This window comes from Rhinolophus sinicus, chromosome 13 (assembly GCF_057876585.1).
Source record: "Rhinolophus sinicus isolate RSI-liver-muscle chromosome 13, RSI-T2T, whole genome shotgun sequence".
Classification (NCBI taxonomy): domain Eukaryota; kingdom Metazoa; phylum Chordata; class Mammalia; order Chiroptera; family Rhinolophidae; genus Rhinolophus; species Rhinolophus sinicus.
In genome coordinates, this window is record NC_142513.1 from 4095324 (window position 1) to 4217219 (window position 121896).

General features: G+C 52.3%; 2 protein-coding genes across 9 annotated transcripts; both read left to right on the top strand.

Annotated features, from left to right (window-relative positions):
• Positions 1-40596: 40596 nt before the first annotated feature.
• PMEPA1 (prostate transmembrane protein, androgen induced 1) lies at positions 40597-97477 on the top strand. Of its 4 annotated transcripts, XM_074318203.2 has the most exons (5): positions 41111-41701; positions 86058-86134; positions 87097-87251; positions 92803-92856; positions 93344-97477. In XM_074318203.2, exons 2-5 carry the CDS (start codon positions 86125-86127, stop codon positions 93890-93892), a joined length of 768 nt encoding a protein of 255 aa, XP_074174304.2. In that variant the 5' UTR covers positions 41111-41701; positions 86058-86124; the 3' UTR covers positions 93893-97477. The 4 variants fall into 4 exon arrangements, with proteins under 4 accessions (XP_019604141.3, XP_074174304.2, XP_074174303.2 ...); XM_019748582.3 differs by lacking the exons at positions 41111-41701; positions 86058-86134 and adding an exon at positions 40597-40760; XM_074318202.2 differs by lacking the exon at positions 86058-86134 and having other exon boundaries at positions 41113-41701.
• A 2474-nt stretch (positions 97478-99951) lies between these two features.
• ZBP1 (Z-DNA binding protein 1) lies at positions 99952-119677 on the top strand. Of its 5 annotated transcripts, none has more exons than XM_088789064.1 (10): positions 99953-100055; positions 109354-109614; positions 109918-110313; positions 112788-113096; positions 113643-113708; positions 114123-114296; positions 115671-115841; positions 116987-117190; positions 118064-118300; positions 119376-119677. In XM_088789064.1, exons 4-10 carry the CDS (start codon positions 112904-112906, stop codon positions 119519-119521), a joined length of 1191 nt encoding a protein of 396 aa, XP_088645190.1. In that variant the 5' UTR covers positions 99953-100055; positions 109354-109614; positions 109918-110313; positions 112788-112903; the 3' UTR covers positions 119522-119677. The 5 variants fall into 5 exon arrangements, with proteins under 5 accessions (XP_019604144.3, XP_088645190.1, XP_088645191.1 ...); XM_088789065.1 differs by having other exon boundaries at positions 109918-110139; XM_088789066.1 differs by having other exon boundaries at positions 110013-110313.
• The last annotated feature ends 2219 nt before the right edge of the window (positions 119678-121896 follow it).

The following is a 121896-nucleotide window of genomic DNA, read 5'->3' on the forward strand; positions in this document are numbered from 1 at the left end:
GACTGCATTTACATATCGGCCCCTCGACCTCATTTCTAAATTCAAACAAGGTAGTGTCTCCAGAAATGGGCTGCTGGGCCTTGCTGCCCTGAGGATGCATATTTTATCGCTTGGATCAGGATTCTGAAAGGACTCATCAGCCGCCTGACAAAGCACCAAGGCAGTCCCTGGAAAGGCTGTGGCCAGCTGTGAGCCCATCACAGTGAGTCTGGGGAGACCAGGCCAGACGCCAGTCCATCTGCCCACAGCTCCAGCCTCGGCCCCATCCTGGGATCAACCAGTGTTTACAAGGCCCACCCCGGAAAGGGGCTCATCGCAGCTCGCCCTCAGGGACAAAGCCATTCCCATGCTGGTACCTGCCCCTCCCACTCCCTGCCAGGGACCAAATGTCCAAAGGCACCTCTGGTCCTATCTGCACTTCACTATGGGGGACATTGAAGTCAATGGAGGGAGGGACGTAGTCAGGTCAGAAAGCAGGTCAGAGCACAGCTGAGGCAGAAGAGGAACCCTCGCCTGCACTCTGCCCCACGTACCAGCCGAGGCCTACTGGGGCAACCCCAACTTCCCCAGGCTGCTCACCTTTCAGGACCTGGCTAAGGTCCTACTTCTCCCAGGAGCCCTCCCTGACTGTCCAGTGAGGTGGCAGAGCGCCTTTCCTGGCCCCCAGCACCCGAGCTTCTCCTCTCAATCACATCATTGACCCCGTCTGGATAGGCCCTGTCTGGAGACTTGTTCGTCTCTCATGGCACACATCCCATGAGGGCAAGGCTGCAGTGTGCCCTCGTGTGCCTCACCTGGAGAACAGGAACACACACTCGCACACACACACACACACACTCACTCGCACACGCTGTGAATGAGGGACGCGTGAATGAAACACGCACACACACACACTCACTCGCACACGCTGTGAATGAGGGACACGTGCATGAAACACGCACACACACACACACACACTTGCACACACTGTGAGTGAGGGACGCGTGCATGAAACACACACACACACACTCACTCGCACACATGTGCATGAAACACATCCTTACCAACTGAACATCCCTAATTTCACAAGTGGCTGGACCTCTGTCCCAGCAGGATGGGGCTGGGGGCTGAGAAGCAGGTTCTCTCATCCTGGCTGTGCTCTGACTCGCTTTGTGAGCTTGGCTACACCTGTTCACCCCACCCCACCTATTCCTAGGCCAGTTGTGGGGTTGGCCCAGAACACTCCTCCTGTGGCCGGAGAAACCCTGAGGCAGGGCAGCGCCAGAAGCCATCAGCAAGCCAGCCCCAGGGTGGAGCAGTGACAGCATGTGCTGCAGCCACGACCACGGTCATCATCACCCCTGTCACCTTCATCATCACTGTCATATCATTGTCAGCAGCAGCAGCCATTGTCACCATCATTGTCATGTCATTGTCACCATCATTGTCATGTCATTGTCATCATCATTGTTGTCGTCATCCTGTCATGTTATCATAATCGTCATCATCTTCATCCTCACATGACCATCGCTGTCATCGTCTTCGTCATGAGCCAAAACCCCACCTACACACAGACCTTGCTCACTTCACAAAGATTGCCTCAAAATGGATCACAGACCAAAACATAAAATGCAAACATTGCAGAGTTTTGAAGAGAGGCGTGACACGCTCTGACCTGTAATTTGGAGCAGAGTGGGGTGAGGACAGGGGCAGTGAGACCAGGGAGGGGCCACTTCCGTGGTCCGCATGGGAGACCCTGGAGGCCTGACCGGGTGGACAGGGTGTTTCCCAGGGAGGCCCCGTGAGCAGCTGCAGCCCCCTCACCACCAGGCCCATGCGCCAGCACCTGAGGAGTCTGTCGGAGGTTCCCTGGAGGGAAGGGGGCTCTCCCGCTTGGGCCCCGGATCCAGGAAAGAACTCCAGGGAAGGAGGGACATGCTGTGCTTGGTCCCCAGGAGAACCGCCTGTGGGTGTGAACCTTCACTCTGCTGTCCCCAAAGTGACAAACATCTCCCTCCTCCACGCTGCTGCCACCCTGGCAATTTCTCTGTTTACAGGACGTCTAGACAGGTTTGGGGAACAGAGCGGCATCCCAGGGCGGTTCTCAGAGGGAGCGCAGGGCAGCCTCTGCAGAGAAGAGCTAAGCAGAAGATGGAAATCTGCCGCTGTGGGGAGCGTTCATTAAATAGGAATATGCTTAATTCTTTTCTTTTTATCAGTTGACAGCTTCCAACAGATAAAGCTTATTTTATTGAAGCTTTCACACACCCAGCGAGATAAATATCCCTGAATTCCAGTCTTCACGGGGAAAAAAAAAATTAAAAATGGATGAAGTCAGAATCTTGAGTAGGTTTCTCAAAACTCAAGCAAGAAGAGACCCACATGATCAGGTCTGAATTAAATCACCCCATACTGTGCTGAAGGTGGGGGGTAGCCTGGTCCCTGCCGAGCCCATAAGTGAACCTGTTGGTGGAGATTATTTTAGAGGGGACGACACCCAGCTTCTGTCCCAGAGGGACCCCAGAGTCGGAATGGGAGGAAGCGATGAGGCTGTGGGAGTGGCCTCGCCTCAGTGAGTTCAAGCCACCCGGCAAAATGCACAAAGGATCTCTCTGTGTTATTTCTTACAGCTTCAGTTGAGTCTACAATGATCTCAGTAAATAATAATAATAAAAAAATTTTTAATAGTATGAACTTGATAACCTCTGAATGCTTTTTTTTTTAATGCTTTTTTTTGGTAGTCATTAATTTATTCCAAAGATTCAGTGACACTTCTTTTCTTCAAAAAAGATACATCAAACATTGTGTGGGTCAGCGGGCCACCATAACAAAATACGTTCGCCTGGGGGCTTAAACAACACACATTTATTTTTCACAGGTCAGGAGGCTGCAAGTTCGAGATGAAGGTACCGGCAGATTTGCTATCTGGTGAGAGCCCACTTCCTGGCTCGCTGCCTTCTCACTGTGTCCTCACATGGCAGAGAGAGAGAGAGCTCTTGTGTCTCTTCCTCTTCTTATAAGGACACGAATCCCATTACAGGGGACTCTGTCCTAGGACCTCATCTAACCCTGGTCACCTCCCAAAGGCCCACCTCCTAAAACCACCATATTGAGGTTAAAGCGTCGACAGATGAACTTGAGACACAGACATTCAGTCCACACCACGCACTGTCTGTGCCAGGCACTGTTGTAGAACCGGGTGACTGGCCAGTGGTGGACCTCTCTCTCATGTCACCTAAACCCAGGGCAGGGACAGACCAGAGTCAGGCGAATAAGTGATTACACAAGATTCTGTCACATAATATAAAGACTTTAAAACATAAAGCACAAGGACACTTTGGAGGCTGACAGCACAAAGGACTTCCTTGAGGAGGTGACAAACGATATAAGATCTATAGCACAGGAAGAGCCCAGCCAGTAAAGACCTGGAGTCGGAGAGTTCCAGAAAGAGGGACCTACAGGGCACAGGCTGTGAGGTGGGCAGAAGCCCAGACCATCTGTGGGTCAGCAAACACTCGGGTGTGGAGGACACCAGCAAACAAGGAGGGTGGGGGAGAGGCAGGTCGTGGGGTTTTAAAAGGAGTGACATGCGGAGTCCCCAGAGGGTTTGGGGCAGAGCCATGACATAATGGGTTTTTAAGTGTTTAAAAACTCCCACTGGCTCCAGGTCCCTTCCAGCTCAGAGTATCTGATGCTAACCGGCATTTGGAAAGCACCTACTCTGCGTCCAGCCCAGGGCTAGGTGTGGTCAGACCTGGGAGAGGCCTGCCCTCTGCTCCACTTGGCATCTGGTTGGTGAGGCTGGGCATCAACCATGATCAGTGCAAAGGGAGAGAGAGAGGTAAGGGCCCACTCCACAGGTTCCCCGCAGGCGGCCGGTGCCCTGGGCTACTAGAGCGGAACCAAGGGCTGCAGATGGAGGCACAGGTCTGCACCCCACACACACACCACACACCCTGGCTTCTCTGCAAACAGTCCCACCTCCCCAGGGGCAGGCACAATCGTGGCACCTCACTCAACAGGCCCCCACGGGAGAGAGTCACCCACAGCCTGAGAGGTGACAATGGGGTGGGGCAGAGGACGGTGGCTCCCAGTCTTCCTCACCTATCAGGGGTCGGTGTGCCAGAGGGGCTGCCCGAGAGCCCCAGGTGCTGGATGCTCGGCAGAGAGTCCCTGAAGTCATGGGTTGGCAGCCAGATCAAAAGGAGAACAGAATTCAGACAGCTTCTCGTATGTGGTTTATTTCTAATTAATTCCTCGCTGGCACATGCGGGATCTGCACTTTCTCTCCCGCCCGGCTCTTCCAACCCCACGCATATTTAAGAGCTTGACAGCTTTCCTCGTGCTAAATATAAATCACATTGTAAGCTGAGAGTTCAGTGCGAGTTGGTGGTCTTCGCACTCAGCACCACGGATTCTGCTCCTCTGCTTCTTGCTGGCCGGACATGTGGGTGCTCCCCCACCTGAACCTCATTGCCCAGTCCATCCACAGACCCAAGGATAGTGGTCAGTGTTGTTTCATCTGTCTAGCATCCATCCCCTCTCCTCTGGGAACAGCGCCCCATTTTCTTTTGGGGAATACAGCTGACCCCACAACTGAATCTAAGGGTCAGTCAGAACACTGGGTCCGTCCAGCACCAGTGATTGGTTCAGGGATGTGCCCATCACCCACAAGAGGCCAATGAGAGATTTCTCTGGGACTTCTGTTGGATCCAGAAGGATAGATGCACTCTCTTTTTGCTTAAACCACCGTGTGAGTAAGAGGAAACCCTGGAGTTCTGGCAGCCATCAGTGTGGTTGAGAACCTGGTTCCACTTACCCAGTCCTTTCAGGAGGGACTGACTTATCCCAATGGATGAGGGACTTCTCTTCTCTGTAGCTGAATGCCAGCTCAGCAATGCATGAAGAAAGAAAACATTAGCAATTTCACCATTTGCGACTCTGTGAAATAATTGATTCAGGAAAGGATCATCATTGGATACTAAAACCAGGAGATGAGAGGTTTTTGGAGAACAGATTCTTTGCAAAGGGCCAAAATATCCCCTTACAGAATAATTTGAAAGGAAAAATAAAACTTTGCACAGAGGAAAAGTTAGTGGCCACCTTTTCCAAGCGACCACACTTCACATCTCTCAGAGTGGGACAACCTGACATTGTTTTTATGGGAAATAGAGGAAAGTGAAGAACAAGAAAATCCAGAATGTGGGATAGTTTACAGGATAGCTGGATGTGTTCCTTCAAAAAGTCAATGTCGTGGAGAGGAAAGGTAGAGGGAGAATGGTCTAGATTTCAAAAGACTCAAGAGATGTAAAGACAAAATGCAATGGGAGAAAGTTGTTAGGTCCTGGTTCAAAAGTAAAATAACTAAAAGGCTATTTGGGAGCTAATTGGGAAAATCTGATTGTGGATGGGGCAATAGATAGTATTAAAGATTTATGGTTAATTTCCTTAGGTGAGAAAACAGTGGTGTGGACATAAAGGAAAATGACCTTTTTTAAAGCAAATGCAGCTGAGGTGCTGAGGCACAAACAGGCATGATGCCTGAACTCACATTCAAACAGTACACACACGCACACGCGCACACACACACACACACACACACACACACACACACACACACACACAATTACATAGATACAGCAAAGTGGCCAAAAGTTAATCTTTGTTAAATCTAGGAGGTAAATACTATTCTTCCAACTCTTCTGTGTATTTAACAATTTTTATAACGCACAAAAAATGGAGTCACAGCCCAGCCCGTCACTTGCTATGGAGGAACCTTGAGAAAGTTTAAGGCTGTGACCCTCTCCACTTCCTCATCCATCGAATGGGACAATGGAACCAAGTCTTTGTAAAGCTCCTGGACGTGTTCCGTGAGACCATCCATGCAGAAATCTTGGGTTTAGTGCTTGGCACATACAGGCACTAAGTAAATGTTAAATAGTAGCATCATTAGAAGACAGGGAACAGAAATACCCCCTGTTCTAATCCAAATGCACTCAGACAGCCCAGAATAATCCTCCAGGACTGGAGGGTAAGCTCTTCAGGCCGCAGGGCTGGGCTGGGGCTAAAGCTCAGGTCACTTGGAGGGGGTGGGTGTCTGCACAAAATCCGGGCTCTGTAGCAGAGAAGGAAGGCAGCCATGGCTGCTGGGGACAGGCAACCATGACTGCTACACCCTTCAACTTACAGATGGGAAACTGAGCCCAGGGAGGGAAAGTGAATGCAAGGAGCCTGAGCCCCTGCCTGGCACATTCGTATACCAGGCCAGGCCCAGCCACTGAGATTTGGTGGTGGGCATTTCAGGGCAAGGGGGCTTGCTTCTGGGTTCCAAACGATGACAATGCAGCAGACCCCCTTTCCCCATGGCCCCTTGACAGGCCGGTCAGGGTTCGGTTGGCTTTGCATGTCTGCACATGTGTATTCATGGCCCTGAGTCACTGGGGGCCCTCAGTGCCCTCTTATTGCGCCCTGATTAATCCCTTCTCAATCAGATCCTACAAGGATCTGCTCTCAATCAGATTCAGCAGGGTCCAGCCGGGGCTCCCCCCTTTGTATTACTTATTGTGCCCCTGACTTAGAGGCAGCCAGTCCAGAGAACGAAACAGTGCCTGTTTCCTAAGGGTTAACAAGCACAGCTACTTCTGAGAGGGGACAGGAGTTGTCACACATGGGAAGTCATGTCCTGGCACCCAGCAGCTCTGCTCTCAAGGGTACTGGGCAGAGACAGCCCAAGAGCTCCCTTTGCTATTTTGGCAACGTGGGCTTCACGCGGCGCCAGCTACCTGAGAAAGAAGGGCACAATGGCCTGAGGTTGGCCCAGCTGGACCCTCCAGCAGAGACGTTGACCGCTAGAAGGATTCCGCGACTGGCTGTGCCACTCGACAGATAAAGGACAGGACTCAGCTGAGTGGCCATCCCGACTGCACCACAGCCTCAACCAAACTTAGCACCCTCTCCTGTTTCTCACAGTCCCGTCGTCTCCTTAGTCTCCTCGCCAGCGGCAGCTGCAGCCTCACACACAGGGGGCGTTGTTTTCTCTTTGCCCTCCGCACACACGAGTCCTGTGCCTCTCAGCACCACCAGGGCCCAGCCTGCGCCTGGCCCATAGGAGGCCCTGGAACAACATTGGCTCAGGGAAGTGACTCGATAAATGAAATAAAGGGTTTTGAATCTCCGCTACGCAAGGATTGCGTGTAATCAGACAAATTAGGCCCATACCCTGGGCTCCGGTTACGAGGGACCCTCCAAAGCTAACCCAGCCCATTGCCGCAGCTGTGAACACACTCCTGGTCCACAGGCGGCTCCCAGGTGCTCAGCTCCGTGCACGTGTCCCTGTCAGGCCCTTCCCAGCAGACAGGGGTGGATGGCTGACTTTGAAATCACTTTGGCCTTTGCGTTTTGGAAGTTTAGTCAGTTGATTCTGATGAACTGACCGGAATGTTAATGGCCCAGGAGTTTCATTTGTATTCAGACGGGAAGAAAATCGCCACTCCGAGGAGATGGTGCTGTTGAATTCGGTCTAGTAGTTAACTCGGAATAAAGGCATCGCGCTGCCAGGAACCAGGAAAGGAAGCGGAATCTCCGGGGAACTCACCGACTTCAGAGGAGAGGCAGACGAGGAAGCCAGTGGTTTCGAAATGATGAATTTGCTTCCTGACAGAGACAGACCGGAGCCTCCCAGGCAGGCACGGAGGGTGTTTGCTCTCCTGGCTCCCAATTCGGTCACAACTGAGGAGGAGGAGAACGAGTGAGAGTGTGTTGGTTGTGTTGCAAAGGACTCACGTGTGGACGTGAGTGTGGTGACGTAGAAGTCCACGGGGGAAGAGCCCGTCTTTCAAACAAGCAAGACAACGCCTTTGTAACACTCACGGCAGCACATTTGGTTCATAACAGTCAAACCACTGGAAGCAACTCAAATGCCTCCCACAACAGAATGGACAAGTCACCTGCGGTGCAGTCAGGCCGTGGAATACTATGCAGCAGTGAAAAGGAACGAACTCCTAGTATGCACGAGAGCACGAAATGCAGAGAAATAATGAGCAAAACAGGTGGCACCGGAGGTCACACTGTGTAGTCCCATGAATACAAAGTTCAAGAACAAGAAAAACTGATCCACAGTGACGTGAGGCAGAATAGCCCTTACTCTGGCAGAAGGTACACAGGGGGTCTGACATGCTGTGTATCTTGATCACAGTGGGGGTTAGACAGGCTTGTACTTGTGCAAAATGCAAATTGTGTGTGTACAGGGTGCAAAAGTGCATCGAGGGGCATGTGTCAGAGACCTGTGCACGCTACTGGGTGTTTGTTATATCTCAATTTAAATATACGCATATTGAAAGGAAACCTTTCAATAGGAGCATGGCCACTAAGGCATACTCTCCTCCACGGCACTGCCTGGTGTCACACTTGTGACACGTGCAAGCTCAGTGCCCCGCATCCCTCCCCATGCAGCAGACAACCACCGCTTAGGTAATGGAGGCATTACTCTCACAATTATAGGTTGAATTCTTTGCCGTTGTCTCTCTAGTTCACAAAATAAATTATACATCTTCCCTGCACTCTCTTTGCCCACATGGTTTAATAAAGTGGGGACACTTGGCATTTGTTGCTTTTATTTCAGGGCTCCGAGGAGTGGGGAGACATGAAGACGCTCTAAATTACTAAATGATTGGCTCCTCATGAAATTTCACGGCAAGCGTGAAACCGTCCCTGTCGCCACGAAGTGCAAGGGGGAGAAATGAATTATGCTTCGAAGTTATAAGATGTGAAAATTGATTCAGGAATGCTAGCTGTTTTCAATTTTATACTGCCATTTATTCTAAGAGCGCCCAGGCTCTCCCAAACGGGAGTTTATAAGCAGATAGAAAAGTATAATTAACACTTCAGAGACGCTCCACGTCCTGGGGAGGTAGCTGTTTATGCTGTGATCTGAACAGCCAAAGCAAACCGGATTCAAACCAGGCTCAAACAAGGAAACATCTAACGATAAATAAAACATGAAGCGTTTGCTGCCTTTTTTCAGTTTCTCCTCCCCATCCTTTCTCTCTCTGAACTTTTTTATGTGGATACTTCTCTGAGAGGGGAAGGAAACAATGAGAGGATTCTGGGAACTTTTAGAATTCAAAGACTAAGAGGAAGCAAATTTTGCAAAGCAAAGAGCCCAAGTGAGATGATTTTGTTTGCACATCTGCAAAATGGGGTGACTGGGCAGCCGGGAAAGCATGGGGTTTAGAGACAGGAAGATCACATCCCATCATAAACTTGGTCACAGTCCAAGCTGGCACAAGTCATTCCACCTCTTGAGCCTCAGTTTCTCCATTCTATAAATTGGGGACAATAGCAGTAACCACTTTTTAGGGCTGTTGGAAGGGTTAAATGAAGTGATTCATGCAAAGCAGGAAGCGTGGCCTCGGACGTACAGCCAGAGCTGGCTGATTTTGTCCTCACATCCACCCTCTTGCCTTGTTTCCAACAGCTCAGGGGCCCAGCAAGAGCCAGGTCCCTCCTTATCATCTGGAAGCAGGGCAGCTACTTAATTTTGGAGTGCCAGTGCAAAATAAAAATGTGTGGGCCCTTGTTCAAAAGCAGGGGGAAAGTGGCACCAAACTACAAGATTTTTTCCTTTCTTCTGCAGTCTCTCGACTCGTCATGTATTTTTATTTGCCATTCAAAGTTGTCCTAAGTAAAGAAAAAATGCTTAATTATTAGCATGAATTTTATCATTCATCTTTTCATTACACAGTGTCAGTTTTAAATATAAATATGAGAGCATTTAACTCGTATGCGAAATCACAGAAGTTACACTATTTGTATTTTATAGCTCATACATGTGTATGTATGTATCTTGTTCTTTCCACAGCAGTGGGAACTCTGCCCAAAACTAACTCAACTGTTTTTAATTCACTCTTGATATACACACATTCTACTGCTCTCTCATTGCTTTACTGGTCGGTCAGTCAGGAAGGACTGAAAGATTGCTTTGTCTTTCCCTTTCCTTCTATGGCATTATTTTCAACAGAAGGAGTTGGCTGGAACAGGGAAGTGATATAAGAAAAAATATGATAGGGTTCCTTGGCCATTGGTATTTTATAGAACAATATTACCTTCTTTCTGTGTTAGAAACAAGTTCTGGTCCAAAGGGAGTGTGGCTTCTTGGGGTGTCTGTGCCTCTCCTACTCAGCTGTAGAAGGAACACGCTTACCTTGTATTTGTTTGAGTCTCGCTGAGCTCCCAGGAGTCGTAGGTCCCCCGGAATTCTGTGCTCATGGGGCATTGTGAAAGTGGCATCACGGAATGGGGACACCCATATTGTGCATGTCCCCTCTGCTCACACACATGTTCCAATGGCCCATGGACTTCACTTACAAGCACAAGCTCAAAGAAAAAAACGTATACATGCCAAGATGGTGCCAACACGACATTAATTCAGTGGGCAGCCCACAGGTCTCATGCCCGTGAAGCCCACCCTTCCTCAGAAACTTTAGTTTTGCTCCTAGAGCATGAGCCTCTGGCTCCAGCCCACTAAAGGGCAAAAAGGCTCTGGGGGCACGGTGGGCATCATCATTACCCCAATTCAAAATGAGCAAACTGAGTCCCCGAAGGCTATCTTGCTTAAGGTCCCACTTCCAATAGGAGTAGATCCTAGGTTGGAACCACATGTGTGGGTCCAGAGACCCTGTCCTGCTCTCCCAGACCCTTTCTTCAAATACCTGGGCTCCATCTTGAAATGCCCAGGTATAACACAAACATCAGCTCCAAGGTCTGAAGATGTGCCTCTTTTCTCCCCAGGAAGCTTGATCAAGCCATTCCTGAACTCCCACTCACACAAGTGTGTCCTGGGAGTCTCCCTCAGAAGAGTTGTTCCCAAGGACTCATAGAAAATGTTGGCAGGGCAGGTAAGTGACCCATGATGGGGCTAGCACACACTCAACCCAGAGCCCAGGGCTCACGCCTTCATTTTGGGAACACAGGGGAAAACCACAGAGAGCCAGGGCTCTGACGCTGGCAAAATCGGAGTTTGCGGCTTGGCTTTAGCATTTAACTCTGTGACTTGGAGAAATCCCTTTACCTCTCTGAGCTTCAGTTTCCTCATGTGTAACATGGACTAAGACGTCCCTGTGGAGCCTTTGGGGGCAGTGAGGGGCCAGGGGTGCGGGAACAAGACCAAATAAGCAAAGCACTCAGCTGCCATACGCTGATCACTCAATTCTAGGCCAGGTGTGCTGATTACCAAGACCCTTCCAGGCCGTGGGAGCCAGGCAGCTCTCAGGGAGGCCAGCAGTGGTCAGGGACAAGGCTTCTCAGAGTGGACCGTGCCTCAGTACCACGCTGCCTCCCTGGTCACTGACAGCACTTTCCTGCTGATAGAAAGTCAGGGTAAGGCGGCATGGAGACGGGCTCCTTACTCCTCGCGATTCTTTTGCTTTTCTCCAATAAGGAATATTTTGCTTTCCCTTCTCTCTTCTGGGGCCAAACCCACTTCTCTCTCCACGTGGTCATAGGCAACAAACCAGGAGGGAAGAGGAAAAGCGTGCCTAGTCCTGAGGGGCTGTTGTAAACTCATGAATTAATCACCTTCATTTGGTAACTGGCAAGCTATCTGCCATCTTCCTGCAAAAGCAGTCTTGATGGTTTCCCTTTGCTGAACGTTACGATGTTTCAGGAAAACTTTGAACCAGGCTCCCATGTAGAAAATGACTCCTTGTGGTGGGGAGACGGGAGAGGGGGTTATCTGGGAAATGAAGGCTGGAGGCACCATTATGGGAATGCAAGATGACCCATTCTATACCCTGACTTGAGCTTTCACTGCCTGCCAGACGTTCTCTCAGCATCCTGGGTGCCAAGCACCTTCCCATCTCAGGGACTTTGCACATGCTGTTCTCACTGATAGAACTCTCGGTCCCCAGACATCCTCAGAGCTGCTCATTCTAATCTCCCCAGGGAAGCCTTCCCTGCCTCGCTCTCTAAAGATGGATTCCCCCACATGTTTGCTTGTTTCTTTCCTGCAGAACACTGGACCTCAATCTACAGTTATTGTTCACGTTTAGTCTGTTTGTCTCACCTGCTATAAGTAACTTCGTGAGGTCAGGGCAGGGTGTCAGCTTTACTCCATGCCCAGCCCGGTGCTTGGGGAGGAGGGTAGTGGCAGGTGCCCAGTGGATGAATGAAGGTGGAGTGAATGGTTTCAGTATTTTGGCAAAGGGAGCAAGGAGCAAGGACACAATGTGCCCCCCTCCCCAGACTTCAGTTTCCCCCTGGGCTCACCTGCTTTGAGTCAGTGCCTAGACCAAGTGCTGGCTTCCTTTGCTTCTGCAGCAAATATCCTTTCTCACTGCTCCCCAGAGTGTGTCTGGATGGCTGGACGGGGGGTACATGGATGGATGGATGGATGGATGGATGGATGGGTGGATGGATGGATGGATGGATGGGTGGATGGATGGATGGATGGATGGATGGATGGATGGATGGACGGATACCCCCTAGCCCAGGGACAGTCACAGAAGCAGTCGTCTCCTTGGTTTTTTCTCAATTGCCTGTGACCCTGGGCCCTCAGCTGTAGCACACTTCCCTTCCAGCTGCTCTGTGACCCTTCCCTTGCCAGGACACACTTATCCCCTCATTGTTTACTCGCTGTGATTTAATGTCAGTGTTTACTCCAGGAACCTTTTCTGCTGAGTGGATGGGTACTTCCCCAGGAACTTTCTCTTGCTGGGCCAGGCACTTCCAGGCAAATTGGGGCAGTCACTGGGTTATTTGTTCTCACTTCGGTCAGGCCAGAAACCTGCCATCCTACAGGCAACCACTATTTCGGAGAGGGTAGTCTCGAGGTGGCCAGGAAGCAGTGAGTTGTCCTTGGTATATGGCGGTCTCTTCATAGAAGCATATGATTGAAGCATCCTTGTCAACTGAATTATGCTAGCAAAGTGCTAACTGTTTTTTCTAGGTTTTCTGCCCCATCTCCACAAAAATATTGAGATTTTTTTTTCTTTCCTGTTAGAAATCAAATAAAACCTTGACCTCTGTTCCGTATTTTTTGTGACTGATCTCATGTACTGTGTCATCTTCCTTCGAACTTGCATCAGCTGCAAAAGCAGTGGGGAGATGTCCCTTCTTTGTGGTGTTACATTTACGAGAACAGATCTGCAGGTGAGCCTGGCAGGTACCACCAGGTGAAAGACAACACCTGCCTCCAAGAAATGGCCAGAGCCCAAGAACACCAACAGCAGGGTGCACAGAAATTTGCACATTCCGAATATCTATGCCCATTATTTCCACGGCTTCTCACTGCAGCCCAGGGAAGAAGGTGATGGACTGCTTCTCACAAAATGACACGTGAGGGACACTGGGGCTCAAATGGGCAAGCAATTAGCAGTCACGTTTTGCCATGTGCTGGCTCTGTGACTCACTGCTTGCCCTTCATTCCTTCACTTATTCAGTCACTCATCTATTCGCCAAGCTTTTATTAAGCACCGATTAAGTGCCAGGGCTGCCTGCTGGGTGCCGAGAACACAGTGGTGAGGAGAACAAACGAGAGCCATGCCCTGTGAGCGTTCAGTCTCCAACGGTGAAGAAATGAGGAACAAACGGTATGAGAAACTCTGGCAAATTAACAACAAAAAAAAGAGAAGAACCCCAATGGGAAAACGGACAAAAGATATGAAAAGGCAATTTACAGACAAGGAAACTCACAAAGCTGATAAGCATAAGAAGAGGTGTTAAAATTCATTCGAAATTAGAGATATGCAAATGAAAACAATGACTGACAATAATTTAAAGGGCAGTTAGTGCCAAGGGCTTGAGGGATGCCCTGCGTATAGGTGCCCTCATGCCCTGCCCGCGGGAATGTGGCGTCCAGCAGACTCTCTGGAATTTCAGCAATTCTGAGTTCTGGGTACATGTGCCAAAGAAACGCTCCCCACAGTCCATAGATGGGCATGTTAGGGGACGTCTATCCCAGACCCACTACGGTGTGGGCTCCCTGGCTGTCCTCTGGGAGATGAACCCCCTGTGAAGATCTCAGAACATTTAGAAGCAACGGAGATACACACAGCAACACGGACGTGCTTTAAAACATGATGTGGTGTGAGAACAAAAACAGAGAGAGAAGAAACAGTGAGATCTATAGGCATGTATTGTTTTGATAAAGTAAAATGCCTACATACAGCAACAATGTGTACTTTGCAGGACCACGTAACAGCAAAAGGACACACATCAGACATTGACTGACTGCTGGGATTACGAGCATGGACCAGTCAGAATAAATAAACAGTAGAGAGAGTAGAAAACGGTCTTTGCTATTGCTATGCGTGCTGCTCAGGGCAGGCCCTCGCTCCCAGAGGTCCAGGGGCACCGACTCGCCTGGCTTGTGGGGTGGGCTTTGCTGGGAAAAGGTCTCACCTTTGGTGAGGTGCGTTCGGGGGTGTCGTGCTCCCAACCTCAGCCAGGCGACACGGGGGCTACACTGGGAAAGAAGAGAAGCCCAGGTACCCTTCCCACCCCAGCTCGGCCCGCGCACCTGCTGGCAGTAAATATCCAAGCAGTATTCCTCTGTCCCATCCCAGGCCCGGGGCCCCCCAGTCGTGCATAAAATTGTATGAACCAGGAGGGCTTGGAGGCAAGAAGCCCCTGAGCCTCCCTCTCCGACCAGCGCCATCACCTCCTGGCTTTGCTCCCCAGACACGCAGGTCTCCCCAACACACCCCCAGCTCCAGGGTCCCAAGCCCTCTCCATTTGTCCTCTGACATGCCTTCTCTTTCACTCCCCACTGACCAAGAGCGGAGTTATTGGGCACCCCCGGTTGCTATCGCCATCTCTGTTTCATCCTCATTGTGGCTCCTACTTACTGAGTGCCCACTCTGTCCCCCAAAAGTTTTATACTCAGAATGCTGTGCACCAGCTCGGAGGTTCTTGCATTCCAATACCCACTTTACAGATGAGAAAACGGGCTCAGAGGGTACAGGAATGCTCTCAGCCACACTCGCCCATTCCTTCTTAGCTCCTGTCCATCTGGAATGTCTTATTCTCCCCTGCTGGGGTGCTCTTCGTCTCCCCTGCTGCGACGTAAGCTGCTCCCATGCAGGAAGCCTCTGCCTGAGCTCCACCTGACCACCGGGCCTCCAGCAGGGCTGGCTGCATCACTGACTTTCAACCAATATGTTTCTAATGAACAACATGGAGAAAGCGTCTGGGCACTAACGCTGCCCTTTGGGTTTCCCTATAGGAAGTGGCTATGAGTCCGAGGAACACTTTGGGGCATTACAAAGACTTCCTTGGGTACATCCCCAAAGTGGTGGAGTGCAGGAGACTAGGAGACATGGCAACCAGGGTTTGCATCCCAGTTCTAGCACACACGAGCTGTGTGACCTCAGACAAGTCACTTCACCAGTTGGGCCTCGGTTTCCCCAGCTTCATGATGTGGTACCCAGAGCACCCCCCCACCCCCCCACAGCACTGTAGCAAGGAAAGGTGTACTTCTCACAGGGCCTCCTTTCTGCAGCAGATGGGGTGCTGAGGAGCTGGGCGCCCCAAGGATGACAGACCCCAGGGGATGGGACAGAGGACAGTGAGAGCCTCTGTGGGTACCTCAGAGTGGCCCTCCCCTTTGCTCCCTGCCTGGCTTCCTCTCCTCCGTCCTGCTGTCCCTAGTTTCCCCCTGGGCTCTGCTGGGACGCTTCCCTGGTAAATCTCCTCTCCTTCCCAGACCAGCTTGCCTCTGGGGAGCCCAGCCCAGGGCAACAAGTTGAAAACAAAGGTCAAGAAGGTCGTTTTCCAACAGCCAGCCACCAGCCCCAGGCAGCCGTTTACATTTAAATTACTTAATATATAAGAGTAAAAATTCCGTTCCTCAGTTGCATGACTACAAGTGCTCAATAGCCTCACATGGCTGATGGCTACAGGGTTAGAGAAGACAGAACATGTCATTATCAGAAAGTTCTTTTTATTGGACAGTGTTGGTCTGGAGCTCAGGAACGATGGCAGGGCTGGAGGCGCGGTGGGGGGGAAGGGGGTCAGTGTCTGCAGAGGGAGAATGAAGACAACCGGCCCTCCCAGATACCCACGCGGCAGCACCGGCCGTCTCTGGCCATGTTTCCTGTGGCCACTCACAAAGAACCGAAGAGGGGTGGGCGCCTGGTCCAGCCCCAGCGCTGCCTCTCTGTGTGAGCTGGGGAACCGCTGCTTTTGCCAAGAAGGCATAGATCCCTGGGCATTAGATGGAAAACCAGGAGGAAAGATGTATAATTTCCCCCTTTGGCCTGTCAAAGGTTGCCTTCCTAAATCACTAATACAGACGTGCTTTAGGAAGGCAACCTTTTCCTCTCTGCCTGTGAGCTGATGGAGGACGCATCCACACGCTGCCAAGTGAGTGCCTCCCCATCCTCTCCCCGCCTGCACCCCGCTGGTGCTGTCAGTGGGCTCCCGCAGTCTCCAGAACCACCGGAGTGAGCCGCGGCTCCAGCTGACTGTCAGTGAGGCAGCCTCCATCAATCAAGCAGCCTCGGGATAACGTAAGGACTGCGTGCTGGAGTCTCCACGTTTGGTGATCTGTTTATCAGGCAACAGTCAGGAGAACAAGCCTGGCCTCAAGGCGACCTGGATATACATCCCGGCTTGGCTACTCAGCAGCGATGATGCCCTGTGCCGTTGGCATTTTCCTCAATGCCTTTGAGACATCGTTTCTTCATCTCTGGCAGGGGGTTCTAGGAATCTACCTCACTGGACCACTGATGTGGGGACGAGATGAGGTGGCGCAGGAAAGACCATCACACAGCGCCTAGTGCAGCATAAGTCCTTACAAACAATAGTTGTCCATGTTCTTTACATGTGGAGGGTGGTTCATGTTCAGCCTATCCCCTCCCCGCTGCCCCCAGCCCGTGGGGGCTCCTGAAGCTCCAAATATGACAGTGTTACTTTGAATCGAGTTCAAATCTTCTACAAGATCTCCCATTAAACAGAAACCATGTAGGACTGACTTAGAAGCGATGCCAAAGGAGGTATTGCACAGACCAGGTGACCCCGGGTGGGCCATCTCACCTGTGTGTCTCATTTTCTTCAGTGACAATGACAGTGTCCCTTAGAGAGGGTATGAGAACCAATGGGCAAATCACTGGGCAGAAGAAGATGCTTCATTAAAGAATTTTTCCAGAGCTTTCTCGCAAGCAGGTGCTACCTCCTGGCGAGCAACTCGCATAAGAAAATCTCTGGGACGACCCTGTGACGGTGCTTTGTGGTGTCCCTCTCTAATTCAGCAGGGATGAGCTGTGGCAGGAAGCCCCTAGACCCAGAGAAAGTACCGGGCTTGTGTGTAGACAGCTTGCGACCACAGGTCTGCTCTGCAGACCCCAGCAGGGAGAGACTGAGGGGTGGTGAGCCTTGTGGTGGCTTTAAAATGTGCCCACCAATCGTACTCCCTTCAAAGGATGGGCTGCATCCCTGTCCCTGTGTGAGAGCTGGTCTCTGTGACTTGCTGCTAATAGATGGAATATCATGGAAGCTACCAGGGCACAAAAAGCATCCTCCTTGCTCATTCCCTTGGACCACTCAGTTTTGGAGAAGATGCTGCCGTGCTGTAAGGACACGCGGACAGTCCCATGCAAAGGTCCATGGGGCAAGGAACTGAGGCCTGGTGCCCACCTCCGCCACATGTGCCGTCTTGGAAGCAGAAACTGTGAGATAATAAATGTTTGTTGTGTCAGCCACTCAGTTTGGGGGGAATTTGTTGCCTAGCACTAGATAACAAGAATACTTTGATTGATTAATTGAGTGGATGAATGGCTGTTGGTTGTAGTCGTACAAGCTAATGAGAGACTCAGTGTGAAGAATAACACAGCGGCCACTCTTGCCTGCCTACAAGTAACCATCGTCCTTTTCTGCTTTCCCAGCAGTGTCTTAATTCAGGAAAAGGAGAGACACTTCGTTTGCACTTTCTATCCTTTTGCACAGTGCTGTGTTTTTGTTTTTGTGTTTGCTTTTACCATGTGTCTGTATCACAGGTTCAAGGAAAGATTTATAAACATTAAAAATAAAAGAATAAGTTAGAGAAGCACTGTCGTGGGAAGAAGCCAAGACCTTGTTTTGAAGTTTATTTGTTTTGCCTGCTGTGCATAGTACAATCACATTTACAGACAAAACAAAATCACACACACACACTCACACTCACACACACTCACTCTCCCGAGGTCAGGAAGGGCACACACCTTGCTGCAGGGAGGGGTGTAGGATGGCGGGGTGGGGGGGGGGTGTAAGACCTTTTTGTTTTACTCTCCATGCTTCTGGGATTTTTTCTTTTTATAATGAGAATGTTTGCAAAATATGTATGAAGATGTTTCAGGCAAGAACACATATAATTTTAAACAAGAGGCATCTCTTACGGCGTGATGTGTGCTAAGGGGGATCCCCGGGCGATAGGAGAATAGACGGCAGCTAAAGGACCTGACCATCAAGGAAGGCTTCCTGGAGAAGGAGGGATCTCAGCGCTCAGAGAATGGTGCCTCTCCTCGAGCCAGTGAAGGAGCAGCCCCAGAGACAGTTCCTGTCCTCAGTCTCACCTGCTTCTGCAGCAAGACAAATAAGTCCTCGTAGGACATACCTCTCCTTACTCCTTCAGTGCCCCTGGGATTTGCTGGGCCAAGACGGAAAGGAAGAGCCATTACCCACAGACATCAGAGCCCCTGCTTGTCTTTTCCCCGCACGGGCATCGTCTCCTTTATAATAATAATAAATTCAGATTAGTTAATAATCACCACTTAGTGCCAGGTGTTGCTGAAGCCCTTTGTCTTCACTTTGAGAGGAGCACTATTACGATCAACATTCTAATGTTACAAATAAGAACATGGAGGCACAGAGAGGTTAAGTGACATGCCCAGGGTCACACAGCTGGAAAGTGGTACAGCCTGGATTGTGAACCCACTCAGGTGAGACCCTTACCATCTCCCGGAGCTGCCTGTCCTTCCAGGTGCTCACTCCCTCCAGCAATCCCCCACTCAAATCCTTCTTCCTCCCCTGAAGTTTCTCCCTCTCTCCTCTCTCCCGACCTTCCGCCTTTGCACTGCAGGGCTGGCACTGAGGAAGCTCAGTTCCCTTCCGCAGACAAAGCGCATTTCAGCGGCCCAGGCTCCTAAAGGAGATCCTCCTCCCAAACGCTTTAGAATTTATTTATCTAATTAAAAATCTCCCAGCAGCCCAACACGCTGGAAGAGTTCATATTTAACCAACACACAGGGCAGACCCAGCACATCCGGGCAGGGCGGCCCCACCCAGGAGCATCACCCTGCCGGGCTGGTGGGGCCAGGGTGACCAGAGCAGCCCTGGGTCCCTGTCCCCGCAGAGCCAGCCCCAGCCACCTGCTTCTGGCCGATGAACCTGCTGCTCAGGGCCTCCTTTTTAATTAACTCCGTATCTCAGGCGGTGGGAGCACGTGGGCAAACTTCTGTCTGATTTCCCTGCGAAGACCAAGCACATCCCAGTTTGCTTTCTAAGAATAGAAGCGGGAGATGGGGAGGGAGGAGGCCAGGATCTAAAAATGAATTTGCAGCCCAGAGCAAAACAAGCCCGCCAAGGAGAGGGGAGAGAAAGTGACACGCACGCACACCGCCCAGCCCGGTGGGGGCTGTCTGCTGCGTTCCGGGTGTGAATCGCAGACCTGCTGGCAGTCTGCCCAACTGTCTGGCAGGGACGGGGGTGGGGGTGGCGCTGCTCGTGCCAGGAGCCAGCAGCTGGGGACGCCCATGGGAGTCTGGACGTTTCTGGGCTGGTTGGTTTTCCCCAGTAGGCAGAGGTGACTCATGGGCTTGCAGACTGGGCTCAGGGGTTCATGAGAGCCCCAGATGTGGCACAAGGTTTCAGGAATTCAGGAGCCAAAGACCTTGGGGGGGATGGGATGGCGAGGTTCTGCCATCCAGGGATACCTCCTAGTTCCACCGGGGAGGTAAAAGAGAAAAGGAAACTCGAACCCCACTGCTCATGGGGACACTTAGGAATGGATGGGGTGGGTAATGCTAACAAAATCGGTAACAACAAGAATAACAGCTCTCGTTTGTGGAGCTTTCACTCTGTCCATCACTGCTCTAAATACTTGAAATATCTCACCTGAGCCTCACGAAGACCACATGTGGTACAAGCTATTCTTGTGCCCATCCTATTGATAAGGAAACTGAGACCTGGGGAGTTTGTCCTATGCCCCAGGTAACACGCTTGGGAATAGGTACACCAGGACCGGAACCCAGGTGGGCCACCAGCACCGCCTGGGGGTGCATCTCTCAGCAGCAGCATCCCCAACGGACGGGAGCCCACCTCTGGCTGCCTGTGGTCGTCAGCACTACTGCCTAGTCACTGCCCGCCTCCCTCAGGGCAGGGGTGCAGGGAGGGGTGAGGCTATTAGGGGTCCTGGGAGCCAGCATCAAAAAAACAACAAACTTCCTGGAGAAGGTTCTTCCCTCTCTATCCTCTGCTAGCGTTTCCAATGAGCCCTGTCAGGGAGAAAGTCTCACCGGGCACTGTGACTCCTTCACACCCCCCGGCACCTCCTTTTTGAGCCAAAAAAGGGACGCAGGCTAGCATCACCCACCGTAGAAGTGAGTAACACTGCTTCATTTTCTCTGTGTTGATTTTTTCATCTTTACGGAAAGTGACCCAGATTTTCCTTGTAAGGTAGTGACATAGAAGTCACTGTTAACTGACAAACTCGGTCCATATGACCCAGCAATCCCTCTCCTGGGAATCTACCAAAAAAATGGAAAACCTTTATCCATAAAGATACATGTGCCCCTGTGTTCATTGCAACACTATTTACGGTGGCCACACCATGGAAACAGCGGAAGTGTCCTTTGATAGATGACTGGATAAAGAAGATGTGGGATATATACACAGGGGAATATTACTGGGCCCTAAGAAAAGATGAACTAGGACCAGTTGTGACAACATGGATGGAGCTCGAGAGTATCATGCCAGGTGGAGTGAAGTCAGATGGAAAAAGTCAAGACACATATGACTTCACTCCATGTGGGATATAAAACTAAAAGCAACCAATGAACAAGACAAACACTCATAGACACAGACAACAGTTTAGTGGTTACCAGAGGGTTGGGGGGGGGGAAGGTAGAAAAGTATAAACGGGGTCAAACATATGGTGACAGAAGGGGATTTGACTCTGGGTGGGGAACACACAATGCAGTATACAGATGATGTATTACAGAGTTGTAAACTGAAACCTATATAATTTGATTAATTAATGTCACCCCAATAAATTTAATTAAAAATAAAAATAAAAGTAAGTTGAATCATTTAGAGACAGACACTGAAATATTTATGGATGAAATGATATAATATAGCATTTGCTTCAAAATAATCTGGAGTGGGGGCGTGAGGAGAGAGAGACACAGGATTATCCATGAGCTGAACTTTTTTAAAGCTAGCTGATGGGTATTATATATAATTATATATATATATATATATATATATATATATATATATATATAATCCTATATATGTTTATATAGAATTTTATACACAACCTTAAGATATTTTATATATTATAAATTATATATAATTATATAAATTACATATAATATATTGCAATATATTTTATATTCTATAGTATATATTATGGGCACAGCATATTATGTTATTCAGGCTACTTTTGTATGTGTCTAAAATTTTCCACAAGAAAGCGTTTTCTTATTGCTATACGATAATTTTTTTTAAGAAAGTAGTTTAACAGCGAGAGGCTAAGTAATAGTATAAGTGGTAAGTACCCAGATGTGGCAGAAACTATGGCCACGAAGTACAAATGAGCAAGGTGTGCAGACATTGATGTGTTTCCCTCATTTACAGGTTTATTTCTTTCCAGGAAGCAGGGGAGAGGTGCTTACCCGGCAACCCCACCGCCCCCCTACCCTCCAGGACTTTCTCCCCCAGGTTGCATGGAGGCCCTGGAGAGGTCAGTGGTCAGCTGTCGACCTTGTGAGGGAGGGCAGGAAAGGGAGCATTGTCTTTGTATCTTTCCCCTTCAATGATATAAAAGTGCAATATTGCTAAAATGATTCCCATCTGGAAATCCAAATGCATTAGGAGTCAGCAGGCCTGGCTCAGGGGACGCCGAGTCACAGGGCCCAGTGCTGAGGTCATTTGCAGGCCGTACTGCAGGCCCTACCCAGAGGACCGCTGGCTCAGAGCTTGGAGTAGCTGGCTTCTGTGTCCTCCCAGAGCCAGTCCTAGGGACGGCACACCAGCAATGCCTGGGGCAGACCCCCAGAGGCTCAGGGCTTTGGGAATCAACAGAAGGGAACCTGCAGAGCAGACCATGAACTCCTCAGACAAAGGGGTGGGGGCCTCAGAGTCCCCACTCAGAGTCCCAAATATGCATCTTTGCCCCCTCAGGCTCCTCCCAAGTGGGGCTCCAACTGTAGCTTTAAATCCAAACAATAAAATGCCTCCTTCTCAGGGGCATTCATTTATTCATGCTCTCATTCATTCAGTTATTTAACTAACACTTAAAGTGCCTCCTGCATTCTGGGGACCGTTCTAAGAGCTAAAAATACAAGAGGGATAATTACACTTCCCAGGAGTCTCAGCACTGTCAAGTAAGAGGACACTTTCATCAGCCCCATTTTCAGACGGGGGATCTGAGGTGGTCACAGGAGGGGGAAGGGCACTGTAGAGAAGGAAAATACATGCAAACAGCAACAGTAGCTGATCTTCACTGAGCACCAACTATACGAGGTCTGACAATTAAGTTCGCGAACTCATCCTAGAAAAAGTACTACATCCTCACTGCTGAATATCACTACAGTCACCTTTGAAGTGCTCCCCTTGGGAAGCTATGCACTGATGCCAGTGCCTAGTCCACCCTTCAAAGCCATTTTGGAACTCTTTTCTGGAATGGCCACCAGAGCTGTCGTCGTATGACCTTTGATGTCCTGAATGTCATCAAAATGTCTTCCTTTCAATATTTCCTTTATCTTTGGGTAAAGAAAGAAGTCATTGGGGGCCAGATCAGGTGATCAGGGAGGGTGTTCCAATACAGTTATTTGTTTCCTGGCTAAAAACTCCCTCACAGACAGTGCCGTGTGAGCTGGTGCATTGTCGTGATGCAAGAGCCACGAATCGTTGTCGAAAAGTTTAGGTCATCTAACTTTTTCATGCAGCTTTTTCAGCCCTTCCAAATAGTAACCTTGGTTCACTGTTTGTCCAGTAGGTACAAATTCATAATGAATAATCCCTCTGATATCAAAAAAGGTTAACAATATCGTAGAAACAAGTTCACGCACTTAATTGTGAGACCTCACTTACTGCGCTATATCCTTTATCCTCGCAGCAGCCCAGTGAGGTGGTGCAGTTAGTAGATGCTTTCTGCATACTGAGCTGAGGAGAGGAGTGGGTATGTGACATGAGTGCTTGCCAAATTCCAAACACCCCAGGGGACCCTTCATTTGATCTGTGTTATCCAACACGCAGCTACGAGCCAAATGTGGCTACTGAGCCCTTGAAACGTGGCTGGTCTGAAATGAGATGGACCATAAATGTAAACACTTGCTGGAAAAAATACTTTTTCCATAGCTTTATATGCAAAAAGAATGAAAGTATCTCACTGATCATTTTTATTGGATTACATGTCAGAATGGTAACGTTTTGGATCTATTAGGTTAAACGTGACTTTTAAGTATGTTATTAAAATTAATGCTGCCTGTTTCTTTGTACTCGTTCTAATGTGGTTACTAGACAGTTTTAGATTATGTGTATGTCGAAGTCTATTTTATAGATGAGGAAACTAAGGACACGGGGAGAGCAGCTTCAACAGTGTGCGCCCATGCAGTCAGGCCGCCTGGGCCGGTGCAGGGAGGCAGCGTGGGCCGGGGCAGTCAGGCCGCCTGAGCCCGTGCAGCCACACAGGCCCGGGCTCAGCATGGCTCCACGGTTGGTTCAATGCTCTGCTGTCCTGGTCTTGAAATTCTTGACTCTTGAACGAGGGCTCAGGCATTTGCATTTTTGCACTGGTGCGCACATGGAGGAAGGTGAGCTGCCCACACTGACCTGGAGAGAGGGCAGCGAAGCCAGGTACTTCGCCCCCCACCCCCATGCTCATCGCTGCTGTGTGGGTTTTTCCAGGAGGACAGCGCACAGGACGCAGCCAGTCACCACATTCTTAGTGTTCCCCCGACCACGGTTCTTTCTGGAAAGCCTGAAGTGGGCTTTCCTTCACAATGCCCATGCACCTTTCCCAGCCTTGCTATTTAATTTTCCCAAACTGGGCACAGCTCCTCACTGTTCCAGACGACTCCAGAAGCCTCCATCCAGCCTTCCAGGCAACTCCTCACTCATTCCTTGGGTAAAGAGACTCGAAGAGGCCTAATTGGGAGCAGTTTATGATAGGTGGGAATATTAGTAAGGCACTTAAGAGTTATTAACACCTTTTATGAACCTCATTGTTTAAAACCCTGCCATGCTTAATCATTTTAGCACCGTTAAATCAGTATTAACAACACCGCCATGGTTTGCACACCGAAATGTCACCATTTGATAACACTCATGAAATGCAATGACTTGGGAAATCTGGGCAGAACAGGTGAGCTCTCAGCTTCCTGCAAATGAGTCTTCAGCTCTGGAGGCCTCAAAATAAAAAGGAGAGTGGCCCTCCTACCGAGGGCTCAGAATATGCCTCGCACCCTATTGCTTCTCAGCCATTCAGCCATCACTAGAGCAGATGTGTGGGGACAAAGCCCCTGAGTGCAGTTTCCAGGCTCTCAGCCTCACGTGGAAAGGTGCTGGCTCAGGTAGTAAATGGCCATCGGCTGTGGTTGGATGGCCATCAGCTGTAGCCGGTGAGCCATTGGCCACTGGTGTGACTGCTGTGTCTACGCTAGCAAAAAATGGGGGCTAGCAAGAAGATGGTGGCTGGCAAGAGTGGAATACAGTTAGCACGGCGGAGTGCGGGTTGCAGATTGCAGAGAAGTGGACAGCAGGTTGCGGATTGTGTGGCTCCTGCTTCCTATGTCTCCCGCCTGGGCGCCAGCAAGAGTGTGGTGGTGTGACTCCCCTACCTATGGCTCTGTGGGTATTCCTGTTTGGCCTCACCATGTCCTGCAGTCTTATGTGGGGAGCGGGAGCAGAGATCCCGCAGGCCGCCCCGCACGACACATGGCGCAGTGAGCAGGGTCTCCCGCATGACTCCCTGCATGACATATGGCATCCTGCCGGAAATCACCCATGAACCCCACTTGGAAGAATACCCTAGAAGGTAGGCCTGGGAGGGACCTACAATCAAGAGGATACCTGATGGGCACTGTGTGAACCGAGTCACGGTTTTATCTTTTTCATGGTTGTCAAACAATATAGACTCTGTCTTTCTGGCCTCAGCCCAGAGCGCCCATCCTCAGGAAAACGCCCCCCAGACCTGCAAATCCAAAGCAGGTCCCCTCCTCTCCTTCTCTGCTTTTCCCAGACCCTTTTACCTCCAAGATCTGCTATTATTTGAGGTCAATTGTTTGTTTGCTCGTTTACTGCCTGTCTCATCTTACCTCCACCACAATCATTCAGCCCCTTAGCACTCAGACCCTGTGAAGAGGCAGAGCCAGGATTTGAATTCAGGTTCCTCCCACCACAGCGATTCTCCCCTCTGTACCCTCCTCCAGAATCATAGTCAAGATCAAGGCTCTAGAAACCATACTGCTGCTGAGTTTGAGTCTTGCCCTCTGTATTTCACCTTGGTCAGCTATAAACCAGGTGACAATGTCCAGCTCCTGGGCTTATCCAGGCATTTGATGGTCTGCAAGGATTGGAACTGTGCCCCATGCAGGGTAAACACTGAATTAGCCATCAGTATGTTATCACAATTCTCCAGTTCTCAGCAAGTACCATGGTCCCCAAAACACCTTTCCAACGGCAAATCCAACCTGGACCTCTGGCTTCCCCGTGGGGCCAGCCAACACCAGTCCTAAGCGATTTCAAACTCACTGACTCCTCCCAGCAGCCCCAGGAGGCACGTTCATTTATTGTTCCCATTTGAGAGATGAGACCAAAGCACCAAGGGGCTTAGAAACGTGTTCCAGATAACACGGTTGGTGATGGGAAGAGCCCAGATTCACCCTCGTGACCTTGATTTCTAGAACCCCCATTAGAATCGCCAGGAGGCACTGCCCCTTGAGTAACCCTTTCAGGCAACAATTCCATAAAGGGCGACGTGCAGGGGTGTTCTCTGCAGTGTGGTACACACAGTGGTGAAAAGCAGACACAATCTATGTGTCCATCCACAGGGGATAGCTCAAATAACAAATGCTGCATCCAATCACGAATGCTCTGCCACCATGAAAGATGACGATAAATCTATATTCAACAGCATGGAAAGCTGTGACAGCTCGTGGGAGAAAGCAAGCCACTAAACAGCCTCCGTAGTGCATTCTATTTTTGCTTCAGTATATATTTAAATATATATGTATATCCCCCCTCCCCGTGTGTGCAAATATGCATAGAAATGAGACTGGAAGAAAACGCATCAAAAATGTTAAAAGCAATGTTTCTGGGCAGTAAGATTCTGGATCCTTTCCACTTTCTGTCTTATAATTTTGGTTTTCTTTCTTTATTTTTATTTATTTATTTATTTTTTGCCATGAGCATGTATTGCTTTTATAATTGGGGGCGGGTGGAGATGTAAACCACGATTTATTTTATAGCTACTTTCATTTTGCAAAATGTACAACTTGCTTTCTGTACATAAAGGACAGACCATGGGCACCTCGCTAGATCCACAGAGAAATCACCCCCTTCGTCCTTCCTGCTGCACGTGTTCTAGAATCTGGAGGAACCGTTATTTATTCAGCCATCCCGCTCCTGATGGTCAAGGGGATGGGATGTCACTCCTATGATTACATTATGCTGTAAGACCCCATCTTTCCCGCAGACTCACTCTAAACGCTTCCTCTTTTCACCATCTTTGAAGAAGCTCCCACCGTGTTCCCCACAAGAGCCACGAGGAAGTCAACTCTACCAATATCCTGATGGACCTCGGACCTGATGCTTTTGCATCCCCACACCTTGATTTCAGGTGAGACCACAGCCCCGTCAGTACCTGGATTTCAGCCTGAAGCAGAGGCCAGCTAAGCCACGGCCAAATTCACAACGCACAGAAACTGTGAGGTAATAAATGGCTGTTCTTTAAGCTGCTCAGTTTATGGTAATTTGCTACACAGCGATAGGTAACTACAACAAGGTCATTCGTTCATTCATCCAGCTCAGCTCTGCTAGATGGGGCTGCAGGACTTAGCAAATAAAAATACACGATGCCCAGTCAAGTTTGCATTTCAGTCACATTTGGGACCTACTTTTGCTAAAAAAATTCTTCACTGTTGAACTGAAATTCAGATTTAACTGCTCATCCTTATTTTATCTGGCGACCCCACAACTAAACCTCATGCAAAACTCCTGAGCAGAGAGCTGAGCCAATCCTTACCTTCTGCTGGGAAGGCCTGTGGAGCAGACCCAGGGGATACCCTGGAAACAGCTCGACAGGCCAGCTTGGGAAAGGTGAGAACCAAGCCCTGAGCGCCTCTTTTGTAACCCAGATTCTCAGCACCAAGTCCACCCGTCCCTAAATGGAAGAGTCCTGCATTGTAGCTCTCCTGGGCCAGAATGGACCCAGAGCCTGCCTCCAGCAATCCCAGCAAGGACAGTGGGTGGCTGCAGCCCTTTGCACCTATGTGCCCTGTCTCATGGAAATTGGGCCCACCCCTACCACATGGCTCTGCCAGGGTGACTCTGCAGTTCTGCTCACAAAGTTACAAAGGTAAGTAAGATGCAGTCTCATCCCTCAAGGGGGTTATGGTACAATAGGGGACAGGAGGCAGATACCGTGTTTCCCCGAAAATAAGACCTCGCTGGACAATCAGCTCTATGTGTCTTTTGGAGCAAAAATTAATATAAGACCCGGTCTTATTTTACTATAATATATAATATAATACTGGGTCTTATATTAATTTTTGCTCAAAAAAACACACTACAGTTGATTGTCCGGCTAGGTCTTATTTTCAGGGAAACATGGTAGAGAGAAAGAGAGAGAGGGAGGGAGAAAGGGAGGGAAGAGGGATTCATATGTGCAAACATCTTCAGAGGAGCATTATTCACAGTGGCCCAATAGCGGACGCAGCCCAAAAGTCCCTCGACAGGAAACTGTATAAACAAACTGTGGTACAGTTACACAATGGAATACTGCTCAGCAATGAAAGGAACAAGCTGTCCACACACACCCAATAACAACGAATGCTGAATGAAGAAGCCGGCTGCAAAAAAAGAACGTGTTGTATGACCCACACGTATAGAGTTCCAGAACCATCAGTTTAATTTGTATTTTAGAAAACAGGGTAGGGGGGCTACCTTTGAATGGGAGGTCGTGGCCAGAAGGGGTACAGGGGTTTCTGCTGGTCGTGTCCTATTTCTTGATGTGCGTGCTAGTCACATGGCTGTGTTCTCTTTGGGAAAATCCACTCGCCTGGTCACGTGCACTTTCCTGGAGGTGTGTCGTATTTCAATAAATAATGGCATTGTAAAAAAGAGGCAGATTTATCAACAGGTGAAAGGATCTATGAGCTGGGGCATATCCACGCAGTGGAATACTACCCAAGAAAAAAAGCAAAAAACACTGCTACACACAACATGGACAAATCGCGAAATAATTATAACGAGTGAAAAAAGCCAGACCCAAAAAGCACATACTGTATGATTCCATTTATATAAAACTCTAGAGAATGCAAAGTAATCTGTGGTGACAGAAGCAGACCAATGGGGGCGGGAGGGGGAGATTTCCAGGGGGCACAAGGAAACTTCAGGGGATAGAAGGGAGGTGTCAGAGTGACCCCAGAATCATGGAACAAGGGACCGGGAGTGGGGGGATGGCACCTATCGTCACAGTTGTCATTTACTGCCGCATGTCACCAGCTGCTGGAAGGCAGGGCTCAGGGCTGTATCTGAGCACCACTGTCTCCCTGGTACTTGGCACAGGGCTGGGCATTAGGACCTAGTACTGAGGGATGAGTGCTGTATCACCAGGAGAAAGTGTTCTCCTCTAAACATAATGTGGGCTGCAGGGCCTGGTCCCACTGCCCATCTTTGGGGGTGCGTGTTTGCCTGTGTGTTTCTTTGGCCAAGCAGTCACTCACAGCAGATCCAGGGCAGACGGTGAAAGAAAGGAGGGGTGGGAGGGTGAAAGGGGCCCAGCTTGCATGACTGAGGCCCCACAGAAGAGAAGCTGGCTTCACTGGGCACTCCCCACATGCTCCCACTGTACCTGCCTCAGCTCCGTTAGTGCCTGGAGCACCTTAACCAGGTCAGTACTAATACTATACCCATTTTACAGGTGAGGAAACTGTGACGTGATAGGAAAGAACTCACGCTCTAGAGCAGAGGACCCCACCCCAGAATGATGTTGCCCCCTAGTTAGGGTTGGCAGAGTTAGCAGAAAAAAATATAGGACACCTGGTTACATTTGAATTTTGATAAACAATGAATCATTTTTTGGTATAAGTATGTCCCCAAATATTGCATGAGATATACTTATGCATATTTTAGGGACATACTTATACTAAAAAGGATTCATTGTTAATCTGACATCCAAAGGTAACTGGGCGTCCTGTATTTTATCAGGTAACTCTACTTCAAGCAGATAAGTGGTAATGTCTGGAGATAGTTTGGGTTGTCACTGGCATCTTCGTAGGGACATGAGAACAGACCCCAGGACGGAGAGTTATCTGGCCCCAAATGTTAATGGCGACACCACTGAGAAATCCTGACCTAGAGTTAGACTCAGGGACCTGCCATTATGGGGTGAGAAGGCAGGAGAGGGAGACCTGGGGTGTCATGCCTCACGTGGAAAGCTCACAGATAGAAACAGAGAGCCCCCCCCCAAAAAAAAAAAGAAAGAACAGGCCCCTCGTTGCACACCCTGCATGCGTGTGTCTGACGGTCGCATTTGTCAGGAGTGTGTAAGTTGATACAGAGGGGTCTAAAAGTAAATAAATAACCAGAGAGGCCCAGATTAGCCATCTGATGGTTTCAGCATGGAGATCTGGTACAGCTTGCTCTAAGCATCCTGGTTTCCTTGGATATGTTGGCTGCGCATTAGCTGTCTCAGGCCAAAAATAAAAGATTTGTGAGAAAGAACCCACAGGAGATTGCTGCTACCGCTGCTGTAACAATCGTCATTTTAAAAACCAGGCACCCCAGCCTCCGGGACAGAGGAAGGCTTAGCTCTCTCTTCCTCGTGTCACAGGAGAGTGCAGGCGGGGACAGAGTGGACGATGGAGGGAGACAGGTGTGAATTCAAATCCAGACCCTTGGTGTAACCAGACAGCTTTAAGCACACGATTTGTCCTCCCCAAGCCTCAGAGACGTGCCTTCCCTGTTCAGTAAGAGGGAAGACGCACCCCATTTCATAGAGTTGTTGGCACCAAGTGTGGCCTAGCACCGGGAGCTGCTTCCAGTTCCGCCAGGATAGGTGGGCACAGACGGCCAGGGCACGCACGGATGCAGGCACCACGAGACACACAGAGATTGCCGTGGCTGGCAGAGGACACACATCATGCACCCACATCCCCATGCCCACCCTGGCTGGTCTTCTGATTCCAAACGTGAGTCCTTCCAGTAACGGGTAGGCGCATCCATTTTAAACTCCGACAACCTGGATTCAAGTCCTGACGCCCATCCAACTGGGCATGTGACCTACGCTCTCTGGGCATCGTATTCTGTGGGTTCAATAACGAGGCCCACATCATAGGGTTCTTGTAAGGATCTTGTGAAATGATTCCGGTAGAGACCCTAGAACAGAGCTCAGCGTATAGTGGGAACTCAGGCGGAACTCAGGGACAGTCCAACAGGAGGCCCGGGCCCTCGTGCTGCCCTGGGGTCCGTCCTGTTCATGGTTGTCATCCATCACTGAGATGAAACCCGAGAACCCATACTGGGCAAGTCTGCAATCCTTCCCAGGGAGAGCGAGAGGGGGCGTTCTGGGGCTGGCGGGTGAAGCTCAGGGTTCAGGAAGTCTCCTCCGTGGTCAAAGAGCAAATGTGAGTCCTGGTACTCAGCTTCCTGAGGTCCATTCCAAAAGTCAAGGGTGACAGCCCCCAGAATGGCTACAATAAAAAGAGTGGCAACCTCAAGTGTTGGTGAGGGTGTGAAACACCAGAAGTCTCAGAGTCTCTGCTGGGGAGATTGTACATGGGTACAATGCTATATCTACTAAAGCCAAGTGCAAGCCCCCCCACCCCCGACGAAACATCCCAGCCCTGAGTGAATGCGCGGCAATGCTGCACAGGTGTGCAGTAAGCACGTGAGACGCCCACAGTGCTCCTGGCAGCCCTGTTTGAAAGAGCCAACAGCTGGAAATGACCAAAATCAACCAGGGAATCAGCAGGAGCATGGACGCAATGAGGTATGTCACCAAAGCTGCAAGGGGAACAAACGTCTGTGACAGAAATGCCAATGAGTCTCCCAGGCTTAACAGTGAAACAGTCAGACACAAAAGAGCGTGTGGTCTGATCCTGTCAACATGATGTTCAAGAGCAGGCGATGCAAATCCACAGTGAAAGAAGGCAGAACGGGGGTGACCTCTGCAACAGGGTGGAGTGGGTAGTAACTGAGAAGGGACGGGAGGGAACTTTCTAAAGCGGTGGAAATGGCCTCTCTTAAAAAGTCATCGAGCTATCTACTGCAGATTTTTCCAGATGTGCACCCTATCACAATAACAAACACACAGTTGCGGGGTGGGGAGCCAGAGCTGCACAGCAGGTGGCAGGGTGGACCTGTGAACCAGGACTCCCAAGGTGAGCTGCGGAGACAGACCAGGCCCGTAGGTGCCTTTCCCTGGGCGCAGCTGGAAACTCTCCTCTCTCCATTCGCTCTGGGGAGACCCCATCCAGCCACATGCACTCTGGAGGACATTGCAGGACCGTGGGCCACCGGTGGGGAGCTGGGACCACTTCATGGGGTGGGACACGTGCAGTCACATGGGACTCTGCCCTCAGAAGGGGCTCTGAGTTCTGCTATCATCACCTTGACATTCTTAATAATTTTTGGACAGGGAGCCCTACGTTTTCAGTTTGCACTGGGCTCCACAAATTACGTAGAAGGTCTTGGTTGGGCCGACGTGATGTTTAGCTAGGTCCTCAATTTCTGAAGGATTGTTCTGTGGCAAGAGAAGCACGTTCACGCTGCCAGAAGCATGAAGTTATGCAAGTCATAATGCAGGGGGACGTCAGCTTAATAAAGGAAGAACAGTGACAGTGGTTCTAAATAAGCTGCCTCCCAAAGAAAGATGAGCAGCCCATGTGATGGGTGCCTGCTCTGTGCCAAGCATCTTCCTGCATCATCGACTTACCCTTCACAATAGGAGGAAATATTATTGCCCCATTTTTCAGAGGAAGAAACTGAGGCAGGTGTAGATGACTTGGCCAGCATCACTCAACTGGCTAGCAGTGAAGACGGGATTTGAACCTCAGTTTGAATGACTCCCAGTTGGTACCCACCATCAGAGTTTTCAGATACTCCAACACCAGGATCCAGTGGAGAAGCTTTCTGCTTTGGGAGACACGACACTTCAGAGCTCAAGGTGGACACTCTGGGATTTCAAACACAGACAGGAGGTGAGGAGAAGAATGCCAGAGCACTCACCCACACTTGCCTGCATGCCAACCCCGAGGAGGCTGGTCTTCAGGAGTGCCTGGCCCTACCTGCGAGCTTCCTTCATGGTTAGACCAGCAAACAAAGACACTCAGGTGCTGGCAGGCACAGGTGATTAAAACTAGATGTGTGTGATGCAATAGGGAGGGGTGGGGACTGTGTCGACTTATGTAAAAAAGTTTAGAAAACTTTTAAACATTAGGCAGGCAACACCAAAAACACTGCAGGCAGGCTGTCTCCAGGTAGTGAATGCCGGTTTAGAGGGCAGGACCGGGTCTGCCATGCTCATCAGTGTACTCCCACCATAGCCCAGCACAGGGCCTGGGATGCCCCAATGGCAGCCAGTCTATTCAGCCCCCTCTGACCTCTGCCATACAGCAGGGCTGGGCAATGCAGTGGGTGGAGGGACCCAGCTCACCTGGCTGTGCCTCACCCGTCTGATATCCTACTCTCTCCCTTCTTCTCTTGCTTCCCAGTAGCACAGGCCTGATTTATGAGAATTTTCTTAGAAAAGAAAGATTGAGTACTGGATAAACGTTGGGAAAGTGCAGACGTGATTAAGATCAAGGGCTCTGGAAATAGGCCTAGTTTGAATCTAGCTCCACCCCCTCTTAGTCACAGGATCTTAAAAAAGTTACCTGGCCTCCCACTGCGTCAGTTTCCACATCTGTAAAAATGGGAAGAATGGTAGCACCTAACTTGTCTTTTGCGAATATTAAATTAGAGAAGACTTGTAATTTTTGGAACCGTAAGTCAGATAAGATGTCATTTTATGAATATTAAATTAGGTGCTAGAAATAAAATGCCCATGATGCCTTGCAGATAGCAGGCATTTAATTAATATTAGCTGCTGTTTTTCACTGCATGAAGTTCCCATTTACCAAACACACCTACTGTGTGGCAAGCACTGTGCTAAGAATTGGCCTTTGAGATAATTATTGAAGAAATATTTATGGAGCATAAACCATAGGGCAGACCCTTCACAAGGCATATGGGTACCTCCCCGCCATCACCTCTTCCCTGAGGAGCTCAGGTCAGTGTGGGGGAGACGCAGTAAGAACTATGATGGAGCAGAGCTGCGGGGGAGGTATGGTTAAGCCACTTGCCTATGGTTACACAGATAGCAGTGGGGCGGGGGGAGGGGGGAGGCAGGTGCACAGCGTGTCTCTGGTGGGTTTTACCTTATCCCACCACACCCTGCCTGGCACAAAGTAGATGCTCAGTAAACGTCTGGCGAATGGAGGAATGCCACTGGATCCTCATAAGATCCTAAAAGGTACCTGCCGATACAAACAGGCCCCGGACCGCAAGAGGCATGGAGGATGGCGTCCACCTATGCCATTACGAGGAGTGGACACCAGCCCCAGATGCTCAGCGCCTGCGGCCCCGCCCTCCCGCCGCCACATGGATTTAAAACCCACGCTGCCGCCCCGATCCTGCCCCTCTTCCGCCATTGGGCGAGACAGCCCGCACTTGTGCCCAATCGAATGGCTGCTCCCAGAATCCGAACTTGGGATTGGCCCGACCGTTGTGTCATTTCGGGCTGCTCGTGACGTCATCGGTGTCTGGCACCCCTGCCTCTTCTGTGTCTTGACTGGAATTAAAGGAGCCGCAGGGAAGACGCGGTGTCGCTTCAAAGGTGCTTTTAAGTAACCTTTAACATTTTTTAAAATTTACGTTTGTTGCAGAAAATACAGCAAACAATATAAGGGGCATGTACATCCCATTTAATCCGTTACACAATGCTAACCACTATTAACTATTTGGCATTTCAGTCTTTTTTCTAATAGTATAATTTTACTTGTACAAAATTGGGATCGGTTCTACAGCCTATTTTAAAATCTGCTTTATAAAGAACTTTTCTTTCTATCATCAAATAATCTTTGCAAACATCGTTTTTAACAGTTGGATTATCTTTGACCTTCTTTGTAACCAATCCCCTTTTTTGCCCTATTTTTGTTGCATTTTTGTTTTTAAAAATGAGGATAGGATCACTATTCTTGCCCATAATGATCAATTCCTGGTTATGTCCTTAAGATATGTCGTAGAAATGGAACTAGAGGCTGAGGACACTCATGCTATTAAGGGCCTAATGGTCCGTTGCAAAATGGTCTTGCATTCCTTCAGTGGATGTGTACTGATCAAGTATACGTGCCCGTGCCCGCTGATGCAGCAGCTGTGGCACAGCAAAGAACAAGAGCAGGTAGCCCGTGGCCCTTTCAAAAATGCAGTGCCATTTTATCACCTGTGAAGCCGGCTCCTGGGCACGTTTTCCCAAGCCCCATATGAGCACAGGGCTCCCTGCAGAGAAGGTCGGGTCTCCGACTCTGGCAAGAGACAGCACAAGGAGGGCAAGGGTGTTTTCTGGGTGCCATTCCCTTGTGGGGCCTGTTGGGGCATCATGGTGCCCCACTCCTCTGGATTCCAATAGTGCTAGTCTGGTTCTGGAGGTGCTGGGGACATGTGAACATCTGTTCCTGGGACCAGACACTGGGGACATGCAGGGCACAGTCCAGCTGGGGCGAGAGACACCGAACTGAGCAACTCACAAATTCATGAACAAGTACCATTTGGAATCACTTCTCCAAAGGGAAGAAGGGGATTCTAGGGTTCCTTAGGATTTTGTTCCGGCCTTGGAGCTCCTGGAGCACAGAACAGAGATAATTATTAACTTTTTAAGAGCTTGTTTCTAGCCAGGACTGATGCTAAGTACCACCCAGGTAGTTTCTCAAGTACTCCTCCCAACAGCCCTCTGAATAAGTGCCTTTGTGATCTCCATTTTAAAGATGAGGAAACTGAGGGCCTGAGTCGTTAACGCTCCCAAACGAAGTCGCACCATTGGAAGTGGTGGCACATACTTTTGTGACCTCAGGTTTGGGCATGAAGAATTCAATGTGTGGGGAATGGATCAATGATGAGTGAGTCCCCAGAGGGTAAACTCTGTGAAGGCAGAGCCTGGTTTGCCACAGTCACTGTGTACCCCCAGGGCCTGGTGCAGCGCCTGGCTGGCAGTAGGGAACCGCCTTTGTGCACCCGTTGCTGGCCCAGCCCAGAGCCAGGCGGACCCAGCCCTCGCTACGCCCTCTGTGACTGGCCTGGCCTTTGCCCTCACACTCAGCCCCTTCTTCACCAGCATCCCCTCAAACCTAGCCGCAGGGCGCCAGGTACCAGCCTGGCCCGAATGCTGTCTATGCCACCGAGAAGCTCAGTTTTACATTATTAATCACTCCTGACAATAGTAACATGTATCCCTCATGAGAACAGAAACACAGAAAATTTCTTCTGGGGTATTTCTGGTCCATGAAATCAGCTTGAATGATGAACAGTTCCTTCTGGAAGTGCTTCAGACATGGGTTGAACATCTGGAATCTTCCAAACCCCTCTCAGGCTCATGGCAGAAAAGTCAGCTATTCAGTTATTTGTGGTAACCAAAGACCCTGCAGGGCCTGGGCTGGGAGTCAGGAACAGGATCCTGGCTGAGCTCTGCACTTCACCACCAGCTGGACCTTGGCCAAGTCACGTCCCTGTCTGGGCCTCAGTTTACCCATCTGTCAGAAGACAGGATTTGGCTCTAATGTTCCCTTCTGCCCACCCCTCATCTCCCTACCTGTCCCAAAGCCCTGTCTTCTCTGTAGAAACGAGTTCCCTGCTGGAAATGACAAATCAGAGGGGAGAGGAGGAGATGGCTGCCCTGATGGGAGGGTTGGGGGTGTGGGTAGGAGATCTGTGGCCAGTTTAGCAGAGCTTCTTTGGCTTGCTGCTGGAAAGCTCTACCATGTGACATTTGTCCAGGAGCTAAGCTCCTGTATCAGCCCCTAAACACACATGACACAATCAACAAAACACACATATCCCCCACAGCATGAATACACATACTTGTACACCCAACACATATATGCAACACACACGTGCACCCATACCCCCACAACACACAGACTACACACACACACCCTCACTGTGAAATACTGTTTCCAGCCCCACTTAGGGGCCGAGGAGACACGAAGTGACCTGCCAAGGTCACCCACGTGGGATTCTGGCAGTAAGTGCCCCGAGTTGCTTCTCTGAATTTGGTCTTCACCTTCTTGCCTCCTGAGCCCACTTCTGCCTTACCCCTCCCAGCAGAGGTCAGCTGGGAGCCTCCAGGGAGCCCATGGGACGGTGTTGCCTGAGTCCATAGCCAGGCCAGGGCAGATGCCAGCAGAGGTGGCGGGGATGGAGGAGAGGGCAGAAACCCCACTTGCTGAGGCTGGCTCTGGGGCCCAAGTATGTACAGTCACATCTCACTCCACCTCACTCATGGGTCAGTGTCCACATCTGTCAAATGGGAATAATATTAGCTGAGCCCTCATCTGGCAGTTGACCCACTGAGCTAACCCTGGCTGGCTATGGAATCCGGATGCATGTCTGCTGAATGATGAAGCAGATGATATGCAGTGGCTAGGGAGGGCCTGGCACCCAGCAAACATTAGCTCTTGTTAGTGTTTAAAAGCAAAACAAGACCAAAACAAAAAACAAAACAAAACAAAAAACATGAAGTCCAAAGATGCAAACCTGGGAACGTTGACAGGCCAATTAAACCACAGGCAGGACTTGGGGAAAAAAATGACTCAGCTGGCAGGAGTTTCCAAAGGTAGTGAGTCGGAAGGAGAGGTTGTTCAACTGCTCGAACTGCCCGAGACTGCTTCTGAAAAGGCGGCTCTGTCTGCGGGCCTCCGGGCAGCAGGAGGTGAGGGGAACACGGCTGGACCTGAGAAGACTGGGTCTGCCTTGTTCCCACTGCCCACTGTCAAAGCCGGCCCTTTGTTGACTGAGCCGGGCACTTTCCACAGTGCCCAGCAGACACAGTCAGGATACAGCCAGCCACCTTCAGCCTCGGCCAAAACCCACACTGGCTGCCCCAGGTTCCTGATTTGCTGCCAACAAGGGCTTGGCACCCAAGTAGGACTGACTACAGGATTTGGGCCCCTTGTTCAAAAATTACTAATTATTAAGAATTTCAAGATGGTGGCAGTAGAGCTTAAATCAAGCACGGGGCCGTGGTTCCTGTACCAGTAGTACCCCGGAGCCGGCCTTGCCCCAAAGCCCAGCCCAGCAGGTATGTGCCACTGGGAGCAAGGCCCCCTAACCAGCTCAGACCGGACCTTCTCTCTCTAAAGAGTCTCCTGTGGCAGAACCAACCCACACTTGGGGCAGACAGTGCACGTGCTGTCTGGAGGCCTGGAAAGGCGTGTCCCTTGCAGTTGCCTGGGGACACACACACTTTTCACAATCCCATGACCTGTAACCGGGTTGGGAAATATGTCCCAAATGCCAGACTTCCTGGAATCATGAGGATTCCTTAGCTCCTCTTCCACCAGGGATGTTGGCCTGGGTACCTGTACCCCTGGCCTGGGACTCTCTCCCAAAGGTCCCACTTCCCCCAGAAAGGCCACCCTGGCCCCTTGGGCTCCAGCTGTGTCCAGGCCAGGTCCCTTTGTATTTTTTCCAGCTCTTGTCTCTCTCTGAAGCCATCACCTGGACTTCCATGTTTACACACTTCTTATCTGTCTCACCTGTAAGAACATGAGCCCCGGGAGGGCAGGCATTTGGACCCAGCCTACGGGAGATGCTCAGTAAATATGAGAATGAATAAAACGCCACCTCCTCAGGGTGGGCTTCCCTGATTACCAACCAGGCCTCTAGCTTATCATTCATTACCATAGCTGAAGTGACCTAGTGTACCCATGGGTTTGCATGTGGGCCTATAGTCCCTCTTGCCTTCCAGAATGTCACATGAGGACAGGGTGCCCAGTGCCCAGTACAGAGCCTGGACCTGAATAGGGAGCATAATATTTACTGACTGAATGAAGGAAACTTCTTTCCCTGACTTGGACACAGGCTGGCTCCGCAGAGGTGGTCCACCCCCAATACCCCTACTCCCCGCAGAGTGAGCTCTCCCACCTGGCGCATTAACACCTCTTCATGTGCCAGGACTGACCGGGGCTCTGTGCCCCTCATTGCTAAATCCCAAGCACCACACAGGGTGGGACCTGGTATCATCTTTGGAGATGCAGTTATGACCACCACGTCTGACACCCCGTATTAGGCCTCAGGAAGAACTAACTTTGGAACCAGGGCAGAGACGACTAACCAGTCCCAGGTACCACCCTCAAAACAGCGGCAGCACATTGTAGACACTCAGTAACTGTGATCAGTACTGTTGCTCCAGACAGATCAACCAGAGGTCAATGTGGGTAGGTTCCTTTTTTTTTTTTAACTCACTGAATTAACTGGTTATTTTTGCCGGCTGGTGGTTTAACCTGGATTGCATAAAGGCTGCCTCATTTCCAAGACAATCAACGTGTGTGTTTTTCAGCTGCCAGACAGGCCAGATGTCTGCAACAGACTTTGAGGAGGGCAGGGGTTGGGCCTGACATAGCTGAATTCCTAGCATTCAGGGCTGGAGCTCAGGGAAAGTTTGTTGAGTGAATGAATGAAGGAATGGTTGAAAGGAGGGACAGTGATGGTGGTCTCCCTTGGCCTAGAAAATGAGTGGGACCGGTGGTCATCCCTAGACCCAGCTGACGTTTTCAGGGACCCCAAAGAAATGCTCAGGATCCCTGCTCGCCCTCCCCCCCCCCACCCCTCTCCAGCTTATCCTCCAAGCCACAGAGGCCAAATTGCAGCAAGACCTCTCCTGCACCCTGCCTGCTGCTGAAATTGACTCCTCCTCAAGGTGGGGGCTGAGACTGTCCAGCCCACAGTAGGGGGCGCGCCCTGGGAGGTAGGCCCTGAGTGCTCTCCCCATGCTGGTCCCTGGGCTGGGGACTTGTGCTAAGCCCTGCCCTTAGCTCTAAGAGTGAGCTTCTCTCCCCAAGTGATGGTCAGCGCCTTTGAACCTCTTCTGTGCTGGGCACTTGTGGGTTCCCCATAAAACTCCTACCAGTCAATCACCACTGAGCTTGAATCCTCCAGAAAAACAGTTTCCTGCCTGCCCTCCTAAGGGGGCAAGAGGCATCTTTGTGCTCAGTGTGGGGAGAGAACCTACCCACTTCCTCGGCTGGCTTTCTCTGAGTTCTGAAAGACTCTGGTCTGGTTCCAGTCTATTAAAAGGAAATAAGAACTTTGAGACCCGTTTTTCCTCCTTGAACACAAAAATAGTCTCTGTTCATTACTAAAACTCCAGGCATTACAGGGACACGTAGATGTATAAAGAACTAGAAATGTATGTGGTGAGCAGATGCCCCAAGACCTGGGTTGAGCTCAGCCTCCACCATTGTGTGACCTTAAATTAAGCAAGTGACCCCCCAGGCCACTTTGGGGGTCTGTAAAATAAGGCTAATAATATTCCTACTGTGTTTCCCTGAAAATAAGACCTAGCCAGACAATCAGCTTTAATGCATCTTTTGGAGCAAAAATTAATATAAGACCCGGTCTTATTTTACTATAAGACCGGGTCTTATATAATGTAATGTAATGTAATATAATATAATACCAGGTCTTATATTAATTTTTGCTCCAAAAATCGCATTAGAGCTGATTGTCCGGCTAGGTCTTATTTTTGGGGAAACATGGTACCTCTCAGAGTAGGTGTCAGGTTAATATTCCGTGAGTTCCTGGCACACCCTAGGCCCTCTGTAAGTGCCTGTCAAATAAATATTTAGGGAAGGGTCTAGGAGGGACACACCAAATTGCTAAGAGGTGGAGATGTGCCAGGGAGGTAGGGGGCCTCTTACTTAATATTTCAATATCTTTTTAAACCAGGAGAATGGGTTCTTGTAGCACTTTGTGAAATGAAAACTTAATGAAATAAAAGTACGCCTCCGCACTTTCTCCCGCCTCTTTTGTACTTGGGAACCGCCCTCCCCCCTTCCCCCCCCCCCCCCCCCCGCAGCCAGTGGCCCCTCGGGCATCAGACAATGGGTGTGGATTCTCCCCGGGCCCTGCCGGCTGGGACTTTACACAAGTCCCGGACTCGTATTTACATGACAAGGTCTTCGGGGCGTTTCTCGGAGCTGTCCCGGGCGATCTCCTGTCTTCCCCAGTCGCCTTCCTTGGGGTCGGGTTAAAGTGTGCCGGGGGCAAAGTGGGCTAAGGATCCTCGTGGGGCTGCAGATCTAGAGGCGGAGAGTTCCCTGCGAAATCAGGTAATAGGTGATCTTGAGGGCTTCCCCACCCTTTCTCTAACTTCCTTGCCCTGAGCCCCAGGAACCTCGTGCTCCTTTGAGGGTACAGGCTTCCCCCAAAAGCCTGGGTCAAGGACTCGGTGGGGGGCGAGGGGGTGGAGAACGCATCCCGGCTTATGCGGCTGGAACTGCGACCGGCTCACCCGGACCGGGGGTGTGCAGTGCAGAGGTCCCAAACTGAGTCTGTTGGGAAGGGTGCTTAGCGCTCCTCCGCTCCGCGGGTCCCGGGTCTACGCCGGCCGCCTCACTCTGGCCCTTTAAGGGCCCGCCCCCTTCCCCGTCACCCCGCCCCTTGGCCCAGGGAGGGGATGCGGGGGAACCTCGGCAGGGATTGGCGCAGCGCGCGCCCCCTCCCCGGCCCCCGCGCGGTGGGAACCGGCAGCCCCGTCTAGCGCTGACGTCAGACCGTCTGCCAGCCTCCGACCGCGGTCTCGGAGCGAAACCCGATCTCCTTGGACTTGAATGAGGAGGAGGCGCCCGGCTGGGGGAAGCCAGCAGCAGAGGCTCAGCCCCGGCGGCAGCGCGCGCCCCGGCTGCCGGCCCATTTCCCGGACGCCACCCACTGGCACTGCCGACACCCCCGGGGCTGCGGAGCGGCGGCCCGGGGGCGCAGGGGAGCGCGGCCCCGCGCACTGAGTCCAGCGGCGCCCCGGAAACTTGGCGGCGTCCCGAGCCCGGCGAGCCGGGGCGCGCCTTCCCCGCCGCGCGCCTCCTGCATGCGGGGCCCGAGCACCGGGCGCCGGCCGGAGCCCCCCCCGGCCGCCCCCGTGCCCGCCGCGCCGCCACGCCGTCCATGCACCGCTTGATGGGGATCAACAGCACCGCCACCGCCGCCGCCGGGCAGCCCAATGTCTCCTGCACGTGCAACTGCAAACGCTCTTTGTTCCAGAGCATGGAGATCAGTGAGTGACCCCGCATTCCCCTCCCCGGAGGCCCCGTCGGGCTCAGACCCTGAGTCAAAGCGCAGCTGCGGGCGGGGGCCTGGGCCGTGCGCGCGCCCTCGGGCTGTGCGCCCTGCGCCCTGGCTGCGCCCGCCGCGCCCCGGGCGCGCCCTCTCGGCTCGCGGCAGCTGGCGGCCGGCCCGGCTTTGTCCCGCGGCGCTGAGAGCCTGGCACGGCCCCCGCTACCCGTGCCCCGCCCGCAGGGACTCGGACCCTGGGCCGAGTGGTGGAGGGCGGCGGGGCGCCTGGTGCGAGAGGCTTGGGGCGGGCGGATGCGTGAAGTTTCCATTTTATTTCCCTAAGGGGCAGTCGCGATGGAGCAATTAGGCCGGCTCTATATCAACTTTGGCTGGGGGTGGGGGAGTGGCGGGCGTGTGAGACACTGTCTGGCCTGCGAGGTGTCTGGGGCTCCGGCTGTGAGTCTGGTGTGTGCGTGGCGCTGTGTGTCTTGGTCTGTGCGTGGGTTTCCGTGCGTTTGTGGAGTGTGCATGTCTGTATCTCTGTCTGGGTCTTAGCGCGTCTCTGTGTGTGTGTGTCTGGGTCTGTCCCAGGAGTGTGTGTTTCCGAGCCCCTTGCGTCTCTGGGTCTGGGTTCCTCTATTGAGTGTGTGCCTCTCTGGGGGTCCTGGGGGTTTGTGTCCAGGTGTCTGAATCCAGGGCTCAGCGCTGGTGGGTCTGGCCCAACGTGGATTCTGAGTGTGTGTGTCATTGTGTGAGTGTCTGTGTCCCCGACACACCTATAAATATCCTCTGTCTGGACAGCTTGGCTCAGTCTGACTGGGACAGTGGTTACAAATGAGTCAAAGTTTGGGGCTGTCTGTGTTTGGGACTGCCTTGCCCTGAAAGGAGGAGACCGAGGTGGTGGGGGGGCGGGGGGCGGGGGGTTGAAGCTGTGTGCTGACTCGCCCTGTACATTGAGAAGTTGAGACAAATAATCCTCTACTTCCGTCATACATAGCCCACCCAGGTGGAATTGGGTGTGTGTGTGGGGGCGGGGAATTGACTGCCACCCCCTGGCTTCTGCTTTCTAGCCTGCACCTCCTCCCCAACTGTCCTTTTGGGGACCCCTTGCCTCTCTGAGCTTCAGTGTCCCCATCCTCACTCCTAAACACCCCAGGCGAGGGGGCACACGGCCATTCCCTGCAAGGCCCAGCCTCCCAGCCGGGACCAGGAGCCAAGAGGCAGCTGCCACCGAGCCAAAGCAGTCACTAGGTGACTCATAAGCCAGTTTCCGCAGGCGGCTGCCACAGTTTGCCGCCCCTGAGCCTGTACAGTGAGGCGCAAGAGGTAAAAATAACCCATGACCGTCCCTGCTGGGGCAGGCTGGCTGGCTTGGGTGGTGGGTCCTTCCATTCACCTCGTCCCACTCCCTCCAGCCCTGGAATTGAAAGCCTCACTTCCCCCTCCAACACCTCGCCTTGCCAGGCCAGCAAGGTGCCAGGAGAACCTGACCAGAGCCAGCGTTTGCGAAATTGAGTTGCATTAAACCAGATTGCTTCCCAAAGGCCCTTTGTGAACTCGGGAGGCCAATGAAATACACGAGGATATTATTAAAATATGTTCGCACATGTTTGGAGAGAGTCTTGCCGGTGCTAAATGGATTGCTGCTTAAGTCCCCTTTGTACCTTGTTTTTATCCCCTCCTGTAAAGCTGCTTAGGGGACCTCCCGCCCAAGGGGTCCACGTTGTGTTGAATTTATCATTCTGAGAGCTGGGCACTGTCGGACATTCTGCTCTTGTCCTTCCTTTGGGTTCAATACTTAAAAAAAAATTTGTTCTAATTTTGTCCCACTTGGGCTAATCAGCCCTGATAATTCGGCTGACACCAAAGTGTCATTAAACCCATAGGCAGCATTGAGTGAGACCCTGGAGGGTATTGCCTGGAACCCTGGTCTGTCCAGCTGGCCCCCGGGGTGGCCCATTAGTCACCATGTATTTTTACACAGGCCCCCTACTTACTGGAATGAAAGCCCAGGGCAGGAAGAAGCAGTTTTAAAACGCAGGTATAATGTAACAGTTTGTTGCAAGTGCTAATCAGTTCAGTAAAGGGTCTGCTGAGAAAACCCTAGGACCAGGAGTTTCTTATACAAAAAGATAGGAAGGAAGGAGAGAAAGAAAATTTGAAGAAACGAATAGTGACCACTGGGTTCGCGTGATACGTGCTGGGTGTATTACAGGTGGACTGAAGTTGGGCTGCAGGGCAAGCAGCGTCCAGGTGGCTCCTCTTCTCCAACAGAGGAGATTGCCCTTGTCAGGATCTTTAAGCCTCCTGGGGCTCAGTTTCCTCATCTGAAAAATGAGATCATGGAGGTTGAAATCTCAAATTCTACCATCTGTCACGATGGACCTCTGCCCTCCAAACTCTGGCTGGAGGCTTCTGGACCAGAAGTGGTCCCCCCGCCAATAGTGCTGGGTCTTCGGTGTGGTCTTCGGTTGCCCCAAATTTCAGGTCTAGAAGGAGTCTTGACCAGCTCCGGAGTCACACCATCACTTTATAGATGAGGGAAGGTGGCGATGGAAAGCTTTGACCCAGGTTCCCAACCCGTGCTAGACCAAACCCAGGGTTATTTCTCATGGAGCACACACACTGTCTCTTGAATTTGGAGCTTGGGCCCCAGAATTGGTCCTCCTTGAACTTGGAGGGCTGGAAGAAATCAGTAGCATCCCTTTTGCACCCAGGAGGGTGGGCTGTGGGCAGGCTCTGAGGAAGCCCGACGTCTGGAATGGGCCTGACTTTAACAAGACACTCTAGGAGCCCCCATATTTTCTGAGAGTCAAGGGGTGAGGGATGATGTCTGATGGGAATTCACTGTTTTCAAATCACACCCCATGAAAAAATACACCATTCTTTAAAAAGCCAGGGATCTTGGGATTAAATACAATCGGCTTTCGTGACAACCCACCCAAGATGACAGCTGGGGGGTTAGTTCACTGTGGCTCGTTTTGAGGAAAGGATTCCTCGTGGCACACATTTTTCTTGTTGACTTCTTTTCAGTTCTGCGTCTCTTAGAAATGACTCCCTCATCTTTCTTCTTCAGCTTTTGCTTTTGGGGAGCAGGTAGATCTAAGTGCTCTCTGGACAGACTGAATTGTGCTACCACACAGTTGTTGGCACTTGTGGCATTTCTTGAGGGCCTTGGGAGGCTCTCCTGCTCTGGACCCACCCTGCACCCCTGTGGGCAGTATTCCTGGTGGCAGTTTGGGTTTTTACCACCACTGGAGTCACTGAGCCTCTGATTCCTCTTCTCCAGCCAGTTCCAAACAAATAGTCCAAAAACAGCTTTCAGAAACTCACAGGACACCCAGTTTGCTGAGGGTTTGGCTGGCACATGCTATTCATGTCTAATACTCGAACCCAGTATCCCTGGCCTCTACCCACTAGATGCCGGTAGGAGTAGCATTCTACTTCACCCCCCAAAGTTGGAACAACCAAAAATATCTGCAGGCGTCACCAGTGTCCCCTGAGGGGCACATCGCCCCAGCGAGAACCACTGCTTTAGTCAATTATTGGTTCCTCCAAGGAGGGAGGAGGGCTGGGGGGCAGGAGGGCATATCTGAGTTGCCAGAACACAGATGATCCTTAGCTGCTATCACGCCTGTGATCGCTCTCTAAGCTGTCACCTGCCACTCATTCACTTAGCCTTGACTGAGCACCTGTTGTGTGCAGGAAAGATTGGGGCACCCTCTAGGCGAAGTTTCCTGGTTTCATCGTGGGTTTGCATTTATTTGGAGGAGCGAGACTCGGGCACCAGTGAAAGTTGGTGTTTCAGGATTTGGGTTAAATTATGGGTGTCGAGGGCCACCTGTTTCCCTCATGGGCCCTCTCAGCTGGGGCTTTCAACCCATGTTTTCCGACTGGGTTTTAGGTTGAGGTGTAATAAGGGGTTGCATTTTGACTGGATCCAGGTCAGGCAGTTGGCCACAGCTTCCCAGGAGGTCCAGGATAAAGCCAGCTACACCGCCCGGCGTGGCCCAGGGTTAGGAGCAAGCTTAGTGTTGGTCAGTACACAGGGTAACTAATAGCTTCTGTGTGTGCACACAGACACACACATACATGCATACTCACATGTGCACGCGCGCACACACACACACACACATTGCTACCTCTCTGCCTTTCCTGCCAGCTTCCCTTTGGATGGGGAATGGTTACAGCTTCTCCAGGGCATGGAAGACAAAGAAAGGGAGGAAAGTGTGCACACACATACACCTTTCCCTGAGAGTTGTGCAGACTTATGCACTTCCCCTTGGAGAGAAAGAAGGGGAATGGAGTGGTGTGAGATGCTGCCAGGAGAGGAATCTGTGGGGAGAATGGTGGCTGCCTGTGTTCAGGACAGCAAGGTACATGTCCCCCAACCGCCCCAGAGCTGTGGCTCAGGTGTGCCCACCTACCTGCCCTCGCCTGCTGTCTGGTCTCAGCCCAGGGCCAGGGTTTTTAAACGTTTGTGGTTTGGTCAATTGTGAAAATGTAAGAAAAGGCTCAAGAGGAGGGTCCTGGGGGTAGAGCCCAGACCAGAGGGTCCGGTGGCCTTTTTGCTTCGGGTGTTATCCCCCAGAGACAAAGTGTGCAGGCACCTCGACAGCTGGGATCCACCCAAAGAGAAGTAATTCATACACACTGAATTTTGGAGGCTGTACTCCTGCCAGCCTTGGGCTCCTGCACGGAGCACGGGCTGCTGAGGGAAGGAGATCAAAGCCAAGGGCCCATTTTGTGCTTTTAAAAGCTGTCGTGTGCACACGCGTGTGTGTATGTGCGAGTGTATGCATGCGCACACGTGTGGTTAGGGGCAGGGGTGGGCGTCGTGTGTGCCTGTGGAGCAGTGAGAGTGGCATCCGTTGTGCCCCGGGCTTCAGGGTGGCAAGTCCCAGTTTTCTCTGGGGTGGGCTGCACAGAACTGGGTCGGCCCAGAGTGGCTACTGCTGCTCCGCTCAGCATTGCCCCGTGGGCCCCGTGTGGCCAGATCTTTTGGTTTCAGGGACCTGAGCAGCTAGATTTTGTTGTAAAACGCTGGGATTTTTAAGTACTGGCAATTCCTTTTTTTTCCTCTTTCTGAGCGCCCCGTACAACCTGCCTGCAGACCTGGTTTGGCCCGCACACGGCCGTGGGTTATGAGTGTGACCTATGGACAAAGGGATCATGGCTCAGCTCGGTTCCCAAACCCGCTGGCTGTGTCACTTTTTGCTGTCGCTTGGCTCATCTGTACAGTGGGGTAGTAACAGCTCTTGTGTGCTGAGGGGTTGCGAGTATTAAAGCTCTGCGTTCCCGCCCTCCCCCCTCCCGGGGGTGAGCCACACCTGTTCGTGAAGTCATGACAACGAAGCATCCTCAACCTCACTTTCCCTTCTGGCGACACTGCAAAGCTAAACCTTGACACCTCGGGGTCTTGTCAGGGTTTTGTCAGGCTGTGGCAGAGGTGTCTGTCACTACTGTGGAAAAAAAGTCCTGGAATGGCTTTCCGACAGGAGCTGGGGCTTCAGCACCCTGGGGTGGGCCTGGAACGGTTTGGGGCATCCCCGGTCTTTCCGAGAGCCACAGCTTCTCTCTTCTGTTTCCAGGGTGACTGATGGATTTTTGCTTCCACTCCTTTTCCTAGTTGGATACAGAGAGCTTATTATGTGCTAGGTACTAGTGATGCATTATTCTCAATCTTCAAAACAACGCTATTACTGATTGGTTGGTGCAGACATGGGAACAGAGAGGGTAAGACACTTGCTCCAGGTCACACAGCCAGAAACTGGTGCTCTGTACACCTAAGCTTCCTGCTCCCGTGATTTCTTCTCCACGACACCACACCGACTCCCTGAGCCCCAGTGTGTTCTTTGCAGGACTTGACATTGCAGTGGCATTTCAGATTTTGCCCTAAGACTGCGAGCCCATGATGGACCTCCCTTCAGGGAAGAGTACTACGAATCTCAGAGCTTGCAGTCAGGTCTGTCCCACACTGGCTGTTCCAGGTGCTGGGACCACCAGGGGAGAACACAGACAAAACCGGCCCTTAGAGAGCTGCCATTCTGGTGAGGACACATAAGAAAACATGAGTTCACTTCAGGGAGGGGAGCTGAGAGGAAACCGAAAGGGAGGCACCCTCAAAATCTCTTTTAGGGGAGGCCCCCCCAGGCTCCCAGACTGGTCACTCGTGTGGGCTTCAAGAGCACCCCATGAGGCTTTCCTGTCAGACCTGTCACTTGGTATCCAATAGTGTATAATTGGTTATGTCTTATCTGTTCCCTCTGGTCACCAAGCACCCCGGGGTTGGGGACCCTGTCTGTGTTGTTGTTCATTATATCCACCCCCAGCCCGGTAGGTACCTCATATGTGTATGAGGAGGGAAGGCGCTGGACAGGCTTGTAGAAGATTCCAGGCGGGAGAGAATAGTCCAGATATAGATTCTGAAAACCGTCCTTTTTCGGATATGTGCAGAATCCCCCCCGAGCCTCCACTTGCTCCTCCGTAAAATGGTCCCTGCTTCTCAGGTTGACAGGATAGCTTCCTGAGCAACGCAAGTGCTTCGGGCAAAAGTATTGTTTTTGAATGTTCCAAAGACAGTTCCACTGTTTTGGGCAGGAAGCTGTGCTTTAGCCTCTGGAGGCCACAGAGCTGCAGTAAGGAGCCCCCGCAGAAACCCAGGGCAGACGTGCCTCCCTCCTCAGCCCTGTTGCCCCAGGAAAGGGCCAGGTTTCTCAGCCATCGCTTTAGGACTGCTGAGAGCATCGAAACGACAAAAATGCATCGCCAGGGCCCTTTCCTCACCCCAGAAGGAGACTAGGGCATTTCTTTTCTGCATGCACTTGCCCCAGAGTTGGAGCGTTTTTCGGTTACTCTCCTGCCCATTGGCACCCACTGGTGGAGCTGGTGTTTGCTCCAATGTGACGGTGAGATGACACATGTTGAAAGGAGTTAGGCAGCTACTGTGACTCACCTTCGGAGGTATCAGGTGGTCATCGGATGCCCCTGGTGTTCCTGCAAATTCTAATATGTTTGTTTTTCACTGGGGTGGAGGTGGGAGGGGGAAGGGCAGGGAGGCTTGGCTTAGAACCTGTGCCTGCAATACACTTGCTAGGATGTCAGAAACCCTGGGCAGTATAGACTCTGTGTTTCTTTCCCTTCATATATGTTTTAACTCCAGTCATTTATTATTGTATCAGTGGGTTTAGGAAATGGCTCTACTGGCAGGAAAGAGACTTTAATTATTTGGTAACAAGTGTAAATTCACCAGTGGCTCTGGGATCTGAATGCTGTGTAAAGTTTGCTTCTGGCTCCCCGAGGCTGGACAGGTACAGCCTAAACCTCTGAACAGTCACGTGGGTTTGTGACACCACCTTGCCTTCTAAGCTTGGAGAAATTGTCCCCCATCTTTTGTCCCTAATAGGGACTGTGGTGGTGATGAGGGAGGGGCAACATGCCCGGTCCTGGTTAGGATTGATCCGACTTTTTGCATGACCTTGGCACAAAGTAGATGTTTGATGAACAGTCACATGGTTGGTGACAGAGTGGACTTACGGTGTTCCTCCGTTTCCCTCATGGCTGCTGGGAGCTTGCAGGGGGTTCTGCAAACTGGTGACCCTGGGTGGGGTCTCTCTGTGGCAGCTGTCACCCTTTGTCTTCTCTGATGGGGAGTCCTTGATTCTTGGCATGTAGGTCACGTAGGCGTCCGAGGTACGAGAGTCTCTTGGTCCTTTAAGGTTTCCAGAAACTGCTGTTTCCACCCCTGGTGTGGGAGGTTGGAGTAAAAGTGACAAATCCAGCCGTGGATGTGTTGGGGTGGCAGTGATTAAGAACATAGAAATGTGTGCTTTTATATATAAAACCATGTATGTCAGTGTAGATAAATTACGTGTGTGTGTTATGTATATGATGTGTAGAATGTTTTTAAATGTGTGCATTCCACCTACCTGCCAAGGGTGGAGGCTGCTCTGAGATCCCTTCACTGGGACCCCCTCTGGTGTGACTGGGACTGAGCCTGAACCTCCCCTTGGGCTTTGCCCTGGGCTTCCTGAGGCAGGTGAAACGAGGTTCCCAGGCTCTGTCCTCAGAAGCGAGACAAGTTGGGGAGCTGAGTCAGTTTTCCAGCAAAGTTTGGGCCAAGCCAACTGCTCTGTCGAAAAAGAGATTTCTCAGTCTCAGTGGTCTTGGCTACCTGGTCACCCACTGCTCCTCCAGAGTGGATTCCCCAAGACTGCCATGCACCCCACCTGCCTTGCCCATGGTTGTCCAGACAGTGGTACGCGCGAGGCGCTGCCTTAGAGCGTAAACCCGGTGTAAGCTCAGTTTTATTCTCTCCTGTGTCGGCTTGCCCACTAGGGCCGGACGTCCCTGACAGAGGTGCTTTCACACTTTGCAGAAGCTGTCTGATAAGGCTCAGATGACTGCCCACCAGGGTTCATCCCAAGCCTTGTGGAGCGATTCATCCCAGAGGCCACACTTGTATTAGGAAGGCTAAGGCAGCATTTGCATGTAGGCACGACAAACGTTATTTCTTCATCAGCCTCAGTTTCATAGCTGGTGAAATCGCTTTGATCTAGTGATATACCTCCAGTTAATGTCAGTTGAGAGGCGACGTGAGAGTTTGACTCTTGTAGATGCTGTGTTTCAAACGCCTCATCACGAAGGGAGAATCTCTGTTCTATTATGGCAGCTACACGTAAGGAATAAAAAATAAAAGTTAATGCCAAGACGTGCACTGAAGCTATGTATATACGTGCTTACTCCCTTCACACTGACCATGTGGCTACACATTGTAAGGACTTCATCTAGGTCTTTAACCCTCTGGAGGAAAGTAGCAAGTGAAGGGGGCAGGAGGGCCCATGCAGTCCCATGCAGGAATTTGGTGGCTGCCCCCACCCCATTTTGCAAATTCCCAAACCGGCGGGCTGATGTGTGCTGTGGCTGGTCACAGCTCTAACTGCCTAAATAATTTAGCCGGTAATAATTCTGTAAACCTATGAATCAACTTTGCGCAAACACCCTGAGTAATTTCTTTGTTCTTTTCTTTCTACTTTGTAATCGGCGTCTGTAAAAGCCAAAGGTTTGGGCTTGCGGAAGGCATGATTCATTTATTGGTGTCTGTGCGTCCCCGTTATCATTCAGTCATTTCAGAATTGCCGTCGCGGTGAGCCAAGCATGATTCATCCAGGGCTGAGCTTGGCAGCCGATGGGGTCGTGGCCATCGGAGGAAACCGTTTTTTCTAATCTATTTATGGTATGGGAGAAAGAGGTGGGTGTATTGAGATGATAGAGAGGGTATCAGTTACGTTGGTGAATACAACCGATCAAATCACACCAACCAGCCCTTTAAACAGCACTCTGTTTGCTGCTGTTGACCGTCACAATAGACCGCAGCTGAACACACTCGTACCTCGGCTGTGTGTCGCCCGCGTTTATGGACCCCGGTCTCTGAGCAAGCTGACATGCGGGGACGCCCCCGTCAAACCTGGAGCAGGGTTTGAAGTCAGACGCAGAGAATGTTGCCTTTCTCAAAAGTCTGCCCGTTGGGTCCACCATGGGACCGTCTGAACATCTAGGCATAAGGCCCGGGGGCCACTCCTCGGCCCCTCACTTTTCTAACAGTGGCAGTTACTCGATGTATGCTGCTGTCACATCTTCCGATTCTTCTGTCAGGTGTGTGGACTTACACGTGGAGCTGCTGATTTTACCTAATTTTATTAGTTACTTTTGGCTCGAAATAAAATTGTCACCATCTTCCCATCAAGAGGGTAATTAGCCTCGCTTGCTGCATGACCCAGAGGTATAATTATGCATCCAGCTTCCAGTTGTCCATGTAGATCTAGGCCCTCCCTGCAAGTCCGGAATCCAAAAGCTGCTTGTGTTTGCTTGGAGACGGTTTCGTCCTGTGGCCGCTTGTCCCCTGCAGCCTCCTCCGGATGACTGTCCGTCTGCATCACTTGGCTCCATCGTATCCTGCCCTTGGCATCACTGAACGTGGGTCTGCCTCCTGTATTGGTGAACCCTTGGCTCCTGTAACGCGTCAGTCAGAGGAGCATCCAGCCAGTGTTTATTGAGCTGCTTTGTGACTTGGAAGGTGTGGATCAGGGACCAGTGCGTGGCCCTGAGCCCAGCACACCCCTTCCTGTCCCTTCCTGCCCCTTCCTGCCCCCGCTGACATTGCTAATCCATGCCAGCATCCACTCTCGCTGCGCTCCCGTGTCCACTCCCAGTCACGGCTCAGGGTGTACTCGAGCAATGAAACCGCTGCGAGGTACGTGACCCTTAGGAGAACACCGGAAGTTGTCTGCACAGAGCCATGGCCAGTCAGGAGAGCATTGTGGGCTGCAGGTCACGCAGACGGCGAGGACTTGCTCCTGCTGGCAGCCACCAGGACTCCTGTCCGCTCCTCATGTCATGTGGAGGCCCTCTGGGCTACGCAACAAGTCAGGGATGGTTCTTTCTGTGAGTTCTAAGGATGTGCCATTACCTGGAAGTGACACAGCCTCCGCCTTCGGCTGTCAGGCCTGGGTCCCTCCCAAACCAGGTGAGATCTGGAATGAGACCCCACCCACATTCCTCCTCAGCTCTCTGGGCAGTGCTTCATGTTTCTTTCTTTAAAATCGGGGGTCGCAAGCACAAACGTCACAGAAGCCTCCATTTACCCTGCATTCTCTTCCCCCAGACGTCTTAGCCCTACCCTAAGCACATTGCAGCATTCCTTTACACGCTAGTGAGAATGAGCCCAGGACCCTCTCCCCAGAATAGACTCGCGTGAGTGGGGGCGGAGGTGGGGGTGGGGAAGAAGAACAAGCAAAGTGAGAGGCTGGGAGGCGGTCAGCATTCAGGGAATGGGCACCTAGTGCCTGCACCTTTGTCTGCTTGATCATTTTCTTGCTGTTTGCTGGTGACATTGTGGCTTTTCAAATGTCGGCAATTTCTACTGACAGTCACAGATGCTCACTGAGCACTGTGCAAGCCCGCAGCCCGAGGAGGCAGAGCTACGTACGGCATGTACATACCGGCTGGCTGCAGAGGTTACCCAGCCACGACCTGATCAGCATTTGAACTTGGGCTGTGGGGCTTGAAGCCTGTGCTTTGTCCACCATCCCCTGGGCTTCAGAACCCCCTGTTGTGATGTGAGTGTGTGCCCAATTTCAGGCCTCTCTGCCCCATCGCTCTCAGGCTTTCCAGCTGGGCCTGTGTCCTGTTTAGTCCCCTAGTCCCCTTCTTGGAAGGGTCACCTGGCCATATCCCAGGGCTTAAGGCCACAGAGAGCAGGAATTTGTCCAGTGTCGGGTTGCAGCTGAGGCGAGAAAAGGGGTCACCATGACCTGTGGGCAGCTGGGCAGGGGCTGGGCTCCCTGAGGGGGAGAGGGGAGGACGCAGAGAACATTAGGACTGGTGGGTCCTCTCTAGCCCCTTCTAAACTCTGCCCTTCTGTCCTGGCCGAATGTGAATGTCACCTGGGGGCTCTGAACCCTGGCACGCAGCCAGTCCCTGGGGATGGGCGGAGTGGCCATGCTTCTCAAAACTCCCAGGTGATGCCAGGTGTGGCAGGGTTAAGCCCCACTGGGCTGGCCCCAGGCCCATGCGTGCACTTGGGTAAACTGAGGTCTAATGAGGGAAAGGAAGACCCCAGGCCAGTTTATAGCCCAGAGCCCATGTGATACTCAGAGGAGAACTCCTCGTAATGTCATCATCACAAGGACACCCCGCACTGACGGGGCGGTGCGTGCAGGACGGCGTCCACACTCGCAGGCCTTCCCCTGGCGTCGGGCTGTTAGAATCGTCATCGTCCTGGTCTTCCAGAGCAGGCTGGTCCGTTCTGTCATGTTCTGGACCACGTGCAGTAACAGCTGAGACCCCACTGCCAGTGCCAGCGGGGGAAGTAACCCGGGGTTTGGTGGGCAGAGTAGTGGCCTGGGGCCTGTAGGTTTCTGTCTCTAGTTCAGTTAACAGCAAGGGACAAACTGGGTGGGCACACGATTCCACCAGGACCAGGAGGAGACTCGACGTCCCAGCTTCCTTTTCTGCTCCCTGTGGCTGGACGGTCATGGCCTTGAACCTGGACTTCACTTGGAGCTGCTCCCAACCTTGGCCTTCTGGGTTCTTGGCGACTTACGGGAGGCTTTCTGCTTTACCACGGGTGGCTCGTCGCTTCTTTGCAGGGGTTTCTTGGCACAGGGGATACAGAAGAGAATCAGAGAGAGGCGGGAACAGGGCACTGTGGAAGGCAGAATTTTCCAGACACGAGGTTTTCTTGTCCCTGACTCCCCACATGAGCACTTGCTCGTCTCTCTTTTCCGTGTCATCTTCTCCCCTTCCTCTCTTCTCAGTTTTCTTCTCTGTAAAATGGGCATAATTGAACCCAGGGCTCCTATGAGAAGAAGGAAGACACTGCATCAGACCTCACCAGCTGTCCTTCTCGTCCTGTTGGAACCTGTGTTTCCTCTGCTGCGATGGTTTATTGAGGTATAATTTACAGACACAGAGTGCACAGTCATAAGTATACACATGGTTGTGGCAGACGTGTGTGGGACAACAGTCCCGATCTAGACATAGGACCTTCCTCTCGCCCCGCCCTCCCAGTCTGTACCTGCCCCCTGAGGCCCTCAGTGCAGACTCACTCACCAGAGATCACATTTTCCTGGTATAGAATTTGCATAAGTGGCGTCCTGCTCTGGTTCACTCTGTCTGGCCTCTTCCGCGCAACCTCCTGACACAGGTCCACCTGTGCCACGTGTGCCAGCAGTGATTCCTTTTCATTTCTGAGCAGCATTCCAGTGTGTGCTGCAGTTTTAAACAGGGCAACAGGACTGTGAAAGGGCCAGTCTCAGCCAGAGGAATGACTATCTAATGGTGGAATTCCAGGCGCCTCTGAGGGGGAAAAATTTTTGTAACCTGAAGCTGGACCCCATACTCAGGTACTCAAGACTCTGTCATCTGCCCAGCCCCAGCCTGGGCGGGGGGTCTCAGGGTGGTGGCAGAGCCCTGGGAGACTCAGCAGGCTATACGTCTGCCACCGCCTGGCACAGCCCCACCAGCCGCCCATGCCAGCCGGCCTGGCCACCTCACCTGGCCTGCATTCCTTTGTAGGGAATGAGGATGTGGGTGGCTCCAGACAGGTATGAATCATGTCTGGGGGAGGCGGTTACTCAGAGGTGCTGAGCACCAGGGCCGCGTTCCTGCTGGCTGACGGACAGCTTGGACCTCAGAATGGAGCTGTGTGTCCTGGGGGTTGGGGCATGCCTCATGGGAGAGCGTGGAGCTGGCAGGCTGTGGTCCCCGTCCCTCATTCGAGCATTCTCGGAAGAAGAAAATGATAAGCACAGGGTGGCTTCAGAGTCAGGGAGGTGGTCCAGAATCGTGGCTCCATCACTTCCCAGCTTTGTGGCCCCCAGTCCTCACTTCTTCGTCTGTAAAATGGGGATTTAGTTAAGTGTCGTGACTTCTTTAGTAAGTGTGACAGCACATGGTTCTCTATGCTTGTTTACTGAATGCCTACCGGGCACCAAAGACTATTACATGTAGCCCCTGTGGGAGTTACTATACCAGACCCATTTTTCAGGTGGGCAAACTGAGGCTCAGAGGACAGAAGTGCCTTTCCCAAGGGCACATGAGTGGTAATTGGCTGTGCTGGATCTGGAACCCATTGAAGCTGTCACCTGTCGTTTCTCTGTAAAATGTGCATAATTGAACCCAGGGCTGCTATGAGAAGAAGGAAGACACTGCATCAGACAAGTAGCTGTCCCTTCTCGTCCTGGGTTTAGAGACATGAACAGACCCAAAGTAAGCTGGTAGCCCATGAGAAAATTCTGGATGGATGTGGATGGGTATTTCAAATGTAATAGTTAGGTACTTAGGTTGATGTATGTTAAGTACGTTAGGAAAAATGGAACAAGCTCCTCACTGATTTCCTGAATGTTATTAAGATAAAGCTCAGTAGTAAAAGTGAGTCAATTGAATATTTATTTAAAATTTAAAATGAAAGGCATTGAAGAATTTTAATCCCTTTCAAGGGTTTTTGGAAATGGCAGAAATCGGGAGGCTGGTTGAGGGCCACGTGAAAGAGGCACCTCCACGGTGTCCTCAGGGGCTTTAATGAGCATTTACAGACATGCGCCTCCTGCAGAACTGACACACTTCACTGTTTCTGAGGTCACTCAGCCGTTTGAAGGTCAGGGTCAAGTCGATTCTAATGAGATCAAGGTCACGGGGTCACGTTGCTCTTGGACCCAAGGGGAAAGTCCACACGTGGAGAGTTATGGATGGAGAAGCAGCTCCGTATCACCATAGCTCCTCCAGACACTCGGCTCAGAGCAGCTTCTAGCAGGTGACGCGACGAGAAGCCAGCCCTTTGCCCCCATGGACTCTCACAGCCCTCCCCCACCCCTGGTGTGCAGGGGCGTACACTGAGACCTGGAGCGTCTGTGACCCACCCTGTCACAGCTGTGTGTCTTCTGGACTCTGTGTTTTTTAACTAAGATCTCACATTCTTTTTTTGTAATGGAAAAAAGAAATCTCCTTAATTTAATGGGCCTAGTGCCTGACATGGTTTGATATTTCGCAGAATAGATCTGTGATTTATTGGCTAGCCTCCTAATGCACCCTTTTGGCTCTGGGGAGAAGAGACATAGTGGGAAGCGAGTGAGCAAAGGTGTGTCCTGGCTCTGGGCCTCGTTGGGGTATGTAGGCTCTTTATGTCACACTGCTGTCTGCCAGCCACTGTGTCACCGCACCGTCACTGGTCACTGCTGGGAAATGTCCCGGTGGCGAGGTGTTGGGGGAAGTGCTACCTCCTGTCTGGCTTGGGGTTTGGCAGAGCTGTGCTTATTTCTACTATTTTCTAACCAGTTTGCATGTGACAGGTGGTGGAGGGAGCTGATTGAAGACCCCCACTGTGAGACTGGAATTGAACCTCTTTAGAAGTCTCAGCTCCCTCGAGGGGCCCAGCCAGTGAGGCTGGTCTGGCTGGGGTGAGGCAGGCTCCTTCGGAAGGGGCTCCCAACTCAGAGACCTTCCTGGGCCTGGACCCTCGGTCTCCCATCCTGGCCTGGGTGGGTCTGGTCCTGCAGAACTGAGAGGAGAAGGCAAGGAAGTACCTCCCTCAACCCACTGGCCTTCCTTGGAGGGCCAGCGAGAGCGCGCGACCTTGTTCCCCTGCCCTCTGCTCATCCTGGGGCCTGCCTCCTACCTGACTACCTGTCTAGGAATTTTTATTGCAGCCCACAGAGGCAGTGCAGCTTGGCTGGAATGTGAAGGGTCCTGGCCCAGCAGGCGGCCGTGGGCCTGCTGCTTTGGGGCCTGTCTGGGCTTTGTGCTGTCTCCTGGGGGCCCACTTCTGCCTGGTTGGTTCTGCTTAGATTTTGGTTTGACCGTTGACCGTTTCCCCTGAAACCTCGACCCACAGCAGGGAGTGAGTCAACAGTTGATTAAGATGAGGTGTGAAAGCCTGGGAAATGGTTCTGAGGATTACAGCACCTCGGCAGCCCCATGTGTCCCTGAGAACGTGGCCCAGCACACTCCCTGCAGCACCCCGGCAGTACTTATCACCATGGGTCCCATTGTACAGATGTGCACACTGAGGTTTAGAGGGCACTTGCCTTGGTCTCATGGTGAGTGAGTGGCAGAGCCAGGACTTGAACCCCAGCAGTCTGGCTGCCATGCCCACTAATTTATCTGAGTGTGGGCTATGGGCTCTGCCAAGGGACAGTTACGGTCCCTTATGGATCTGATCAACCTAGCAAATCAGCTGTCAGTCACTGCGAGAGGTGGTGGCCCACTCTGAGCGTATCCAGGTGAGGCGTGGCAGGCGGAAGGGCCCCAGGCTCCAGGCTGGCTCCTGCTTCTGCAGGCCACCCTGCCAGTGGGTGCGGAGCCAGCGGTGCCAGCCCAAATGGGACAGGCCACTCTGCCTCTTCTCCATCTGGCAGCCTTGGCCCTCAAGGAATTCCTCCTGGGGCCAAGAGTGGCCGTGCCTGTCCCCCGCCGGCTGTAGGCCAGGTGGAGATCTGGGCTCCTCTGACGGAGAAGTGGCCAGAGCAGAGGATGGGGTTTTTGGAGGACGACCAGGCCCAGGCACACTGGGCACCAGGGACCACGAAACCCGGGGTTCTCTTCCTTTTTCCTGGCCATCCGTGGTTTCCTGCCTCTGGCCCTGACAGCCCCGTTATCTGCCCCTCGCCCTCTATGATTTCATGGGTACACCTGATCTGACCTAAAGTGCCTGCACCCCGATGCCTACAGCCTGTTGAATCTTCTGAGGGACCAGCCCCAGTATCCAGGGAGTGAGTGGGCACTGAGGACCTGGACCCAACAAGGCGATGGCAGTGGGGCTGGGTGTGGAGCCCAGCAGCCTGGACACAACCCCCACCACTTAGGAGAGTGTCCTGGGGGCTGCTTCCCTCCCCCACTGAGCCTCTGTTTTCTCATCTATAAGTGGGGGTCATAAGAGTCACTGCTTCATAGGATTATAATGAGAGAAAACAGGCTCACCTCAGTGCTGGGTGCATTTTAAATGATCAGGAAATGCAATCTGTTCTGCTATTAAGACATGGTCAGTATTGAGGGAGACACAGCTACGTAAGCCCCGGGACCTCCCTGTGAGAAGGGAGGGGAGAATGGGATGCAAGCCCATGGCTCCAGTGGGAAAAGTTAGAACTGGAACTTGAGACATGAGCAGGAGTTCTGCCTAGGGAGAGGTTTTTCGGTGGGATTACAGGTACCAGCCCCTCCCAGGGCTCTAATGTCCCCATTCCCCAGATGAAGAAGTAGAGGCACAGGTATCCAAGGCCACACAGTGGGTAGGGGGATGGTTAGGACTGAGCCTGTGGTCACTAGAGGTGGGTGTGAGCCCTTGTGTGCGTGTGTCACAGACAAAATCTAGACCAGGAGATGGGGGACCTGGCTCCAGCCTGTCTTCACTTGGACCTTTCATTTTCCATAGCAGAGGAATGATTTCTTTCGGGGAAAAGTCCCTCCATCCCCGCCCGCACTCGTGAGGGACCCGGAGAGAAGTTCTGGGACCAGAAGCTGCTGTCGTCCCCTTTCTGTGTCTGCCCGGGGTGCCCTGTCCAGCCTCGTGCTGAAGATGCCTCTGGATGTGCTGAGAAGACAAGCTGGGGCGGGGGGGGGGTGCTCCCCTGGTCCCCTATTGATAGGGGGTGGGGCTAGGAGGCTGGGGTGGGTTGTGTACTTTTGTGCTCATTTAGGAACTTCACGGATGGGTTATTTTCCTAGACGTTTGACTCCTTCATTCATGAACTCATTCCCCATGTTTATTGGGCACCTGCTCTGTCGGGCCTAATGTTCTGCAAGTCTGCAGCCATGAGACAGATGGACACACTGGGTGTGGCAGGACCAGCACGTGTGCGGCAGCACTGTCAGAAGTGCTACAGGGAAGGATGGTGGCACTTTGCTGTCAGCCTTGTGGACCGGAGCCGGGGCCGTGCACGAATCAGCTGCAGTGGGTCTTAACTCGGATAGGGAACTTCAAAGGGACAGAGACTTCTCGACTTTTGCTCTGGGGTGCTAATCTGGAAACCTGTGCTGGGCCAGGAACCTGCATTGGTGCGGTTTTCTTGTAGGACAGATTCAAGGTCCTAGGTCCTCTGCTGGGGCACCAGGGATACGGCTGGTTCTGAGGGGTCCGGCCAGCCGGGCTTTCGCTTACACAGCTACACGGTGCATCCTTGAAGCCTTTGTCCCCTGTGCTCCTGAGGACAGATTCCAAGCAGTGGGATCACAGGACCACCGCGTGTCTGTTTTTAAGCTTCTGCCTTGTATTTCCAAGTGGCCCCTGAGCACGCCCAGAGCCATGGACACCCCCCCTGAAGAGATAATTAGCATTTGTCCCTTTTGGGTCACAATGAAAGCCGTGTGAGTCTTCTGATTGTAAAAAGTGATAAATGTTCCTTATTTAAACGAAAGTCAAAGCATTTGATAAAGGACAGAAAAAAGTCAGAATGCCTGTAATCCCGCCCGATCAGTACTTGCTGCTGCTCACCTTTCCTCAGGCCTGGCTCCCGGCACTTGCATTGAAGGCTGATAAAGGGCTGGTACCCGTGGCTAGGAATATGCGTGCCGGCCCCCATATGGTATTTGGGAGGGGGAAGGAGACGTCCCCACCAGCTTGTCTGTGCCCTGTCACAGCTGTCCGGCATCTCCTCCTGGGACAAGTGGGTCGGCGTCTGCTGACTCTCTGGCGGCACCTGGGCAATGAGCTGGTACCTTTCCCGGAGCTTTCAGTTTCTTTTCTGTCAAATGGGCTGATGCCAACATTTCCCGTCTCAGAGCCGAGGTCAGGAGTAAAGAGGTGTTAGAGGGGCTCGACCTGCACCCAGCACACAGCATGGGCCCTGCGACCTCCGGGACCCACGTCAGCCGTAGCAGCACTCTCTATCCATTTGACCTCCTGAATCAGACTTGCATTTGACATTGCAGGCTTCTGCTGGTAACCAAATCTGAAAAGCCACAGATCCGATGCTAGCCTTTCTTTACAGACAGGGGTCCCTGAGACCCAGAGATGGTGAGTGGGGGCCTGGGGCCACACAGCTAGTGGCCATGCCAGGTGTCCATGGATTGTCCCCTCCCCTGTATGGAGCGAAGCCTTCCAGATGCAGGAAGACCCTGGGGTCGCTGCTGGGGACCCTCTACCCTTGTCAGTCCAGAATGCACATGAAGCTTCTCAAGCAGTCGCCATGATAAACCAGTGACATTCGCAGATGCCAGCTGGGTTCAGGCAGTGTCTGAGGGTTTCCTGTGAATCCGTTCCTGTAGTGACCGCCGAGGATTTCCGCATTTCATTTGGGATAGCGTATCCAGCCTTGGCAGCGACCCAGGCCGGATTCCCGGTGCTGGACTCCAGCCACGTCTCTGTCCCAGGAGGGGCTGGTGGTTTAGGGGACCTAAGAGGTGGGCCTGGCTAGAGCCACCCCTCTCCCGCCTCTGCGCCCCGACCTTTCCGCCTGGGAGGCCAGGCCTCCGTCCAGCACACAATGCCCCTTCTCACGTTCAGACTGGCGGTCTAGACACTCACTCTACCTTTTGTTCTGGAGGGTCAGGGGTTGGGGAGCGGCCTCAGAGAGTGGGATTTGGGCCGAGGCAGGAAGAAATCTTCCCCAAGAGAAGAAAGGAGTGGGGGTGGGTGAAGGGACACCAGTTTCAAAGGAGGCGGCCGGTCTCCGCCTGCCTGGCGAGTGACCAGCCCTACCAGCAAAACATGCCCCGATATGTAATGACGGAGGCAGCTCCCAACAGAAATACGCTGTGAAACCCAATCAAGTTGACGCCCACTCAAGCCTCTGTGCCCAGAGCTGCTCAGCTGACAGCATCTAAATAAAACCCACCGCCTGTGCCAGTAGGTCTGGGCCAGAGGCAGCACCCAGCCAGGCCCGAGCCCAGGAAACCCTGTGGGAGGAGATGCAGCTGTGCCACGTCCCTATGGTGTGGACCCCAAAGTCACCTTGTCCCCTGGTCATTGGTGTCACCGCCTAGGAGCTGGCACTAGCCACAGAGCGATGCAGACTCTGCAATGTGATGCTCTGGTTCCAGGTCCAGTTCTTAACCTCTTAGAGCCTCAGTCACCTTGTCTGTGAAATGGGGACAGGGGCGGCCATAGCAATTCCTCACAGGGAGAACCAGGGTGGGGATTTCATGAGCTAATCCACCTCTCCTGCCTGGCACAGTGAGTGCCGTCACTCTTGATGTTGACGATTGTGACATCATTTAGTCTTGGAATGGGGCAGATGCCATTGCAGGTGGACTGGCTGCTACCCAGGAAGAGATGTAGGGGGCAGCCATGAAGCCTGGAGGTTGGGGGGCCATGCCCAGGGTGGGGGTCAGGCTAGGTGGGGCTCAGCTCTGCCCAGGACTTGTTGCTTTGTGCTGTGGCCAGTCACTTGCCCTCTCTGAATAGCCTGTTCCCACCAGAAGGCCCCTCCCAGCTCTTCTGTGCTGGGGAGAAGCCCTCAGAATTGGGGTGGCATATGGCGCTTGTCGCACACTCAGGCCTCAGTACCCGCTGGCCCAGCCTTGGAGAAGGGGAAGCAGGAGTTCCTCCCAGGGATGAAGCTGTCCTGCTGCGGCACAGAAAGTGTACACTGCCTTTGGGACCTTCAAAGCCACCAGGTGGTTGGAGCCGAAGGCGAAGAGGAGACTTTAGAGCTAGAGCTGTGAAGACGGTTCTGGTCCTGTCGGGGTTCGAGGCATTTGGAGTTGGCACAGGGATTGGGAGGCCCTGCAAGGGTGTAGAGTGGGGGAGGGTAACAGGGCCCAGTTGCTGCCACGTGGAGACGGGGCTGGAGGCAGGGAGAGCAGTGAGAAGCAGTCCTGCCAGGGTCCAGGGCACCAGTGATGACAGCCAGACCAGGTGGGAGGGAAGAGTGGGCTCACGGTTATGAAGACAGAAGTTGCAGTGGGACTTGTACCACTCGGCTTGACCTCAAGGTGCTCACAGCTGAGAAGGGAAGACAGACAGAGGACCTGAGATGGGCCAGGGACACAGGCTGTCCGGGAGCCCGATGAGGGGAACTTGACTTCTGTCCGCGGACAGAGAACCCACCAAGTGGATCTGCTTACGCCTCTCAGGAGCCTTCTGGGAGGCTCCGTAGGTTTGGGGTGAGTTTGGGAACGCAGAACAGAATTGAGAAGGGCAGGCAGGATTGGAGCCTGGTGTGGGCAAAGGTGCAGAGAGGCTGGACCCTTTTGTACATGTTTGGGACGGTCCCTGGAGCCCAGACTCTTCTGTTGCTACCCCACGTGTCTCTGGTCATGTCCTGCAGGACTTCTCATATTTCCTCTAAGTATTTTATCATTTCCTCTCAGGTCAAAGACTCCCCACAATGATACTTGGGAAAGAGCTGAGAAAAAGAGTTTCATTTGTTTGATGGGCAGACTTCCCGGGGCGCTGGGGAGAGACAGCTCCCCAGGCCTGAGCTGGGCTCTGAGAAAGAGTGCAGTCATTGATTAGTAATGTCTGCTGTGGTTGCCCGATGAAAGCTGCCACAGGTGTGTGTAGGAGGAAATCACAAGTGCGGGAAGGAACTGGGTTCTTTCCAGTCCTGGCTGGGTCACCTGGGCAAGTTGCATCCCCTCTGGCCTTGGGGTGTAGCCTTAGGTGGCATTGCTGATTCAGCCCGCCTCTGGAGCTCCAGCAGCCCACGTTTCCAGGGCCTCGTCCCTGCCCTGGGTGCAGGGACCACAAGAGGCATCCGTTTCCCAATGCTCGGTTGAACCCCTTGGCCGGTGAGAAGACTGTTCCACATCCTGGTGGTGTATCCAGCCTTGGTGAACCACGACCTCCGGGTGTCTGGGTGAAGTCAGAGGCTCTGCCCGCAGACCCCGGAGCTGTGGGCTGTGGGCCATGTGAGGAGTGGAGGTCAGCAGCAGACTTTTACCCGCAGTTATTACAATTGAGAGCATGAGACTCAACAGGAAAAAGGGGGAGCACTTGAGTGTTTGATCCTCTGACATGTAGGCTGTCATCCCCCCTTTATTTGAGCAGTTTGAGGTCACTGTAATGAGGTCTCTGAGGGTTGTGTCATCAGCACACTGACCTCCCCAGGGGACTGGTGAAGCTAGCTTTTGTCGGTGCAAATAGCAGTCCTGCCAGTGTCCTGTTTATGGAGTGTTTGCATGATCGCCTCTTCACATGTGGGCTCTCACTGCCCCCTCCCACTTCACAGGTGGGCCCACCAGGGCCTTTGATCCTCACGACAGCCCTTCAGGGCGAATAGCTGGGACCCTGTTTCACAGTCGGGAAGCTGAGGCTTGGGGCGGTGACTTGCCCTGGGCCAAGCCACCTGGAATGGTGAAGCTGCAGTTCTATCTGTGTGTTGGGCACCAGTGTCTGGACTGTACAACATTGAGGGAAGGAGGGGGAGGCAGGGAGAATCAGAAGCCAAAGGTGCCTGTGACGGCCGGGCACGTACAGGAAGGAAGTGGCTGCGTGACCAGCCCCCTGACAGAGAAGGGTGAAGGTTGGTGGCAACAGTGGCCCCTCATTGGGCACCTGGCAGGTGCTAGGCTTTGCTCTAGAAGTTGACAATCCTGATTCGAAGAGACCTGAGACCCCTATCAAGGGGACCCACCCCTGCTGGCCACCCCTGTGGATGAGCCCCTTTGGCCTGGCCTGGCAGAGCAGAGGCACAGCCCCTAGTTCAGGGCATGTGTGGCGTCGCAGTGGGCATGTCGTAGGGATGTGGCCCTACGCCAGCTCCACCCCCGACACTATCCTTTCCTGGGAAGCGAGGACGGCCCATTTTCCAGCGACCCTTTGTAAAAGCAGGAGCAGGGGCCAGAACCCCTCCTGCCAAATGCAAAGTTGGAGGTGACACCAAATCCCCCCTCTCCCGTTTATTTTTCTAGGTGCCCCCAGAGGCAGGTGTAGACAAGTTCTTACCGCCCATGCATTTTAATTTAACGCTTTGTGCCACCCTTTAAGTGAACAGCGCTACACAGAAGCTGTCCCCACTAGGTGTTAGACACATTTTAGCAGTCGACCTCTTAGAACAAGAGTGAGAATTAGCTGCCGGTCAGCCAGCTACGCACACAGTCCTATTTTAAGAGAACTTGGAGTGCAGCTCAATCAGAGATAGTATGTTTTCCCTTTCTTCAGAGCAGCCAGCCCCCTGCCCCCCCCCACCCCAGCCCCAGCCACTGGCAGACCCCAAACTAGACCGATAACAGCATTTTCATTTAAGTCCATCTGACAAATCGTTTTCGACGGAGAAAGCAATACTCCATCTTTAAATGGCTACTTTGTCAGCGCGTCTCTGGGCGCTGTAAAAAGTCCTTTGTTATCTGTGTCTAGACAGCATGCCAGCGGGATATTTGGTCTGCACGAACGAGAGAGATCTGACAGGGTTGAATTCATTTACCGGCGTATTTAAAGCAGAATTTCAAAACACTTGCTCATAAACCGCGTTGGGCCCAGACTGCCCTGGCCTCCCCCAGCCCACACTGGAGTTTCTTGTTTCATAATTTTTCGCCTGTTTGGGCAGTTCGCACGGGTTGCAGCCGGATGCCCTGGCGAGGAGGAGACGAGGGGTGACTGCGGCTTGCAGCTTTTTTTCCTTCTCTAATTGTCCTCTTTATGACTGTCTAGACACCCTGCAGATGTACGTTCTCAGGGAACGGCTTTTCCCTCTGGTGATGGGACACTAAGTGGAAAGATTGCAGCCGCCATCCCTCCAACCATTTGACTGCCCTCCCCCCTTCCCCAAACTGTTCCTCGGCGATTCTTCCCTCCCTTAAATTAAGGCACTTCTCCTCCTGGCAGCAGCCTCTGTGTTTATAACACGTTGGCTTGACTGTGCTAATTTTATACCATCACCAAAAAAAGAGAGAGAAAGTGACATCCCAGGTTTTCTCCTCTCTGAAGGGTGAGCAGAGACCCCCCTCATCACCTCCCCACAACTTCCCCCACTTTTTGTTACTCTCTTGCAATCTTTTTTTTTTTTTTTGGTGGCACACATAGACTAATAATATAAAACACTAGGTAGGGGTTGGCTTTTTAAGGATGAAAATATCAGGGCCACTTGAATGGGTCCAAGGTTTGAGTTATTCCAAAGAGATGCATTAATTAACCTCACTGCCATCGTGACTAGGTGAGTGTTGCCCAAGTGGAAAGGGGCAAGTGGTGGGGGTAGAGGATCTCCCGGCCCCCCGACTACGCATTACCATCCCTCTAGGAACTGAACCTGCAAATAGACATTATTATGCCGAAGACCAGGAAAGGGACCACTTTGGGCTTCTCCCGACTCTGCAGTGGGTGGGGAAGTCTTCCTGACCACCCCTCCCCTTGTGAGGCAGCCCCAGAACCAGTGAACTGAGCTGTTACAGTGCAACTATATATGTTCAAGCTGGGAGGGGGGCAGAGTGCTCCCTTCTGAAGTAGGGACTGCAGGATGGAGAGGCCGCTGTGCCCTGCCCATCCCCCCAGCAGTGCCCTGCCCATCCCCCCAGCAAGACACCCTTACCCCCTCTTGAAAACTTGTCCTTGCAGTTGACTCGGATACAAAGCCATAAATTTCCCCTCTCCGCCTGGAGTCATCAGTCCACCCTCTGGGTTTTACATGGTAGGGGGCACAAAAGGTGGGGAGGGGGGTGGGGCAGGCAGCCAGCCAGATGTCTCCTGGGATCCCCAAACCTGCATCTCATTTCTGCCAGATCAAGCAAATCCGGCGTATCTGTCTCATTTCCTGGGGGTGAGGGTGGACATTCCGTGTGCACGAGACAGAGACGGACAAGGTACGTCTCAAAACACTCTGGGTTTCTTGAGATGCTTGATTCCTGCCCCCAAAACGGTCAGAGCCCACAGGCAGAGTGGTCTGTTCCACTGCAGCTCCCACTGTGCTGGGCACGGGTTTGTGACGTGCTTTGTGTGGGCAGCTCAACAAGGAGCTGAGGCCGAGAGCTGGAGAGTGGGGCACTCAGCCTGTTTCTCTTCCTCGTTTTAGCCTGCAAACCTGTAATCCCCTTCTCCCCAGAAGGGAGAAGGCCGCTGATGGGGTCTAATATTTTGAGTGAATATAGTTACTGAGGGTTCTCCCTGCTCCCCCATTACTATAATGTCCATCTTTAAGGAGAAAAATACAAAGTGAAGTATTTTGAGGGTAAGGGGTCTTTTTCAAAAAATAAAAGAGACCAAGATGGCATCACCAGGCATCACTAGGTTTGTAGTGTGTGCAGACATGCCGCTGGCCCAGCCCCCTCCACGGAGTTCCCAAGCAGGAATGGTCCTTAAAACAGGATGGGCTATTAAATATTGGATCCTCAGGCTGGCAGACGTGTCTGCGCTGTAATTGGGTCTGTCTTGGAGTAATTAAAAGAAAATGATGATATTAACCCAGTCACCATGCCGGTGTGGCATAGAGAAACGAGTGGCATCAGTATAGGTTTTTCTCTCCAAAAGTTGGTCCCTCTCAGTACATCAAAAATGCATCCTTGGCTTGAGTTTGGGGAGACTTTTTTTTTTTTTTTTTTTTTTTACTTTTTGAATAATTGATCGTATATCTCCTGGTCCTCTTTTTCTTTTCCCAGAGCAGCAGAGACATCCCCCACCCCCCGCCCCATTCCGTCTAATCCAGTGGCTTCGGTTTTCCCCAGGGAGATGGGAGCTTTGAAAGCCGGGCACAACACACATGCCCCCAAGAGCCCAGAGCCTGAGCGGCAAGACTGGAAAACGTCTCCTTTTTAAAGCTGCAATTTGGGAGGCCTTTCTTTTCTGAAGAGTTGGAGAAGCCACAGTTGCAAGACAGCCGTGGTGCACTGTTTTATTTAGAAGGCGAATCGCCTCTGATTTGTCAGGCAAAACAGGTGTGGTGGGGAGACATCTATTTTCATAATTCTAAACAAACCTGGTGAGTGCCCCGCTTCTCGGTGTGGCCTGCCCATGCAGAAAGCCCAGCTCCCCCAGCAGCGTTTAGTAGAATATTTATAGCTCATCAACTGAACTTCCCTTCATCCAGGAGGAGTTGGTATCTGCTGGCGAGTGGGGACATGAACTCTTGATAGGCAGTGGATTTAAATGTTGTTTTCTTTTTAATGGAGAAACAGGGATCCCAGGCAGACAGAGCAGCTGTGCTTCACCCCTCAGTGGGTCTTCTCAGTTTTTGAGTGTGTGGGGTGCTGGCTAAGGAACCATCTTCCCATCATGTTAGCACCTCATTGTCAAGAGGGGCAGTTAGAGGGTGAACTTGGGGGCACCCCTCTGGGCAAGCAGCTGGCACCCCTGACACTCCAGGAAGACCCAGGACCTGGAACCCTAGTCAGTAGGGCGTTTGTGCTTCAGTTTGCAAAGCAACATAGGGGTCATCGCCCCATTTTATGGATAAGAACACTGAGGCTCAAAAAGAAACAGCTTGCCCAAGGTTATGCGACAAATTGATGGTGGAGCTGGTCTCCTGCCTTCGAGGCAGGGCCCAGAAATGACCCGGACTGTTCAGATTCTTCTCAGGCCTTCGTTTCCAGCTGCAGCCTCAATGTCCTGTAACCTCCAGCTAAATGTAGCCATGTATGTACAGGGGGTGCAATTGATGCAGGAAAGAGGTGGACCCGGTGCTTGGTGACATGGCCTGTTCGTCCATCAAATACTTGAACTCCTGCGCCATCGAAGGGGCTGGAGGTGGATGGTGGTGAATGAAAGGGCCTGGGCCTGCCCTCCTGGAGCACAGACTCTAGCGCGGGAGCAGACGGCAGACGTACCGTGTTTCCCCGAAAATAAGACCTAGCCAGACAATCAGCTCTAATGCGTCCTTTGAAGCAAAAATTAATATAAGATCCGGCTTTATTTTAATATAATATAAAACCAGGTCTTATATAATATAAGACTGGGTCTTATATTAATGATTGCTCCAAAAGACGCATTAGAGTTGATTGTCCAGCTTGGTCTTATTTTCGGAGAAACGGTAGTTTCAGGTGCCAGGGAGGGGACGTAAACCACGGTCATGTGACCATGCCTGTGGTTGTGCTGGCGAGAATGAGATGGAACCAGCCACGGGGAGATCTAGGGGAGAAGTTGGAGGGGGGGTTCTGCTGGCTGTCGCACCTGGAGGAGGGACTGAGCAGGTATCAGTCTCCTCGTCTGTAAAACGATGTTTGACTGAAAAAGACAGACGTTTCTGACTCTTCTGGGAGAGCCATAAATGACAGTTTTGTAAGACGCTGCCATTGGGGAAACGGAGTAGAGGGTATACAGTCTATCCTATTTCTCAGAACTGTACGGACATCTACAATTATCTCAGAATAAACAAATGTTCTTTAAAAAGTGAAAGGTCTGGGAAAGCCGCTTCCCTCCTAATTGCTGGGACCACCCAGGTATAGGGCCAGGAGCCACAAGCGGTCCCTTCGTATCCTTACTGTCACTGTAGCTCAGGAAGAGAAAACCCCGGAGAGCTTCTCTCTTCTCTCTCGTCTTCACCTGCAAATTGTAGGTGCCAGAACTGGAGTCTCTGGGCAGCTTGCTTGCTGCCCCTTGTGGTGCCTGCCAGGGTCAGGATGCCCCCTGGGTCTCAGGCAGGCAGCTCTTTTGAGGCTAGGCTTTCCCATTACCTCCTGTGCTTGTTCAGCTTAAATGGCTGACGTGTGCTGAAGTCAGAAACAAACCCCTCTGATAGCTGCATCCTGGGCAGACATCACGAAGCAATCACAGCATACTTTGCTGTGGGCCTGGACACAGCCTCGTCCCCTGTCTCTGGTGGAACCTTGGTGGGTGGGCAGCCGTTCCCAGGCCCAGAGCTTAAGGAAAACCTGGAGGACTGGCAGTGAAGAAAGCCATGCAGAGTCCCTGGACAGAAGACACAGCTTTGCCACTTGGAGGCCACTCTCCAGCACCAGGGCAGCTCTCTGTAAAGACTGAGTGAAGATATTTGGTTTCTTAGAGGCCCTGGAGCTTACCATCTCCTGTGTGTTTGAGTAGAAGGGCTCTCAGTGCACAAAAGCTGGAAGCTAGAAGCTGTCACAAACCCTGGCTTTCCTACAGATCGACACCCCATTTCAGAAATCCTTTATCTCCCTCTCTCTTTGACCGGGGCCCCACAAATGGTTGGTTTCCATTCTCCTTCCTCGAGAAGGGCCTGTAAACAATGTCTATGGGGACATGGGCTGTTGTCCCTCACTGTCGCTCACTCACGTGCTCATTTCACAAGCATTCTTTAAGCACCTACTGTGTGCCTGGCACAGACGATGTTTCCACGATCAGAGTAACGGTCGCAGCTCCAACCTTCAGACATTTATAATCCAAGGGGTTAATGAACAGGCACCTTTCCCTAATTTGTCTGCTTTCTAATCGGAGTTTTAGACTGGGTTGTCCTTATTGTTTGAACAAGTCACGTGTGGTTTAAGTCTTCGCTACTGTCTTCATATTAGGGCCTCGTTAGGAATCGCTTGTTGCCGCTAGCGCGTGCGGAGCCGGTTTTAAGCACCAGGCGCTGCTTTAGCTATTCTCTATTGTCTTGTTGCATCCAGAGCCCTCCGCCTTGGCCCCGTGGACCTTTGGACAGGATCATTCTGTTGGGGGAGGGGGTCCTGGGCACTGCAGGAGGTGTAGCAGCATCTCTGGCCCCCACCCACTAGTGCCAGTAGTGTTCCCTCCCAGATGGGACAACCACAGATGTCTCTAGACGTTCCCTGAGAGGCAGAATTGTCCTCTCTGAGAACCGCTGCTTTCACCCCGTGGGCCTTCCCCTGACGTAGCTTTTGAGTGTGGGCAGGCCGGCAGCCTGCTCATTTGTCAAATGTAGGTGATGACAGGACTCCCCACGGTGGCTGGTTGGGAGCCTTGAATGATAGAATGCACTTAGAGCTCTCAGCACAGCCTCCTGGTCAAACCGTAGTGGCTGAGACTCTCCCTGCTGTGTGTCTGATGGGCAGACGCCAGTCCTCCGTTCACGCATCTAAGCAGGGTTCCTGGGGCTTGTGGTGAGCCTGAAACAGGCTCACCTCGCAAAGATGGGCAAGGCCGTGGCCCTTACGCTCTGGGCGGTGCTTCACGCTGACCCTGACTAGGTAGGTACACCAGTGTGTGGCACCAGCTCCCAGCTTTGTGTGGGTGACTGACTCCGAGCACCACCCTTTCCCTCTCTGGTCCCATCGTTTGTTGCATCTGGTCCGTGTCGGGGGCTTCCAAGCTATTGCCTCCCCCAGAGACCCCGGACTCAGTAGGCTGGCTCCTCGTTTTCCCGGGCTCATTCGTGACCCCAGTTGCCTCAGGGATCTCGGAGCCACTCAAGCTGCCAGGCGCCCATCCCACCCCCTCCTCTCCCTTCCACCATAATGAATTTAAATATTAGACTCCAGCATTTGCGTTCACGTCTGGGACTTCGGCGTAAGAGTTTATTCGAACCAGTGCTTCCTCCACTGAAGGAGTGGAGACCTGATAGAAATCAGCTAACCCACAGAAGGGCGCTTGCAAAAAATACCACAACCTGCAGGTTCCTGGACCCGAGACTGAAAGGTGTCATCAGTTCAGTCTGTGGGACCTAGGGGACATGGGGCTCGGCGTGCTGCATTTAAGGAACTTCCACGACAATCCTGACTGTGGCCTTGTTTGGAAAATCACACTGGAAAGGGATACCTGCCATCATTTTCCCACTCACCTTTCTGCGTAGCCTCTGCTCGCGTCCATTCCCCCAGGCACTCCCAGGAATTGTCCGGACCCCCAAAGCCGCTACCTCCTTATCCTAGCTTCACTCTGTGTCCCGGAGGCATCGATCTTTCTTGCCCTGGAATTTGACTATGTTCCTACCTCAGGACACTTGCACTTGCACTTTCGGGCGGCCAGAAGTGTTCCCCCAGCTTTCCTCATCTTTCAGGTCTTGGCTTCAAGGCTACCCCCTCAGACATGCCATCCCGGACACCTCATCTAAGGAGCCCCCCCTCCCGGCAGTCTGCTCAGCACCCTCTTACCTCATCTTCCGGTGCTTGGTGCTTATTTGTGTATTTTCTAGCTCAGTTTTGCCCCACCCCTCCTGCAGACCTGAGCCCCATGGGGGCTGACACTTGCTTCTCCTGAGCTAGCATGGGGCCTGGATGTGGAGAGACCAGCACGCATCACAGATCAACGCCAGCTCACCTGAGAAGACAGGTGTGCGGTGTTGGAGAGGAGGACACTCAGGTGTCTTCAGACACCCGTGTCCTTCGAAGATCCCTGCAGCTTGTGACTCTTGTGCCTGCCGTGGCCCTGACAGCAGAGTTTGTGGTCATTTTGTCATTGGTGATACATTGATACTCTACCATGATACAAGGACACTTTGATACATTGTATCAGGATATTTGATTGTATTGGGATGCAATTATACTTTATATTGGGGAAAGCCAAGCTACTCTCCTGGGAAAGAACTTGGAGGTTCTTTGCTCTTTGCTAGGGGGAAGCCACTAGGAGCCAATGCTTCGAGGTTACTTAAAATCTTCTTTCTTCATTTCTAAATTTTAAATGGCATGTTTAGAATTTAACAAACCTGGGAGCCAGACCTGCAAGTTGAAAGATGACAGCCTAGAGATGGTTTCATTTGGCTGGCTGCAGCAGCCAGATGGCAGCTGCTGTGAGCGGGAGACGGGAGGAGGCTGGCAGAGGGGGGAGCAGTTTCTGTTTCGGCTCTTACCCTCCCCCTACAGTAAGCCACCCACCCCGTGCCAGGCCTGGGCCGCGCCCCACAGATCAGTTGAGGCTGCTGGCGGTGACCTCTGCCAGGGTGATGCTAGGGTCCCAAGGGACAGGGCCCTCCAGACTCTTTAAAAAAACAACTTTATTTTGGGATTACTGTAGATTCGCATGCTGTTGTAAGAAATAGTCGAGCTGTCCACATCACCCAGCCGCTCCCAGGGGTAACATCTTAACACGGCGATAGTACATTCCCACAGCCAGCAAATCGACGTTTGGTATAATCCGTAGACCTTATTCAGATTTCCCCAGTTTACATGCACTCACTGGAGTGAGTGTATATGTGTGCGTGAATTTATGTGTGCGTGTGTGTGTATGTTTAGTTCTGTGCGGTTTCCTCACATGTAGATTTACGTGACTGCACCACAGTCTAGACACAGCATTCGCATCCCAAGGACCCCCTCATTCTACCCTTTCATGTCCACGCCCAGCCTAACCCCTGGTGACCAGTAACCTGATCATCTCTGTACTTTTGTCATTTTGAGAATGTTATGTAAGTGCAATCATACAGTATGCAGCCTTTGCGATTGGCAGAATTCTCTGAACCTGCCAGGTTCTGTGCATGTCAGTTCATTCCTTTTTATTCCTATGTGGATGTGCCCTTTGACCTATTGAAGACATCAGGTTGCTTCCAGTGTGGGGCTGCTACAGATAAAGCAGCTGTGAACACCCGCGTACAGGTCTCATTTCTTTGGGATGAATCCCAGGGGTGTAATTGCTGGGTCATGTGGTCGTTGCATGTTTAGTTTTGTCAGAGACTATTCACTTTCATCAATACCCATGTACCCTGTGACCTCTGCGTAGAGATGTGAGTCTTGGCAAGTGGACCTTGAACACGAATTCCTTCCTCCTTCAGTATTAACGGAGGGCAGCATATGTGCCAGGCAGGGTGTAACTTCCCTATCAGAGGCACAGTGAGAACAAGCTAAACAAGGACTCGCATGGAACTTTCTTGCTGATGAGGTGAAATCAGCAGCAAACAGGCACGCACGTTAGTGAAGAAATGGTTTCTCGTAATAGCTGACACATACACATATATGTAGCTTTCCTACGTGCCAGGTGCTTTCTGGGTACTTTACAACCCTCAGATAGGCCATGGAGGTGGCGCTAACATTTTCTCCACGGTGCAGAAAAAGAAGCAGAGGCATAGAGAGCCAGAAGAGGACAGAGCCTGAGAGCCTGGAAGGTCTAGGCTCCTGACTACACACTGCAGTGCCCGTCCAGGCCAAGACAGGCTGCCAGGAGGTGACGAGTGAGTGTATTTGGGATAGGATGACCAAAAGGCCTCCCTGAGATGCGCCAGGACAGAACTGCATATGCCAAGGTCCTGGGGTGGGAACAGGTAAAAAGGCCAGTGTGGCTGGAGTGTGATGAGCAGGGAAAGGAGGTGGGAGGCACAGAAATGAGGCTGCGTGGGCCTCGTAGGTGTTTAACCCGAGTGTGAGTCAGTGATTCAATTGATGTTTTTTTAAAAAATTGCTGTGACTGCTGAGTGCAGAATAGATGGGGGAGGAGGGGAGTTAGGTTATAATGGAGGAAGCAGGGAGATGGGGAGGGACATGCAGGCAAGCCTGTTGCCCTCGAGGGATGACCCCCCAAGTCTTCCCCAGCCTCAGCCTGGGGAGACCCCTGCAGGGTCCCCGTGAGGGTGATCAGCTCCCATTGGAACACAGCATAGGGCCTGGATCCGCCTGAGAGGTTCGCCCCCAGCTCTGCCCTGCGAGGGCAGGAGCAAGGACCCCCAGCTAGCCACTCCCTCCAACATCTGCCGCCGGACCTTGTTTTCCCATGTAGGTCTGTGTCCTGGTACATTTTTCTGGTGTCTTGATTTTTTTTTTTTTGCTGCTTCTCTCTTCTCCCTGTGTCCCAACCAGTTGTTACCATAGAAATTGAACTTAGCGCCTCGGTTTTAGCCAGTCCAGATCGTTCATAAATGTGCGCTGACGTCCTTGTAGCCCCTTTGACTTGCCCTGTCAGGCGAGGCTGCCGGCTCTGTAACCTAATGGTGGCCACCACTTATTATGCCCTTACTGTGTACCAGCTGGTGTTGGGAGCGTGGACGCCTTCTACGAGCTCAGTGAGAGCTCAGCAATCCCGGGAGGTCATACTGTCACTGATGCATGCTTTACAATGGGGAAGCTAAGCAAGGGGCCAAGGTCACACATGCAGAGGTGGCCACGCGTGGATTTGAATCCAGAGCCAACCACTCACGTTCCATAGCTTTGCCAGGCCCCCATGTTGGAGCTCAGAGAAAAGACACTTCGCTGAGCTTCTGCTTCTCAGTGAGGAGTTGGTCAGAACCTTGGTCTTCCCAACATTTGGGATTTGCTGCTTCTGGAAGGTGTTGTTTCAAAAGGAAATGATACCAATGGCTGGAAAAGCCTTGCCTGTGGGGTGGGGACCAGGAGAGGCGCTGGTGTCTGGGAGGCTTGTAACTGCCTTGTGGGTCTTCATTTTGCCTGTTGCCTGAAAAAACAAAGAGGAAGAGACTCAGACGGGGTCTCAGGAAAAGACCCCAAACAATCCCATGCACATGTGAGACACCCAGAAAAACAAACAGCATGAGAGAGAAGAACACACGTACACAGACAGTCAGAGGGGGAGATAGTCACACAGATGTCCCCAGCCAGACCCCGACTCTCGGGACCCTAGAGAGAGGCCGATATAGACATTCTCTGTCCCACCTACTTGGGGGCCCTGTGGTGGTGACGTCATCCCATCTGGCTCCTCCCAGTCGGTCCTGCCCGGCCAGGGGGACCTTGCAGTGGCCCTGCCAGTGTGCCCAGTGTTGTTCCCTAGAACCTTCCCCCACAAAACTGTTAAACTGGCCGTAAAGAATGCCTCATTCTGGGCCAGGACTCTACCCCGAGTCCCACGTAAAGTGTGAGCTGTGCCATACCCGGGACCCCCGGCGCTTCAGGAACCAGCAAGGTAGCACCTGTGTCGCGGTGAGATGACCTTCCAGCCCAGCCTGGCGTCCGAGGGACTCAGGCCTTGCCGTGTGTTGCTCTTTCTAAGAAATGAGAGGAGGTGGAGGAGAGGGAGGGACGGGCCCTGCTTTCGCCGTCGGGGCAGCCCGGTGGGGCAGGTTGTGGTTGTGGCTGTGTATTAACTCTTGTCCACCCTGACGAGAGCGATGGTGGTTAGGACACAGGCTTCAGTGTCCCCGGCCTGGCCACGTGACCTGTGTGAGCTCCAGCGTGTGTTTCGTCTCTCACGGCCTGATTCCTTGCCCCTAACGTAGGGGGACAGTACGACTAGGAACCTGCTGGAGAACCGCTTGGAAGGTTTGGTGACATGACCGAGACTTGTGATTCGGGGCAGGAAACAGGGCAAGTGCGTGTGTGCCTGTCGGACGTGCATTGTTAGAATGGCTTTGGGAGATTTCAGTCATCCATCGTCTATCCCAGAAATAAATCCAGCCAGGGGCACAGATTCGAAACCTGTTGCCACAGAGAGGACAAATCGTGGGAGGATTGAAAGTGCCTCCGCGGCCCTGGGCAATCGCAGTTCCTGGGGCCGGCCTAGAACCCCCGGCGCCTGGCACAGGTCTGCCACACAGTAGGTGTGCACCAGGTACATGCCGCTTGAATGGATGGTGGGTCTGAGAAGTCCCTGGGGCTAGATAGTCCCCAGGGACAGAAGAGAGTGTCTGTCATGGCAAATAAAGTCAGGCACCCCTGGGCTTCGTGCGTGCAGGTTGAGGGCAGGCTGCTGGCTGTCTTTCTGTCCCCAGGAGGTGCATTGTATTGCCGTAGGTCCTTTCGCCAGGGCAGGTGTCCTGCCTCCATGACTTGCAGCCACTTTCCCTACATCCAGTTCCTTCTGTCTATTCAGGGTGTATTAGTGTGCTTGGCTGCTGTAACAAAACACCACAGACCACCATGGCTGAAACAACAGAAATTTATTTTCTCACAGTTCTGAAGGCTGGAAGTTCAAGTTCAAGGTGCTGACACACTGAGTTTCCGGTGAGACTTCTCTTCCTGGCTTGTAGGTAGTCACATGACCTTTCCTCCACGTGTGTGCTAGTCTCTTCTTGTCAGGACCCTCACCCTGTGGGATCCAGGCCCCACCCTCTGACCGCATTTACCCTAATTACTTCCTTTGAGGTCCCACCTCCAAATACAGCCACACTGGGGGCTAAGGCTTCAACATGAATTTGGTGGGGGGTGGGGGGGGAGGAGACACACAAGACATTCAGTCTGTAATACAAGGTCCCCTTTCCTTCTGATTCAGATGGAGGATTTGAGAAGGTAGGTGACAACTGCCAGCTCTGCAACTTACTCTGTTAGTTAACAGCCCCCAGAGTAACTGTCACTTGTAGGGTTTACCGTGAGCTCAGTGGGGAGAGCCATTTTTCCGTGGATTTTCACATCGGATCCATGAGTGAGGCAGTTTGGTCGTGGGGTCTGAAGGTGGGAGACAAGCTGGAGAGGAGCATGCTGTATCCAGCTGTCCTCGCTGAGCCCCTGCACTGCCCTGGATGGACCAGGCTCCTCGCTGCTTGGCTGACCCTGTATTGACCGCTAGTTGTTTCTTTGCTGCCAGAACACCTCAGTGGATAAGGGGTACTTTCTCTCCTTTGGAGTTGGGAGAGTATTCACCCCACTTCCTCCTCAGATGCGAGGTGGGTGCTAGTGGTGCTTGCTTCTCCAGATGAAGAAACTGGGGCACAGAGAATGAAATAACTTTGTCATGTCACATGGTTGGCTGCTGGCAGAGCTGGGGTATGGATCCAGGCAGACCAGCTCCAGGGCCATGCTAACCCCTGGACCAATAATACCCTGCTCCAAGTATTTACAGAATTGAATTCAATTCCTGGAGTCCAAGGAAGTGTCCAGCCCTCACCGCCTTCTCCCGTCTCTCCTTGACCTTGGCCATCAATCTGCTTCTCAGCCTCTGTCCTGGCTGAGATGCAAGTAGCTGGGCCCCTCTCCATCCTGAAAGGAAGGGGCGCCCCTGGGTCAGCACAGAGCCCCCTCCCGACGGTGCGCGGCTGGCCGACCCTCAGAGGCTCTCCAGCACGTGGCCTGTTCATCGAGGAGCTATTGGGGAACAGCAGCTGCATTGTGGCGCCCACTGCAGAGTGATGCCTTTTGTCCGAGAGGCTTGGAAACGGAGCCCCCCGTTCACCTCCCTCTCCTGGCGCTGCCGTCTGGGCTCATGTTGGGAAACACCAGGCTCTTGAAAATTGGTGATTGAGAGAAACATGTGCTGGTTTCCAAGGCACACACAGTGCCTCCCGAGTGGCAGGGGCCAGTGTGAGTGTCCTATTGTCAGTCACACCCAGGAACACACACACAGACACACACAGACACGCCTGAGTCTTTCTGGTATGTTAACGCTTTTAAAATCAAAATGATCGATGCTTGTTATAAAAATGCAAACAATATAAAAATACAAAAAGTAAAAATACAGTCCCCCTCTTCCAGAAGTAGCCCTCATTCAACCGTTAAGAATTGTATATTTATCCTTATATCTACTGTAAAAACGGGTCCATACTCTGTGTACTGTCCCAGCTTCATTATTTCTGCTCAGTGATAATTTGCTAACATCCATCCATCATCAGACCTATAGACCCGTGGTTCTCAGCAAGGGTGATTCTGCCGCCGAGGGGACATTGGGCAATGTCTGGAGACATTTTTGGTTATCACAACGTGGGGGTGATGGTGCGCCTAGCATCCAGTGCGTAGAAACCAGAGATGTTGCTAAACATCCCACAAGACACAGGACAGCCCCACCACCGAGAACGGTGCAGCCCAAATGTCAGTAGAGCCAAGGGTGAGATGCCCTGCTATAGATTTATGCATCTTTTTCTAGTGGCCCCATTATATTCCATAATGTGATGTACCAGGGTTTGTTTTGTGGGATTTCGATGCACTCTGGTTGTTCACTTTTTTTAAAAAAAAAAGCTCTGCCGTACATCCTTCTGCATAGATGCTTTCCAGCCCTTCTGTGAGTTTTCTGTTAGATATAATCATGGAGGCTAAAATTGCTGAGTTGAAAGATAGCGTGCATTTTTAATTTGGATAGGCACTGCCAAAATGCCCTCCAAGAAGATTATGGCCATCACACTACCATGAGCAGACCACTTGCTCAGCCGTGCCCACCCAATCCCCGTTTGTTCCCTATGCTCCTCAATTAACAGAACACATTCGATGTATTTTAAAGAACTTGCCATTGCACCTCCAACGGGTCCATTGATGGGACTGGATCGCTCACCGTGAGTTCACTCCATTCTGTCAATAACTCTCGAACGGTGATTGATATTTTGCTGACAGTGGGTGTTTAAAGATGTTCGATGTCGGTGACAATAGAAAAAAAAATCCCATTAGTTCTTTCCATTTGGATAATAGCAGGAAAGATAAAAGGCACTGCTTTGTCTTTTCTTATCGAAGGAGTGTTTAATCACGAGGTTCTAAAATGATTACACAGGCCCTCTGCACTCCCCTGAATTCTTATTCCGTCATCCGTTCCCACGCGAGCTTTCAGACCCGAGGCCACAGCTGCACCCCCCTCCGAGGCCCCCGCCCGAAAGATGACCTCGGGACGCGGGGAGTGAAGCCCAGAAGTGAATGAGGCTCCTCACACCTGCCACTTGGGTATGAGAAGGCGGTTGTGAGGGGCCCTTCCCAAACTTGCACAAGGCACGCGGCAGGATATGTGGTGTAAATGATTTATCTTCAAAACCCTTTCAACCTGGCTCCATGTTATTGTCAATTCATGTGCCTTGACTGTATGGTCCCTTGGGCTTCTGGATGCTTCCATCTCCATTGGGAGACACTAGTGTGGAGGCGTCTCTGTTAGGCTCTGGCTGGGGCGACATAGAGCTGAACATCCCCAACCTGAGATGCTGTTGAGCAGAGACGGGGGGATGAGTGAGGGTTCAGTGGGTGATGCCCAGGTACTTGGGAGTCTGGGGGGCGGGGCCCAGGCCCAACCGGGAAGTGCATTGTGTGCACGTGTGTGTACACGTGTACCTGTGTGTGTGTGACAAGGGAGAGAAAGAGGAAGGGAGGGAGAGGCAGCCAGGTGAGGAAAGGCTGGAAGTAGCCTCCAGGCAGTGTGAGAATGGCCCATCTTCTGTCATCCCGTTGCTTTCCAGCAACACGCAGGCCGAGAGGACGCTTTCCGCCCTGGAATGGTCGTCAGTCCAGCCCACTGTCAAGGAGAGACAGAATCGCTGTCTCACAGGCGAGCTCCGTGTCAGGCCACATGCATTTGCCCCTCTCCAGGCAAGTGAAGGGCAGGCCCAGGGCACCATCTGGCACCTGGGTATCACCTTGGGCTCCCCAGCCAGGGACACCTGATGGGGTGGTCAAGCACCCCTCCTTACCCGACCAAGGGCGTTCCCAGGGCCAGTCAGAGGCCACCTCATGGCTGGGCTCCACCACCCACAACCCCAGGCCAAGGGCCTTCACCCATTCCCCGTTCTCCCAAGACGTGCTGCCAGACTCAGGATGATAACATCTCTGCAGGGACACCACCCGGAAAGTGGCTGTCTGTTTTGGATACTGACACATGCTGCTTACATCTTTTTTGTCTCTTTTACTGTAACGGTAATTATACGTGCTTGAAATGCTGCGTGTGCAGCATGCGTCTTACATAGAGGGGCTGTCCCCGCCGGGGGCCTCCCCAGGGCTGCCACGCCTGCCAGTTTCGTGTGTGGCTCGCTGGCCCCTGGTCAGTGCAGACAGTCACTCATAGACATAGGTATAGATGTAAGATTCACTGTTATGTTAAAATATAAATACGTTTGTTCTTTTTTAAAACAAAAATGGGCTCATCCCATTTGATGGCTTCTCTTTCTCTCATCGGGGTGTCTCTCTGCACCAGTGCACGCAGACCTGCTGGCTGTGCTGTCCTTGTTGCAGTGGCCCCTTTGGGGGAGGTTGAAGTGGTTCCCAGTGGTTTTGCCCTTTCATGCAGCACTGCGGTGGGCCTTCTCGACACTCGTGTGCACACGAGAACAAGTGTGATCGTTTATTCAACATATTTATCATGTGTGTCTGCTCCAGGGAAGGCGCTGTCCTAGGTTCTGGGGACACAGAATAAGCAGAGTCACCTCTGGTGACACTAGCATCCTAGGAGGGAGAGGCAGGAAATGAATGGTTAGACGGGTCACAAATAGCATTCTGGATTAGTGCTACGGAGAAAAATGGAACAGGCCCACGGTCCTGGGGTTGGGGGCAGAGCACTGTCTCAGACAGAGTGCTGAGGGACGCACCGTGGGGAAGTGACGTGGGACCAGAGACCTGAAAGGAAGGCAGACAGCAAGCGTGTGGCTGTGGGGAAAGAGCATTCCTGGCAGAAGGAAAGGCACATGCAAAGGCCCTGAGGTGGGGCTGTGCTTGATCCTTTTACAGAACACGGAGGAGTGAAAGGGAGAGAATCTGAAAGAAGTACATGTGGAGATTAGTGCCCAGAAGTCCAGCTGCCTGGTCAAGGGTTCATACTTGAAAGGGTCGAGAGATTATTTTGCTCTGTAGAGGGACAAACTTGCAGTTCACACTGTCCGTTAGCTCCGGCCCTGGCAGAGGGCACCGGTTCTGGTGGGCTGCCTCCAGTTGCTATGGATTCCGGTGGCCCCAGCCCAGGGCCTGGAGTTCTTGGTTCCAGGGGCTCCTTCCTGGAAACGTTGGCTCCAGATGAACTCATGTAGTTCTCCCCACAATCATGTGAAGTGGGGACTGGGTCATCCTTCCCTTTTTTTTTTTTTTTTTTTTTTTTTTTTTACCCCGGACCTTGGTGATTTGTCTAAGGCCCCACAGTACATTGCAAAACTGGATTCAGACCTAGGAACCTTAGAGGCAAACCTTACGTTCTTAACCTGTACCCTAAATTCTGCTGTGAGCAGCTATGCAGGGAGCCTCGGGCTGCGATGCCAGGCCAGTCCCCACCCCCTCCCTAGCCAACATGTGACTTGTTTCCTCCCGGACACTGGACAACACTGGATAGTATCTCAGGCTTACGAGCCCAGGTAGTAGGTGCCAGACGCCCAGCTGCGTGCCTGGCACAGTGAGCACTTGGTAAGTGGTGTAGTCTGTTTTTAAAAATGAGAAAACTGGCCTAGATTTGCTGCCCACCTCCCAAACCTCTAGAGAAAGACATCCATTTTTTTTTAACCTATAAAAAGTATGGTCTCACCCACAAGAAGTAAATGTGCTGTTGTGGGTGTTTGAAACGGCACCAGGAGAGCGATCAGAAAGTTTTTCCTTTGACATCTGGTTCAATTTTATTTGAAAATCTGGGGTGGGGGTGGGGGAATGGAAACTGCGTTCTCATTCAAATGCAGTGGGGGTGGGTGGGGGAGGAGGGGCTGTAAATGAAATGGCTGGAACCCCAGGCAGGCCCGGGCTCTGCGGAATGACAATGAGGCCGGCCCTGGCGGGTCTCATCCAGGCAGGCCTAACAAGATTAGATTTTCATAAATTTCAGACAGTGCCAATTCCTAATTCCTCAGTGAGCGGCCAGGAGGCCAGACAGGGCAGCCTGCACGGACTGCTTGTTAACCGGGGAGCGGGGCGGCTCCTCTGAGAGCAGACACAAAGGGGGTGTGGGAGGGTGGGGTCGTCTGGTCTGAAAACCTCCTGTGGGCTGGCAGGAGCCAGGTGGACTCTGGCCCAGCTCTCCAGCTCAGAAATGAGCTCCACGCCGACTGCTTCTCCGATGATTAACCAAAAAAGACAGTGGCAGTTGCACTCACTGGGGATACCGGTACGGACAAGGCCTGTTCTTTTTAGCGAAGTCTACAGCAGTCTTCTCCCCATTTACAGCTGGGAAGTGGCTGGACGGGTCTGAACTGAGGCTCCAGCACTTGGGTCAGCTGGCAGCTCCATCACCAAGAACCGGGGGCTATAACCTCTTTACCTCAACTAACCCGGCCGGGAACGCGGGCTGCAAACCCCAGTGGCACCTGCGACGTGGTCTCCAGTGGAAACCACGGGTCTCCTGTCACATTGAAATCTGCCAGGTCGTGGGGAATGCGACAATGTCCCCACCACAAATGTAGTCCTGCGTGTTCTTCCCACAGCCCAAATCTGGTTGAGTGTTTCATAACTGTTTTGAAATAATTGGCTTCCTTTTTAAGCCACAATTTTATTTTCATTTCATTTTAGTTTAAAAACCATGTTCTGAGGGAGCTGCCAGGGGTACCATGGCAAGGAAGTGGTGAAAAACCCGGGCCTGGGGCTCGTGGGTTCGGGGCCGCTCCCCAACTCGGCTCCTGGCCTGGGGTGGGGCCAATGCGGCAACTCGGGGTGCTGTGGCAGTTAAGGGAGGGACGTCCTGTGGGACGTCCTGTCCTGGCGAGGCGTTTGGCACCCAGGTGATGGCAGAGGAGATGGCAGCCGTCGGTGTCTTTTATGCACTGCTTTGGGCAGGGCCCACAGCTTCCTGGAGGGCCGGCTGCGAGGTTCCTTCCTAACTGTCCTGTGACTTTCCTCCGTGTTGGCGGGGAGGTGGGCACCACTGGCCTCAGACACTGGCTTCGTGGACCGTGTGCTGGGTGGTGCTGCAGGCTCTCCTGGTCTCGACTGGTGGCCAGGCTGATTCTGACATCCTGGAGCTCAGTGGCTTCATCGTCAGCTCCTTAGAACCATTGGATGTGGGGCGGTCGGCCTAACCTGGCCCTGACAGCACGCGTGGGGGTCTGGGCCTTTGGCCAGTCACCTTACCGCTCTCAGCCTCAGTTTCCGCATCTGTAAAGTGGGCGGCGGGGAGGGTGTCGTGTTAGTATGTACTTTATAGAAAGACGGTGAGGAATCTATAGCATGACATCGGTAAGGGATTTAGGGGCACTGTGCTCCACTGTCTCTATCAGATGGGATGGGAAGGATCAGAGATGTGTGTGTACACATCTCAGAGTGACTGTGTGTGTCTTTGGTGGAGAAGACAAAAGGGAGGGTCAGGCCACTGCAGTGAGGCAGACAGACCTGTTAATTTGAAATTATTCACGAGGAAAGAGGATGCTAAATTAAATTAGAGTGACCTTACTTTGCATGTGGAAGATGGGCTTGGTCACCCCTGAGAACCGGCCGTATCCATCACCTACCCCTGGGGGGAAATTATGAAGAAAAATGAGAGCTGCTCCCCCACCCTTCCCATGGCGAGCAGACTAGACACCAGAACAAAATGAGGGAAATGTGATGTTTCTTTCCCAAAGGCTCCTGTTGCCGCAGCCAGGTCCTCAGAGCAGGAAGCAGTGTCCCTGGTGGCCTTGGGTCCAGCCACCACCCTGGGTGACCTTTCTTGGACTGATGTTGCCCCAAATCCCCAACCCTGGGGCAGAGGCCTGCAGGGCACACCCAGCATTGCCAGGGCTTCAGCCCCTATGAGGGGTGCCATTTGTTCCCAGAGGGATGTCAGGAATTGTGACGATGGTGATGGTAGAGCGCTCGCATTTTCCTGCCCTGTTCTGAGCGCCTCACAGGTTGTAACTGGAGCTCACAGAGGTGCCTGTGCCCAGGATCACACACCTGGTTGCTGGCAGATGCAGGAAAGCAGGACAGGGTGTCCTCAGAAGTGCTTGGGTTGTGGGGAGGGAAAGCTAGCAAGGTCCTCTCCCCATCTTAGCTCCCTCAGGGAGGCTGAGGATTTAGGACCCAGCCCTGTTATTTCTAGATGCACAATCTATGGCAGTGTCTCCCCGAGCCTCAGTTTGCTTGTCTGCAAATTGGGTGTGGTGATGGCACCCACCCCGCAGCCATGGGGGAGGCGGGCTCAGAGCTGTGCTGGTGTGAATGTTGCAGCTGTTAGAATCATTACCATAGTTACAGCGAGTAGTTACCATGAGTACAGTGAGTTTGGGCTGTGGACCAGCCCGCCCATCATCCCCTCTCACTCCGTCACTCTTTGTCTGTGACCAGACTGTGGTACTCACAGGAGATTTGGGGACCGAGGTGGAGGTGGTGCAGTGGTAGGACCCAACCCTTGCGCTGTACCATGCAGGGCACTCGGCCCCATGTCCAGGTAAAGGGGAGGTCTGTCAGATTGGGGAAACTGAAGCAGGGTTCCACCTCGGCAGTTGGCAGCTAAGTGACCTGGGGCTTCTCTCCTGGTCAAGTCTGGAAGCCTCCTGCTCTGTGCTGTAGCCTGCCCAGTGCTTTTAAAACACTTGAATGTGTTGCCGGCGTGAAAGGCCGGGCAGCATCAGTTTCTACGTTCCGGAAAGATCGGGCGGGTGGCCACTCTGGGCCAGCCTGCCGGGGGCACCATCCTGTTTGGCCCACTGGGGTTGCAACTAGCAGTGCCTGTGTAGAGGCGTGTGCACTTGGAGGGGGGAGCTGTTGCTCGATTACTGATGCCTGCCGTGGGAGCCGGAGTCAGGCACGGATGCTGAGGCCCAGGCTGCCCACAGGGGCCGAGCAGATGACAGACCCAGATGGGGCCCAAGCACATGGCACACGCCTGTGTAAAGAGGGTGGCCGCCCACTATAGATGCAGATGTCCTCAGGCCTCCAGTGTGCAGTCTATCCCAGCAGGTGCTTGCACGGTGCATTTCCCGAAGAAATGGGTTCACTTTCTGGAGAAATAGGTTCATGTCTCCCCAAGGCAGTGATTGTGGAAGTGCATGGAGGCGGGGGATATTGTCGGCAGACCAGAGCCCCTCACCCCATGGCCAAGGCCAAAACACTCAGCCCAGTGTGTTCTTTGCCATGTGGGTTGAGTGAGTCAACTGCTGGTGGGGGGCCTCTCCTGCCCCCCTCAGCGTTCCCACCCTCCAGCCCTTTGTGCCTGGGTGTGGCCTGGAGTATCCAGCATGGCTTTGCTTAACCCTGTCTCTTCGGGCTGTTGGCTTTGCCCTGGCTGGGGTCAGGCCCCCGTGATCGCGGTCACCTCGAGCGAGGGGCTCCCCGACCGCCAAGCACATCACACAACAGCTGTGCAGGGCACGTGCCCTTCGTCTCTTCCCTTTTACGTCAGGCATCTGGACGGACTCCGGTGAAGTCCAGGGTGACAGCGGCTGTGCCGGCCCTGAGCCATAGCAGAGGCTCGGGAGCCCTCCAGAGTCCCCGTCCTCCTCTGTGGCTTTCAGGATGTGGCCCAGAAATCAGTCGCAAGTTCCCTCTTTCCGAGAGTTGCCCCTTCCTCCCACCATGTGGGTTTCCTGGGTCCTCATGGGGTGGTGGCCCAGGGACCTGTGTGGGCACAGCCTTGCTGTCAGGAGGCCTGTGTTCTGGGGGTGATTCTCTCACTCTGTACTCCAGACCAGAAACCAGATCCTCCAGCCCTCTGGGCCCTGCCTGACGTGGTCAGTGGAGCTGTGGGAGGGTTTCTTCACACCCTCTCGGCCTGCTGGGTCCTCACCCACTGCTCTCTGTGGGCCGCCATCGGCTCTGCTGCTTCAGCCACTGTCCTGCTGCCACCATCTGCACCCCAGACATCACCAGGAGGAGGGCGCTGGCCCAGCCGTGGCTCTGCAGGCCACCAGGACCCGGCACAGGGACAAAGGAAGCCCCACACCACCCTCCCTCCAGGCCTGGCATGGGCAGGGCTCCTGGAGAGCAGGGGGAGGGGGCGGAGGGGTGCCCACCACCACCGTACAGCTGGGGTGAAGAGTGCACTGGGCTGCGGGAAGGGAATTGCAGGCCCCTCTGAGGAGGGAGGGCGTGGGTGTTGCACAAAGCAGGCCTGTGTGTCCCCTGAATGGGTGGCTTTATCCTGGGTCTTAACACACAGGACCTGGGCCCTATGGAATCAAGCCAGGCTGCCCAGGCCCTGGACCAGCCCGTCTGGGGAGGCAGGAGGTGTGGCCAGTTACTGGGTCCGAGGCCAGAGGCCTGTCCTTTGCCCAACCCAGGCCCTGCCCTCCTGTTAGGAAACCAAGGGTGTCTGGAGGGCGGTTGGAGGCTTGCCTGATTTCCCACCAGGCCAGGCCCTGGCCTTCTCGGGGCTCAGGAGTGTCTCACCAAAGTCCCTGGCCAGTTCATCCTCCCTCCTGGCCTCTCCAGAGCGAATGGGGACACAGTCCCACCCAGGGGCCAGAGCCAAGGCCCAGCTCCAGACTGAATTTCCTGGTGCAGAGGCAGATGTCCAGTGATGGTCAGGTGGGAGGAGCCACCAGCGTTGGGCCCTCGGGCTCCATGAGGCTGTCACTTGACCTCTGAGATGGGACGATAAAAGTGCCCCGTACATAGTCAGCCCTGTACTGGAATGCTCAGCCTGCCACTGTTGACTGGATTATTCTTTGTCGTGCGGTGTCCTGCGCATGTAGGTTACTGAGCAGCGCTGCCGGCCCTCTCCCACTAGATGCCAGGATCGCCCCGTTGTGGCAGCCGCTCATGTCCTCAGGTATTACCACGTGTCCCCTGGGGGGCAGGCTCACCCAACTTACTAATGGCATCAGGTAAAGTTGGCAGTTGGGCAGATGTAGACTGTGACGTGAGAACGTGGATTCCCAGAGAGCCTGGGAGGGAAGAAGGGGGCCAGGGCTTCGGAGAGGATGTGGGTTCTCTGTGGGGAAGCTTCTACGGCTGCACCAGCAGCAGCATTGCTTTCCCACTGGAAGCCTCAGGGAAACTGAGGCAGGGGCGTGCGGGGCAGGTCCTGCGGGGCTTGGGGGGGCAGGGCCCTGACACTGCCTGTTGCTCGCCGGTCCCACCTGCTGCTCCCTGCTCCCTGCAGCTCCGTTTGGGAGGAGGAAGAGCTGCGTCAGTGGCCCTGAGGTGGAACCTGTGCCATGGGGCCCTCAGCTAAGTGCTCATTAGTGCCCGGCTACACTGGGGGGTCTTCCTGCCCCCATCTGGGTCAGGGTAGACACATGGCCCTGCTTGGGCTGGGGTGGACTGGCCCCTGCCGGCCGCTGTCCCCTCTGCCATATTACCCCCGGGCCCCCGCTGCGGGGGGCTCTGCTGGCACCGGCCACGGCCAGCTGCCGAGCCCTTCCGCATGGACCCGCCTGAGTCAGCAGAAACCTCCGTGGCTCTGGCAGGATCAGAATAACCTCCTTCCTTTTCCAGCACTTGAGGGCTTTTCCGCCTTTGAGGGGAAAAGCAAAAAACAAAACCAGCAAAAAGAAATCAGAATGACAGCATCTGCAGCCACCAGACTGATTTTTCTGAGGCCTCTTCACTTGGGGCCGAGGGGGAGGTGGGGGATCCTCACACAACCCTGTCCTGTGGAGGGTGGTGTGTGTGTGTGAGTCGTGTGTGCTATCTGGGTGTGGGTGTGTGTGTGCTGGGGATGTGTGTGTCGGGGGGTGAGGGCTGGGCGTCGGCGCCCTCGAGAGCTCACGTGGCCCCTTGGTCTTGCAGCGGAGCTGGAGTTCGTGGAGATCACCATCATCGTGCTGGTGGTGATGGTGATGGTGGTGGTGATCACGTGCCTGCTGAGCCACTACAAGCTGTCCGCACGCTCCTTCATCAGCCGGCACAGCCAGGCCAGGAGGAGAGACGACGCCCTCTCCTCAGTAAGTGCCCCCCCTCCCCTCTGCACCCTGAGCTCCCGGGGTGGGGGGCTTCCCCTCATTTATGTGCTGTGCTGTCCTGCGTCCTCGATCGCTCTCAGAAACTGGAGGGGTGAGGCTCAGCAGGGAGGCAGCTGGGCAGGCGACCAGGAGGTGTCCTAGGTCCAGGCAGAGGCCCGACGGGACAGGGTGGTGGGAGAGGTGCCCAGTCTTGCACTCGTGACCCAGACAGAAGGGAGGGGCCCTTCCCCCATGACAATGCCCTGCAGGCGTCTGGGCCAGGGATTCACAGCGTCTTGGAGGTAGCAGGTCACCTGGGGAAAGGCCTTCCCTGGGGCCTGAGTTTAATCCCAGCTCCACCATTCCTGGCCATGAGCCCTTGGACCAGTCCCTGATCCACAAAATGGGGCTTCAGTCCCTGTTTGTTGTGTGAAAGGGACTGACGATTATGCCACCTCCCAGACAATTCAGGGCTCGGCACACAGTTCCTCCAGATTCCCTGCACTTTCATGGTCGAACCCTGCCCTGCGCTAGGTTTTCTCCTTCAGCAAATGGGCCAGAGGGAGGGGTAAATGGTTTCCCTTCTCCGCACCCGTGACACCTAATTGAACAGCCTGGGACAGGAGCTACGGTCTAGTGTGCAGGCTGGGAATTGGAGAAGGTGGCATGTGGGTGGCCCCGGGGCTGTGGGCAGGCACACACCCCTGAGCCCATGTTCGCTGGGCACTGGGAGGACAGTGACAGGACGAGGAAGTGATGCTGGGCAAGGCCACCCCGCTCTAGGGGCACCTGTGGTTGGCGGTGGTGCTCAGGCCGTGGGGCTGAGCCGCGTCCCTGGCAGGTTCGGGCATCTCCACTTGCACCAGGCCACGGCCTCAGGATGTCACTTGGTTGCCAGGGCGAGGAACATCCACTCTGGTCCCTCCAAGCTGAGGTGCCCCACCCGAGGCTCCACGTGTGTCCTGAGGGCACAACTGCTCTGAAGGAGTCATGTGCCCACTTCCAGGGCTCAGCCGTATGTTTAGTTGTCACTGCGGTTAGCCCAGGGATAGTGCCACGAGCACATGTCTGCACTTGCAGCAGCCTAGGGACCCCATTTTATAGGGGGGAAATGGGGGCTCAGAGAGGCGGGAACACAAGCCAGAGGCCACCTAGCTTTTAAGTGGCAGTTTGAAGAGCCCATGGCCCGTTTTGTCCTTCCCCGCCTGCTGGGGCAAGTGAGGGCACTTTGCACCAAGGAGAAGACATCAGCCCAATAGTACGTGCTCCAGGTGGGTCCTCCTCCCCTCGGACCCTCAGTGTGTCCAGCGGCAGGATGGGTGGGGCTAGCCTTTCTCCTGCCACTATGGTCTCGTGTGGTCACGGGAGGATGAAGTTAGCTGCGAGTGTCGGGGAGACGGCAGAGGCTCCAGCGTGAGGTGTCCTTGCCTCTGCGGTAGGGGAGGCAGCCGGTGGGCAGCACCTGAGACTTCGTGCTCAGACGGAGGTCAGGATTCAGGTTCCCAGACACCTGATGCTAAAAGAAAGCCCCCCCTCTCCCGCCCCAATTTACCCACCTACTTGCACAGGCTCCTGGGAATGCCCGGCTGGGTAAACACAGAGCCTTGTTAGGCCTGAAGTAAGTGTGGCAGCTTCCCTGGGGATCTCCCCACCCCTCACCAGACAGGGCACATCTGAGGAGTCTCAGGGCCCTGTGACCTCCCAGAGAGACCCAAACCCGGCTGCTGTCTGCCTGGGGCTGGGCTCACCCCAGCATGGCTGTCCTGCCAGGGCCCCTTTTCAGGCTGACTTCCTGGGAGTTTGTTTCCTCGTCTGTTGGAGGGTGAGGCTCCAGTACAGGCAAACACTGCGGCCTCGGGATGTCACGTCCCCCAGGGAAGCCAGGAAGGACATACTGCATAATGGTAACTTATAGCGACGATCTAGCCACTGCAGTGGCACAGACACTGGGTCTGAAGGGGCTTGTTCTGGGTGGGCAGGTGAGGCAAGTGTTACCTGTAAAGACAGGTACCATTCTACCCGGGCACAGGTGGACAGGTGCAGCCAAGCCCCAACCAGAAAGCCTCCTGACTGTTTCTGGGCTGCTCTTGGGCCCCTGAGTTTTGCTTTCAGGCGCCAGTTTGGACAGACCCTGCTTTGAATTTCCTCTCGCTAGCAGCTTTTAATTATTCCCCCCAAAGATTATGCGTCTGGGACAGCGATGGTCACTTCAGCTGCAGCACGCTGGGGAGACAGGTTTGTGCATGAGGCTTGCTCAGCGTGGGCAGGCACAGAATCAGACCAGAGGCTTAGCCAGGCCTTGGATGGGGCAACCATTGTCCTCTCTGTCACCAAATCATCCCTGTATGGTCTGCAGCTCCCATAGGGCCCATGGTCGTGGCCTCCAGGACACACAGCTCCCCCCGTGCCCTTTGTGTCAGGCTGGGTCCTAACCAGTATCCCACTACTTCATTCTTTCAGTGAATACTTATGAGTACCCAGTGTTTGGCTTGCAAAGCTTGGTGGATGGCGGTCCCGTTCACTGAGATGAGGAAGAGTGTCACCGGGGAGTTTAGGGGACGAATTGAGAGTTCCATCTGTCTGCCTGGAACTGCTGAGAGAGCGTGGAGCTCTGGAGTTGAAGGCAGGTCTGGCGCCATCAAGGTATAGACCAGGGGCTGGCTGCCTGCTTTTGTAAATAAAGTTTTATTGGCACACAGCCACACCTATTTCCGTGGTATCATTCCCATGGCGTTTGCCCTGCAGCAGCATTATTAGTGGTGTGACAGACCATCTGGCCTATGAAGTAGACACTATTTTACTCTCTGGCTCTGTAAGGAAATCGTTTCTGGACCCTGGTCTAGATGGGGAAGCCATGGCAGGCTGGCTGAGCTTACCGTGAGCAAGAACGCTTTTAGAGAAGGAGCCAGGTGGCGCCTGGAATGTCAGGGAGAGGAGGGTATAAGGTGCTGTCAGGAACACCAGTGGGGTGTCTGGCATTTGCACCTGGAAGGATGTCAGGGGCCATTCACTGAATTAGGGACTATGGTGAGTAGGTCACGGCCTCTGTGGGCGGAGGGTTCTAACTGAGTTCAGTGCAGCCAGCTGGACGTTGGGTTTCTGTGCAGCAGGGCCAAGCTGATATAGGAGCTGAGATGCTGTGGGAGCCTTGGGAGGGGCATCTGGCCTGGTCAGTGGTTCCTGGAAGGCTCTCTGAAACAGGAGGTGACCTCCAGGTATGCACGTTGAAGGGAGTCATGTGACGAGGATGCTGGGTGGTTCTGGGGTCTACGGTGGGGCCCCCAGGCACTGACTGGTGTTTTCTTTAGCTCCCTGGGTGGTGCCACTGCAGTGCCACTGTGCAGCCAGGTGGAGAACCCCTGGGCTAGGGCTCGAGGGATGGGGTGAGCAGTGGTGGGAAGAGGTTGTTGGCGACCACGTCATGTAGAGCCTGGGACAGAGAGCCTCATAAGGAGGGATTTTAGGCAGGGGCTTGTCTGGGTCACATTTGCCCCAAGCCAGCCTTGGCTGCTTGTACCCCTCCCCAGGGCTCCCGAGTCCACGGGGGGGGGGGGGGGGGGGGGAAGGTGGATGTACCCCATCTGCTTCCGGGCACACACATGGTCCCAATGGGGGGGGCCATAGAGCCTGCCAGGACCGGCCTGAGCCGAACCCAAGTGCATCTGGAAGCAAGTGGGCAAGGGTTTGGATCTCAGCACAACCTCTTACCGGCTGGGCCAACTCGGCTTGGCTAACTGACCTCAGTTGGCCTCACAGGTTTGTTGGGGGACTTGAGATAGTGCTTGACGCAGCATTACTAATATCAGTAACAAAATGGCCATTTGATGCATTGATGACCATCTTACCAGTAACTATGTACGTCTGCTCTCTGCATCCCCCAGCCTGGAACATACTAGACCCCAATGAGTCTTCATGGTTTAATGCATTCCTGATGGGACAGTTTTGAGACACAGTGCCCCCTAGTAGCCATATAAGAAATTGCAGCCTGCCAAGTAATTCCTCCCCAGACTGCGCTTGAATTGTCTTAGTAGCTGGGAACTCTCAAGGAAAGGTGCCCCCACGGAAACTAATGTGATGATGGATGTATTTATCTTGATTGTGGGGGTGGGTTCCTGGTATACACATAGGCCAAAGTTGTATACTTTAAATATGTTCAGCTTATTATGTATCAGTTATATCTCAATAAAGCTTACGTTAATGTTTAAAAGAAGACATCACCCTCTTCCCAGGCCCAGTGTTTGGGTTTGCCCCTCAGATGAGCTGATCCTGGCGTGGGGTCCTACTTTGCTGACCCTCAGGCCTCTTCCCGTGAAATGGGAATCTCAGTGGAGGGGAGGGGGGCAGTCTTTTTGTCAGTTGAGAAAGGTCCCTGGAGTGTCAGGAAGGGTTTCCAGCTTGGTGCAAAATGAGGGCCCTGATGTCTGCAGAATACGCTGTTTCCTGTCCCCTGGGCCCTCTGTGAGGTGGGATCATTGTCCCCAAGCTCCATCTGGTGGCCCAGGCTGAGGTCAGGGTGGCCTGAGCAGGGCAGGTAATGGGGGTAGGGAGCCTGTACTGTGGCTGGAACTCGCACATCCCCCACAGAGCCTGGGTAGGCTCAAGTCCAGCACCAGCCCCTAGATTCCTGGGGGCAGCCACAGGCCTCGCCTGGAATCTCAGGACAGAGGGTATGAGATAGCAGTGACATGCCCGGCACCTGGCCCAGAAGTGGTGCCACATCCACGTTTGTTGACTGACTGAATCATTTTGTGGCAGAGCAGCTGCGTGGGGGCATTTTGCTTATTAGCTCTACTATATTTCTTCACCTATAAACTAGGCTCACAAGAAGGAGGGCAAGATAGACTGTAAAGAACCAAATAAATACGTAGACAAGATGATTCTAGATACAACAGATACACTGTGAAGGAAATAATCAGATGACAGGATATTTAATGCGAGAGGGCCCTTGAGATAATGGTGTCAGAGAAAGTCTTCAGGGGACACGAATTGAAAAGCAAGGAGTCGGCCACACAGTGGGGTGGCCAGTGCATAAGCCCTGAGGTACACAGTTAGCTTTCTGACGCTCTAGGTAGCGGGCCAGCATGGCTGGAGAGAGTGGTGATGGCACCCGACGTTTTCATATGCTCCCTGAGGGCGACGTGCACTCCAGGTGGCTTGTATGCGCCACTCCTTAAGCGCTAGAATTCAGTAACTTGCCCAAGGTGGCACACCGAGCAAGAGGTGTTCAAGGCCAGGAGGGCTAGGTCGGGCCAGACTTCCTTATCAGCCAGTTCACCAGTTAATTTAAATTTATTCTAAGGCCCACGAGAAGCTGCTGGAGGGTTTGGAGAAGGAGGGCCCCACGAATCAGCTATATGTTTTGGAGAGCGGCAGTAGTGGGAGCTGAGCGAGTGACAAGGCAATTGTAATCATGTCCCGGGGGAGTCCAGAGCCCAGGCCGGAGCAGTGGATGGGGATGGAGAGAAGTGGATGGTACAAGATCTAATTCCAGGTGGACCCTTTGCTCCCCCATCTCGACCCATCCCAGTGACATGTCTCTCTCCTCTCCACACAGGAAGGATGTCTCTGGCCCCCGGAGAGCAGCGTGTCAGGCAGTGGAATCCCAGAGGTGAGCCCCAGCGCTGCCTCCCCTCCCCCACTCCCTGGCCCCCAGCCCCGTGACCCCACCTGCCCCCCAAGCCGTCTGTAGTGGACCCAAAGCCCCCCTTCACCAGGACAGAGGTGTCTCCCCACAGCTGGACAGTGTGGCTGCTAAAGGGCTACACCTGTGTCCTTCTCTGAAGAACTCTCCTTAGCTGCTGGGACCCTCCCTGCCTGGACGGTGTATACTCCTGATCCCCCGCTCCTCCCGCGTCCCCAGGAAGCAGCCCACAGTATCTGCTACCGCCGAAGCCAAAGGCCGCCCTATTTCAACCCTGTGGTGGTCACAGTCAGGGCTCCCAGTGGTCAGGCTGAGGCTGGGCTCCAGGCTCCGCTTGTTGCCGGCCCTGCTCGCTGCCCTGTCTCCCTTTCTGCAGAGAACAGCATCACACGCAGGGGTCCCTGCCTCAGGCCCTGCTTCTGGGGGGGCCCTCACTCTGCTCTGCCCCCTTCAGCCACAGGTCTATGCCCCACCGAGGCCCACCGACCGCCTGTCCGTGCCCCCCTTCACCCAGAGGGACCGGTTCCACCGCTTCCAGCCCACCTACCCCTACCTGCAGCATGAGATCGACCTGCCACCCACCATCTCGCTGTCGGACGGGGAGGAGCCCCCACCCTACCAGGGCCCCTGCACTCTCCAGCTGCGGGACCCCGAGCAGCAGCTGGAGCTGAACCGGGAGTCGGTGCGTGCGCCCCCCAACCGAACCATCTTTGACAGCGACCTGATGGACAGTGCCACGCTGGGCGGTCCCTGTCCCCCCAGCAGTAACTCGGGCATCAGCGCCACGTGCTACGGGGGCGGCGGTCGCATGGAGGGGCCGCCCCCCACCTACAGCGAGGTCATCGGTCACTACCCCGGGTCTTCCTCCTTCCAACACCAGCAGAGCAGCGGGCCGTCCTCCTTGCTGGAGGGGCCCCGTCTCCCCCACGCACACATCTCACCCCTGGAGAGCACAGCTGCCTGGAGCCAAGAGAAGGAGAAACAGAAAGGACACCCTCTCTAGGGCTCCTGGGCGGCGGGGCCAGGGCCGCGGTGGGTAAAGAGGAGAACTACTCCGCACTTCTTAGAAGAGACAGGAGGACGGTGTGACACCCAGGAAATGGCACATATCACCAACCTCTCCCCACCTCTCTGTGTATAAATATTTACATGTTCTGTCTGGTCTGAATGCACAAGCTAAGAAAGCTTGCAAAACAACAGCAACAACAACAAAAAAACATGTTTCTTTGTTGAGCCCTGTCTTGAAGGCCATAGAGAAAAAAAAATCCTCCCCTAGTCTTGTTTCTAGTTGAGCTGCGTGCGTGAATGCTTCTTTTCTTTTGTTTGTTTATGATGGTTTCACTTAACTTTAAAGACATATTTGCACAAAACCTTTGTTTAAAGATCTGCAATATTATATATATAAATATATATAAAATAAGAGAAACTGTATGTGCGAGGGCCAGGAGTATTTTTGTATAAGAAGAGTCCTATTAAAGAAAGTTGTTTTCTGAACTAGAAGAGAAAATGGCCATTTTTGAGTGCCAACTCAGAAAGTGTGTATTACCTTGTAAAGAAAAAGAATTACAAAGCAGGGGTTTAGAGTTATTTATATAAATGTTGAGCTTTTGCACTATTTTTTATTATAAATATGTCAGTGCTTGTTTGATGGAATCTTCTATCATGTCTGTTGAGACTTGTAAGGGAGAAATGTCGCATTTTGACGTCCGGCAGAGAGGGCGGATTCCACACAAAGTTCGGAGAGAGGCTTCCAGCCCGGCTGCTTTGCTGCGAAGTGGAAGCTTCTGTCTAGTGATAGGTTATTACCTCGTTACACATTCCCTCCCGAGGGGGATACATTTTTATCCCTCTGGGCCAGAACAGCCTTTGGATCGCAAACATAGGAAAATTACTCGAGGCACCAAATTCTAGGTGGAGTGGCTTTGCCTTTCCCAAAATGAAAATAAACGGTTAAGGAATTTTAGTTTTTCCTCCTATTTTTTTTTCCTTAACCTTGAAGGTCCCCCCGTAGGAAGGGACTAAGCTGTTGCTGTGTTGGCAGAGACACACCAGAGGGGTGTAGACAGCTTGTTTGTGTGGAGTGCTTCGGTGATGAGTCAGCTGGCTCCAGAATTGGTCAGCCAAGGTTGGTGCAGTCCACTGGCATATAGGAAAGGCCCAAAAGTATTAGGAATATGACCTCGTCCCTGTCCTTCTCTGTATGTATCGATTCTCACTTAACAGGCCAAATAAACAGAAGACCAGAGATGAAAAGGTGACACGCGCAGATTTCTCCCAGGACACGCGAAAGGGTTGAAACGAGAAAGATGGTCAAACCCACTGCAAGCCTGTGATTGATGTTTTAGAAGCAGAATTCTCTACCTTCTCTCCATTTTCAGTCCCTCCCCCCAGAGATAGTCGTGTTTGATGTGTTTATTTATGTGTGTTGTCATAAGCATCTTTCTCAGACACAACTCTTGTTTACCAGGATTTTACTGAGTAGTTTTGGGTGTGGCGAGACCCCTTGTTGGTGGCACGCAGGTGAAGAAGCGTGAGTGGGCACTCGTGTGTGCGAGTATATGACAGAAGAGTGGAGTGGGGAGGTCCCTTGGCATCCACTGGGACAATGGCTGGAGCAGGAGGTCCCGTGGGGTGGGGGACCCCCCCCCAGCTGGAAGAGCAGCCCCGCCACCCTGCACCCCCCTCCACCCCATGGAGGTGTCTTCATTTTCAGCAGAATGCCAACTAGCAGACTAACGTAAGAAAAAGGTATAAGAGGCAATAACTGTTGTTTTTAAGCAACTTTTGTATTACTTGAAAAACAAAAACCCAAGAACAGTTTTGACGTTCTGACCATTTGAACTCTATTTATATACATATTTTAAGAACGTGGTGACCAACAGATGAACTTGTCATTTGAGGGTCCGCTGACCAAGTCTGGCAGAAAGTGTTTGTACCTTAACAATAAAACCTGCCTCTCCGTGGGGTCTTCAGCCTAAAATTCACTTCTCTCTCAAAGAGGATTCTTTTCAAAGGTCATGCAGAGAAATCAATGTAGTTTGTCCTGAAAGGTACAGGGACACATTTATAGATAACCTTTTTAAGAACCATATCTTTGTGGAGCATCTCCCTAGTGCCTTACTGAGGAAGCGGTCGACTCTCTTGTCACCGGGCCAGGCGTTCCTGGACAGTACCTGGCTCAGCCGGGACTGGCCTTCCCGTTCCTGGTCAGCAAAGGGCTGCTGCTGCTTTTCAAACACCCCCCTCATCCTCGTGTCTCGTCCCACCCGCCCTCCACCTTGGATGAGCCTGGCTTGGTCAGGCAACCCGTCCATCCTCTCTTGTCAAGTACTGTGTTTAACACCCCTCTGGCTCAGAAACCTAGAATGGGCCTCATCTGTGCGTAGCGTCCGCCAAAAGCCAGTCCGCAGCGTTCCCGAGGTCCTCTTGAGCCAAACTCTGAACCTTGTTGCTTGGCGGTGTGCTCTGTGTCTGCTCTGTTCACAGCGAGTTAGAAGGAAGCAGGAGTGTGTGACTGACCTCAGCTGGCTTGAGGGCAGAGCACGCCCCTCTCTGATCACACCCCAGTATTGCAGCCCAGACCACCATGCTGCAATCAATGTCCCTGGGCTTCATGCCCAGCAGATGACAATTGCAGACGTTCATGGTGGAGTGGCTTGTCAGAGTCAGGGTGCATCCCAAGAAAAGCGGTGGTGTGTATTTCTGGAAACGTATGCCGTAACGAAGCTCTTGGTGTCTCTGTGAACCCCAGAGTTCTGGGGGCACACTCTTTCCTTTGGGTGTTGGCTGTCATGCCATTATCTTTAAGAAGCCTTTGAGCACCTCTCAGGAGGCCCCCTTTATTCAGTAGAAAGTTGGGGGTCTTCACAAGTGGCTGGTTGGAGGGGGGACCAGGTTGGGCTCAGAACATGAGGCAGAGCTCAGCTTTCTCTAATTCATTGTTTCCTTGTTTCTCTACTTGTCAATCATCACCCCACCCCACCCCTACCCGCAAAGCCAGGGTCTCTGCAGGACTTAGCAAAGTCCACTAAGAGCTTTCATTCATGTTCCCCCAAAAGCCCAGTGTTTTTTCAAAGAGCTGAAAGGGACTCCTCTCCTCTCTCCGCCCCACATCCGGTGATGCCGTTCCCTGTCCTTGTTTGTCTTTTCTGTGAATTGTACGTTTCAGAGATTTTTTTTCCCTCTGTGCAACATAAAGCTTCCAGGTCCATAAAACATCCCGATGATAAGGAAAGAATTTTTTTCCCCCCTGAAATCCACGCTTCAAATTTTGCTGTGCTATAGAGCTGAGAAGGACGCTGGGTTCTCGTTTGCCTGCCTGACCCCCTAGCGGTTTTGAGGATGGCTACACGCTTTCCTGTGGCGTTCTTGGTGTTGGGACCGCCCTCCTTTGCAGCCCTGTTCCCCAAGTTCTGTTAAACTTCTGTAAACTCTCCGTGGCACGTCGCTGCTGCGTAAGACTCTGTATTTGGATGCCAATCCACAGGCCTGATGAAATCGCTTGTTGTGTATCAATAATCATTAGTGGCAATGATGACATTCTGAAAAGCTGCAATACTTATACAATAAATTTTACAATTCTTTGGAATGAGGCTTTTTATTTCTTTGGTCGTTCCCCTGCCCCTACGTCCCTCAGCAACAACCCCAGGACTCATTTAGTGGGGAGAAAGCGATCCCCCAGAGCTGCTATGTGACCTTCAGCAATTCTTCGCATCTCTCTGTGTTAGTGCAGGGAACCCAGTGAAAACACTCGGCCAGGCAAGTGGTTTTAATATGAGGGGTGGTATTTGGGTTAAAAGAATTTCCAAAACATTGCCTCTGTGAGGACAGAGCCCCAGAAAGCAGTTTCCAGGCTCTCGGCCTCACACAGAAAGGTGCTGGCTCAGGTAGTAAATGGCCGTCAACTGTGATTGCATGGCCATCAGCTGTGGCTAGTTGGCCGTCAGCTGTAACCAGTGAGCCATTGGCCACTAATATAACTGCCGTGGCTATGCCAGCAAAAAAATGGGGGCTAGCAAGAAGATGGTGGCTGGGCCTGCAGCGGCGCAGTGAGGGTTGTGAACAGTGTGGCTCCTGTTTCCTGTTTCTCCAACCCAGCCGCCAGCGAGAATATAGTGATATGACTCCCCTGCCTATGGCTCCGTGGGTGTTCCTTTCTGGCCTCACCATATCCTGCGTTCTAGTGTGGGGAGCGGGAGCTGAGACCCCGCGTAACTCCCCCAGGCCGCCCCGCATGACAAATGGCGCAGCGAGCAGGGTCTCCCGCACGACAGCCTCCTCTTCCTCTCTCTTGGAAAATCATTCATCACCATAGCATGATGAAAGCTCTGATAAGGTCTGCAAGAAAGAAACTATCTGAGGCAGGGTTTTTTCCAGAAGTAAACTCTGACCTGTGCCCCTGTATCAACGGATGTATCACAGTTGTCTCCCAGGGGAGGAGACAGCTCGGAGCTGGGAAGAGGACAGGGTAGGAGTGGAGCACAGAACCCAGAGGGTCTGAGTGGGGCACCCACGACAGGAACACATTTATTTCTCCTGAACATTTTTAATGTCTGATAAAGACTTTTTAAAAAAATCAGCCCAAACAGAGTCACTAACCCACAGGGATGAGCTCCTGGATCACAGAGGCTTACAAACCTCACACTGGATCAGGGCAGAACTGAGCACATCTGTTCCCTCTCTGGTGCAGAAAAACCTCAGAGATTACAAAGAATTGGGGAGAAATCTAGAAAGTTCATTTCTCTTCAGTGGTGAGGGCAGGGCAGGCACTGTGGTGCTATGGCCCAGCCTGGCTCTGGAGTCCGAGTACCTCTTACTAGCAGTTGTTCCCTGACTGACCCTCAGTCACCTCATCTGTAGAATGGGTTGATGGTGGTGCCTGTGACGTGGTTGCACCTGGTGTCTGATTAGATAATGTCTGTAAGTCCTCAAAAGGGTGCCTGACACATGCAAATGTTAACTGCTCCCAGGGAGGGTTTTCATATAATCAAATGTCCTTGGAAGCTTCTGGCGCAGTTTACAGGTCCTGGGCAGAGCACACCTCCCCCAGGTAGTCAGGGCAGGAGAGTCTTGGGTTCTAATAGAAAGGAGACCTCCCCCCACCCCCTTTGAGTACAGCTGAAGCAGATATAACTGTATCAGTCCCGAGTAATGACTGAAATCAGAATGGCTAATATTTACTGAGCATCTACTCGGTGCCAAGCACACTTGACTGAAGGTGGCTGTCTGGGCGCTGGGATGGCTGCTGGGGGTGGCAGGTCGTCAGACTCAACCCTCGACCTCAAAGAACTGCCCTGGCACCACAGCACAAAATATGGTGAGGGCAAGAGTGGGCTGTTAGGAGTGAGAGGAAGGCTTTTGAAGGCTGGATTTTGAGCTTAGAGATGTTAGGAAGAAAAGAAGGGGAGAGGGTGAACGAGGCCCCAGCATGAGCAAGGGTCATGAGAGGACCCCTCCGGGCTCCTGCCCAGCACGGCAAAGGGATGCACTGGAGGGGAGGTTGAGACACTTAAACCCTGCACAACAGCCAGGAAGGGTGGTGGGCGTGGCCTGAGAAGGGGTGGGGCACAGGGAAGTCCAGTGATTAGAAGCATCACATCATGACTTGACTAGGAGAAGGGCCATCGTTTCCCCGTACAGCCAATTTGATAAGCGGGTATCATACACCCACTGTGTGCCAGCAGCACGCCGGCTCCTGGGACACAGCTCAGCTGTGACCGTCTGGATTCAGTTGTCTCTGCAGCTTTCAGGGTGGAGGTTTGTCCTGCAGTCTCAGTTCTCTGGTGGGAAAGAAAAGTTTATCTTTAATTTGTTCACCTTTTTCTTCTTGTAAGGATAAGAGTGATGATTTCCAGTCTATTTGCATGTCAGAACTGAAGACAGAAATTCCCTGTCTGTCTGTCTCTCTCTCCTCTCTTTAATTTTTAAAAAATGAGATGAAATTCATTTACCATAAAATTCACCTTTTTAAACGTACAGTTCAATGGTTTTTAGTCTAGTCACAAAGTTGTGCAATCATCACCACTATCTAATTCAAAAACACTTTCATCATACCCAATGAAACTCACTCCTGTTAGTAGTCACACCCTCATTGCCTCCTCCCCACCTCCCAGCAGCCACTAATCTACTTCCTGTCTCTTTGGATTCGCCTACTTTGAACATTTCATGTAAGTGGAGTCATGCAATATGCAACGTTTTCCTTGTATTATGTGTCTGGTTTCTTGTACTTTGCAGAATGTTTTTTAAGGTTCATTCAAGTTGTAGCGATACATTCTTTCAGGTCGAGTAACTTCCTATTGTGTGGATATACCACATTTGTTTATCCAGCCATCCGTTGGTGGACATTTAGGTAGTTTCCACTTTTTGTCTATTATGACTAATACTGCCATGAATATTCATGTGCAAGTTTGTGTGTGGACACATGTTTTCATTTCTCTTGGCTATAAACCTCAGAGAGGAATGAATTGGCTGGGTCACATGGTAATTTTAACTTTTGGAGGAACTGTCAAAGTGTTTTCCTTATCAGCTGCACCACTTTACATTCTAGGAGCATTGTATGAAGGCCCCGATTTCCGCATATCTTCACCAACATTTCCTATTTCCCTTTTGAAAAATTATTATTATTAGGGCCATCTTAGTGGGTGTGAGAGTTTCTCGTTTTGGTTTGATTTGCCTTTCCCTAATGACTATTGATGGGGAACAGGGTTTCACTCGCTTATTGAACACGTGCATCTCCTCTTTGGAGAAATGTCTATTCCAATCCTTTACCAATTTCTTATTTGGGTGATTTGTCTTTTTATTATTGAGTTGCAATATTTACTTATGTATTCTGGATACTAGGTCCCTGTTAGACATACAGTTTGTGGAAATTTTCTCCCATTTTTTGGTGTTGTCTTTTCATTTTCTTGATAGTGTTTTTTGAAGCACAAAAGTGTTTAATTTTCATGAATTCCAGTTTATTTTTTTCTTTGGTTGTTTGATTTTGTTTGTTTGTTTGTTTGTTTTGGTGCCATATTTAAGAAAGCATTAGCCAAATACAAGGCTATACAGATTTACACCTGTTTCTTCTAAGAGTTTTATAAGTTTAACTCTTCTATTGAGGTCTTCAATCTATTTTGAGTTAATTTTTGTATTTGGTAAAAGGTAAGGATTCAAATCCATTCTTTTTCATGTGGCTATCCAGTTTTCGTTGTCTCACTGGTTGAAAAGACTATTCTTTCCCCCCTTACATTGTCTTGGCATCCTTGTCAAAAACCAATTTACCATAAAGTATTGGTTTGTTTCTGGACTCTCAATTCCATTTCACTCATCTATACGTCTATCCTTGTGTGTCTGTACTGCACAGCCCTTGTTACTGTAAGTTTGTCATAAGTTTTAAGAAGTATCTATCCTCATTTTGTTACTGTATTTCAAGATTGTTTTGCACATTCTGGAACTCATATGAATTTGATGATCAGCTTTTCAATTTCGGCAAAACAGCCAGCTGGGATTTCAATAAGTATTACACTAAATCTGTAGATTGATTTGGGGAATATTGCTGTCTTCACAGTGTTAAGTGTTCCAATCCATGAACACAGGAGGCCTTTCCATTTATTTACATTTAATTTCCTTTCAGTGATGTTCTGTTGTTTTCAGTATATAAGGCTTACACCTTTTTTTTGTTAAATTTATTCCTAAGTAATTTGTTCTTCTTGATTCTTTTGTAAATGACATTGTTTTCTAAATTTTGCTTCCGAATATTTCATTGCTGGTCTATGAGAATACAGTTGATTTTCATTATATGTAGTAATATTGTATCCTACAACCCTGCTGAACTTGTTTATTAGGTCTAAATTGTTGACTCTTGTAACTGAAAAACAACAGGCTAGAGCTGAGCTACACCCACACCACCCAGTCCAGATGTGCACACCTGTTAGGACGCTGTCTGTCTCTACTATCAATCTGCTCATCTGTCTACAGTTTCCTCTTTCCTGGTACCATGTTCTCTCCAGTTTCATTTCCTGACAGCTCTAAATCAAGAGGGAAGAAAGGAGTTCCCGATTCTTCCACCCAAAGTCCCAGAATTGAATCTCCTTGGCCTGGCTTAGGTTATGTGCCCATCCCGGAACCAATCACTGCAGCCACAAGAAAAAAGTGCTCTGATTGGCCACGTTTGGGTCACATGCCCTGCCCTGGACCTGGAGGTGGAATCAGCTACCCACCCTCATGCCCCTGGATTGAGGAAGAAGAGAGGTGATTTTAACAGAAAAAAAGGGGTTAGGTGCTAGGTAGCTAATGAGAGCAGATGCCATTACAGTGGACAGGTAAATGCATTACTAGTGAAAAAAGAAAGCTTTTTATAAACACTGCAACACTCTTGCGGGGTACAGACCATGCCTTCTCCTTTGCACCAAGAGGGGAAGGCAGAAGTACCTGAACCAGCGCCATGCTTTTGACTACTTCAATTTGGTTTTGAGTTGATATTTGTTGAAATTATTTCAGCATGTGTGTCTGGCTTCCTGTCGCAGGCATAGATGGAACGTTCAGAGTGAGGAGGAAAGTGTGAGCCAACGAGGGAGACAGAACACACAGGAAGTCTGTGCCAAATCAGCATCGCATTTTCTTTAACACTTTGTACAGTTAGTTGTCTCGAAGTAAAAGAACTGTTTCTAAAAATATAACAAAATATTATAAAAGCGTCACAATCAGATAGTTTGGAACAAATGATGGGTTTAAATGTGCAAATACATTTTTACAACAAATACCATCCATGTAAATGTGTGTGCCCATGTGCAGATGTGCGTGTGTGCATGCGTGCTGGGACTCTTTGCCTCAGCCCCTCCCACACATCCCTTCCCCCCATCTCCCCTTCCTTCCTCTTTGCACCCCCTTCTTGCCATGACTGATAACCCTGAAAGCAGAGGGCTGAAATCATGATGTTCAGTTTATTAAAAGTCTATTATTGAGCTCAAAATAAATTTGTCCTCAAAAGCATCTAACTTGATAAAGTTCAAAAACAGACTTTTGAAATTCATGAAGTTAGACTCCTGCCTTCTCTTTATAGGTGTGGCAGATGCAGGGGAAGCCACAAAATGTGAGGTCTGGGGTTGGCTTTGCAGTCACTTGATGAGATTGGAATCCCTCACCACCCTGTCTCTTTCCAGCTAGTGAACCTTTCAGGGCCTCAGTTTCCAAGAAGAGTAACTCGTGCAGAACTGTCACAAATGCCGTGGGCATCCCACCCATATCCCCTTGGCCCTTTCCATGTCTGTCTACCTGGGTCTAACCTCCAGCTGGAAGCACCTGTGTCCCGCTACCTGAGGCTGTCTCTGGCTTCTGGAAGCTTCTCTGCTCAGCATGCAGCAGGCTAGAAGTGTTGGAAATTGATGCCCCTGGCAGTAAGTAGGCTGCTCCAGTGATGGGAGTGGGGGATAAACACCCCAGCTCCCTTGTCCTTGGTGAGGGACCCTGAAATAATACTCCACATGCTCCCAGCGGTCCCAGCACTCCCCGAGGCACTGAGCCCCAGTTGCCCACTGAAGTCACCTGTTTGATGGCCTACCCTTCACTAGTCTCCACCCTTCCCTTGGCCTACTTCCCCATGGCCCTCCAGTGTTTCCTGCCCTCACGTCTCAAATAAACTACTTGAACGCAAATGACTGCCTCGGGTGTGCTTCTGGGGCACACAGCCTCAGATAGCAACAAACTGTACAGTGGGGGTCACGAAGCAGGCTGTCACAAAATGGCACCTTGACCTTGGACCTCCTGTCACAAAATGGCACTTTGACCTTGGACCTCCTCCTGTCTCCAGAACTGTGAGAAGAAATGTTTGTTGTTTAAGCCACTTGGTCTGTGTTGATTTGTGACAGCAGCTGAACTGACTAAGACAGGTACACGCAATCCAAGAAACCTTAGAAAACAACTCAACACCCACGTTTACCCAGATAGTCCTGAAAATTCATACGCGATAGCCCAGCATCGTCCAGCAGAGAAAGTACTGCTTCTTATCCTGTAGACATGGCAACACACCTGCTCATGGCAATGGAGATACGTGCTAAGAGCGTAGAGTCTGGAGCCTGAGAGCCTGGGTGGGAACCTCTCTCTTCCACTCACTAGCTCCGCATCTTGACCAGTTTACTTAGTAACCTCTCTGAACGCCAGCTTCTTGCCTATTAAACGCAGATTCAATATTACTTTCCTATCTTATAAGATTGTCTGAATGAGTCTATGAAATAATGGAAAACTCAGGAAAGAGGGTTCATAGCAAGCTCTAAATAAATGTCCATTGCTGTTCAGTCACTACGTCCGTCAGGAAACATCCTTGCTTTGAATTTTAGAGTAGGGAACCCATTTAAAATGAAAAGAAGTAACAAGTTAAAATGTAAAAGTGTTTTGCTCTTGCCCCAACCCCTACCCCAAGCTCTGAAACACCCACCCATACTTACTCCCGGCCACAACCTGAGGGGCTCCTGTGTCTTATGAGGTGTGTATCCTCATTTCCTCATTTTACGTTCTGGGCATAGAAGTCTTAGCACCTTAGGCTTCCAGATGCCTTTGAAAATATTTGAGTTCCTACATATAGGGGGGAAAAAAAGCATTGCAAAATCAGAATCAATGAATGTTTAATTAAAAGTCTAAAAACCTAATATTATGTCAAGTTCATTAACTGTTCTGTTTAGTCATCATAAAAATTTCATTACACTTAATTATATTTGAAACAAATTTATAGGTGAAATGGTCCCACTTTGCAAGAATTCCCAAGAATCCTGGACACTCAGTGGAGAATGTTTGGTCAATTGTAATTAAATGAATTTCTTGTAGGTAAATAATTCAGCAAACAAAATTATCAAAAAATCATTTGATTATAAAAATAAAAGTTAGCTGTGAATTGATTTCAATATATTTGTCGGGATGTGGAGAAGGGCTTTCCAAAAAGAGTTGGTGGGGGAGGAAGAGTGTGAGAACTGCCCAGGGCTGGCCACGTCCCCTCTCCCCTTGAGGACCATCTCCTGCCACCTGTTCCTCAGCACACAGGGCCATCTTTCCAAATCCCCATCTCTCCGTGGGTGAAAGTCCTCCAGGGGCCCTTCCTTTGCTCCTGGGGAAAATTTCTGGCCCCTGTCCATCTCCCCAACTCATCTTCCACCCACCCAGGTCTCCTTTACTGGCCAGAGCTACAGGGAGTGGTAGTGGATCCGGGACTCAGCCTAAGTCACCTGCCAATCCCTGGATTGGGCAGTGTGGCCTCTTCTGAAGCCAGAGTGGAAGGGGAGCCAGGAACCAGGGAGGGGGCTGTTCCCCTGCTCCCCCCCCCCCGCCGTCCACGGACCCCAGCATGCGCCCTGAGATAAAGAAGGCACAAAGCATTATTTGGTGAATAATGACCAGATGAATAAGTGGGACTGCTCTGTCACCTCGGAGAGGCACAGCTGGAGACCACATAGTGCTGATAAGACTAGTTCCTGTTTATTGCACACGTACTACGTGCTCAGTGCTCTGCTAGCACCTTTGGTACCTGATGTCTTCCAACCTTTGCAACAACCCCATGAGGTAGGTTCTGTTATGAGGAAGAAGCTTTTCAGAGGGAGACACTGAGGCTCAGAAAGAGTAGGGACTTGTTCCAGACACAGAGCTTAAAGGTGGGGTGCCAGGACCAGAGCCCTAGGTCTGTCTGACTCTAGTGGACACGGGTGACCCATGGAGGCCCGCCGAGTTCTGCCTTGCAGGTGGTGAACAGAGCCAGGGCAGGCCCCGCTGGGGCTGCCACGGAGTCTGCTGCCTTCCACGCAGCAGCTTCGCTTGGACTGTTTCACTCCCTCTGCCAATGGCTCTTGCAACCTTGTCCCTGTCCCTCTCTGGCCACCTCTGGTTCTTTGCCCTTTGCCCCTGACCAAAGACTTGTTATTATCCACATTTGGTGCCTTCTGACCTTTCCACTCCCACCCCTGAGGTGAATTCACAGAGGAAATGTCAAAAACAACATCCAGGCTGCCTGGGAGAAAGGAGACTGCGGTTTGCCAATACAATGTGCAGTAAAAACATCTCTCTTTTAAAAGAGAGGGAGAGAAATTTAAAGACTCAAGATCAGTAATGTGCAATTATCATCCGGTTTGGGCGGAGACTTCTAATGGTTTCCAGAAAAACACAAGCTATGAAAACGGAGAGTGCATTCCAAAGCAAAAAGAGATTTGGGCTCCAGCAAACAGGGATGCCATCTTGGAACCTCTGTGGCCTTTGAGCTCCTTCCCAAATGGAGTAAGAGGCACCAGCATCTCGCCTCCCTTCCTCGCCCCTTTTGCTTCCACACTGGACAGCAGGCTCTGAGAGCCTGGAAAGTGCTTCTGAACTCAGCCTCCGACCTGCTCAATACATAGGCCCCAGTGAACGACTATACCTAAAGGTACAAAGATGTCCTCACTGTCTCTGGGGGGAACAACAGAGCCTTGCAATGGCAGGGACAGCCAGGTCTCCTCCAATATCTGTTGTCCCCTATTTTTTAAGTAATAAGCCACCAATTTTAGCTGGGTGCCTTGTGATCCAGAATAACGACCATCTTCCCCAGCCTCCCTTGCCAGGACATGAAACTAATGGAATGTGTGTGCAACTTGCAACTATTCTTAAAGGGGAGATACCTGTCCTTTTCCCTTTTCCTCCCTCCTGCTGGAAGGAATGCAGATGTGATGGCTGGAGCCTGAGCAGCCATTCTAGAGCATAAGGCCAACCTGGGAGTGAAGGCCATAAATGGCAGAGCAACAAAATAGAAGGGCCTGGGTCTCAATCCCGTGGTGGCCACGCCAAACCTGGACCACCTACCAGGCTGTTAGAGGAGAAAGAAAGAAGCATCTGGACTGTTTAAGCCACTGATATTTAGGTTAAAAACAATGCTTATAGTCAAAATTACCTTGAAAATCTCTTAAATTGAGAAAAGAAACACAAGATAATCTAAATCTTTAAAAGCGAGGGTCCCACCCAGTGTTGGTGAGACGCTCCCAGCAGGTTCATGGCTTCCATGAATTCCAGACAGCTGTGGAATGTTCCAGGAGGGGCAACCCATCCACATTAAATTGTATTTTTTCTCTCCCTCTTTATTTTTTTATTTTTATTTTTATTTTTTTTTTTGCCTAGGGCCTAAAGTTGTATTGTAGAGCTGTGTCACACTTTCTAACTTATGCAAATTTTGTGAGCACCAACTAAGTGTCATACAGATATGCTTTTTCTTATTTGCCATCTCAGTTTTATAGAGAAAGAAGAAACTGAGGCTCAGAGAGGTAGTGACCCACAGCTAGGGAGGAGCAGGCGGCAGCTCAGACCAGACCTGCCCTGGAGAAGACGGCGAGGCAGAATCTTTGTCCAGGTGGCACCTCCCGGGTCCCTGGCCTTTCCAGCACAGTGGTTCCTGCTGCGCGTCCCTAAGGACCACTCAGACCGCCAGTGCTCTGCGCGGTTTCAGGATAGGACAGAGAGACACTGGGGACAGGAAGGGGCCCTCCAAACACTGCCCAGATGCTCAAGAGGGTGCCAGCCTTCGCCGCTGAAGCACAAGTGGTACTTTCAGAAACCAAACTGACCCTCAGGATCAAGCTTGAGTCCCTCAGGCTGACCTGCAAGCCACCAGGCCAGGCACCTTCCACACGCAGGGAACGAGGCAAGAAGCCTGAGCAGGAGCGGCCAGGGAGAAAGGGGGAGAAGCCGGGTGTCGGGCCAGACGGAGTCCGGGTTTCCCGGGGGCGGGGAGGGTGGTAGGTGGGAGGACCCTCCTCAGGCGGAGAGGGACCAGGCACAGGTGGGCCGGGGTGAGTGGGCGCCACCTGCTGGCCAGTCCGAGCACGGCGCCTGCCAACGTCCACCGGGGGGCTCAGCCGGAGCCCCCTCCCCAAGGACGGGCGGCTCCACAGTCTTCCTCAACACCCGCGACTACCTCGCATTTAAAATTACTATTGTCAGTTCATACGGAGATACACGTTTCTTCGGTTTTACATAAGACAGATACAAAAGCATTATTGTGGTTTCCTGTTTTTATTGTGTTGACCAACACTTCCCCAGCCTCACTCCGCCTGGCTGATAACATCACCTGAACCTCTCGGCCCCGCCCCCAGAGATTCAGATTTAACTGGTCGGGCTGTGGACTGGGTATCAGGACTTTCCCTGCTTGCTTAGCAAAGGCAGCTTGGAGACGAGCGTCCAGCACCCCTTTATTTCCTGGCTGCTATCGCTGTTCCTAGCCCCTCCCTTTGCAGAAATGCTGAGCCACGGTCCCCGGAGGGAACGCGGAAATCCACGAGCCCGCTTCGACTCCTGCACTGGGACTCTGAGCCCAGGGACTTCCGAAGCTGAGTTCTTGACCCGCTTGGCCACCTCACACAAAGCCTTCTCCTCTGGAGGCCTGTTTCCCCTTCTATTACCTGAAAGAATAGTGGCCCTGAACTGCTTGAGGGTCACGGGCCCTTTGAAAATTTATGAAAGCAATGGGTCCTTTTTCCAGAAACATGTGGGTGCCCAACTGTGCTTATGACTGTAGATGGCACTGGTGGCTCTGACTTCTCAGCTGGATTAACCCCTTAGTCCTCACGACGACCTCCTCACTCACATAGCTGCTTTTATTAGTTTTACAGATGAGTAAAAGGGGGCACAGAGAGGTTAAATAACTCACCCAAGGTCACACAGCCAGTAAAAGGTTGGGGAGCTGGGTTAGAACCCAAGAATCTCTGTGGCCTTGGACAAGTACCTCACCAATCTGAGCCTCGGTTTCCCCTCTGAGAAAAGAGGCCAGTACTAGTCCTTACTTGGTAGGTGAGCCAGAAGGGCGCATGAGATTGGGAAGGACACAGTAGGTGCTCATTAAGGACAGCTGTCATTTTGATACACAATCTCAGGGCACCCACCCAGGAATCTTGGCCTGTGTGTTGGGGGGGTCAGGGTGGGCATCAATGGTGTGGGGACAGAGCCCCAGAGAGCAGTTTCCAGGCTCTCGGCCTCACATAGAAAAGTGCTGGCTCAGGTAGTAAATGGCCATCAACTGTGATTGGATGGCCATCGGCTGTGGCTAGTTGGCCGTCAGCTGTAACCAGTGAGCCATTGGCTACTAATATAACTCCCATGGCTACGCTAGCAGAAAAAATGGGGGCTAGCAAGAAGATGGTGGCTGAGCCTGCAAGCGGCACAGTGAGGGTTGTGAACAGTGTGGTTCCTGCTTCCTGTATCTCTACCCCAGCTATCTATGGCTCCGTGGATGTTCCTTTTTGGTCTCACCTTATCCTGTGTTCTTGTGGGGAGCGGGACCAGAGACCCCGCAGGCCGCCCTGCACGACACATGGGCACCCGGAAGTTCGGGGAAGCCCCCGGCCCCAGGGGATGCTCTTGTCTTGCCAAGCTCATCTCACCCACGAAAGTCTAGTCACAGGCTTCCTCTTGCTCATCAATACTGCTTTCGGTTTTGTTTCTTTCAAAACCACTCACCCCTGTTTCATTTTCTTTTCCTCCACAAAGCTGACAAATGTGGGCAGGCTAGGCTTCTGTTTCCGTGAAATGAAGAGCTGACACCTGCCTGGTTGGAGCTGGCCTCCCTTCACAGCGGCCAGAAGCACCGGGCTTCACCAGACGAGGACACCCAGCCGCAACCTGGCTCACCCTCTCAAGGCCACAGTGCAGGAGCCTACAGCTGTCCCCCAGTTCCCCTGCCAAGCCACCCGGGGCTTCCAGCAATTGCTGTCAGCATGGCTGAGGCCCCTGCGGACCCAAGTGAGACAGGTACTTTCTTCTTTCTAAGGAACAGTGGGAATCTGGGTGGGACTGTGTGGGGACAGAGCCAGGAGTGCAGTTTCCAGGCTCCCGGCCTCACATAGAAAGGTGCTGGCTTAGGTAGTAAATGGCCATCAACTGTGATTGCATGGCTGTCAGCTGTAACCAGTGAGCCATTGGCCACTAATATAACTGCTGTGGCTACACTAGCAGAAAAAATGGGGGCTAGCAAGAAGATGGTGGCTGAGCCTGCAAGCGGTGCAGTGAGGGTTGCGAACAGTGTGGCTCCTGCTTCGTGTGTCTCCAACCCAGCCGCCAGCGAGACTATAGTAGTATGACTCCCCTACCTATGGCTCCGTGGGTGTTTCTTTTTGGCCTCACCACATCCTGCGTTCTTATGTGGGGAGCGGGAGCAGAGACCTGCATGACACCCCGCGTTACAGACTGGCACTTCTCTCTCCGGCTCCTTCGCTTGTCCCAGATGGCAGCAATGATAGCAACACACTTGCCATGCATTGTGCAATAACCTCGGCGGTAAGTACAAAGGTGTTTCCCTTTCCCACGAGATCACCAAGGCCCTGTGGGGTGAAAGGACTTAGAGCATCAGGCTGGTGCCGGGGCTGAGCACCTGGCTTCCCACTCATTTCGAGAAAGAGCAGAAGCAGCTTTGATTAGAAGTGCACACTCCCCCGTTGCGTTCTTCCTCAGGTAACACTCCCAGGAGGGTACCAGCGAGGGTGCTCAGCCGGGCGGTGAACCATTGCTGCATTCTCCGGCCACCACTAGGGGCTTATGGGCTGTGGGCTGAGGGTGGTGGGGGCTGGAGGTGGGGGTGGGTTATCATTAGCTCATTTAATCCTCACCACAAGTTTTGAAGGAGTTGCTATTATCCCCACCTCACAGATGGAGAAACTGAGGCATAGAGAGTTCACACACCTAGTAGGTGGCAGAGCTGGGGCTCAAACCCAGGAAACCAGCCATCAGAGAACAAGAATGAGGAAAGGAGGGGTGCTGGGAGGGGTGCTGGCAGGGTATGGTTCAGGTTCCTGTCCTACTTCCCCGTGGGGGACGGACACACGGGGACTGGTCAGTGGCGCTTAGGAACTCAATTTTCCTTCTTCCCCAGTGGGTTTTCCTCTCCTGACCAACTTGTCGCTTATACTTCTTCCATTTCACAACTTCCCGTTTGTGGGAGGACCCCGCCCTTGGGGGATGGCCTTCATACACATGTCCGACCCCGCTCCTCCTTTGCCAGCAGGAAGGTGGAGGCGGGCAAGGAGGGGGCTCATCCTGGCAGGCTTTTCAAGAATCAAAACTCTCAAAAAAAAAAAAAAATCAAAACTTTTCAAGTTGAGGCAAAGCCGGATGTGTAGTGGGTTGGACGAGGCTTTCTCGTGGCTGGGGTGGCTGCTTGGGGCAGAATGTGGTGGGTGAAGGGCTCGGCTCCTCAGGTGTTCTCAGTGCACCCCACCTACGCGCAGCGAGGACAAACACGTTCTGACCACAAAGGGAAGCCACAGCGCCCAGCTGGAGAGCCAGCAACTGCGTTGCCCCTCCCCCCAGAAAACCCCAGAAAGCAAAGGCTCGGATATGGCCACCGCCCTGGAAGGCAACCCAGATCCACCCAAGAAGGGCCCTGCTTTGCATTACCCTTGGGGTTCTTGGGGGCAGACACTTCCTGGTGACAGGCTGGGCTGCCACGCACAGCTGCTCTGTCCCGCTCCCCAGGCGCTGCTGGCCCGCTGCTGGCCCGCGTCTATAGGATCCTGTCCTCTCCCCGCAGAGCAACTGTCCCGGGTTTGTGGGGTCCTGCCCAGGAGGAGCAGGGGCCCTTGGAGAGTTCCTCCTGGAGTCTCGAGGGATCCTGCTTAGGGTCATTCGTCTCAGGTGGGAAAACACAGACATGCCATGGGTCACCTGGGCCGACGTCTGTCCCAGTAGTGGACGAATCCACTCACTCATTCACTCACTCATTCATTCATTCCCGTGCCATTTCCTGAGCATCTACTGTGTGCCCAGCACTGCGCTAGACACCAAAGGTACAACAGTAAACCAGGGAATTGTGACGGGAGCTTCTTGGGCTATTCTGCAGGGGACACACACACATACAATACCCCACCCGGTCAGGGCATCCAGGACAGCTTCCCAAAGGAGATGGGGTCTGAGTGAGACCTGCAGGTTGAATAGATGTCAGACAGGTGGAGGGGTGGGGAAGTGTATTCCTGACAGGGAACAGCATGGGAAAAGGCCCAGGGGTGAGTGGGGCTGAAAAGAGCCCGGATGGGTTGGCACTTGGAAGGAAGTTGAGGGGGCAGTAAAGACGAGGCGGAGTGGTCAGCAGAGCCAGTTCTCGCTGCCAAGTCGAGGGCGGACTGGAGGGAACCTGATTGGAGTTGGTGGACTTGCTGTCACTGTAGAGATGATGACACAGAATAGAGAGGTGGAAGCAGAGAAGAGAAGAAGGGATTCGAGAGAGCCGGAAACAGTATTTCCAGGACTCTGTGATTTGGCATGAGAGAGAGGGAGGGAGGGAGGGAGAGAGGGAGGGAGGAGAGAGAGAAGAGAGAGAGAGAGAAAGAGAGAGAGAGAAAGAGAGGGGGGCAGAGAGAGGGGGGAGAGAGAGAGAGAGAGAGAGAGAGAGAGAGAGAGAGAGAGAGAGAGAGAGAGAGATCCGTTTCTGAATGTCGCGAGGTTTCTGGCTTGGATGAATGTGACACCACCCATATGAGGATGGTGAGCCCGGGAGGATTCTGCAGGGAGACGGAGGCAGGGATCCGGGCACAGAGGCATGCCTCCCAGGCAGGCACTCTGCCTCACTGCCCTGCCCTCTCTCCCCTCCCTCCTGCTCTCCTACCCTCACTCTCCTCATCTTGCTCCCTCCACTTCCCTCTCCTCTGAGGACACCTGAGAGCTGAGCGGTCCACCTGCCCTCCACGGATTGCTCACAGGGGGCAGAGGACCCGCGGAAGGCCTGGGCACCTTGTCTGGCCACAAGTCTGTCCGGTCAAAGTCATTTCTGACCAGCCCATGTGCCCCTCACTGAACGAGGGTGGTGTTGGCAGATGCCTGCTTAGGCCTCTGCCTGGATCCCTCTCACGGGGCTTCCCCTGCCTGCTGAGACTCCAGCCCCAGCTCCACTGTGGGGCCCTCAGTTCTCGCTCTGCCCCTCTCGCCTCTCCTAGACCTTGAGCAAAGCATCCTGCGGGTGCTGAGGGATGCTGGCTCCCCCGTAGAGATTTCCCAGCTGTTAAAGACATGCCAAGTGCCCAAGAAGAAACTCAACCAAGTCCTTTACCGGATGAAGAAAGAGTCGCAAGTGGCCCGCGTAGGCCCCACAATGTGGTGCTTGGGCGATGGTGGGACTGGAGAAGTGGTTCCCGCAGAAGTGGCCCAGCCCAGCCAGGGTAACCTGCCATCCTGGGGGAGCGGTTCTGGCACTGGACAAGCTCGGATGTGGGCCTGCGTGCGAACACAGTCGCTGTCCTTCATGGGTGCGTGATGTCCCCTACCCTGCCTTGATTTCCTTTTCTGGCCAATGGAGATAACACTAAGGCTGCTTCATAGAGTTGCGAGAGGATTAGATGCAAAGCGCTCAGCCTAGTGCCATCACATAGTCGGTGCTCCGCAAAACATTAATAACAACAGAAAATAGTGATGATGCTAACAGTAATGATGGTAATAACAGAACCCTTGACATCGCATTAGATCCTCTGTTCTAGTTCTGTGGCCCACAGACCAGAAGCACCGACCTTTATCAGGTACTTACACTGGGCCGGTGCGGTGCCCAGGGTTCCCCTAGATGGTATTAGATGGTGTTAGATGGTAGTCGTCCCCTTTTCTCAGAGAGGTGTTGGTAGCAGGGAAGCCACACGGCTGGAACGTGGCAGGACAGGATTTGAAGCCAGGTCGGTTCAACTCTAGAATCTGAGCTTGGAAGGCCGGTGCTCGGGGACCCACTATGGAGCGGTCCAGCTTGGTCTGTAGAGTCACTGTCCCGTCCTTTTCCTCTGCCCCTAACCCATCCTTTTGTTCTGCAGCAGAGAGACCCCAGCAAGGAGCAGTTGCAATCTCAGAGAGACCTGGCTCTCAGCTCAGTGAACAGCGTAAGCAACCTGGTTTCTTTTCAGCTCCTGGGACAGGGGCCCCACTCCCTCTCACCCTCAAACCCTCCTTGGCCACTGGACGTGCTACGAGGGTTCAGGGGCCTTGCCCCCCACACTGAGAGGCTCCCACAAAGTTTTCAGAGGCAAGACTCAGTTCTCTGCCCTGAAGAGGCTACATGCCGAGAATTCATTTCTCTGCTCTATAGCTGACATTCACTGTGCACCTACTGTGTGCCAGGCACGGCTCAGAGCACTTGATGTCCATCGCTCCATCCCTGGTCCTCAGGACAACCTGTGTGTGAGGGAACTGGGCACAGAGGGGCCGGCCCAGCCCAGGGTCGCCCAGCTAGTGAGCAGTGGAGCAGATTCAAACTCCAGGGGTCCTCCTTAATCCCTTGCCATCCTGCCTCCCAGAGGAAAAGATCTATAGGTTTCTGGAAGCAAGAGGGCCCTGTAAGGCCCTGATCATTGCCAAGTTCCTGGGATTGAGGACAGCAAAAGAGGTCAACCCAGACTTGTATGCCATGATGGCAAAGCACCTTCTGGACCATGACCAGAATTCAAACGCATGGAAAATTTATCAACAAGGTAAGCCCTTACCTGCTGCCCACACCTGGCTAGGCAGACTTGTGAAGAGAAACCCCAACACCCAAACCTTGGTCCTTGCTGGGCACCCCGCTAAGCACTTTGCCTGTTCCACCGGTCAGACGCTCCCAGAAATTTTCAGTGGTCTTGCTGACCGGTCACTGGAAGGGGTTCCCAAGAAGGGAAGGGGGGGTCCTGTTGGGGGAAGTAATCAGGGAGGACTTCCTGGAGGCATGGCCTCAGGCTGCAGTTGCAGAAGGTGGAGAGGGTGGGAAGGAGGTAGCCCACTCCTAACTGTATCAGCCCTGGGTGCAGGGCTCAGTCTGAGTTTGCTAACAGTTTTCTGTAAGAACTTTGCCCATCCTGAAGTGTTGAAGTTGCTGGAAGTGAAGGCCAGGCTGGGCTCAGATAGCCGCAGGGTAGAGTCCCAGGGCTGACTTATCTGTGAGGTGCAGCAGACACAGGCCTAGAACCCACAGGACTTTTACGGGTCCATGAAAATGTTCTAATTTCTGTTAAAATCAGAAGAAAAAAGTGAATGTTACAATAATAATGAATTGCTAATAATGACTCTAGCCTAAATTATATTTGTCTTTATCCCAATGCAGTCATAAAAATGTAATTATATATATATATGAAGGGGCTTACAAAGGCACAAGAGTCTGGGCCCATGAAGGTGGGAATGTAGCCCCTTGGGTGAGTCGGAGAAGCCCCAGGCCGGTGCTCCCTGGCCCACGTGGGGCCCATGCTCACGGTAACCAAAGGGGTCTCTGCATTCTGATAACTTGTGACAGCAGCCAGATTTTAAACACTGGTGACAAATGCAAATTCTTTTTTTTCTACAAGGAAAAATTTATAAACCAAGATAAAATAAAAAAGACACGTGGAAAACCAAACAAGACCAGCAGTCCAAGACTCAAGGTCACTAACAAATCCAAATTCTTAAAAGTGCCTTGTGAGCCAAACAAAGCTTATCCGGTGACCAGAAACAGTCCGTGGACAGCCACCGTCAGCCTTTGCTAAACGGAGGGGTTCCTGCAGCTCCGCGGTCACTGCTGTGTCTGCCTCACAGGGAGGGAAGCAGAGGGTGGGGGAGCAGGGAGGCTCCAGAGGTCCTCCCTGGGTGGCAGAGGATACAGGTAGGGCAACATACTGTGACGATGTCCACGGGAGGCTCATCGGAGATGCCTGTGGCATTTGTTAAAAAATATACTGGTTCCTGGGTCCCACCTAGGACCTACTGATTCAGCACCCCCGGGGTGGGTGCCTGGGAATCCGTGTATTCAAGCTCCCCAGGAGACATTGGGGCTGCCAGCTGGCATTCAGAACCGCTGACCCCTCAAGAGGTGCAAAGGGATTGAGTGGAATATTATTTAGCAGAAGTTTCTGGAGGAAGCAATCGGTCCACCACAATCATTTACCAGCAAAACCCCACCAACGTGATCAGCCAGAATGCCCCAAACAGCCACATTTCCATTCAGAACTCTGCAGCCATCCAGATCGGACATAGGAACACCATACTGAACCAGATGGCTTCTGGGGAGAATGGTGAGTCCTCTGAGAGACACCAGAAGGGACCTCTAGGGGGCAGCTGCTCTCATCAGGTGGGGGCAGGGAATAGGGAGGGGGCATCCAACCCTGCAAGGACATTGAAGAGATCGCCAAGGTCCTCCTTAGTGGCCTTCCTGAGAATGAGGAAGTCTTTCTTCGTGCCTGGATCAAACTTCTCCTGCTTTCCCTTCATTTCAATACCTTTCGCCTCATTTTTAATGGCGCCCAATACTTTCCTATGAGAAACAGTTCGATTCACTCTCCCTCAATAGAATGTCGCAAAGGGTCATGGTAGTATTTTGTTTGTCCTGAGACACACTGTTTTCTCCCATATTTTAACATCTTGGAAACTGGAGTGTTTCCTAGTTTGGATGAAATACAGTCCTGCAGATGAGTGCTTACTCTGTGCAGGCACTGTGGTGAGAGGGGACAGGGCCACCCCTCCGTTCAGCTATGGGACATGGGTGGGAGCATCAGCCCAAAAGTTGGAACACTCCCTGTGACCTCAAGAGAAGCCTTCCCCACTTTGGACCTCAGTTCGCCCAATTGTGAAATGAGGAACTTTGTCCTAGAATCTATGTCAATGTTTGCTCTCTGTATTCCCCCTTCCCAATTTTAGCCACACCCATGTCTGCTTATTTAATTAATGTTGTTATATGGTTTACTTTTTCGTTCTGCTCAAATTTATTTTAAAGTGAACTTGTATAGCATTACCTTATGTTGGAAACCAGGAAGATTCCCATAAAAATAAACGCTGAGAGAATAAAACAGTGTCAAAGGCTACAAGCATCGGGTGTTGGGCATTACAGACGTCCTAACACCAAAGGGGACTTTCTCCGGATGGGCTCAGAGGATTGATAAGGACTAGGAAGCAGAGATTGTGCTGTGTTTGGTTTTTGAGTGCCCCCGTGACACCCTAGGCACCAGCAGTAAAAACCTGGGGAGAGCTATGCTAACTGTTCTGCTGGGCCCATCTGCTCTCCCACCCAGAGCTTGAAATAATCATTCCCTGTCTGACGGTGTCCAGGGAGAATCCAGAGGCCAGTCTCCTCTGTCCGGCCAGGACTTTGTGTGTGTGGGTGTTGGGGGGGTGTCAGAAGGGGTAGTCAGGTCAGAGGTCATGTAGCTCTGTTTCCTGCCAGGCCCCACAGCTCCCCTCAACCTCTCTCTACCGGCATCAACTGATCCATCAACTCAGGACTCCCTGGCTGGATCCTGGGGACCCCAGGATATCCGTGTGGAGAACTCTGAGCTCAGACGGGTACAGCTGGGACACGGCAATGAGATGAGTCTTCATAGCACCCCGACCGCGGGACCTGCCTGCAGCCCCTCTGGCAGGGGCCCAGGTAATGGGATCACGCAGCCATCCTGACCCAACCCCACCCTGTTTGGCTTCTCACTAGATGGGACTTGAGCCAGTCTTACAGGAAGAGAGGCATGATGGAAAATTCCTTTCCATCCACCAGGAGGCTGTACCGCAGTGTAAAACAGGTTCCCATCCCTACTATCCACCTCAGGAAACCTCCACTTTTTTCATTTGTGCAATGGGCATGGAGCTGCAGAGGCTGGGCCAGATGAAATGGAGACAGAGGAGATGGCCGACTGGAATGGCATCTAAGGAGGGTGGAGGGCAGGAGCCACCTAAGTACTGGGTGCCCTACTAAGTATTGTCGATAGGGACCAGAGGGCCCAAGTTGTGTTCTCCCCATCACTGGTAATCCAGAGACAAGCTGGAGGAGAAAGACAGCAGAGAGGCCTGAGACAGAGGGAGAAAGCCAGGGACGCAGTTTCCAGAGAGGGAAGGCTGGTGAGGTCAGGGGAGCTCTGTGAGGTCCAGCAACAAGGGGTTGGTGGTGACCTGAGGGGACAGAAGGAGGACGGAGAGTGAGAGAAAGCGAGACTGAGTGTGGAAAAGTCTTTTCTGAAGTTTGGGTAGGAAAGGCAGGAGCAGGACAGCAGGGGTTGGGGACTGGGCTGGGCATCAGGTTGGGCACCACAAGATTTTAACCAAAGTCAGCTCAGGCGGGTGAACAGCGTGTGCAGAGGTGTCACAAGAGGCAAGGTCTCTGCTGTCTACTGAGCACAGCGGGGGGCCAATGGGGGGAAGTTCAGGACAGTGGGCCATGAAGGATTTAGAAGCCAGGCTAGGGGTACAACTCCAGGCCGCCACCCAGCTGCTCACACATCCTTCCCGCCATCTCTCTTTGGTTGACCCATAGTCTCTGCCACCACTGGCTCAGAAGCTTCATTTGAAATTCCAAAGCCCGCACCAGGACCTCACACCAAGGGGGATATGGAGAGTGTGGCCCAACGAGTCCACATCCGTTCCTGCTTCCTGGAGGATGCTGTCATTGGCAATCGCAACAGAATGAGAGTCATCACGGGGGCAGCTGGAGGAGGAGGTGCAGGGCCTGAAGACAGCGACGGGGACCCTGAGGAGCCGGCAGATGATACCGGTAAGCCTGGACCCTTTGAGTCTCCCATTTCCCAGAGTCTGGGAGTGAGTGGGACATCATAGCAAAGTGGGTGTTAGAGGGTGTGGGATCAGATTTTTCTAGCCTGAGTGGCCTAACCCATCACTGAGCCTGTTTCTCCACCTGTAAAATGAGGATGATAAGAATAGTCTGACCAGGCCACATGCCCATGAAGCTGGCCCTCCTTGGAAGGTTCTAGAACATGATATCCCACCTCTATTCTCACCTGTCCCCCCCCCCCCTTAGTCACCCAGTCCACTGATTCTTCCCAAGAAATAATGCTGGAACCCCTTTAAGCTTCTTCCATTTTTCAAATATCAGGAAGAAGTAGTTCATTCATTTATTCACTGACTGGTCCCACTCTCGCCCTCAAATGCTCCCTCACTTGGAGATACAGCCATGAGCAAAACAAATAAATACTTCCTCTTATGAGGGTCATAGTCCAGTAAGGAACAGAGACAACTCAAAAAGCAAAGCAATCAAGCTTTTCAAAGAAACACAACCACTGTAAAAAAAGAAAAGAAAAAGAACCTGGGCAAGTTGGGGAAAAGCTGCCATAGCCAGGCAATCAGAGAAGGCTCTGGGAGGAGGTGGCATCTGAGCCAAGGCCTTAGAGGAACAAGGAGCCTGCCCAGCAAAGATCTGGGAATGGTATTGCAGGTGGAGGGAACAGCAAAGGCTGAGTCCCTGAGGTGGGAACAATGGTGACTTGCTCAGCATCATGGGTATGTAGGATGCTGGGGAGCAACAGGCAGTGGCCCGATGAGCAAGGGCGGCAACTCTCAGAGCCAGGAAGCCCAGAGCAGTGAGCTGTGGCACCCCCAGGAGAGCTTCGAGCGGAATTTCAAAGTGTCACTGAAGACTGTTTGTGGACAGAGTAAAGGGCGGACTTGGGGGAAGCAGGGAATTACTGTAATGGTCCAGGGGAGAAAAGAAGGTGCCTCAGAGATGGGGACACAAGGCCAGTCCACCTGGCAAGCCCGTGGCCAGGGACAGTGGCCTTGGTTATTTGACGTGAGGTGGCTCATGCATTCCTTTGGCAACATCTCTTCCCCAGGTCCTCACACAGAAGCTGCTCAGCACAGAGGCCACGTCCCTGACAACGAGAGTCCCGCTGATGCTGACATATCCATGCTCACCTTTCACCTGGAAGCTGTGACTCTCAAACGCCGGGATCTGGAAGCTACAGAAGACAGCCCCTGAGTGGACGGAACCCCAGATGCGGGGTCCCCAGGGGGAGGTGGGGTGCAGAACAAAGAGTCCATGGATGGACTTGCTTCAGGGGGGTCGGGAGGGAGCCAGTGGAGGCTGGAGAGCCCCTGCACTGTGCCGCCACGTCCCATAAATGTCCTTGTTGAACTTCCTGCCTCATGATGTGTGACCAGCGTGAGTCAGCACTTGGGCTGGGCCAAGGCGGGGTCTGCAGGGGCCAGGAGCAGACTGAAGGGGCATCCCCCCGGGGTGTGAGAGGATGTGGGCTGACGGGTGCAGGGCTCAGGCCACATTCCCAACTCCCTCCTGGACCACCTTCCATCAAGGCTCCCACTCTCTTCTCCTCACTCAAGACCTGAATTCCTCAAGGCCCATCATGGCATCCTAACCTCTTTACCACATGATCTTTCTAGAACCTTCCTGCCTCAGCCTTGATCTCAGGATTTCTTAGCTGAACCTCCAGAGAACAAATCTCTGCCCTCCAAGTCCTGGTGGAAACCACTGACCCGCTGTGGGTCAGGTGACCTCTGTTTGAAGCCATTGGCCAGCCCGTGAGTCAGGTGACCTCTGCTGGCCAATCAGCAAGGAATGCTTATTCTAGACCAGATTCGGTGCTTGCTGGGGGCTGAGTTCTCTCACAAGAAGTGTGAGTGCTGGGACATTTCCAGGACCCAGGAGTGGGGTGGGGACTGGAGGCCATTTGGGGAGGCATGATAGGAGGAAGGTGGGGAAGGATAGAGGGAGGTGACTCACTGCCCTGTCATTGCTTCGTTACTTGTCTGTCTCTCTGTATTCATCAAGACTCATCTGGTTGTAAATGACAGAAAGCGGGGACCCACTTCAGCACAAAAGGGATGTTTGGGCTGATTTAATATAAACAAGTCCAAGCATAAAGCCTGCTTCAGAAATGTCCATCAGCCAGGCAGGCCATTGTGGAATAGGATTTACACCCTCCATGGGTGCACACACAGGTTCCTGTCTGCAGACCGCCCAAAGTCACACCCCTGCCTCAGGTGCGCCTTTCTCATCCTTTGCTATGTCTGGTCCATGGATAATGGCCTGGGCATCCAACACCCAGGAGCCATGTCCCCCAGGGCTAATGTCCACCTTGGGGGTGGGAGTGGGGGTTGACTCATCACTGGGCCTCAGTAAAAAGAAGTCATTGAACACATTTTTATCTCCTTTCCCAACTCCACTGGGAGGGTCTCAAGGGCAGGTGCCCTGGTATGTTGATCACCGCCTGGACCAACACACAGCACTTACAGTGTGTCCCCTAACGGGGAGTCCGAGGGCAGGGTTTGAGCTCCCGGATCCAGTCATTCCTGAAGTAGACTCCTCTGCACTTGTCCATTAGACGAGCTGGCATGTCCCCTTAGTGTGCAGGTCAGGTCTAGTCTAACGTGGTTTCCCAGGGCAGCGTGTTTCTCTCCTGTCTGTCACCCCTCTCCTTAGCTCGATGCCACTCAGCCCACAGGTCCCAGCTGAGACGTGACCTCATCCAGGAAGGCTTCCCGAGCTCCAGCCAGCGCCTCATCTCTACACCTGAGGCCTCCTTGTTTCCCCGTCAAACAAGTGACTCATTGCCCTGTCATCGCTTCGTTACTTATCTGTCTCTCTGTATTCATCAAGTCTCATCTGGTTGTAAATGACAGAAAGCGGGGACCCACTTCAGCACAAAAAGGGATGTGTGGGCTCATTGAGCATAGACAAGTCCAAGCATAAAGCCTGCTTCAGAAATGTCCAGGTCAAAGAGTGCAGACAGTGTCTTAGGACTCAGCCTTCCTTTCCCCATCTTTCTGCTCTGCTCTCCTCTGGGTTGGCAAAGGTGGCCCCTGCAAGCTCCAGGACTCCATGCCACTAGCTTACTGGCCAGTAGAAGGAGAGCATCTCTTCCCACTAGCAAAAGCCACATTGGATGGCTTTGGTCATGTGCCCACCCCCCAACTGGTCAGTGGCCAGAGCAAAGGAATGCTGTGATTGGCCAAGTGGTATCATATGATCTCTCCCTGGCACCAGGAAGGGAATCAGCTATATCCAATCACATAGCTTGAGGGGAAAGGATGGATGGTTTTCTAAAGTTAAAAGAAAAGAGATGCCACCAGACAGGTAAGAACCTCAGAAGTCCTCTGCCTTTCCCCAGCATCTGCTGGTAAATCCACTAGGCACAGGGGCCTGTCGTTTCACTCTTGTACCTCCACTGTGTGCTGGACAGGTCCCTTCACTGACCTGTGTGCCAGGCCCTGGGCCTGTGTGCCAGGCCCTGGGCCTATATATAGAGAGAGAAACAAAGCCCTGTCCTCAGTGGGCAGTTCACAGTCAGCGGTGGGGGGTGGGGCACAGACACCAGCAGGGAGTCTGGAGTAGGA

Bases quoted from the DNA above. Each gene is read 5' to 3' on its own strand.
- PMEPA1 (XM_074318202.2), top strand. From the start codon at position 41,593: ATGCACCGCTTGATGGGGATCAACAGCACCGCCACCGCCGCCGCCGGG. The intron at 87,252-92,802 runs GTAAGTGCCCCC...CTCTCCACACAG, and splicing joins GAGACGACGCCCTCTCCTCA to GAAGGATGTCTCTGGCCCCC. The intron at 92,857-93,343 runs GTGAGCCCCAGC...TGCCCCCTTCAG, and splicing joins CAGGCAGTGGAATCCCAGAG to CCACAGGTCTATGCCCCACC.
- ZBP1 (XM_019748585.3), top strand. From the start codon at position 109,581: ATGGCTGAGGCCCCTGCGGACCCAAGTGAGACAG. The intron at 113,097-113,642 runs GTGCGTGATGTC...TTTGTTCTGCAG, and splicing joins ACAGTCGCTGTCCTTCATGG to CAGAGAGACCCCAGCAAGGA. The intron at 117,191-118,063 runs GTAATGGGATCA...GTTGACCCATAG, and splicing joins CCCCTCTGGCAGGGGCCCAG to TCTCTGCCACCACTGGCTCA.